At 41.0% G+C, this 144,179-nt stretch overlaps 1 protein-coding gene and 1 long non-coding RNA gene across 2 annotated transcripts; both read left to right on the forward strand.

Annotated features, from left to right (window-relative positions):
- Positions 1-22,161: 22,161 nt before the first annotated feature.
- On the forward strand, positions 22,162-104,627 carry FGF10 (fibroblast growth factor 10). The gene is made up of 3 exons (XM_028518450.2): positions 22,162-23,402; positions 97,651-97,754; positions 101,426-104,627. The coding sequence occupies exons 1-3, from the start codon at positions 23,060-23,062 to the stop codon at positions 101,621-101,623; spliced, it is 645 nt and encodes a 214-aa protein (XP_028374251.1). The 5' UTR covers positions 22,162-23,059; the 3' UTR covers positions 101,624-104,627.
- LOC118499406 lies at positions 37,782-44,014 on the forward strand. Its single transcript, XR_004901882.1, has 3 exons — positions 37,782-37,793; positions 38,444-38,449; positions 41,708-44,014. It is a non-coding gene; the product is annotated as an uncharacterized LOC118499406 (long non-coding RNA).
- Positions 104,628-144,179: the final 39,552 nt, after the last annotated feature.

Genomic DNA, 144,179 nt, shown 5'->3' on the forward strand with positions numbered 1-144,179 from the left:
CCCCCTGCCTGGGTTTGCACACACCTCTCATGAACAGCTGCTGTCACGTGCAATCCCACTGTCCACGTCCCTACTCTCAGTCCCTCCGCCTCTAGTTGCAGTATCTATCCAGTGATAATACTCCATGGTCTAGAATTCATGGATCATGAGCTCAAAAGCCACCAGAGACAGAGGACGTCTCTGTACCGCAGCCAGGTAAGGTAACAGAAAGAGGCAGGACCTGGGGCGAACTCTAAAGCATTCAAATTCAAATTATTTTGTACACAAATCCTGAACCAACCCAGCAAGACAGGTTAAGAGGGTGGCTTTAGCTCAATGGCTGCCACGGCACAACATGCCATGTAGATCCGGGGTTCTCAAGACTGGCTGCATGTGAGACGCGCTGCCTGAGGGAGAACAAGAGAGAACCAGCCACACGTGCCCAGGCCCTTCCTCCGAAATCTGGATCAGTCGACCTGGGGTAAGGCTCGGAGCAGGGTACCTTTGACAAGTTCCCTGGGTGACACTCCTATCTGCCGAAGTTGAGAACTTCTGGTCTAAGGAATAGATTTGAGACCTAATAGATGGATTTTATTGTATCAGAGGAAGAACATTTATGTTTTTCTTCTCAGATGTTAACTCCCACAGGGACAGGCTGCTAATGTACATATTGATCATAAAGCCCCATTCACTGAGCTGGTTTTCAATGCCCCCAGAGGTTTCCCTGCACCATCTTTGCTCGCAAATTAACATATTACACAGTTAGCTGGCGTTAGGGACACAGGCAAGCATCTCAGAATGTGACATCTGTAGCTTTGTGTGTTAGGCAAGGTTCAGCAGGGACACAGAGCCCGTCAGATACATGCGTGTGTATGCATATCACATCTATCTTTCCCGTTGAGTTACACGCACGAGCAGCCTTACACAGGGCTGCACAGTACACTAGAAAAAAGGCTAACTCTTTTCTCTAAAGGCGAGCACGGTGGTGATGATAACATCACGGTGTCCTGCTGCCTAGTCAATAGGCACTTCAGAAAATACCTGTCTGTTGCGTGGGTCACCGGCCAGCAGTGACCACGGAACACTGCGATGGTTCTCCAAAAACACGCGAGAAAAAAACACAGGCACAGAGACAAACTAGTTTCTGTGGGGAAGTAGGGACGAAATGGCCACCCCCCCCCAGTGGGGAGTGCGCTGATTTACCGTCCATACCTGCTTTTATTGGGCTCATTTTGCATAATAATTCAGGTAAAGTACAGTCCTCATTAGGGAGAAGTAAGGAACTATAGAAAACAAGGAACTCTGCCAGGTCTATTTTGAGTCGGGGTCAAAGAGCTGTAAGACTTTGAGGAACAAACTAACTTCCTCCTAGGACCCTTCTCATTCCACTGAGAGCATTCTAAACAAAGAAGGTTTCACAGTAATTTACATGTTCTTTCTTAGGCCTGATCACCCGGGGAATCCACCCTTTTCAGCACAGAGCTACACCACCCCGTCATTGTTTCAGACTTAGGTGGAGCAAGGGAACTAAGGCAATAAGGAGATTTTCTCCCAGACGATGAGAACTCAGGCTATGTCAAAGCCGAGGAACGAGGGTCCATCACCCCCTTTTGCTGCAGCCCCCCAAGTCCTTCTTTTGGGGGGCCTCCCAAAGTGATCGTGCCTGGCTTAGGTCGTTCCCCCCTTGGGGAATCTTACCCGTCTTTGGCTAACCGACCAAGCTTTTTGGGGTTCAGTTATGAATAAAGCAGCAGAAGCAGCATTCCTGCCAGGGAGATAAGCTTTTGTCTCCTTGCTGGCTTATGGTTCCAAGGGTGTTCCCTTAGCCTTAGCCTAGGCGGGGGTTTCAGCTTCTGATACCAGTCAGGGTGGTTCCCAACACCTGTCAGAGACCACTTGATTTTCTGCCCCACGCCTGGCCCATCCCAGTCATCCCAGATCTACCCAGTTACGGTGCGAGAAATTCAGAGTCATCCCAGACCTCCCCTTTCCTTCAACCAGCACCACAGATCCTGTTGCGTTGGCCTCTGAAATGTCCCTTGAAGCCACCCACTTCACTGCATCTCTACCACCCCCACCCAGGCCACCATCATCCTTGTTGGGTTTACGGCAGTAACCTCCTGGCTGGTCGCCTCCCTTGGTCTCAGATCATTTCACTGCTCTGCTTACAACTGTCATTTTCTTCTCATTATTTGTAGAACAAAAATCCAGTAAAAAAAAAACAAAACCTTGGTATCCTCAGTGTGACCTATAAGTTCTCACTGATCTGGCTCCAGCAACATCTGCGATCTTACACTAAGTGGCTCCACTGTTTACAGTCCAGGTTCCAACTATACCAGCTTTTTCCAAGCTCCCTGAACTTCCCAGACTTCTTGCTGCCAGAGTGTTTTTGGGCGTCCTGTTTCCTTGGTCTAGAACACCCCTTCCATGTCTGACCCCTCCTCATTTCCATGTTTCCTGATACTCTCTATTAAGTAGCTCTTTGTGTTTGTCTCATCCTAATTTAAATATTTAGCATCTCTCTTATTATTTCCCTACTGAAAAATAAGGCAGAGGCGGAGATCCCGCCTGTCCTAATCCTCCATGTATTGCCAGGGCCTAGCACCACCCCATACACGAAACAGATGCTCAGTAAATATTTTTGAACATCTAAGTGTTGAAGGAGTACTTCAAGTTCTGACACTTTACTACATCTGTAAATAATAGAAGGACCCATATGCCTAGATTTTCCTAAAAGCCTGGTTCTGTTGCAGGGTGTTGGACTACTTAACTAGAGTGCTCTCCACTCTAGTAAATGCTTTCAGCTATCGTCAGCTCGGCTCTCATTCGTCTACTGATGCAAACATTCATTGAAGGTCTGCTCTGTGCCTCATTATTGGATAGCACATAGAGCACACACGTGTCTCATCAATCCGTGATGCACCTCAGGTCACATTAACACCAGTACGTGAATATGTCTATTTCCAGCTTCCCCTCTGGTCATCCAAGAACTCAGCGGCCTCGACCCTTCCCACCACCTCAGCAACAAGAAGGGTCTTCCTTGAGCTCCCACATCAGTTTGTATTGTAACTCCGCAATGTAGTCTTCCATGCAGGCTCTGTCGTTACCGTCACTGCTGGGCTGGTTAGCTCAGAAAATCAGCCTCAGGTTACACACCCTGACCTTTTCATCGGCAGCATTAATGCTCTCAACTTTAACAGTATAGTGATATGTCAGTGGCCTTTGCAATATTTCATCCCATTTTATTAAGCTCAATAGAAAGAGGATAGGGTTCCATTGCAGGATGGGATGGGAATCTAAACTCCTAAAAGTAGACTCCTAGTCATACCAAGTAGACTCAATACTGGATAAGGCTCAAGGCAACAGAAGCACATTTCTTGATCACAGGACGGTACTGGATGGGACCACAGCTTGGCGGGGCAGCTGTCTTCCATGTAGTCATTCAGAGACTTAGCCTGATGACACTTCTGCCATCTCCAGCGTGTGGCTTCCACAGTTACCTGGGAGAGGTCTACACTGTAGGGGACAGGAAGGCAAGGAGCACAATGTGGGAGTTTTATGAACCAGGCCTGGAAGTAGCACTTGACCTCATAGCAGAGTCTATGGGCTAGAACTCAGTCACATGGGAATACCCAGTGACAAGGAAAGCTTGGAAATGTGACACCTACTGAAGAAGTCACTTTCCAGTTAACAATTCATAAGCTTTTGAGGGATAATTGGCTGTGACTGCCACAGCCCACAGTGCATCAGAGGATAGTGGACAGATCTTCTAGTCCACACAAGGAGCCCTACCCATCTCCAGGATCCACATGGGCTTCTAGGGTAGCCAGATTTGGACTGGTTTCAGGACTGGATACCACACCATACCCAGACTTACAATTCCACTCTGACCTTTAGTTCTTGTTGCTGAATCTAAAAATTCTGCAAGGGGTCAAGCTTCTCATTCTACCTTGGCTTTTGGATTCTTCTACTAAAGTGTAAGTTATATCTGTATGTTTTTACCATTTTGGAAAAAGTACCGTGTGTGTGTGTGTGTGTGTGTGTGTGTATCACGTTGCTTAAAACTATCTTCCATTCATACCTCAATTCCAGCACTCCTGGAATCTTTGTTAGGAGTTTGAAATGAGTCCCCCACCCCACATATTGGTTAAAATTTATGTCGGGCACAGGAGCTAAAGAAAGAATTCTCAATGAAAGGTAAAATTTGAGCAAACACTGACAATAAATCACTCATTCATCCACGCACTCATTTATCCAATGTGTATAGCTCTAAGGCCCAGAGAAAGAAACTTTCTGATTTATGAACCAAATATAATATTTGAGTAGACTATAAACCACCTTATGGAAGGGGCCATAATATTCACATAATTGATTATAAAGCTTATTTCCCTAACACTTACAAGTATAGTTCAAAATACTTGGAGGTTTTATACCCAGATTTCATTGATGAAGATTTCTTAAAATCAAAAACAGAGTTAAGATTGGAACTAATGAGAATAGATTACCAGCATTTTCAAGGTGATTCCAGGAAACGGAAACTAACGTATTTTAGAATTGTAAGCACAGGCACGGGTCCACGTTCCATGGAACTCAGTCTTCAGAACCCTAGTTGAGCAATGACACTTGGGAAAGCCAGTGGAAGCCACTCCCCAGCTCCCTCTCTGCAGGAAGGCCTGGACAGACCTGGCCTACCTCACTGGCATTTGAGGGGCACCTCACAAGGTCAGTGTGCCTCCTGCTTGCATCTGTGGTCCATGGCACCAGAGCCCAAAACCTACTCATGTTCAACAAGAGATGCCAAGGGCCAATTTGCAGAAAGTGTCCAAATGTGCTGTCAATCCAAAGAAGTCTTAGAGTCAAAGCCAAGACAGCCAAAAATCCAAGCAACGCTACACCAGGAATCAACAGGTCAGGACTGGGAACCGGGAAGGAATGACCAGGATCGACTGCCTTTGGCTATTCTTGTTCTAGGTGGGGTATAGGGTGAGACAAACCAGTAGGGTGTTTGAAAGACTTAGGACAGAGCAGACAGCAAGCAAATTGGCTTCACAAATTAGCTTAGCTAGAAATTAAATATACCAGAGAAAATTTTGAGGAATATGAAGTAGGTAGTAACAAATGAAACCTAATTTGGAAAAAGCTGATAAATCTTGGCTCTTCTTTAACACACTCTTTAGTGACTCGATTTTCAAATAGGATTTTAAGTTTTGACCACTAAAGTCATTGGAGCAAAGTAAGCCATTATGAACAGCAGATTTATAGAAAATCTAAGAACTTTAACAGAGCACTAAGACATTAATCCCCTTTTAAAACAGTTTAATTTGTCATCACCTAGCAAAGCAGAGGCCCAAAGAATTCATTATGACAGTGTAAGCATTTAAGAGCAGTATTTTTTTAGTGTAACTTTCTTAAACTGTGGTTCCCTGAAACACTCAGCGACAAGAATTCATCTGTAAGTGATTCATGAAGAAAGAGCTCCCAGGAAAAGCCAGGAAGGGAGTGGGAGAAGCAGGGCAGGGAGAGGAAAGCCAACCAAGAAGGTAACCTCAGCAGAGCCCCTGCTCTGGGAGGAGACTGCAACTTGACTGCACCAGGGATCTCGCAAGTGGAGCCAGACTCAGCCTCGCATCACTCCTGAGCAGCATTAGCTAACAGTCACCCTGAACAAACACCAGGCACTACTAGCTCTCTTTGAGCACAAGCGAACGTCATTCCTCTTTTGAGTAGTCATAGGTACAGGCTATTGGAAGCAAAAATACAACAAACCTCGGGTCAAGATTTCAACTGTACAGTTCTATAATACATCACCATTTGGTTGATTGCCTTTTTGTTTTGTTGATGATTACTTTTGCTGTGCAGAAGTTTTTTAGTTTGATGTGGTCCCATTCATTTATTTTTGCTTTTATTTCCTTTGCCTTTGGGGTCAGTTCCCAAAAGCCTTTTTGAGACCAAGATCCATAAGTTTAGTACTGACATTTTCTTCTATGTATTTATTGTTTGAGGTCTTATATTTAAGCCTTTAATCCATTTTGAATTAATTTTTATGTATAGTTTCAAATGGAAGTCTAATTTCATTCTATTACATGTGGCTTTCCAATTTTCTTAACACCATTTATTGTTTCTTAACACCTTTTCTTTCTCTCTTATATATTTTTGCTTCTTTTTAAAAAATTAGTTACCCATATATGTGTAGGTTTATTTCTGGGCTTTCAATTCTGTTCCATTGGCCTGTGTGTCTGTTTTTCTGCCAATGCCATACAGTTTTGAGTATTGTAGCATTGTAGTATAATTTGAAGTCAGGACATGTGATACTTCTGGCTTTTTCTTTTTTCTTAGTTTTGCTTTGTTTTTGTGGTTCCATACAAATTTGATGATTTTTGTTCTTTTTAAAAATGTCATTGGGATTTTAATGGGGATTGCATTAAATCTGTATATTGTTTTAAGTAACATGGCCTTTTTAAGTATGTTGATTTTTCCAATACATCAACATACAAAAACTTTCCATTTCTTTGCGCCTACTTCAATTTCTTTCAACAATGTCACAGTTTTCAGCATACAAATCCTTCACTTTCTTTGTTAAGTTTATTCCTAGGTGTTTTATCTTTTTGTTGCAATTGCAAATGGCATTTTCTTTATTTCTTTTTCTGGTATTTGATTGTTAGCATATGAAAATGCAGTGGATTTTTGTACATTGATTTTGTATCTTGCAACTTTACTGGGGTTTTGTTATTGTTGTTGCTGATTCTAATAGTCTTTTGATGGAGTCTTTAGGGTTTTCTATGTATAGAATCATGTCTCACCTTTGCTCCTCTATAAATAATGTATTTCTTTCTCTCTGACTTTTTTCATTTTTTTTTTTCTATCTTTGGTTTCTCTGAAGCTTGAATATAATGTGCCTAGGTGTAGATTTTAGAGGTTTTCTCCTTATTTGTATTCTTTGAGCTTCTTGAGTCTGTGATTGCTGTTTGACCTTAATTGGAGTAAATTTTCAATCACGCATACTTAAAGTATTGCTTTTGTTCATTTCTTTTTCCCTTCTTGTGTTCTGATTATGCATATGTTATACATTGTATAGTTGTCCCACAGTGCTTGACTTTTTTGTTCTATTTTTGTACTCTTTTTTCCTCTCTGCTTTGTAGTTTCGGAAGTTTCCATCATCACATCCACGATCTCAGCGAGTCTTCCCTCAGCATGTCAAATGTACTGATAAACCCATCAAAGGCATTCTTCATTTTTGTCACAGTATTTTTGTCCTCTAGCATGTATTTTTTCTTTCCTCAAATTTCCATCTCTCTGCTTACATGCCTGCCTGTTTGTTCTTGCATATTGTCTACTTTTTTTCATAAAATATTGTAGTAGTCTGTTCAGCTCCTAACGTGTTGGGATGGCATGGTGATTTCTAACCTGTCTACGCGTTAGACAGAAAATCCTCAATCTCAATAAAGTTTTTTTTAACTTAATCTGGAAAATGAGTTATTGCAACAGAACTTATTGAAAAGATATTCCTTTCCCATTGGATTGCTTCGGTAACCCTGTTGAAAATCCAGTCACCGTGTAAGTGTAGATCTACTTCTAAGGTTTCTATTCCATTCCAGTGTTAAGCTTTTGCCATTGCAGGCTGTCCTCACTGTGCAGAATGGCAATGTCTTTCAATCCTCCCATTTTGTTCCTCTTGGAGAGTGTTTTAAATATTTTAGGGCATTGGAGTTGCTATATACATTTTTTAATCATTTGTTGGTTTTTTTCCAAATAAGTCTGCTGAGTTTATGATGGGGTTGAATTTGGGGAGAATTAACATCTTAAGGATACTGAATCTTCCCATTTTGAAATCATGTACCTTTCCATTTGCATAGCTCTTTATTTTTTTCAAGAATGGTTTTTTTTTCAGTGCATAGATCTCATACATCTCCTGTTTAATTTAACCTAAATTTATCCTTAGGTTCTATATGTATTGTGACATGCTTGCAAGTGGAATCCTTTATACTTTATTTTCCAGTTGTTAACTGCTAATATATAAAAGTACAATGGGTTTTTCATGTTACTCTAATACTCTGTGACATTGTCAAACTTAGTTACTATTTCTAGTATACTCAGTAGATTCCTTAGGATTTTCTTTATAAATAATCATACCATCTGTGAATTAAAAGTAATTTTATTTCTTCCTTTCTGGTCTTTATATAAAATTTTTATTTCTTGTCTTATTCTGATGACTAGAACTTTCAACCAATGTTGAATTGAAGTAATGACTATTTGTATTTTTGACTTGTTTCCATTATGTGGGGAAATATTTAACATTTTACCAATGTGTATGATATTAGCTGTAGATTTTTACATATGTCTTTGATTAGATTAAGGAAATCCCCTTTTATTTCTAGTTAGCTAAGATTTTTTTTAAAAATAGATGTGGAATTTTCTCAAATGCTTTCTCCACTTTCTCTCAAATGCATTTATTGAAAAGATCATATTATTTTTCTTATCTATTACATTAACATAATGACTTACCTAGATTTATTTTAAATGTTAAAACAAATTAGCAGTCTTAAGAAAAAAACTGCTTATCAAGAGTTAATGTTTTATGCTATTATTTTGTTATGCTAATATTTCCTTAGTTATTTTTATACTTAAATACACGAGGGATATGGTTTTATGGTGGTTATTTTTTTTTTGCAATGCCTTACTGAGACTTTCTAGTAGTCTCATAACAATTTATGGGTAATTTGTCCTCTTTTTCATAAAATGTGTAGTGTAACATTGAGGTTATTTCTTCATTAGTTTTTCTTAGAATTCATCAGTGAAGACATCTGTGCCTGTAGTTCACTTTGTGGTAAAATTTGCTGTAAAAATTCAGCTTACTTAAGAGATATAGGGCTTAAGCTCATATGATATTGGAAGTCACTGAGCTTTTGTGAATCTACTAATTTGTGTCTTTCATAACTTTGGTCACTTGTTCTTATTCTTCCCCTCTTCCTTCTTCTTCTTGCCATATATTCTTCTTTCTCTCCTTTGGGAAATCAATTACACACATGTTAGAACATACTATATTATGCTGTAACTCCTAGAGTTTCTTTTTTATGTTTTCAAACTCTTTTCCTTCTTATTTTTCAGGTAATTGCAATGGCCTGTTTCAGTTTCACTGATTATTTGGCTTAAAATCTTCATTCTATCATTGATAATTTTATTGAGGTTGTTGTATTCTTCATACCCAGAATTTTTTTGAATGTTTATCTCCATTTTGATTTCCTACCTTTGTAGTCATTGTGAGCATATTTTTCTGTATATTAATTTACTTCATGGAGTATAATTCCTTAGAGTCCTTCTGTGGTAATTTTAACATTCAGGTCACTTTGGTAATGGTATCTGTGAACTGTTCTTTCTCTTGAGAAAGGGTCGTGTTTTCTTGGTTCTTCATATGTTGAGGGAATATGGGTTATATAGTGGATATTAGGAGTGATAGGTTGTGAATTCTGTTATATTTCTCTGACTTCCATTTGACTGGATTCAATGTACAAATTTTTCAGTAGCTCAAGTCTCAGCTTAGCTATTTTACCCATAGTTAGGGTCTGTTCCCACATATGTGATTCACATAATTATGTAGAGCTTACCTGATGGTTTTGGGCCTCATATTCTCTGGCTCTTCACTTTATAGAATTGCTCCTCACTTTCCAATGGTCAAGGCCATGACTGTGTATTTTGGTGTTTCAGATCAGAACACCTGCGGTTTGCTCCTCACTTTGTAAGCACAAACTCTGCCACACAGTTCCAGTGACCACATCCACATATGACAACGGCCATCCTAAGACGAGAGGAATCTACGTGGCCAGGAGGGTGGGTTCACCAAATGCATTACGGACTGTACCACAAAGAGAAAGGCTGGTATTGTTCCTCAACAGGCAGCCAGCAGTGCCTGCCACATAACCTCTGCCCTGCAACATACCAGGAGACACGTTTCACACGGACTAACATGCAATGATGGACCCCGGAATACTGCAATGTGCTGATGTTAACATTAGTAATTGCATAACTTTACAAAAACAGGATTGGGAAACTTATCACGTGAAATCACTTTTATTTCCATGTAACTGCAGAGCCACTGAAATGGGATGAGATCAGTGTTGGTTAAGAATTCCAGGTACAGAAACCCTACACATGGGATGAAGAAAGGAGGAGAGCATTCTAGAGGATGAAGAGCGCTATATTACCAGACTGAGAACACACACAGATAAAATGAAAGCATTCGAGTAGGATTTTCTAAAATGTCCATAGCAAGTTTCCTATTTTTAAAAAAGCAAAGGAAGTGTATTAAAAATGAGAAACACTAGGTGATAATAAAAGCAAACTTCTCTGTTTAAAGAAGTATTCTTAAGCCCTGGCTGGCATAGCTCAGTGGATCGAGTGCAGGCTGCAAACCTAAGTATCGCAGGTTCGATTCCCAGCCAGGGCACATGCCTGGGTTGCAGGCCACAGCCCCCAGCAAGTGCACATTGATGTCTCTCTCTCTCTCTTTCTCCCTCCTTTCCCTCTCTAAAAATAAATAAATAAATCTTAAAAAAAAAAGAAGTATTCTTAGCAGAGGGCAGGGATAAAGTCCAGTAAGTTCCAAGGTGAAATGGATATTTAAAATTAAGTCATTTTTCTATACAGAAGAGAAAGCCGAGGATTATTTCCTTGGGATAAATTCTTAAAAATTACCTTGTGAAAGATTATATCATTTCCTGCTTATTCATGCAGTTTTTGATATTTCCTTGTCAATTAATTTCTATTGGCTGAGAATGTGCAACCACCCATTGTCCACTGTCACTACCAACTCTCAGTGTTACAAATACAAATACTCATGCAGAGATCAGGGGTATCTCCTGATTTCTTATCTTCAGTGAAGTACCACGTACTTGACTTCCAACCCCTTCCCATCCTAAAGTACCCAGATTTATGCCAAAGTTTCTATAGAAACTTGCATAAGATTGTTAAAAAAAACTATTTTGTCAGTGTCCTTTAGTTACATTTGCATTTCCTTACTACATTTCTCACTCTATTACTTAGTACCTTTCTAAGCGACAACAATTTTACATTCTGTTTGCTGCAAAAGATTTGTATAGTAAAAAAACAAAACTTGGTAAATTGGGCACACAGCTTCTGCAGGCTCTGTAACTAAGGGCCCAGACAATCCTGAGCAAGTGATGTTTCCCCTTAAGGACCATCGTCATCTCAGTTGCCACTGAAAGGGAAAAAGCGAAAACAGAGTTTGGTAATAGATGGGCCGTGTTCCATCATTCCGTGATTCCAGAATTATTCCATAAAAAATTCAAGTGACTAGACCAGGCTGTCAATGTTAAATGCCACCTGTTCCTACTACTGCCAGGGTGGTAAAGTGGATCTTTTACTAGTTTGGGTCTCACAGATTAGAGAATTTCAGAGCCAAAATGTATCCATCCCTTTTCCTGCTTATTCACCTTTGGCCACAGAATCATTCGTGTCAGAAGCAGAAATAGAACCTAGATTTCCTAACTTCCAGGTTTGGTGCTCTTCCCTCTGTTCCTGTTCACCTGAAAATGCAACAGTTACAAAGGGTATCAGTCTAACAAACAGTCTGAGTTAGTCTTTCCCCACCACACGAGCACGAGCATGGTGGACAACACTGCTGGCCGGGAGAACTAACTCGCAGGCCATCAGCACGTGTCACTCATCCTGCATCTCCCTGGCATCCTGGACAGACTCGGGATTCTCCGGCAGCGTGCAAGTCTCAACAGGGAGGGCTGAGAAATCGTGTTACCTGTAAGAAACAGTCCCAGGGAATACCCTTCTGCCAGAAAATTAACCCCAGATAATATGTAACAGCACACGCAGCGTCTGCTGAGGCAGACTGGTTTGAGTCTCAAAACAAGGCTCAACTGAAAACAAATCACCTTCATACTCTATAAATGCTAGAACCTTTTTAAGCAAAAAAAATCACTAAAAATTTCCTGGTTATAGGTTCTCTCTGTTCTAAAACAAATACATGTTCTTTTTACCAACTGTAATAAGATGTATACAATAGCGCTGAAAAGAAAGTAGAACAAGACAGTTCAGTAATGACTGACGGAACTGGTCTTAACGCTGTCACTCATGGAAAACGCACTCACGGGGGCCACTGTTCTCTCCGTCATGCTCCAACCCACGCATTCGGCCTCTTCCTCAGGAAGCGACTCTCAGAGTGGAGGACAGGCCTCGCCCTCTTCCCCCCACCAAAGAGCAGAGCGTGGGCTCCAGGCCCTTAGACGTGCAGCTGCTGTGATGAAGGGCAGAGACCAGCTCAGCACCCTCCCCGTCTGCACGCCAGCAGAGCATCACTGGGCCCTCGCAGGGGGAGAGCCGGGGGGACAGAGTATTTCACCTTCCCCTCATCCCAGTTCAATATGATTTCCTTCCAGCTTCTACCCTTTCCTTGCGGGAGCTGGGAGACACAGAACTTTCTCTTCCCACTCCACCAACATCAAGTCGGCCACAAATGTCCCATTTTCCCTAGCAGCCACTCCGGGCAGAGGCCTTGGGAAAGTCACTTGGTAATAAAGACCATTCAAACAGGAAAAAAAAGGGTTTCCCTCCACATGACAGAAGCAAATATTTTAAGACAAAAAAAAATTGGTGTAAATGAAACTGGCTAACAAAACTTTATACAGATATTAATTTCTTCCTGAAACATTCATCTGCTGTCGCGTGGATACAGCCTTGTGTATGTGCAGTAGGACGGAAAGGGTCGTGTTTATCAATAAAACATTCCTAAGTACCAAAAATAATTGGACTTTATATTGCTAAATCTGGAAGTTGCTTTTTTTAAAAAAAGAAAAAAATCTGAGGTTTCTAGCTTTACCAAATATGTGGCTTTCTCGCTGTGTTTCATTCCCCTTGCTTATTTACCAAATGATAAACTAGTCACTTTTTCCCTCTGGCCTTGCTAGGATACATTTTTTTAAACCTCAGGACAATTTTATTTTGGACTTTGATAATGGAAGATACTGTCCTTAGGTTTACTGTGTTGGTTTTAACTTAAATCTTCACTTAATTTAAAAATGCGTTAACAAAATTTCAGCTGACAAAGTCAAAGTGCAAAGGCAGGGTTGGAGATCCTGGCAGTGTGCTACCCAAATTCTGACTCTTCAGCCTTGAGCAAATGGGGAAATGTTTCCCTACAGCCCTCTCTGTTCTACTTTTAAGTGATTTGGCCTCGGGCCTCAAGTCTTAGGGGGTCAGTTTGGGATCTGGTGTAAAGAATCCTCACCCCAGGACGCTCCAGACGCTCGCTGGGCATGTCCTCACGTAGCTTAGAAGGTTTCGTCCCCAACGAACTTTATAGCACCTATGTGAAGCCATCAGCCTCGGTTGCTAAGCAAAACAACCAAATTACTTTTCATCCTGGCACAAAAGTAGCTCAGAACTCAGGTCTCCGTCCCGAGGGAAAGGAGGGAGAGGGAAACCCGAGGCAGAGCACAGCCCCACGTCAGAGAAAAAGGCTCTGTTTGCTGTGGCTGCCGAAGACTCTGTTACAGAGCCGAAGAGGCAGGCTCACAGGGCCGATGTCCGCATTCGGCAAAGGAACAGAGAAACAGAGGACACGGTTTTTTCAGAGTACACATTCAGAACTCAAAAATTTCTGGAGGGAATAATAAAATTGGGCACCCGAAAGAGAAAAATACAAAACCACATCAATGAAATGCACCCCTGCCCTGACCTCTTAGGTCCTTTCAACACAGATACCCGCAAACTTTGCCACCTGGCATTTCTGAAGTTCAAAGTGCTTGGTCCGGGGATTCAGTGTAGGTTCTGGCTCTGCCGTTTGGTCTGCTCCTTCATGGACTTCATCGTATACACTTAAAGGCAATACTCCTCCTCTACCGCGTTTGCCAATGACAAAGAACTCATGGTCTGTTCTTGTAACACTTCAACTTCCTGGACAGACCAAGCATTCATAGTTGCCTTCCTGTGACAGTGAGCTACCTTTCCTGTTCTGCTAAGTAATTCTTTTACTACAGTTATTTCTGGATCTAGAAGTTGATCTCTGAGACAGAATCTAGCACTAATCATATAAGTCAAATTAATCTGTTACAAGTCAATATTGAACTAGTACAGAATCTGTTGATGTATTCGGAGGAAAGTGGTCGAAAGGCACCAATTTCCGGTTATGAGATACGTGAGAACTTTGTCACGTGCAGCATGATGACTACAGTTAACACACTAACACTGCTGTGTGGTATGTAGAAACGTTGTTAAATGAGTAGTTGATCCTAAGAAAAGAAATATTTTTAAAATTTTCTTTGTATTGTACTTATATGAGACGGCGGATGTTAATCAGGCCTATCGTGTTAACCATTTTGCAATATATGCAAATCAAACCATCATGCTGTCGATCTTGAACTTACATGGTGATGAATGTCAATTATTTCTCAATAAAAGTGGAAAAAATACTGAAAAATGGGTCAATTCAGCTGCTGGTCATCTTACTAATACATTCTTTAGAATTGAAAAATGTTTTATAATCAGTTGCAAATGATTTGACAGGCTTTGCTATTCAACCATTGAAAGCAAGACCCAGGTACCTAACAAGAGGTTCTTGAGGGTGTGTGTGCACGTGTGGATGAGTGTGCGTGTAATAATAGGAATGAGAGAAGAGTAAGGTGATCTCCCATAATTAAGTTTTGAATTATAGAAACTATGAGACTAAAATATTTCTCATACATTTCCTTATTTTTTAACCTCAACAAATATAAATAAAACAGTAAAATCAAAATAAAGTAAATAAAGTCAGAAAATATTGCTATCTCATGCTATAAAGTAGAAAGAATATACCCTAATCTGCCCACAAATTAAATGACTTTGGTTAAAGGAAAAATATTTCTTTCTTACAAGTTAGTCAATGGAACATTTCTAAGTCCTTTCTTCCTCCGCCAATAGAATTTAAATATAAGAAACCCAAATATCCAAACCTCCACTGATACCTGTAATAGGAAATATAAAAGCCAGAATAGTATAGACAAGAAGGTGCCAGTATTGATTCCTGAGCAGAAATGAACTATCAAACAATGCTATGTCTGAACCATTACCCTGAGAGCAGTCTCCTTACCCCTTAGCTAGGACTCAGGTGATTGATGAGATGCTCTCCTAATTCGGGGACAGCCCAGTATGTGCTCGGCCATGAGGACCCACTCTTCGAAAGGCACATGTTGGAATACACCCCGAGAATTTTTCAAACAACATGCTAAAGCCCTTGGAGATTCCGAAATGTCCCCTTTCTCCCTCCTTGCCCCACCACCTCAGCAGGGGTCACCGTAATTTGTGCACGTGTATCAGCGCCTTTGGGTAGGTGAAGGCTGAAATTCCCGTGATTTTCTGGGGGAATGCATACAGTGTGCCTCATCTCTACCAGCTCTCTCATCCTGGGCAGCTCGCTTTACCTTCCCAGGCCTTTTAAACATCCCTTCTTCTTTTTCAAACGCATTTCTTTAAATCTCTGCCCGTAAAGTATGGGCAGCGAGACTAAGGAAGTTACGTTCTATTTGAAAGTATTATCGTTGTTTAGATGATCCATTGAAATGATGAAAGAGCTCCATGGACTCTAAGCTGGATTGATTTCTGTAAGTCATTTGTCTGTAAAATTTGTGGAATTGTCTAGACAGTCATCAACCCACAAAATTATCTGCAAATGTATTTCATCTTAGCAGTTTTGGTACTCTACCACACTTTTATGCCGAACTGTGCAATGCAAGGCTGCATTCATCTCTACTTTTAAAGAATTATCTATAGATAAAAACAAAGTGGACTAGAAAAATAATACTATTAATTTCTCTTCTCCTGATAATGCTAAACTATAAACAAAGGCCAATATGACAAATTTACCCACAAAGAATTAATGATTTTTAAGATTAGTAAAAATCTATATTAAGAAACCTTAAAAATTTCCATCGGAAACTGGAAAAGGGAATGATCATTTATTATAGAGCTTTTACTACAGCTTTCCACAAATGTATGTCAGTCATGAACATAATTTTGACTTTATTAAATTCTTTTGCAAAAGTTGTTTATGTAAAAGTATTTTCTTGACTATTTAGCAGTTCAAAATGTTTCACTCTTGGACTTTGGATCTCAAAATCATTCAGTAACTCAAAAAGTAATCAATAATCAATCACAACTCAATGCTGGGTTATATTTTGGGGGGACAAGTGCTGTGTGTCATTTATTATCTTTTGTACAGCTCAAAGGACACAGCACGTCAAGCATGCACTGAATGCCCCACGTGCACTTTGTACGCAGTCACGCTGTCCTGTTAGCAGCTCTCAGACACACACAGCCGGGACCACTGTGCGCTGGTTGCTCACTGCAGGAGACGTGTGCAGTCACCATCAGTGCTCTCAGACACAGAATGTACCCGATGGGTTCAGGGGAAGAGACTCAAGCAGAGTGGCCGATTACAGAGGCGCTGGCAGGCCCAAGGAAGGAGCAAAGGAGGGATGACGCCAGCTGACCAGCAACAGAGAGGCAGTTGTCCCCCCTTGAGCTTCAGAGGCAAGGGGAAGAGACATTTTTGCAGGGACTGCGGTGGGGAGTGTTGATGGGGGAGAGACAGCCACTGGCAGACCAGTGGCGCTGAAACAAAGGGGAGGAGGCAAGGAAGACGTACCCAGAGTTGCTTCTCTTCCTGCTCTCTGACGCTCCGAAGCTCCCATTCTCCCACTGACAAAACCAACCGCACGTCAGCTGTCCAGAGGACACTGGGGAGGCAGCAATGTCAGCACGGAGCTGGGCAGGTGGGGGCAGAAAATGGATCTGGGGCCCAAGCCAAGAAAAACCAGCACCACAAATATTGCATTCTCCTGACACAATCCTATTTCAGTTGACAGTAGCTCATAGCTAATACATCTTCCTCCTCAAAGGCTGTGTAACAGAGGCACAATTTGTCAAAGGAGGAGAAGGGGTATCAGGTCCAATTATATTTGATCGTACGTACGTTTTAATAGGAGACACACAGGGCAGCAGATGGACCAGGGAACTCTTTGGGGAGAGATTAAAATAACATGTGAGAAAGCCGAACACGTGCATCCGGGAGTCTGAGCGCAGAAAGAAAGAAGAGAGCGTTAGACGGAGCTGGCAGGACGGAGACAGCCCAAATCCCAGCCTGCAGCAGAGACGGGGAGGGATGGTGCCAGGGACGCAGGGCAGGGCAAGAGCGAGTCTCAATCCTTCAGGAACCCAGAACACAAAGGCCACCGTTTCCTTCGGCTCTGTGGGTGCAGACAGGGAAAACCAGAAAGACATTTCAGGGGCTCTTCTTTCACCTCCCAAACCTCCCCGTCTGCTTTCTGGGGCCTAAGATAACCCTGTGTTGTTCACGGATTCACGGTCTTTACCAAGTAAGTTTCCATGAGTGAAGCTGCGCTCAGTGCGTAATGCCTGCCTGGCACGTGACAGGCGCCAATCAGCATGAATGCAATAAAGATGCATTAAATGAATGGATGAAGATATGAACACATTATCGATGCCTGTGGCAACTCAAAAGAACACATGATGACCTGCCCATGAAATGAAAAACATAGCTATTGTAACTGATATCAGGGTGTTTAAAATTTTGACGTAGGACGCAGGACTAAGAACCCCAGGGCGTGAAGAGAAAGGGGGCAGAGCCCTGCACAGGGACAGCTGAGGGCACGGGGAGCAGACAGAGCTCTTGGGAAACTTCACGGCTTTGTCAGGGGAAGGTTCTGTGTACCGTCACCCGGGAGGGGACGCACAGCAGCTTGGTGCAAACATGTTTGTGTTCGGTGCCAAGATGCAGAGTTCGGTTCCAGGAAATGCTGGTGATGTATGGAGTGATTTAAACATTCTTATAGAGAATTACTTTTCCATCAAACTGTCTTTTTCATCTCAGGACCATTTTTTTTCCTTCTCAATAATAGATCATTAAGTGTGTTGGAAAACCAGGGAATAGAAAACCTACCTTACTTTGAAAACACAAAATGTGTGTGTGTGTGTGTGTGTGTGTATGCACATATATCTATTTTAAGCCCATACCTATGCTTTGAAATACCCTGCTACCTTATGATTAGAACACAGAAAGCAGAATCAAATTATAAATGTACTTTTTCTAGAAGGTGCTATACATTTTCTAGAGAAGAACTTATAATTCCAGATCATACAGAAAAAAATCTTTGAATATTCTCAAAATATGTGCTATGAGTTGCTTTCTAGTTGCTTGCATTTCACAGGCTCTGATAAAATCGCCCCCTTTGCCAAATATGTATCACTGTTTATTTGGCTCATCAACTGGAACTTAATTATCCAATAGTCAATTATTTTATTACTTTTCTCTGGTTAATTTTTTTTGCCCAAAAGATACACTGTTCTTCTATAAGCAAAGCCTTCTAGCATTTTTATCACTTCTACCCTGCATCCAAGATATGTTCAAATGATGAGTGGTCAGGGATAGGAGAAGGGGAGCAGGGAGGGAGAAAAAGAAAAAAATAGAACAGGTGCTTAAAAGAATAGAACAGCAGCCTAGAGCCTCGCACCTACTGTGTAAACTCTGTTCCGCCACTGACTGACTGGTGTACTGGTTCGTTCATTTTTTAAATGAAAGCGATGAGTTCAATTCACGCTCAGATTCCCACTGACTTTGAAGTGTTGCACTCCTTACTCTCTGTGAGCTAAGACCCCTTTTCCTTTCACTCGCTATCTCTAGCTTCAAAAAACATTTCAGGTACCACTATTTTATTTGCCCCCAATGTCACTGACTCGAAGCATCCTCTGTAGCTACATCCTGGGAAGACCGCAAGCCCCAACAATGCCTTCCAACTGGCGCCTTCTGCATCCAAGGAGATCCTGGGCGCATGTTCCTACTGACACACCCATGGGGGCGACACCACAGGTTTTGCAAGTGAGGCCTGCACATGTCCACTTTGTAGAACAGCATGGCTGGCTTTTGACTTTACTTCGTTACTATTTGAATCAGCCACTGACACTGCCAATAACACCACACTAAGAGAACACACATCTTATAACTAAACCACAGAGACTGCCAGGTACAGAAAGAACCCAGGAAATGCACACTTAAAACATAGTGTGTTTTAGTGTGCAGAATAGCTACCGAAGGACCTGCAAGTGCAGATGCCAAGTGCTCCTTGGGGGTTAAATGGCCACATTTTAAGATTCCTCAATGGCTGCTGCCCTGGCCTCATTTTTAAAAGCCTCCGTCATTTCTCAAGGAATCCCATTTAACAAAAGGCCACATCTAGTTCCCCCCAAATCAAGATTCAGCCTACTATTACTGGAGCTGTTTAGGGCATAGAAATAAAGCATGCCTTCCAGAGGGTGGAAAAAAAAGAGAGAAAAACAGCCTTTTCGAATGAGTAGGTCTCACTCTAATCTGAAGCTTGTACTGTCCTTTTCAATTGCTGCAGAGAAACAATTAATAAAGGAACCCATTAAGACCTGATTATTGCTGCAAAAAAAAAAGGAAGGTAGAGTTTCAGTCCTTTGAAGTAACTGAGAATGATTCAGGCCTCATTACAGAGATATAATCTACATTCATACATTTATGTTAGTGATTCAAATCTATTGGGAGAGATTGAATTCCGTTAAATAGAGCATCTTTTCCTGCAGAACTTTTCTCAGGCTTTCTCTGGCTAACCTAAGCGGCGACCTAACAATGCAAAAGCGGTGGACTATTTAGGGATTCGGCTGTGCTGGAAAAGAAAGGCTGCCCAGAAAAGAAAAAAAGAAGAATGAGATATAATCTAAAAAGCTATGTCAGCTTTTCCTTTGGGCCGTTTTGTAAATGCCCTTCCTGTCATCGGGCCGTACAGGAAAGCGGGGACAGGGCCCTAGAACTCTGAACAGTGCACCTGCTGCACACAGGTTTTTCATGGAGAAGTTTGGAAGATGCGTTGCCCCTAATTTCAGACCGAATAAAAACAGAGAACTGCTACCTTAAGGATCTGAATAGCTTCTTCCACTGGCTCAGAAAGTTGGCAGATAGATATGTGTGAGAAAGATTGGGGGCTTAGGGGGGAGGAGAGAGAGAGAAGGAGAGAGAGAGACTCCTTTTGGGGTGGGGGGTGGGGTGTCTCTTGTAAGTTAAAGGGTTCTCAAGTGCCATCAATAGTGTCAATGTCCAGTGTAGAGAAACCTCAAATAACTTCTTGTGTTTTGCAGTTTTTCACGGCAGAATTTTCATTGTATGGTTTCATCAGATGTAATTTGAAAAAAAACATATAATTTTAATTAGTTGTCAATTCAAACATTTGGATTCTGCTGAACCATTGGGCTGAGGGCCTCGTCCCTGAGGAAAACCACACTGTCTTTCAGGCATTTCAGCCCCAGCAGAAAACTGCGAACTAGAAAGTTGAAATTAGCACTGTGAGTTCAGTTTTAAATATCCATGCTGCAGTGAAAGAACAAGATTTGTTTGACGTATGTTGTGTGTTTGCTTAACTCTCCAATTAATAGCTACGGAAATCAGAGCTAATTATATTACATTTAGAAATTTAAAATGCGGTGTTCACCCTATTGTCAAAATCTTCTGAATGTGCATTGCAACGGCTTAGAAATAATGCAGTTAAGACCTCTGATTCTAGTTTTAAATGTTTCTGTTGCAAAGGCTCTACATGCACAGGAAAATATCGGGGTGTTCCTGTAGAGACGTTTTTCAGGTCCCTAAACAACATCAGTGGGCAATCACTCTGGATGCCTGTCTCAGAAGTGAGATCCTTTTACTTCCTTGCATCTTCTCCTGTTCACAATGAAGACTGGGGCCAAACTGTCAGTGGAGGGATTCTGGCTTGTTGTACCTGCATGAGCCCTCTGACCAGGTGCCTCCAAATTCCAGTTGCAGAGGGCAAACTCCCAGGTTCCCCTTGAAGTGATTCTTCTCCCTCCTAGAATAGCAGCTGAGATATTGGGTGGAACCATAGGAAATTGCCAGTTCTTGAGGGTTAGGTGAAAAACCACCCATTTCACATGGTTCAACCTAACACAAAAGTCCGTGTGCTTTACAAAATAGAAATATTTCACACCAGTACAGCTTTAGCCACTCCTCCCAGGCAGGCTTTCCCTAGTTTAACGTCATTCTTAAAGGAGTGACCCCTTTGAAGGCGCTGTCTCTTACTCATATTGGAACCGGTGATCACAGTATTTCTGGCTGTGGCTCTTAATTCTTGGCCAAGGTTTCCTTCACCGAGGACTTGCTTTTGCCTGGGCTTCATGCGAGTTTCTGTTAGCGAGGAGGGCGTGGCGGGCGGGTGAGTGTGAGAAAGCCAGGGAGACTGGTAGTGCAGCTACACTGTAAAATACAGCCCCTTAAAACGTTCAACTTGAAGACAGAAAAAACAAAAACGCCCCTTTATGGCAAAGGGCAAAGGAAATCGCGTGGAAACGAGAACGGCAAAATATGAGCCAAATTGCGTGGTTAAATCTTCGCGATCCTAATAGAGTGAGCTCGCTTGGAAGCGCACGCGTGGTTCAGTCCACGACTCAGGTGAGCAATGACACATCCGTCCATCCCTGGGGTCCCCGGTTTCCTCTGCGCCCAGAGAGGCAACTGTTACGCTCCGTGAGCTTAAAAGGCAGAGAGGGGCCCAAGTGTGAACTTTTTACTCCAGCGGCGGAAGGAGAAATCAGTGACTCATTAAAGCAGAGACCTCCTTGGAAGCTGGCAGAGAGGAGGAAAGGAAGCTAATTATGTCTCTCCTTTTCTGTGCTCGCTTCGGCCCGTTTATAATCTGCTGGTCTGGAGGGTTTGTCCTGAGCATCTTCTGCTTTCTCCCACCGCCCTCCCCTCCTTCTGGGAGTGCGAGGGGGAGGGAAAAAGCCAGCCAAGCACCAGGCTCCAGGTGGCTCTCAAGTACTTCGCTGCCAAAAGAAAAAAAAAAAAAAAGGAAAAGAAAAAAAAAAGAAATCCTACGCAGGAAAACAAGTGAGAAAGGGGCTCCCCGGAGGGGATTGGTTCCGGCTGGAAGGCAGCAAAATTGGGAAAGCCTGAGGACAGGGCTCGCGCTGGTGGCCTGCGCAGGGAGCACAGGGCGCCTCGGCAGCAATTAGCCGGAGCTGCAGGCGCAGCGGGGTGGAGGCTGCGGCTGGGGCGCGGGCAGAGGACCCGCAGCCCCCCAGCCCCCGCAGAGGCAGCGCGCTCCCTTCCCCTCGCTCCCGGCTCCCCACTCTCGGCCCCCTCCCCCCTCCCTCTCCCTGGCGTTCCCAGCAGCCCGGGGTTTCAGATGTCCCACCGCCGTTTGACCCCCTCCCCCTGCTTCTCCACCCTGCAAATGAGGTTTGACCAGCAGACGCAGAGCCCACCTCTGGCTCAGAATCACTGACATTTAGACTCCAGGCTTCAACCTGTTTACAAGCCGGCTTTCCAAAGGAGGGGGGTGGGTGGAGGGACACGGGGCCAAACAAAACACCAACTGCCCAACTGCCGTCCCCCCAAAACAAGAAGTGACTTTCTGCAGACCTCACATCCACAGGCACCACCAAAAAGAGAAAGCGAGAGGCAGAAGAGAACAGCGGCCGGTGACCGGGCAGCTGCCGCCAGCCCTGACAGCCCAGGAGGAGGGACGCGCTGCCGGGGCTGTCTAGGGCTGGGGCTCCGCCGAGAGGGACCAGCGGGTGCGACCTCGGGCGCGAGCGGAGCGCTGCCCCAGCCTCTGTGGGTCTCGCTCCCCGTGCTGTCATCTGTTTTTCAGACTGTTTTCTTTTTTTTTCGTCTAACATGGTGACGAAAGGAGTGAAGAAGAGAACAAAGTAACTCCTGGGGGAGTGAAGATCGCTGGTGACCCACTGCACGATCGCCACCAAGCAGCTCCCGCGACTGCGGCCACCCACCCCGGTCCACCATCGCCCGGAGCCTGCAGGGGCGCCCAGCGGATCCCGGACGGGAGCGAGAAGAGGCAGCGGCCCTTGAGAGGAGTTATGGATGGTGGTGCATTGCCTGCTGGCCGGATCTGCACCCGGAGGGAGCTAACCAGCGGCCGCCACCTCCAGCTGTCTCCCTGCCGCGCACCGGGTCTCACCCTTCCAGCATGTTCGTTCTGATAAGACAATTTCCAGCGCCGCGAGTTTCAGTACAATGTGGAAATGGATACTGACACATTGTGCCTCAGCCTTTCCCCACCTGCCCGGCTGCTGCTGCTGCTGCTTCTTGTTGCTGTTCTTGGTGTCTTCCGTCCCTGTCACCTGCCAAGCCCTTGGTCAGGACATGGTGTCGCCAGAGGCCACCAACTCCTCTTCTTCCTCCTCCTCCTCCTCCTCCTCCTTCTCCTCTCCCCCCAGTGCCGGGAGGCACGTGCGGAGCTACAATCACCTCCAAGGAGATGTCCGCTGGAGAAAGCTCTTCTCCTTCACAAAGTACTTTCTCAAGATCGAGAAGAACGGGAAGGTCAGCGGGACCAAGAAGGAGAACTGCCCGTACAGTAAGTAACAACTGTGCGCTGCCTCCCTCCGTCGCCCACCCCCACCCCGCGAGGGGGGAAATCTGTTCCAGATGTGGCCAGCTAAATATTTACGTCCCCAACCCCTGTAAAATGATTAAGTGGAATACTTTCACACTAAATCACCCCCCCCCCGCCCCGCGTGCGCGCCCCGTGTATACGTTGTGCGGCCTCACCCCTCCCTGCGGGGCTCGCTGCACACCCCCCCCCCCCACCCCCGGGCTCCGTGTCGCCCTATCTGCCCTGTCTCCGGGCTTGTCGCGCGCGCCTCGCAGGACCCCGCAGAGGGGTTGCCGCGCACCGGCGCCCCCTCGGTCTCGATCGCGCCTCCCTGCCTCAGCCCGAGGTCCCCTTCCCCTCCCTTCGGAACACGGCTCAAGTAAACACGGTTTGTTTCTTTTCGCTGGCAATCTTATTAGGAGTTTTGGGACAGTTTCCTCAAGCTGAAAATAATTATCCGCTGTCAATTACAGGGCTTTATGGCAACTTTATTTAAGGAACAAAAGTCCATTCCACTCGCTCCCCACCCCCATGCCGTTACCCCACCACCTCTGTAGATAGGAGCGAAAGCATTTTTCTGGTTTTGATTTTTTTTTTTTGGGGGGGGGCGGTGGGTGTCCCTCATGTTGGCTTGTGAGTGATTGCAGCCCACGAAGCCCGCTTTTCCGGCACCGCTGCGAGTCCTGGGCCTGCCTTCTCCCTCCCGGTAACATGATGCTCCTGTCTGCGCGGGCCGCAGCCTCTGCGCGGCTCCGGGGCGGCGTCCCGTGGTACCGTTCCTCCTGCAGCCTCTCAGATTGCAGAGCCCCGCTCCTCCGGCATCGGGAACATCTGGGGCCGGATTCGCACAGACCTCACACAAATTCCATTGTCATTCTTCCGTTTTCAAAGTAAAAGTCGGACGTCTGTTTCCATGGCTGTAGTTGATCCCCGGAGCATGAGGGGGTTTTCCTCCTTCGTCCAAGTGTGCTCTGGATTTCTGGATTTCTTTCCTTTTTTGTCCCCCCCCCCCCACCTCTCTCTTCTCTTTTCTTCTTCGGCTCTTTTTCTTCTCCGTTCTTTCTTGCAGGGGTGGGGGCTGGCAGGGGGTGGGGGCAGTGGAAGGGGAGGGTGGATGCTGTGTCTCCTCTCCAGGCAGTCCAGCAAAGCCAGATGACTCTGTTGGCTTCCTCTCTGAGTTGCTTTCCAGTGGGGAGGCTCACTCACCCTCTATTGATTGCTGTTTGAAAGGGTCCCGGCCGATGCCCTGGTACTACATACAGACCAAGGGATTATTTCAATGTCTTTAAGGACCAGTTAGCATCATCTCAGTGGTACTCTCGAGTCTCCTTTTAAAGGGACTTTTTGGTGTCAGCTGTTTGGGAAGTTGAACCCTGCGTGCCGGTGAACTACGTGGGTCCCACGTTCCAAGGTCCCTTGGCCCAGGCAAGATCTGGTGTGGACGGGACAGACAGTTAACCAGAACTTCGCATTTCCCTTGGAAATGAGGACGGGCAGGAACGAAGCCTTCATTTTCCTATGAGGGGGCTCGCACACTTTCAACAGTAACTTCTGTTTTTCCTCAGCTGCCGCTTCCGCGCACTAAATTGAGCACCGTGTTTATCAGGAATACTAGTTGTAGAAGGGTTTTTGAAGCATTCCATTTTATGTTGAATACTAAAAATGTGAGAAGCCCATTGCCTATGGATGCTTTCCATGCTGATTTGTATAGAAAGTGGCTGGAATGATGTCATGCATGATAAAGACTTTCCCGATGGTTGCCTGCATTCATTAGGTTCTGCCTATAGACATGCCACCGTTGATTAAAAAAAACTGACACTTCGTTCAATCGTTGTGGTGTCACCCAGGCAGGACGATGGGGAAGGAGTGGCCCAAACACTGAACAGTGAGCTGAGAGGTGAAAAGAAATAATATCCGTGGACTGAAATTCTTTGTTGTATTTTTAGTTCATAAAGACAACTCGAGGAAGTGTAATAAAATTCTAAATCGTTACCCTTGAGAGAACGTTCTCTCCCTCTCTCTCTCTCTCTCTCTCTTTAACACTAACTGGATTCTGCTATTGCTGTATAAGTGTCTCTATGATGTGCTGCAAGGACTCATCCACACTGGTTTATTTATGCAACTTGAATTACTAATTTCTAAAATAACAATCCCCGTGTGATTAATGGCTTCATGAAGTGGTGTCCAGGGTGCACGTTGAATTATATTTTTACAGTTAAGAATTATCTGCAAAGAGAAAGGGACACAACTTTCATTGCCTAGAAACGAGTGTGAAAAATTTTCATCCGAACTGTCCAAATATACTCATGTCTCTTCCAGATGATAAAGTACACTAATAGTTCTTGTTAAAGTTACAATATCTTATAGAGTAATACAGTCTTAACGAGTGGTTGAAAATGAAAGGGGGGAGGGTCTCATTCTGTTAAACAATGTCAAGCAGTAAATAATCTGGGCTTTTAAAGGACATCTGTATAAGGACATAGCACGTGAAAAGCAGAGGCTGAAAAAGCCTTAATTCCACATGTGGCCAGGTAATCAGAATGCTGCTACAATTTCCAGCTGGACTGATGCAGCTGAACTACATGGTATCATTAAGATATTGTCTAAATGCTCCATAATTACATGTGAACAAACTTTTGCCATGCCTACGGGGTAACCAGCCAGCTAGCCCGCCCACCAGATGGTAGCCTGTTAAATATTAGGGTATCTAACCCCTGAAGAGTGTTAGTTCCTTGTCCAAAAACCACATTTCAGTAACATTTTCCTAAACAAGTTATTAATTATTCTCAATACACAAAGCTGTTCTTTTGAGGTTTGCTTATTTGAAGCTTAATTTTCTTTGTTACTTTTGACCCTGGTATTGCTGCTAAAATACAATAACAGCTTATCTAAGAGGTTACGTGTTTGTGATGTTCAGAAGCTTAATTAAACAACTGTCTTACTGGCTCTTTGCCAACAAAAATGCTAACAAAAGGGAAGTAAGGAAATCACCCCTAAGCGTTGCAAAATCATTTTTAACTTCTATCTCCAAAGTTGGTTCCCAGAATTTGGGTGGTTCTAAAAATATTCCATGTGCTAAAGAAACTCTTCTCAATTTGGGTGATTATTATAATGTCCCTTTTGGAGGGGGCATTTTTTTCTTCTTAGCCATTATAGGAGAGTAGGATCAAGGAGGGCGGAGATGAATTATGTTTCTCCTGTTAGAAGCCTGAGAAAGCCTGAATAATTTAGAATAGCTGCGGTGTGTCTGTCACTAGATATGCTCAGGCTCATTTAGGTTTGTTTTATCATTCTTTACATCTAGAGCTTTGCCCTTGAAACATTACCACTCAGCTCCAGCTCTGGCCTCCTAGGAAGGCTGGATACAGCTGTTCGGTGCCCTTGCAGCGGGGACTGGTGGACTTATTTCTGAGCGTAAGTAAAACAGCTGTGAGCTTCTCCCGTGGTCGTCACTTGGAGAAAAGGGGCGTCTAGCGCAAAGGAAATGTAGCCCTCAACTTGAGACAACAAAGGCTGGCTAGCCTCAAAATGGAAAGCCACTGTGCTTATGTGTCTTTCCAGAAAAGGAGCATGGGAGACAACAGAGAAATCAGTATGTGCTGAATACGTAATACATGCCTCATCTCCTTTAACACCCATAAGAGTCCTATGATTTAGCTATAACTACCCACATTCTTCAAATATGAAAACTAAGCCTGAAAAAAGTAAATGATTCGAGGTCATCAACTAGAATTTGGCAGAGCTTAGATTCAAGCCTAAGTCTATGTGGGTTGGACCACTCCTTATTTCATCTACCTCTCTGCTACCGGCAACACTGATAACCCATGTATCAGAATTACGGTAGATGCCCCCAAACTCTAAAAAAAACGAATTATGCAAAAGCATAATTGCTTCTTGCTAGGAATACCAACAGCTCTTCAGATTAAATTGGAACGGGAGTAAAGTGACGGTGGAAGAGAAAGGGACCACCTCAAAGGTGTCGCTGCAGGTGGCTGTGTGGAATCAGACTCTGCTGGGCACCCTCCAGGTGAAACGACTTGGGCGATGTGACATTTGGGAATATGATTGCGTACGTGCACACAAAACACACGTATGTCAATCTCACGCATTTCAGCAGAGGGCATCAGAAATGCAGGACTATTTTAAGAAAACTCCATGAGTGTCATTGTATACAGTAATTGTTTACAGCTGAGGGCAGGATGTTTAATTGATTCCATGTGCAATAAAATAATGTGATTGTAAATACCAGTGTGAAATTGGGCTTTTGCAGAAACCTCTGATACAGGAATCTAAATGGAGCAAAATCTTAAGAGTCCTGAAGATCGATAGATCCATAGACAGAGGCTAAAAGCTTTCAAATGAGTCTGCAAATCAAAAGGGCACTTGACCCCACGAAAGCGCAAGATTATTGTGTAGGATTAAAGGTTTGTGTTATTGCTTTTTAATCAAGATGAAAGCTTACTGTAGGAAGTTCAATAAACAAGTGAGACAACAATTGTTGAGGGAAATGGGGACTCACATGTTGTCTCCTAAAAATAACGCAACAGCTTCCCAGGAAGGAAGCCAGTAGAGCACTGAAGGCTTCCACTGGTGTCTTAGTGAAGTTGTGGTTGTTTCCAGAGTTTGGCTGCGTAATTTATAACCAGCAGCATTTAATCACAAGCATCGAGGATTTATGAAGGGGGGAGGCACTGTATTTAATGTTTACGTGACACTGGTCCCGTTACCTTTACTGCATTCCTGCCATGTGGACCCTCCACTTTGATGGCTTTATCATAAATCCGTTAAAAATGCACAATTACAGAGAGTTTCCTCTTCATAAACCTGATTTATAACCATCTACCAGAAAAAAAAAAAGCAAGGAGAAAAAACAGAAATCACGTGCCAATACTAAAGGATGAGAATTCAGAGACGCTGATCTCTGGGGCTTGGGTCATCGATTACCCAAAAGTATGGGCTAGTCTTTCCAAACAGGTTTTCCACGATGATGTTTCAGCACGGAATTGAAAAGCAGAATCATGTCTTACAGAAGGAAACCCCATTGTATGCTCGTTTCCTGTACATTTTCACTATCCAGTTTAGAGCGCAAAGTGTTATTCCAGCCCATTTTTTTCCGTGTTTCATGAACTTATAGAACATGAATGAGCACTTTAAATTCCTGCCCAATTACCTTCACGTTCAGAGGCAAACCCCATTTATTATCCAAATGTCTGACTTTGCACAAGCCAAAATGTTGGGAAAAAAGTTGACAGCTCATTTGAAATGGAGCTAATGTTCCTTACATTTATGAGCTGCCTATGAATATCTATATCTTGCCTAAGCCTTAAATGTCTATATGCTTATCCAAAACTGTAGTACAAATGATATCTTTTTATTATGCTCCAGGAGGAAGATGAATGCCTGTGTGTTAGTTCAAAGTGATTTTAATCTATCTTAACATTAATTCTGTGAACTTTGCAATGAAGAGTAATTCAGACGACGTTTTTAGTATTACTGTTCCAACATTTGTCAGCATTAATAGTTGATGTTTGCTTAATGTAAGTCCGTAAAATATTAGCATTTCCCTCCAAGAAATTAAAGTTCTCTTTTAATTTTCCAGTACGATGGCACATAAGATTCATGTTTATGTAATTTTAATACAGTTCTATTTGTCTGGGAAAGTAATGAACCTCATTTTGTCTCAAGTCCTTTTTGCAGAAGTATTTTAATTGTTCATGGTATACTGCAGTGATGGAAGGTCATTTACATTTGCCATTTGACCAATGGTATTTGTTACTTGGGTTTGCAGATTTAGAATGTTTACTTTTCATAACTGCCAGCCTTTTCTTTTTCAGTGCCTGTTAACTCTACCCCTGCCTGTCAGTCAGTAGAACAAGCGATAACCTAGAAATGCGCCTTTAGTGTTGGTGAGAGAAAACACGGCTACATCCTGGGAAGCCACCAGTGACACTCTGACCCTGAATTAATGAATACAAAATGGCCATGCTTTCCAGATACGGTGGCAAACCCAGCATTTCATTAGCACAGTTTTTACACAAATAGCAAGTTTTAAGCTATCTAAAAGGGAGCCAGGTGACCCCCCAAATAATGGTCTTCAAGGCTCCCTGACTTTTAAATCAGGTCAGTTGCGTTCTTTCTTTGAACACTGCGTTCTAATTGGAACAATAAATCAAAGACGACGCGCAGAGTAGATTCCCATGTAAGGTGGACAACTGGACAGTGACTTTTTACTGCTGCTAACACGTGCATCCAATTACCATCTGAGAGATCCATAGTGCCGGCAGTAAAGCATTGCCTCATTTTATAGTTCGCCTCATAATTCTTCACCCTAAGTCTGTCCAGCTTTACCTATATCTAATCTGTCAGTGTGTATGTTATCATTAATGAGGAATTTTCGAATGTCTGGCATGCTTCCTACAATGAACAATGACATGGAGATATTAATGAATCCTTTAGTTAATCAGAATGGAAGAGGCAAAGTATTTAGTTGATATATCCCCAACTTCAAGTCATTGTGAACTGAATGTAACCTAATAATTAAATCAATGCTATAATTTAATTATTAACAGTACAGTTCAACTGTGATTTAGTTTTACATAGTAACAGTTAACTACCAAATTAAGAACTTTAAAAAAAAGGGCATGTTTCTGTCATTATCATTTTCTTTCACGGCCCTTGAGTTAATGCTTTTCACTGAAAATATCCGGGGTAGGTCATGCTTAACCTTTTTCAAGACGTTGCCCTGCATCAGGGTAACTTGACGTATTCATCGAGTCTTTACAACTCAAGGGCCATCAGCTTCTTGCTAAGAGTTCTGCCTTGAAGCAGTTTTACTTCTGAAATATTGGCCACCTTTGACGACCCTGCCTCTGAGACCTCGAGAATCCCTGACACTTTATCACCCCTTCACCATCCCATGATTTTCCCCTCCTTTGCTTTCCATTTTTTCCCTTTTCCCTGGCTTCTAACCCCTTGCATACAGTTTCATCCATTATCAATGCTTAGCATCCCACGGTCCAGTGCAAGCCAGTGGCCTGGACAGTTCTGGGTGTGTAGCATCCAGAATAGATAGTTAATCGTCTATGCACAAAAGTCTTCTGCAAATTCAACAGACTCCAAAGGGAGCCTTTTCTAATTTTGAATCACCGTTGAAGTCACCCTTCTCCCAGCATGCAGGCCAACTTCTCACAGCTTTGCCTTTCAGTGAAGGTGGCAAACCACAGAGAAGTGCCTTCTGAGAATGGATGGTGGCTGTCGGTGACTAAATCATCATCCTGCATTTCTGCTCCAGGTTCAGTGTTCTGTTCCACATAACTCACCCTGCAGGTTCGTTTCCCCTCTGTCTCTCATTGTTTAGCACATGCAGCACGTACCAGCGACCCTGTCAATTTCCTTATCTTGTGCACTTATCTGGACTCGTATAAAGAGGAAGAAAGTGAAGATGATTGAGGAAGTCAAATAATTATTCCTCTTCTGTTTTAGCCATCATTTATTTCAAAGAAGAGGAATACTAATTTAGAAGTCTTCAATATTTCCAACTTCCAGAATGCCCCCTACATGATAAAGCTTCTCTGCCAAACATAGCTCCTTAAAATGAAACCCATATTCTCGTTAATAGTGGTTATCAAAGGGGAAAAGTGCGCAACACCCATGCGTGTCCACCCCAGGCTGACCAAATGGAGACATGTGCACATCTTCATTAGAAAGATCTGGAGGTGCCAACAGAAGTTAGAATTCGATATAAGCCTACTTGTGTTCATATCTTCCACTGACTGCCGAACTATTTTTATTATCTGCAGAAGCTGACTATTTACATGTGTTTAACTGGTTCTTACTGTAATAATGAAATGCCAACCTTCTTTTTACAATTGGTTTCAAATTATACAGCAACATAGATATAAATATATTTCCATAGCCTAAATAGCTCTGATGTGTTGATAGAATGATTAAAAGAAAAATTGAAATTTCACAACATGGGGAAAATGGTAACTCATGGGTGCTAAACTGCATACTATTTATGAGGTATCGTGAGCTATACCTAAGGACAATGCTACTAATAATTGTCATTACCACTGTAATAAAACAAACTTCTAGGGGACTTGTTTGGCTATCTCTGTAGAAGGCTATGATTCACAAATATGAACAAAAAAAGTGCTAGGGATGTTTAATGAACAAAATTACAGAAGCGCTGTAAAGCTGAAGCAAGAGGGATGGCAAGAGGCACATAATTAGGACGTTAAAAGCCAGAGGAAAAGCAGAAGAGGCCACGGAGCATTCAGACAGACCGTGGAGGGGGGAGGAGACGTTTGGCTGGAGTGATGGAGACAAGGGTTTTGAACTCCCAGGGAAGAAATCAAGCTAATGAGTCGCAATGCGCAAGGGCTGACATGACAAGAAAGGTGTGAGGGAAATATAACCCAAGCCCTGGCATTTGACTGCCTGTTAAATGAACTGAAAGGAGAACCTGTGATCTAAAAGGAATCCCGCTGGAGTCCTCGCAGCCAGGCTATCAGAGGAAGGAAAGCTACATTAAAGCCCCTACTGGAGGCAGTGGGCTGGGGGGACTGAAAGTGTGGACTTGAATGAAAAGTGACCCCCAAATCCCAAATCCGGGCCTGGATTGAAAGTGAGCTTTGGAGACACAGGGGTGGGTCGTACATTGGAGGCTCCACACTGCCAGAGAATAGTATATGACTTGGGCAAGTTGTCATCGGCAACACAGGGATATTCGCAATCCCTACCTCTTTCCTACATGGTAAAGATTTAATGAGGTCATTCCTTCATTCAGCAGAAATTTATGGAGGGCCTGCTTTGTGTCAGAGGCCGCGGGACACTTAAGGTCACTGCTGGAGACCACGATGCCGGGGCTGCTCCCACGGAGCTTTCTTCCTGGGTGCCAAAACACTGAGCAAGTAAACAAGGAGATGTGTGATGAAAATTTGGGGGTTCTGTTACAAAACAGTTGGGAGCTCTCCTGAGCCCCATGGCCAGAGAAGCCTTTGAAGGTGGGAGGGAGGGAACCCGAGGGGGGGAGTCTCCTGTGTCCCCCAAAAGTATGGAAAAGGGCGCGCTGAGCCCAGGCAGAGTGAGAAGTTTGGTGAAGTTGGAGTTAATGCGTGTAATAGCTTAACGGTGCTTGGTGCATCATAAGCTCTCATCAAGTGGATAGTGTAAAAAAAACCAACTCTGATGCTTCCCCTTGTGTGAAGGGAAAGCCTTAGAAAAGCAACTGGATGATGTGATGAGGTGGGAATTAAAATATGGGAATTGAAGGAAGAGGCAGGAATGAGGAATACACCTGGCTTTTTTTTTTTACAAAGGGAACTACTAGAACCTCTGAAATTACTGAAGATTTAGAATTGCAGCGTTTGTAATGTGGCGAAGCTTTGAGAAAAAGCTGGTTCACTGAGAGACGAGCTGCAGATATTTGAAAATTGAAAGTAACTTGGAGCGAGGGAAGAGCCGGAAAGAAAGAATAGAAGGGAACAAGTGTGTTCAAGGACGCAACCACACAACAGAACAAAGGAAAGGGAAGAACAAAAATAGGGCCCAAACGGGTAATTGTCGGAGGCTGGGAGAAGGCCGATTATTTCATAAAAGGCAAAAGGGAAAGTGACTCAGTTTTTAAACACTTCCAAACAAAGCTAGTATTTCAAGTTACGATATGGTTTTGAACCAGGATTATCACAGTTGCTCGGCTTTCAGTAAATCCTGCAGTTCAGTGTCGTGTTTCTCCTCCCATGACTGTGACCTTTCTGGCCCAGGCCCCCCGAGAGTTGGCGATCCAGAGACAGAGACAGGAGAATGTCACCGGGAGCTGGAAGATAATATAAGGCCATTTATACTACACGCCAAAGGAGCAGGGCAGAAACCCAGCAACCTGCAAGAGAGGGAGGGGGTGAGCGCCTTGGGGAGGGTCACACTGAGGATAAGGGACCGGCCAGAGACTCAGATAAAAAGGGAGGAGGAAGAATATCCTTAAAGAAAGCACAGAACCTTCTGTGAGGTTTTCCAGAAGCAACAGGCAGGCTGAAGGGCTGGAGCAGAAGCGACAGACTAGTGGGTATGTTATGAAACACAAAGCAAAATGCACTGAAATGTGTTATCACCTGGGAGCGAAGCACGTAAATATCCTTTGATTTGAGTACTTAATTTTTTTTCCCTAAAATATTAGGTTAGCACAGTTTTCACTTAAAACTGGCCTTTATTTGTTTATTTTACTTTTGGAAGTAAAGAATAAACAAAGAGACAGCAGGGGAATATTTGGGAAAAAATATAAACTGGACTACAGTTGGCAGTACCTAAATACGTTAAAATTGTGGCTTGCTTGGAAAACAAAAACAGTATTTGTTTTATAGTAGGAGCATGAGACTGTAGTTCTGACATGCACCAAATGTCATCGTCCTTAGCATTCCCGATCTGCTAAATGGGCATAACTTCACAATTTAATAGGCCCCACTGCAGATGCAAACACGGGGTATGTCCCTGGGTGGGGGGGGGGGGTGGTCTGCCCCTTCACAGCAGGTCCCCGAGGAAACTCCTGAGGCTTCAGAATGACCTGCTGCCCTGGGGTATTTTTCCTTCCTGTTCTAAAATGTCTAAAAGAAACAAAGGACACTAGAGCTCTTCATCTTGGGGAAGAGGATGCTTAACGACTTCTTTTTTTTTTTAAAGATTTTATTTACTTATTTTTTTAGAGAGGGAAGGGAGGGAGAGAGAGAGAGAGAGAAACATCAATGTGCGGTTGCTGGGGGTCATGGCCTGCAGCCCAGGCACGTGCCCTGACTGGGAATCAAACCTGCGATGCTTTGGTTCGCAGAATGACTTCTTTTTAAAACAAATTATGGTCAGAACAAGATAACCTATGTGCAACCAAGTCCGCTGTCAAGGCCTTGGGCTTTGGGGACAAACTTCTTCATGTGGAATCTAGGTTCCCAAACGGTGTGGCTTTGGACAAGCTACTCCCTGGGCCTCAATCTCTGCAGCTGTTAAGCGGGGACAACAATAGCGCCCGCCTCAGTCCCTGTGGGAAGGGAGGGTTTGTAGGGTTACAAATGAGCCTCTAACGGCAAAGGTCCCGGTAAAGGGCCTGGCACCTGTTAAGAGCTCAGAAATGTTCGTTCTCTCTACTGTTCTGTGCTATGACTACTGTGTTGTTTCTAATTATACCACTCGATGAAAAGATACCTAAGTCATGGGATAGTAAACAATTTAGACAAAATTGATATTCTATCACCTTATTTTATAGGTTGTAAAGTGCTTGAATGTTCTCATTAATTGGTTGTTGGAAATGGATAAACTAACCATTGCTACGGCCATGCTGTGTCTAGGTGAGAAAATTGGGTTTAACAGTCATGGTGCCCGCCTGCAGCCAGCCAGCCAGCCAGGCACATGGAGTCAGCATCGGTGATTCAGAATTCTAACCTAGGCCAGTCTTAGCTGGTGTGACCCGCCGTCTTGGTGTGCCTGGGACAGTCCCAGTGAGCACCCCTTGTTCTAACGTATTATTAAGGGGACCCTATTCATTCTCAAATGACCCATTACAAAGTCACCCCTGTCTTAGCCTGTCTGGATAGTGTGAGGCACAATCTAACCAGCTGGTTCCCTAGCAAATCTGTGTCTTCCCATCATCCTCAGATAACAGCTACATTTTTTTGCATGTCACAATGTGTTTCCTGCCAACCCCTCCCACCTCATTTCTCACGACCCTCCCCACCACAGATGCACTGAGCTCATTTTAGTTCTGGAACATGCTATTCCCCTCAGGTGCAGCCTTGGCACACATGACCAGGTCTGGCTGGGCTGATCTTCCCACCCTCGAAGTCCCCAGGACTCCTTCCTTTCAGGTGTCAGGTAGATGTCATCTCTAGAAAGCCTTCCTGACCACTCTTTTGGTCCCAAACCTGTGCTCCCCAGCACCCTGTGTACAATATTTTAACACGATCTCACATTTGATTAATTCGCCCTGGCCATCTCCTCACACACAGAGAGCTTGCGGAGCAGGAGGGCCGGCTGTCCCCGCTGACCTTTGCCTGGGGGCCTTCATACAGTGTCTGGCGTATAGTGGCTCCTTTCTATGTATTTATCAGGTGAATTGCTCTTTGTAACTGCGTTCTTGACACGAGTCATCAAGAGAAAGTGTGATTAATACACCACCTACCTGAAAAACTATGGTTGAAGTCAACTGTGTTTTAACACTTCACTTCTAAGTCGTACAATTCTGAGAACTTAGAAAATAAGTGAGAGCCATGAATTATTTAAATGAATGTTAAGTATTTAATTTCATACAAACGTGTGTGTGGAAATCATGTGTGATCCTTGCAATGGATCGTTTCCCATCTGTGTCTCCAACTCGCCTGAGGTTACTATTGGCTCTGTTCGGTGGGGATAAGTGGGGGCTGGACTCCGTCCGAAAACTGAGGCTGGCTGTGAGATGGTTGTGGCTGGTTTCAGAGCTGCAGCTGGGGCCTGGGGTAACTCGGGAACCATTAAGAAACAAGTGGTAATTCATGTAAAGAAGAATAATGAACTGCAAAGAGTGGGAGGGAGGGGACCCGGTTCATAGTCTTGGCTGTGTCGACGCACCCGCTGTGCGATCCTCGGCGGGTCTTCACATTATCTCGCCCCCAGAGACTCGATCTAGGAAATGAGTGTATTGAACTAAATTATCATTCGTAGTTGTGTTCAGTATGCTCATTTTCCATTTTCCAGAGGAAGGACCCAACTCCAGGGCCATACCTGTTAGGAGATAACAGATGCAGAATGCCGAATAATAGCCACCCAGAGGTGCCAGGCCCTAACCCTTGCAGCCTGTGACTGCCACTCCCCAGGACAAAAGTTTTACAGATGTGATCGAGTTATGGGTCTTGAGAGGAGGAGGCTGTCCTGCATTATCCATGTGGGCACTACTGGGATCACTTGTTCTTATTATTAGAGAGACAGGAAATGGTTAAGCTCATGGGGAATGCAGAAAAGGAGTTGATGACGGAGGCAGAGACAGAGAGATTTGTAGGCGCGATGCTTTGGCTTTTAGGACCGACGAAGGAGCCCCGAGCCGAGGAAGGGAGCTGCAGCAGCTGGCACAGGAGAGAAGCAGCATTTCCCTCTGGACCCGAGGGCGGGAAATCGGCCCTGCTGTCCACTTGATTTGGGCCCCGCGAAACTGATACTGGACTCCTGGCTTCTAGAGCTGTGAGGGAATACATTTCTATCATTTTAAAACACCGATCTTTTGGTCATTAGTTTTAGCAGCCACAGGGAACTGATACAGATTTTGATACTCAAAGTGGGGTGCTCCTGTAACAAATCCCTAAAATGTGGAGTGGCTTTGGAACTGGATAATGGGTATAGGCTGAAAAGATGTTGAGGCACGCGATAAAAAATGCCTAAACTGCCTTCAACAGACTGCTGGTAGAAATGCAGACGTTGCAAGCCCTCTGGTAAGGGCTCAGAAGGAAGAGAAGAGCGTGGCAGAGAAAGCCTAGGTCACTTTAGAGAACGCGTATATCTTCATAAACAGAATGTTGGCAGAAACATAACTATTGAAGGGGCTCCTGGAGGGAGCCTGTTGCTGGAAACTGGAGGGAAGGCAATCCCTGTCATAATGGGGCAGACACTTCGTTGAACTGGGCCGTAGAGTTGCATGCAAAGCAGGACTTGAACGAGATGAACTTGGAGATTTAGCTAATGAGATTTCCAAGAAACATGTTGAAGGTAAAGTCCAGTTCCTTCTTGCTGCTTCTAGTACAATGTGAGAGGAAAGAGGTGAAGTAAAGAAAGACGTGTTAAACAAAATAGAACCAATTCGTGATGAGTTGTGAATTTCTCAGCCTATCCAGATTGCAAAAGAGGCTAAAGTAGGAGGTTTACTCTCTGGAAAGCGAGCTCTAAAGAGAAGGCCAAGGATGTGGCTGGATAGCCTCAGGCCAGTGCTGAAAGATGAGGCGTGGGGCTGGTGGGTTTCCCCCAGCCCTCTCAGCAAAGCCAGGAATAGAGATTACCAAGGAAAGATCTCAGGGGGACGGTATACCCAGGAGACACACAAACTTTTCCAGAATGTTATATCAGCAGAAACGCTGCCAGCTTGGACAGAAAGAGACAGAGTTAGGACAAAATGAAAGAAAGCTCTCGGACTCCCAAAATTCTCCAGACAGGAAATAAGCTGTTACAACTATTCAGCTGCAAACACATGGAGTCTTCAAGCAAAAGGAAGGACTGGGGTGGCCACAGAGCCTTGGGCACAGGGGCAGGACCACAGGTGCAGGGGCAGAGCACGTGACTGTAGGCCCAGGAGCCTCAAGCACAGCGGGCTAGTCCCAGGCCTTGGAACATAATTTAATTTTCCCTGCTGGATTTTGAGATTGGTTGGGACTGGTGAGGCCTTTCTTCCTTCCACTTTTCCCTTTCTGCAATGAGAATGTCTGTCATTCTTGTACTGTGCCTCTCCCACCTTCGTGCTTTGCAGAGGATGCCTTATTGTCTAGTTTTAGAGATCCAGAATAAAGAAATTTTGCCTCGAATGGGTCATAGCCAGAGTCTGACCCATACCTGATTTAGATTATTTAGATGATGAGATTTGGGGTTTTTGAGCTGATGATACTTAAATGATTCTTGGACTGGGGCTTCTGCCATAATGGGTGGTAACTTTTGGAAGTGGGGCGAACTTAGTTACATATGGGATGGATGTGAACTCTGGGATCTAGGAGGTGGGCTGAAATACGATGAATAATGGCCATTTGAACATATCAGGCCCTAAGCTCTGGAACCTGTGACTGTTACATGAGTATAGTAAATGTTTACTACATAAAACATTATATAGCAAAGTATCACACATGTGATTACATTAAGGATATTGAGAGCAGGAGATTATCCTGGACTGTCCAGACACCACCAGAAATGTCCTCACAACGTAGAGACAATGGAAGACTAGGTGTACACCCAGAGGGTAGAGAGTGATTTGATGATGAAAGCATAGAGAGAGATCTGAAGATGCTGTCTTGTTGGCTTTGAAGAAGGAGGAAGAGTCCTGAGTGAAGGAATTGTGTCCCAAGGACTGGTTGTCCCCTAGGGACCCTGGTGTCTTAACTTCAGTCCAGTGAACCTGATATTGGACTTCTGGCTTGCAGCACTGTGAAAGGAGGAGTTTCTACTGTTTTATGCCACCAGTTTTGTGGTGGTTTTGTTACAGCAGCCACAGGAAACTAATACTGTAACCCATGATGGCTTTGTGTGGTCCAAATTCAGGCTAATTGGACAAAACGGTGTCTCAGCATAGAAAGTACTGAGCAGTGACTCACTCACAGGTGTGAGTTCAAACACTTGACCCACCTCTTATCAGTTGTGTGACTGAGATAGGTCTCTGAGCTTCTGAGCCTCCAGCTGATGAATGAAGATTAGAAGAATTTGTGCAAAAATATCTAGCAAAGTCTCAGGCTCGTAATGGAACCTCAAATTTTAATTGGGTCTAAGTTGGTCATCAGTTTAAGTGACTATCTGTAAAACATTGTTTAACAATATAGTACATTTGCAGAGTATATGTGCTGCTGGGCACTATGAGAACAAAGGAGTGACTTCCATGGTTTTGCGCAGAACCTGGCTGTATCGGGGGTCTGTTTTTTCACTGGGTCATGAATGCAATCTGCATTAAAGAGAGTTGTTCTCTTCCTCCTCCTGCGTCCAAGGGCCACTCTCCCAAAGTCACATGCTAAACCCATGAGAACCTTTCCAACCTAAAGCGGATCCTTGATAGTTAAGGGTGATAGAAGACCCATTTGCCAAATGGATAATTAGTACAGTGAAAATGTGAGTGACCTTCCTGAAATATCTCAGTGTTTAATTCTGTTGCAGTTGGCCCACATTTGTTGCTTCCTTTGACACCTGCACTATCTGTCCTCTCTCATGATGGATAACATCCATGTAACATCCTGCCTTTCGGCTTCTCGCATCTAAAAATGCTTCCATCCAAGGGCCACTCTCAAAATTTAGTATCATGACTATTTATGTGTCACTGGAATTTTTAAGGCCTAGGAAAAAAAACATGGTTCCAAACCTGGCCTTGCCTTCCACAGAAAATCAGCTTCTCCCACTCAGAGGGGCCACGGAAGTCATAGGCAGTAGATGAAGGTGTGGCGCTGTCTTAGCGCACTGGGACTTCTTCCGAGCTGAGGCTGATAGTGGCATCTCCAAACGTCGTGTTATGAGCTCACTCCCTTTTCTCTTTCACCCTCACTGTTAACCGAGTGCCGGGGCCACAGTCATTTGAGAAGACAGGTCGTGGTGGTGATCCTGGGAAAGGGGGGTGCAATCACAAAGAGCGCTCTGCTGCGAGGGGCGTGGCTACCAGGTCTGACCCAGTCCTGGGCGAGCTAGAAATGATCACCTTGAGCGAGCTCGAGATGAAGGCCGATCCACCGGCCCTGGCGGCATTCAAACAGTTCTACTTCTATTCTCCAAGACCAGAAGGATGGCATCGGTCCTTCCAAATCAACAGGAGGCTTTTGAAACTCTCTTAACAATGACATGGCTATCGAGAGACAGTTGTGAGTTCCAGTTTGAGATCCAGCCCCCACCATTTCCCTTCATAAAAATAAGATTCCTCTAACGCGTACTTAGAAGAGAGGTTTGAAGCAAATGCAGAAAGAGGGCAGGTGTTTAATAGCTGATAATACCCAGTACTAAGCATGCCTCAGATTTGGGCCTATGGACCACGTGATCAGAATGACTGAGGCGTGTGCTGAAAACACAAATTATAAAGCCTTATTCCAGAAGTACTGCTCAGGGGAAGGGGAATGGATTAGGGGTGCACACCAGGAAACCTGAACTTTAATAAATACCCCAAGCATTTCTTAATCCCAACCGACCTCTAAGAAACAATAAAATGAAGGCTGACACTGTTAAGTGTGGATGTGATGGGACGAAAGGCCGAAGGTGTTCGGCAGAATGAATTTCTTACACAGGGTCCGCCTTCACGGAGTTTCCATTCTGACACATATTGTGGCCCAGGAGAAACTGCCAGTGTAAAGAGGAAGTCATTTTGGAAGTTAACACATATGCTAATGTTTAAATACTTCTTGGTTGGTAGGAGATTTTCCAGTAAATCTGAGATTAGATCAGTTTTCAGCTCACGACTGTAAACGTGCTAAAGCCGGGTGAGGAGCAGGAAGACGAGGTACCCGCAAAAGCTGGCTGCCTGTCCCCACGTCACAGAGCTCCCCCTCTTTAGGAGAAAAAGCTTGGATGCTACACCAAATGACAATAGTGTAAACACGTTCTCAGAGATTCGGGGCTCCTCCCTATTTTTTTGAAAGCCACAGGAATGTGTGTTTAACCGCCTCTAACCCCAAGAGTGTTGGCCGGAGGCTGGCCCTCAACGTGACCACTCGAGCCTGTGGCCCAGCTTCCAAAGCTCAACACGGGGGACGGGGGATATTGATGAGGTTCCATCGTTTCCTTGGGAACGTTCTTTTGAATGCAAGCAGCCTCTTCACGTCTTAACTGTTCCTGAGAGGAATTCCTCTTCATGGTGAGAAGTTCTTTCCTTCAGCAGTGGAAATTTGTTTTGTCTCAGTTCCTGTACATGACCCTTTGGTCGGGTATTGGGACAAAATGACCTGCAGGAAAGCTGCGACCATGTCCACCTTGGGTGTCCCATGGGTGGGAAAGTTAGGGGCCCCTCCTGGTATCCTGACATTTCTTTACACCTCCAAAAGTCACCCGAGACTAGATGGATGGCCCTATAGGTCAGGAAGTGTCCCCTGCCAGGTCACGGGGAATGTGACGCTGGAAAAGTTCATGAGAATTAAAAACGCTGAGCGCGCCCTCTGATACATCTTTATTTTTCCTCTATATGTCCTATACACATATTTCTTCTCTGTACTGAAGGCTTCAAAGTCATCTCATAAGACTAACCAGGATCTGCTCAGCGGAGTTTAGCAGTATGTAAGCACTGTCATTGGCCTTAATTTATTAGCCCGAAGTGGTTCTTGTACCGGCCAACAGAAAGTGCTGTGACTGGGTTTTTCACAATCCAAAAAGACTCCGTGGGGTTTGAAATTATTTGTTATATCCTGTTGTGCTGTGAGTATATGAGGCATTCGGCCAAAGGCATTTTGCCCTGATACTTCGTGCTCCAGAGAATACTTCAGATTATTTGAACTATTACAGAATCCGAAATGAAGCACTACTTATTCTGTTCGGCACAAAAGAGGCCATCCATCAATTGTCATGTCGCTTTTCCTCCCGGGGACAGTGGTTACAGAATCAAGGCTTGGTGTTCTAGATTCCCCTAGCATCCCATGCCCTTACTTGGTGACTGACACCGGCACTGAATGAACAACGTTTTCAACCAGTAACAGTGACATTTTGTGATGCAGTGGCATGGAATACTAGAAAGAGAAAAATTACAGCTTGGAATAAGTTATATTATTAAATGCATCTTATTTTATATTACAAATGAAGCATTCGGTAATACTCCTACAATCTCTTAAAGTGACTGCATAAAAATCCTTGTTTTTCTATGTTGATCATGGAAAACATCTCGAGGTAGTTCAGTTTTAATCAGTGTATGGGCTCTTCATGGGTCATTGTTTATCATTTTGGATATTGGCAGAATCCACTGAATGAAGAAGTTGCTTTTTTTTTAAACCCGATACAATGATTGTTTTAGGCAGCATTGGATGATTGATTTAAACTGATTGAACAGTCTCAGCCCTTTCAGTGCTGTTTTTATAATGGAATAAAATAATAATAATAATAGCTAATGGTATCAAATGCTTAGTTCTAAATAGTTCGCATGTATCCTCATTTAATCTCCAAACAGCACTAGGGTGTGAATGTCCGTGTTTTTCTAATTTATAAGTGGGAACCACCATCTGAAGCCACTAAGAGACTGAAAAACTTAACTGAAGTCTTATAGGTAATGAAGTGCCGGAGCTAGGATTTGAACCTGGTGAGAGTGACTTCAGTGCCCATGCAATCAATCACTAGAATATTGTGCCCTTCCATAAGATGGAACATAAAAAAGTCTACTTTGAAATCCGGTAGTCAAGCAGAGGCCAACTGAACACTACGGTACATCAGCGTATTACATTTTACAGCTAGAAGAGCCTTGCGTAGCATCCTATGCTCTCTTTATCCAACTTCACCTACGTAAAGACTGAAGACTATCACTCCTTACCATTGACAGATTTGCACCTGAAGCTGCAAAAATCTACCTCCTGATCATTTGTGTCTTGACACTCCCAATGACAAAAAAACAGAAACAAAAAGCACAGAGACAGTGAGAAAATCTGTGCTTTTCCAGTAGTGACCTCTTTAAAGAGTGATAAACTGGACGTATTTTAAAAATGAAGTTTTATCGTACATTAATTTTTAGCTTGAAATTCTTTATATCATTTATTTAATATCAAAGCTTTTAACCCAATTACATATGAGGAAAAAATATTTATTCTGTTTCCTTGCAGTTTGGAAAATATTTGTCTCGATGCCAAACTGCCCAAAGACCTCCTCTTTCACTGAGGAAGCAAAGTTTCAGGAGAGTTTACTTAGAATTGCTGATCTTTTTCCTTTTCTCGAACGTTCCCATGGTGCCCCAGTTCAACACCTGGAGTATTCTCTTTCCTAGAGCCATTTGCATTCAACTCCCCATCCACACGTAGCCATTTTTTAAGTCCAAAGCAGAACTTAAAAATGATCCAAATATCTAATCAAAGGAAAGATTTATTTCTTCATCCTGGCAAATGTCTCCCCTAATGAATTTCAACCAAACTAACCTGGAATTAACTTTTGGCATACCTCATGCTAATGGCAGATTTGCTTTCTACTTTTGAAGGCAAATTGATATTCACAAATCATACGTCACAAGCCACTAAAAGTGTCAGAATCCTACAGCAGGCCCATGGTGGCTTGTTAATCTCTCCTGTTTAAAGGAAACAGACTAATTCACTTAAATATAATGAAAGCCATACCTACTCCGGCCCAGTCCCTCAAAGAGTTCCAGCCCATGCAAGTCCTGCCTTCTTTCTTCACCTCCTCTCCTGGCTCGGACAATTAAACATGAAGCGAAGAAGCAATGATTCCCTTAATTTTGCCATGTCTGAGTTACTTCAGATGCCACATGTGTCTGAGATGTAGCAGACTTTATTCTTTTTTGCACAGAAAATATATACAAGTAGGGTATCCCTGCCTACCTTTCACCATTGTTTTCAACAAAGCATAAAAGATAAACCAGGATGTTACATCGAGGGGCCAGATGTATATATAACCTTTTGGCCTCCCTATTCTAATTGGCTTCCATTAGGGGGAGGGAGAGAAAAATAAAATAGTACAACACAGGAAATAATAGACAAAGAGGTGTGAGAGTGAACTTTTATAGTGGATTGGCTGAAATCGATATACTATGATCACGACGGAAGAGCAGTTTTCGAAAGGATCAAACCAAAGATGATTGGCATAATAGTAACAGAAAGAGGAAAACATTCATCTTAATGTATGTGCCCAGAAATTGTCCGACTGGGATAACTTGTCCCGAAGACACATTATGTTTAACGTTTCTCATATTGACGTTCATTTCAGTACTTTGAAGAGTCAAACCCTCTCTGCCTACTGCACATGACCCCCACTCACACTTTGGGCTAAGAGCTGTGTAGTGAGTTTTCCCCTTCCTTGCATGTGGCTCCTTCCTGACAGCACCATGGGTGGCTCCCCACGCTGAAGCTAACTGCCACGTGCAGACCTGCCCATCGCACACCCTGAGCTGAAGACTTCCGCGGATGCAACGGCATTTTACTGTTGACCCGTGTCTTCATCAAGGCTCAGAGTCATAAGACTGGAAATCTGAGTGTGAGGATATTTAGGGGAAAACAATTGTCATTGCAAGCATACTGTCCGTGTTAGTCATGGCCTGGTGGAGCAGGAGTGTTGTGGAGCAAGAAGGGGATTTTGAGTTTCCTTCTAAATGAGTTTTTAAATAGCATTACAGAATCAGAATTTGTGAAGAAAAGAAGACAAGAAAAACCACCAAGAGAAGTGCTTCCCTTGGCAGATGACTTGAGAACTGAACTGACCCCATTGCATAAGGAGACCGCAATGAGCTGATTGATTGAAGATCCCCAGAATGGGGCCATGTCTGGGACCCTCCAGGACAACCTGCCGGGGCCTCTTGACCACTAATCTCAGAGTATAAAGTCTCGATGGAGGTTGTAGGTTTGGAAGGAGCTTTCCAAGGTCATGGAGGTCACCTCTACTCTCCCCCCAGAAACCACACTCTGTGTCATTGGAGATATCTCACACCCACACTGATATTTGACAATAATCATCACAACTGGAGAATCTGCCATACTCAACAGCCAATTCTGGTCTTTGGATATAATATCTAGATATATGCAGATTTAAATTGTTTTAATTTAACCCTTTGGTTATCTAATTTTAGCTTATTTTATCTTGAATCCTCCTCAGGAAAAATGAGGCTAAATATCCTGCTTAAAACCTTTTACATTCTTCTTGTGTTGCTGTCTTAATTATTTTATGGATGCCATATTGCTTTCAGTGTACAGGCTGTTTACCTCTGTTAAATGTAATCCCAAGTATTTTACAGTGATGCTACCATTAATGGGATAGTTTTCTTCTTTTTCAGGTAGTTGGTTGTTAGTATATAGAAATATGGCTGATTTTGCACCCTACTACCCCCCACTTTCCACGTTATAACCATCTACAGGAAAGCATCCTCGGAGATTATAGTGCTATATTTCTACCTTAATTTTCTCAGATCGGAGGAATTCATATTATGCTTGAATTCATTTGGACACTTTCTTTCGTTGACAGGATACTTTTACATAAAGGAGCTTATTTGGTTTCCCCAGTAGCTCTTTCAATTAGGCAGGGCAGGTGGCAATATCTCCATCACCTATGTATACACACTGATGATATTGCATTTAAACTAGAATCCTTTCCTCTGATGTCTAATCAATAATATTGCTGCTGCACTCACCGTGTCTCCTGGATCAGGGTTCTTAGCCACAGCATTGTGGATATTTTGGATTGGAAGATTCTTTGTTGTGAGTGGCTAGCCTAAGAACTATAAGATGTTTAGCAGTGTTCCAGGTCTAGGTGCCACCAAATACCAGTAATACCCTGTTCCCAGTTGTGACAACAACAAAAAAATTGTTGTCATAGGCCATGGGCTAGGTGAGTGACGATCTGATTATGTATGGGGAATAACTATATTAACTTACTGTTAGGTATCATGAAATTCCCTAGATGTTACATGTGTATCTTCATATTAATATGGAGAGGACTGTGGCATTGTCACCTTTGTGATAACAAAGGTGCCTGGAAGGATGTCACTCAGTACCTCCCCTTAATGCTAAGAAGGCCTTTAGTTTCCCATCATAAAGGAGTTTTCCATCTTTCCTACAGGAGGAGTCTCAGGAAGAAATGTTCATTGGATTTTCTTTGTTTCTTGAAAGTTTAAATTGCAAAAGAAAAAATGTAACTTAGAGTTTGGAAGTCTCTTAGCCACCTAAGGCCTTGGTCTGCAGCCCAGGTCTGAGCCTCGAGTCTTTCTTTTTTCAGTCCGGAGCTGTGAGCTTCTGAAAAATTTCGTGACTTCTACAGTATAACTCAAATACAAGGAAGTCATGTTTGTTACCTGGGGCTACTTTGTCACCTCGTTGCCCTCTGACCCAGAGCTACCTCCCCTTGTACAGTGGTGGGTATACGAGAGAGCTGGGGAGACAAAGGAAGGAGGAAAAATGTATCTGTGGAAACCAAGAAGATAACTAATGAGAACAAAGAGAATAATTAAAATTCCCAGCAGACCAAGACTGTTTACAAATTTATGAGTGATTTCAAGTGGGTATGTAGACAGTAACCCTCTACCCTCCAAGTCAATGATGAATTTCCTAATGACATAGAACAAATACCAGGTGGCCAAAAATTACTATCTTCATATTGCAGACCGGGTCTCATTAATCAGTGACGAAAGATATTGTCAATGATCTTATTGGAAAATCACATTTAAACTGGACAAATCCTTCACGCTCTATTTTCACATTTCTACAAACTTATCTTTTTAAGTAATTGTTGAGCATATAAGACAATTTGTGTGAAACTTGCTCTGTCCAGATTCTTACAGGAAATTTATAGCAGTCAAGCTTTATTTGAAATGTCTTTAAGCCTCCCAATCTCAATTTTTTTTGAAATTGCTATTACTTTAAGAATATCTGAAGGCTGAATCTTGCTGGGTCACTATAATTAGTCATTTTATTTCCTTATGAAATTTTATTACTTCTATTTATCTAAGTTTCCTGATGACATTCACAATTAGATATTAAAAGAAAGTTATGTCTAATTGAGATACATCAGTTATTTTAATGCTAGTCTTCACTTGAAGAGCCATTATCTTTTGTGTTACAAATTGAAAATTATTCATAGGGTAGGAAATGATGGCTATTTAGAGATCTGAGCAAGTGAAACACAACTTATTTATCACATGTAATTTTTGGTAAATTATATCCATCTGTTGTTTTTCCCCCACAATGAACTCCAGGAAAATTGATATTGTTGTAGAGTACTGAAGAAGTTACAGAGAATAATTATTCAGAAATGCATTCATTATTTAACAAACATATATATTTTTTATCCTCAACCAGGGGCATGCTTATTGACTTTTTTAGAAAGAGGGGGAGGGAAGATGAAAGAGAGGGAAACATCTATGTGAGAGAGAGAGGAATTGATTGGTTTGCCTTCCATACCTGCCCTGACCAGTGCCTGAACCCACAATCTAGGGATGTGCCCTGAATGGGAATCGAACCTGTGATCTTTCTGTTTACAGGACGATGACCCAACTGACTGAGCCACACTGGCCAGGGTGCTATTTAACAAATATTTTCTGAAAACATACTACATAATAGGCCCTGTGGAATATTTTGGGGGCAGCAAAATCAGTCACTGGTGTCCCCCACATGGGGCTTCCAGTCTGTAGCCAGAGATAGACACTTGAGCACAGAACCCTGTAGAACAGCAAAACCACAGTGCAGTGGAGACACAAAAATAGGGAAGAGCTGGGGGCAGGATCACTCAGAGAAGAGTGATGTTGGTTCAGGTTTCTCCGGGGTCGGGGAGGACCTCTTTGGCCGCGGAGGAAGAATACATAGAATATCTCCAAGAGTTCAGGTACCTTGTGGGTAGGAGGAGAGTAGCACATAGAAGGGGAGATTGGATGAAACAATTTCTCATGTTTAGGGGAGCAAAATACATTTTCCTTAGTATTTATTCTCTAGCACATAGCATCCATTGATACGCCATGATACATCGACCTAGGAGAGAGAATAATGACAAAACACAAAGGACCATGCTACTGTAAATACGCTAATGCTGTCAGATTGGAGGAAATGTAAAAGTAGCTACTATGCTCTGTCCCGTGTCATAGAAGCTTTACATATGTCTCAGCTCATTCTACCAAAAATATTATGAAACAGATGTGGGTATTTTTTTTTCATTTTTTAAAGCAGAACTAAGGGCTAATCTGTCAAAGTCGACAAAGACAGCAAGGAGCTATGGGGCCAAGCTAGGTCTTCAGTCTCGTCGTTGGAGAATGCCGTCCCCCTTCTGTGTGTGTTGTCGGGTATAGCGAGAGTTTTAAGAGAGTGTAGTCCCCCCAAGGGACCTTCAGGAATGGAAGTAAAATGCATAAAGTCACGGGATTTGTTTGGACAAAGGAAATACCGATCGCTTTTCTAGGAAGGGAGCAGCTGAGAGAGTGGTAGCAGGTGACTGTGTGTGTGTATTTTTTGAGAGGGGCTTTCTGCAAATGCAGATGAAAGAAATGAGAAATGGTATCCAGGTACTTAGGAAATGGAAACTGCAAAACTGCTGAGCAGACAAATCAAAATCAGCGAACATGTCAAGTAAACGTACAGAAAATATCAAATGCAGATTTATTAAGTGCAATGTAATAATGACTTTGCGAGGCACAAAGAATCTGTCGAAGTCCGGCATTTCTAAGTCTTGCCAGACTATCCAAGACAGGCTTCTCTCTCCTCCTTGGCTCGGCTCCTAAACAGAGCTATTATCTGGAGAGATAATTCCAGATGCTCTGACCCCTTCCAAATTCTTATTTGATGATCCGTCATCTGGAGTGGAACTCCTACTCTCATTGGGTTTTCAGAATGAGGCACCAAGCTTTGCTCTCCTAATGAACACTCTGGGTCATCTCCATGCACGCAGTAGTTCTTGAAGACTGTCAGAATTCTCAAATCTATGACATTGCCCTTGGGGAGGAGAGGGATGGGTGGACCCCTTGAGTGGCCTTCAGATGCCTCTGCATTAAAATAGAAGTTTCTCATCAGTGTCTGAAACATCTCAGCTGTTATTTTCTCCAACTTAAGATTGTCTTGAACTCAGAAAGCAATAAACTACAAGCTGAAGAGGCCCAGAGAGCTTCTGTGGGACAGCAGAAGCCGTTTTTTAGCTGAACCAGCAAACTCCTCATTGTCATCCTTCCAGTCAGGATTTCAACACCGAGGAATCATCTTGACAAAGAGAGCTGCATCCACAAGGCCATCTTTCCATTTCATTTTTATTATTGCCTGTAAGGACATGGAGTGCCTATTAACACAGACATTTCGGGGCCCGTGGGTTTATGTTTTATATGGGTCAGTGAGATAACTAGGGCAATTATTCAGAAAACATTTGAAGCCTGAGTTAGAAAAAGTTAGGAGTTTGTCCATGTTTTCATCAGCAGAAGTCCTCCATAGAAGATCCCAATCTTAAAACACCATCAAGAGAGTATTCTGCAGATAAAGCCGTGCCCTTAATATTGTTTGTCAATCATTCAGTTTGGGTTGGAGCAGCTAGTGATGTCTTGCTCCTCCGAGTGGAAGTGATAATGATTGTTGTCACATGCTGCAAACCTTCGTTAAGAACCTGTGGGCATACAGCTCTAGCTCCCCAGCTGAAGAGTCTTACGGTCTCATTTAGGACCCAAGGTTGACAGTGTAATAATAAGGATCTATAAAAATACCTAATTATTGATTGCCAATGAAGTGGTAGATGAGATCAATACAGAGGCAGGCCTGAAGAAGCCAGGAAGAAGTACACAACCAGAGAAGGGGCAGAGACAGCAAGGAATTCAAGATGGTGGCCACGGACGTAGATAAAAATGTGGCCGGTGAGTTCAGGGATCCGGGGCCAGAGGAGTGTGGCAGAATGCATGGTGGCCACAGAGAAGGGGCAGTGGAGGACCAGCAGGAAAAGCTCCTGGGGCGTAGCAAAAGCCATCAGAAGATCTCAAATGCCGGAAAGTTCCATGGACACCTTAAAGGCCTTGCCCTTCAAAAGTACTTTTCTTGACACAGTACATATTGAACAATTAAATAAAATCTGTTTTTTTGTGTGTTTTTTTAAAGATTTTAATTATTTATTTTCAGAGAGGGAAGGGAGGGAGAAAGAGAGAGAGAGAGAGAAACATCAATGTGCGGTTGCTGGGGGTCATGGCCTGCAACCCAGGCATGTGCCCTGACTGGGAATCGAACCTGCGACACTTTAAAATCTGTTTTAATTAAAGAGAATTCTTATATAGTTAAGATAATGTCATTTCATAGTCGAATAATAAATTCTAACATTGGGACTTCAGAATTCTCCCAATGCCATGATGAGCCCAGCCACTGGATGGACAGTGGTAGACGCAAAGCTTTTTGTGGTCTGCGGGACTAGGAGGGTAGGAATGATTTGAAGGAGCAACTTTTTGGGCTCCCAAAGGTTACAGGTATTCCAAGAAGGTGATTCAGTTCAGGAAGATGGCACATTCTACCAGCGGTGTCCAATCTTGTGGCGTCTCTGGGCCACCCTGGGAGAAGAAGAGTTGTCTTGGGCCACACATTAAATACACAAACACTAATGAAAACTGATGAGCAAAAAAAAAAGGTTTTAAATAAGTTTACGATTTTGTATTGGGCCGCATTCATAGCCATCCTGGGCAGCATGTGGCCTGTGGGCCGCCCGATAGACACCTCTGTTTAAACAGTCACAGGGATAAACATAGATCCCATATTTTCAAGATGGACTCGGGTTTCCCAGTGCAGCCAAATTAGACCACCAGCCCCTAGCCAGCATGAGCCATCTGGGGCTCCATGGGGCCGTATGCAGATGCTGTTGTGCAGGTGCGCACCGAGACGCCCAATGAACAGCTTCCCCCCCCCCCAAATTCAGTCTGCAGGATGCACCCCAGAGATGTTCTGTCATTCCAGCTCCCCCTCCCCAGCAAGGTGGAAGGCTGTGTGATTTCCCGGGAAAGCTGTACGATGACCAAATGCTCAGTAGAATACTCAAGGATTATGTTCCCTAGGAGATCCAAAACGTGTCCGAGTTTTTGAACACTCATGTGGTTTTCGCGCCACTATCTTTCCAATGTGTGTCAACGTAATTTTCCCTCGCAAGATCCCTTTCGTAAAAATGTGCAGGTCCGGAACATTCCCAAAGCAGAATGAAAACCCTCAAATTAAAAGAGAAACTGAGAAAATTAGCACTCTGCGAGCTACTGCGGATGGTTCAAGAGAAGTGCATGGTGGTACCCCAACTTCACACGATGTTGACTCTTGTCCGGAGGCTTCCGCTGGGGTGCGGGACCACACAGAATCCATGCTGAAAGGCTTGCGCCTTTGTGCGGGCTGCGGCTTGGAGGTTTGGGACCGTGAGTATTGCATCGCGTTGAAAACAAATGCGCCACGAAAAGAAACAGTCCCCTCTTGGAGGATATCATTCCGAAATCTTCTATTTTGGGAGGCTAATCCTATTCATTATATAATTCCATTTGTTTCCTTTCAAAATAGATACATCAATTCAAGATACAATGTACTAACTCTCAGTGTTGTCATGGGTAGAACATGTACCATTCAAACCGATGTGTGGAGATAATATGCACCACATGGTTTCTTATGTCTATATGTCTGGCTTTAATCACAGATTCTTCATGAAATGTTGCAATCCTGGGGTGAGCTAGCTGTGAGATTCTTCTGGGGTACAGGCTGGCCTGTGGATTGTAGGTGGGACTGCATGACGAGGCTACTGAGGTTAATTACGTCTGAGGGTTTGCAGTCCATCCACATCTGTTGACACTCGGTGCACACTACATAAACAATCTGGAGGGAGGGGGCCCTTTATTAGGAGAGGAAGAAAGCAGCGAGCTGTCTGTGCTCTCTAACGTCCTTTTGTGTTTTAGAGCTTCTGACTCAGCCCTTCTGTTTGCTTAACGTATGCTTAGTCAGAGGTCTGCGGAGCGAGCCAAATCATTAGGAGCCAAGAGGATCAAAACGCGGACTACAAATCCTCTATCGCACGGAGCGGTTCTCGTTTTCAGATTCCGGGCTCCAGCCCAGCAGTCCACTCTGCGTGCCCACTGTGTACCGGGAACTCGAGTGTTCGTGATTCGGGCTGGGAGCCTCTCTAACGTGCAGAAGTTTTACAGAGAAAGCCAACAGGCACAGATGAAAGATCTCCCCGGAGTGTGTGGTCGGTGCCTTGTCCGTAGAAGCTTCTGCCATGTAGAAGCCTTCCAACTCGCAATGAGTCACACTGCTCTTATCTGTAACTCCTTCTGTCTCAAGCAGAGGAAGGGCAGAAACGCATCAGGGGCCCAATGGTCTAAGCTGACCGCGAAATGCTTTGCCTCCCATCCAGTCTCCTGACTTTGAAGTCACTCAGCCCCTGAAATTGCCCAGCCCCTGAAATGCACCGGCTCCACTTTTCCTCATACGGGCTCTGCCTCGTCATCATATAATTGAGTGGGCATGGTAAGCTCTGAAGGAGGTAGAGGGACATGAGTGATTCCCACAGGGCCTCCCAAGTACCTCCGTGGCAGAAAAGTTTACAAAGCTGTAGGGTCCTGATAACCTGACTCGTGAAAATGCACCATACTTGGCCATAGAGAGAAACCCACAGTGACCAAGAAGCTGAGAAAGCAGGAGAATGTTCGCCCCACGTTGCCATCTTTGTCATTAAACTCCTTAAGCACTTCACAAAGAGAGGCCAAATGGCATCCTGGGTAAGAAAAAAGGCACCAGAGGCAACACTGAATTTGAACCCTGGTTGCACCATGGCACAGGGCAGGAGGCCTCAGGCAGGTTACTGAACTCAGATGCTTTTCATTTCTCAGCAAAACAGATACTACTAGCCTCTCACTCATAGAGCCATTGGTGGCTAATTCATACAGGTGTCAAACAAAATTTCTACTGGAAGTTCTCCAGTGCATCCTCTTCTCTGATACTGAGTTCACTATTGGTCCCTTACCTAGATACCCATTTGTATGTCTGCAAACTAATGAGAAGAGAAATGCACACAGCATACAAGGCCATCTGGTTCCTACCCCAGCCCTGGCAAGCTGTGTGGCTGCATTTTTCAGGTCCGGGTTCCCTCCGCAGTAAAATGAGGCAGTTGAGGTAGATTGCGTCCTTGGCCCCTTTCAGATCTAACATCCGGTTACTTGGACTTGCATTTTGTGGGTGCCAAGGCCAAATACCGCATCGTGTTTCCAAACTGCATTAGCATGTATTTTTTCTTTATTTTTTTTTAAGTTTTCAACTACAGTTGACATTCAACATTATATTAGATCCAGGTGGATAACACAGTAGTTAGACATTTAGATAACTAATTAGAGTGTCTGTGTTTCCATCAAATCTTGGGAAATGACAGGTAGTGTTCATGATCTACACGGCATCCCTCACCGACGCATGCGTATTTTCTGTAACAGACTTTTTTTTCCCCCAAAAAGTGTCAGCTGTTGGAGCAGGAAGTGAACCATTAGATTTCTGAAAGTCAAGTACGTTGCGGGGAAAGGGTGACGAGGTCACCCGGTTAGTCTGAAGTGTGTAATTCTCTTCTCTCTCACCTCATTCTTGCTCCTTCAGAGCAGCTGTTGAGTAATACCGCATCAGCGTGATAAGGGCCTCTTGCCTCTCTAACCACTAAAACCATCCTGGACACCTTTCCGGGGACACCCCCTCCACGTACAGCATCCGAGAGCTTTGGCACTGCTTTTAAAAATAGCAGATGAATTAATGACTTTCTTGAGAAACGCTTTTCACCAAAGGGTTTGGCCGAGGAACGGGGTGACGGTGCCGTATCAGATCCTCACCAGGAGTAAAAATAGGGGGCATTTCTGCGTTCAGAAAACATCCCTGGGGCATGGAGACCAGAAAAGGAACAGACACGAGCTCCAGTGCATTTGGCTGCCAGTAAAAGAGCTCGTTTTGTTTACATTAGTGCTCTCCGCAGAGACAAGATGAGATTGTCATTATCCAAATGTTGTCCAGTGTTTTCCAGCTCAGTTCCTGCACTAAAATAAGAAGATTGCCAAAAAGCCTGTTTACAACATCGAATGCATTGTGTAATAAAGTGTTAGGTAGATAGCTAATAAAATTACTCCTTTTAGACTTAAATCTCAGTTGAATTTGGGTCTAATTCTCTTCCCCAAAGAGGACAAAGAGAGTTGGCTTTTTGATCAACTGAAACGTACCCAACTTTTTGTTACTAATAGGGGGCGAGATCCCTTTTCCAGAGATTGCCCTGGGGAACCACTCCCTTTCAAAGGAAGAAGTTGGCCAATCTCGACTGAATTGCTAATGGTCATTATCTAATTGATTTTGATTCTCAGATTTGCTAAAACTGAGTTGGCAAAGAGTATTTTTTATTGTCCCCATTGGCCCTGTTGGCTGACCTACGAAGGCTGAGCTGGAATGGAGTTGGTGCGAGTTTAGGAATGGAACTGAAATTCAATCCTCAGATTCCCATCATTGATTTCCTGGGGGAAATTGTAACAACTTCACCTCCCACCCTTTCCTGACACGGAGAACGGTCTGATCAGCATTCCCTTGTTAGAGCATTAGTGGGCCCAGCCTCTTGGGGAAGGCCGTGATGTGTTCTGAGTATTTGGCCCAAAGTACCACTTAAGATAATTTATCTCAATTTATTCCACTTACAAATGCAGATTAGGAAAACTGAATCACGATGCTTTAAATGTAAGTGCGCCCTACTCCCAAAACATCCAGGCAGGGTCGCACATAAGAAATCTTTTATGCCACATTGTAGATACTGTTGTTATTGTGGCGTTGCTAAAGCATTGTAGGAAAAAATGGGCCCCTGGATCGTCCTTGTTTTCATGACACCTTGGTGCACTAACACCTAATTAGTCACGCTTTGTTTTGAGTTCAGGAATCTGAGATGCTTGTTAGTTCGCTCCTTTCTTAGGAAGTGGTTCCATTTGAATGTCCATTGTAATGACAGAGAGCAGGATATACCCACACTGTGGAGTTCTCAACTTCCTTTTCTTTTTTTCTTTTTTTAAGATTTTTTATTTATTTTTAGAGAGGGAAGGGAGGGAGAAAGAGAGAGAGAGAGAGAAACATCAATGTGCAGTTGCTGGGGGTCATGGCCTGCAACCCAGGCATGTGCCCTGACTGGGAATCGAACCTGTGACACTTTGGTTCGCAGCCCGCGCTCAGTCCACTGAGCTACGCCAGCCAGAGTACAAACTTCCTTTTCCACTGGAGTCTATTCGCATCAACTCCCGATGCACTGTGTCCTCTTTCTGTTCATTCTTTAATCATGTCCACAACAAAGACGTCGCTATCCAAAGCAGAACAGGAACGTGCTTCGACTTTTCTATAAATAACCACTTTGGGAAGAGTATTTGTCATATGAGGTTGGGGCCACGTGCCTCAGAGTTTTCTGTTTTAAATCTCAGGCCTTTGAAGAACCTGGGGGACAAGGGCTCTGCTCCCTAAATCAATCGTCGTCTTTCCTCCCCCACTTCTGCAACTCCAAGTACAAGTCAAATCATGTTCTTGTACGTCCCAGCTTCCTTCTCCTGTGATGGCGGCCACAGTGCTGCCCTCTGTGACACATCACCTGGGGACCCGGTACATGCCAGGAGGATCCCGTGACTGCCTCATTCAAGGCGAAGTCGACATCCACCCTCCGAGCCAGATAGAAAGCCTAATGAATGGAAAAGGGAACTGCTATTGCAACAGTGAATCATGAGAGCTAATAAAACCAAGACCCGACCCAAGCCGCATCTGGGAGTGAGGTTTTAAGGAGCAGGAAGGAATGTGCACTAATTATCAGACTGTTAATATGTTACATGTGTTTTGGAGAGGAGATAGTGTGACTCAGGGCAGGCAGTAGCTGAACCAGTAGTCCTGGGTTTTATCCGCCGCAGATTGAGCCGTAAAGCAGCAGCTGCATTATAACTTCTCTAATGGAACAAAGTCCCGTACATTCCCACCCATGACCTGGTGCCACCACCGAGCATCCCCGCCACTCAGCAGTCTTAACATTTATATGGAGACTGGGGTTTGTGCAGACACCTTCTGAACAGGATGGAACGATGAGGCATATCCATTAGGTGATGTTTATGGCTCTGTCGTGTTCATAAACAAAAGTTGAGGGCTCTTAAGGTCCTCAGATGCGATTAGAATTAAGAGTAAATTGATCATTTGACTTTAAAAAGCCAAAGTAATTAGCCAGGAGGGTGAGGTAGTTGAAGAGTCAAAGAAAGATACATTAAATATAACACAGATAATATTATACTAAGGTTTAATATAATTTTAATAAGGATGTCTACTTAAAAATATACCTTTTTAGCTAGTCTGCAGAATGCCAATAATTAGAATATTAAGGCAACATATATGAGTGTATTAGGCAAAAATATTTTAGGAAGGACTGAGAACATAAACACCATGCCACCAATCTTTTAAGTTAAGAGTTTTACTTGAAAAGAAGATTTCAATGTTGCTAGAGATGCAATTTAAAAATATATGTTCTCTTTTAAGTGATCTAAAGGGAACTTTCTAACTTTCAAAAGGTAAGGTAGATCTAACCTCCTCTAATTCGTCTAAACCAGGAAAAGGATGCCAGATAATTATAGCTCATTATTCTCCATCTTATTCTAAGCTTTGCTTTATTACCAAGGTCTGTTGCTGTCAGTGTGAGATGCAAAAATAGAAGAAAACAATCTTCAAATTATTATGAAATAAGTACATTTGTTACAATTTCCTTTTATTTCAGAAATCGAACCAGATGACCTGGCTAGATAAATTAGAAGTGCTCCTTTAAGCTAAGCTGTGTTCAGGCAAATAAAATAGAACCTTTTCTTTTTAAATAGTTTTTGTGATATTTATTTATTTATTTTTAGATAGAGGGGAAGGGAGGGGGAAAGCGAGGGAGAGAAACATGTATCGGTTGTCTCTCAACGCCTAACTGGGAACCTGGCCTGCGACCCACCATGTGCTCTGGTCTGGGGTCAAATCGGCGACCCTTTGGTTCACAGGCGGGCACTCCATCCACTGAGCTACCACAGCCAGGGCAATAGAACCTTTTCTTCCTGAGAAATTGCTAAGTTCTTTCTCCCCAATGATGACTGACTTAGTAGACAGTTCACTTAATTGCGAAGCTAATAGGAAGAGTCTGCAAAACCTCTAAAAATTTCCACATTTCCCAACTTCTGTTGCTGAAAGAACAATTCAGATATATCCAAATTTACAAACAGAATCTTCCAATTAGAAGGTATCTAAGAAACACTCATTATGATATTTGGATAGTACCCTCAGAATTTCTTTTTTTTATTTCTACAGAATTATTAAAGGATTTGAGGCAATTGAAAATAAAATGTAAATGCAAACTAAAAACTGAAATAAGGAAATACAAATAGGAATTTTGTAATACGGGCTCAATTGCAATAGTTTTACTAGAAACTATGTTAGGGGTTGTCATTAAACATAGCATTTAACTCTAACCTTACTGAACCATGAAGAGGGGGGAAAACAGGACAAAGCCTATAGTTCTCAATAAGAAAAAGGCAAAACAAAGAAAAACTAACCACAACTCTAGAAAGGTCACGTGGTCAATAAAAATAAGTCTTGGCATTGGATTCTTTCGTGGCTGCTGAAGAGGAGGATGGGTTACAGACCTGGAAACTAATATTAACAAGAAGAGACATTGGCCAGACTTTGTTCTGAGTACTTTACCTGCTTAATGTAATCCATAATTATCATAAGATCTCCATGAAATGAGTAGTATTATCTCCATAAGATGAGAACACTGAAGCGATATGATTCCATTCTATCTACATATTACGCTGTTATATTAAGTCAATTTTAATTTCATTTTAAGAAAGTATCTCTTATCCATTCTTTTTTTAAGAGTTTATTTTTATTTCATTTTCCATTACCATTGATCCCCCTTATACCGTCTTCCACCTCCACCCACTCCCCTGCCCCGAAATCACCACACTGTTATCCATGTCCATGAGTTTTTTCTCTTTTTTGCTTGATCACCTTACCCCCAACAGCCTGCCCCCCACAGAGCTGTCAGCCTGCTCTTTACCTATTAGTTTGTCTCTGTTGGCTTGTACCCCTATGTCCATTGTCCCATTTATGTGCAAAAGCCAGGATTTGGAAGCAGCCCCTGTGCCCACTGCTGGGTACGTGGATACCAGAGCCGTGGTGCACAATGGGGCACTACCTGGCTCTTACCCATTCTAATGACAAGTATAGGATATCCTATTAAGTAAGCCCAGAAGTTTATCTTTAATCGTAACAGAGCAACTCTGTTAGCATTTATTGAGCACATTTTTATATATTAACTCATTTAAATTTCAGAAAAATCCTCGTTAAGTACTATCAGTATCCCTATTTAACTGATGAGAAAAAAGAGTCACCGAGAGATCAACTTGCCCCGGTTCCCGTAATTACAGAACCTAGACATGTCCCAAGACAGTGTCCACATGATGTAATCCTGTGACCTAAGGGAGTCTTTGAATATTGTACCTTGATAGATATCCTTAGGCTGTAGGGCGCTGATCTCAAAAATCAGTATCTCCCTCAAAAAGTCACAACAGGAGCTGTGTAGGAGTCAGGTAGAGTTTCTGAATTGCATAGTTGACATTTCGTTCCCAGAATGTGAGAGCCTGGCTTGTACCTGGCCCAGGTAAGGGTGATGCCACCTCTGCAGTGGGGTTGCTTTTTGGAGGCAGGAAAGGTGAGGCACGAGTTCCCTTTGTGGTAGCTTTTGCACTGAAGATGCAAGTGTCTCTTGTACCGAATCCTTGAGTTCAGACAACAGACTCAATGCACCCTGCCCTGGCGCATCAAATGCACAGTGTTGTCTTCATTCATCAGTCCTGATGTGGTAGCCCGTGCTGAATGGCATCACCTGCCCACGTCAGTGCATTCCCAAATGCGCTTCTCTTTTGTGGACTGAAATTCTAGTTCATTTCTGGCCCACCTTAGCCTGGGATAGAATCACTAACAGTAAAATAATTTATTCTACAAATTGCCCACTAGTTTCTGAATTAAAATTAAAACATAGTTTCTAATTATCTACAAAGTGGAAGTTTACATGATTCAATTCAGTACCTCCAAATACCAAACTTCCAAAAGTAGAAAACTATCAATAGAAATGAGTCATTGGAGCCCTGGCTGGTGTAGCTCAGTGGATTGAGCACAGGCTGCGAACCAAAGCATCGCAGGTTCGATTCCCAGTCAGGGTACGTGCCTGGGTTGCAGGCCATAGCCCCCAGCAACCACACATTCATGTTTCTCTCTCTCTCTCTTTCTCCCTCCCTTCCCTCTCTAAAAATAAATGAATAAAATCGTAAAAAAAAAGAAATGAGTCATTGGTAACCTGGAAGCCTTCCTTTTTTTTGAGTAGATAAGATTTCAACAATAAGATGTCTTGGAAATTACATACTTTCCTAAAGAAAGTACACATTGTAGCATGTTTCCCTGTTTAATTAAGCACATACAGTATTTATGGTCATGGAACTCGTTTTACTTAAAATTCACAAAGCCTCAGAGCTTTTTCTGTCTCTAAATATTTGGAAAAACTGCTTAACTTTAAAAACAAACTGGGTCGTGTCAAATGGGAGAAGTCAAGGTACATGACCTGTCTCATAGCAAGCATGCCCTCCAGAATCAAGAATATAACAATGGACACGGAGGTTGCTTCCAGATTTTGGCTTTTGTAGATAATGCTGCCAAGAACGTGGGGGTGCCTGTATGTTTTCAAGTTAGTGTTTTCCCATTCTGTGGATAAATACCCAGAAGTGGAATTGCTGGGTTGCCTGGTATATCTATTTTTGGTTTTGTTTTTGAGGAATCTCTGTACTGGTTTCCACAGTGGCTGCACCAGTTTGCATTCCCACCAACAGTGCACTAGGGTTCCCTTTGCCCCACATCCTCGCCGACACTTATTATTTGCTGACTTTTTTGATAACATCCATTCTGACCGATGTGAGGTGGCATCTCATTGTGGTTTTGACTTGCACTTCCCTGATGATTAGTGATGTGAAGCGTCTTTTCATATAATATGTCTGGTGGCCATCTGTATGTATGTCCATCATAGACGAGTGGATTAAGAAGATGTGTAATGAAATATTACACAACAAAACAATGCACTTGCCACTTGGGACAACATCGATGAACCTAAAGGGTATTATTCTAAGTGAAATAAATCAGGCAAAAAAAAGACAAATACCATATGGTTTCACTTATATTAAGAATCTAAAACAAACAAGCAAAGCAGAACAAAAACAGACTCACAGAAACAGAGACCAGAGGGATGTTTACCAGCAGGGACAGGGTGAGGGGTGGGTGAAGAGGGCATGGGTGGTATAGTCAATGATATTGTGATAAACTTACATGGTAACAAATGATCACTAAAATTAGTGGGGTGATCACACTGAGGTATAAAAATGTTGGATCACTGTATCATACACCTGAAACTAATATAACCAATAGAAGCTTATATACCAACTATACTAAAAATTAAACTTTAAAAAGGAACCTAAGAATGAATTACTGGCTTATCTATTTTCTTCCTATTTATCTACCTGTCTCTGTCATTAGGTGATAAGTGAAGCTACTCCTTTAAGAAAATTGATAGATACCATTATGTCTTTAAAGTATGCCCTGTGCAGCTGATTAGTGTATTTTAATAAGATAAATTTAAAAACTCATAAATTATTATTGTCTCTCAAAAAAGAGAATAAGATATTTTAAAATCCAAGATAATTCAAATTTCAGCATGGCCTAAACTCAATTAGCTTATTTTTACTAATTTAACTAATTTAACTAATTTAACATTTACTAATGTCAGAGTCAGCAATCTAACCTAGAAGATTAATTTCAACAAATGGGTATTTGTGTATTTTCATTAATTTTAAAATTCTTTTGACAAATGCAATATATAATAAAATACATAGAACAATTTTCACTGGGAACTATTTTCTAAAATACCTAATGATGCAAATACAAACAAGTTTTCTCAGCATGGAAGTTTCTAAAATCAGCATTCTTCTTTAAAAAAAATAACTGCACTTGCACCAAAAATGTGAATTAAAACCAAGAATGACTATAGTGATTTTCCAAGCCCTCTGTTTAATCCAGACGCTGTTTTTTTTATGCAATGAAATAAGGATAGATTAAAAATATTCTTCTTTCATTTTTAAGAATTCTTATTGATCATGTTAAACTGAATATATTTCTTAAATCATATATAAAATACATATAAAATCCAAATATATAATTAAGAGCATATATATTACATATAGTCACTTATGTATTACATGTGTGTTATGTATGCATGTATATGTTTGCATATACACACATACACTTTTCTTACTGCTAATAGTATTGCATGCCCATTGTTAGACATGTAGAAGAAAAAGAGGCATCAATACCGTAATTACTCCTAATTCCACTACCTGGAAGTGACTGCTGTTCTATTTTGATCAATGTCCTTTCACCCCTTTCTCCGTACCTGTGATTGTGAATTTTAGATTATGCAGCTACTCCTAGTGGATGTCATACTGTGAATAATATATTTTATTCTGGTTATAGTTTTGTTTTTCTCATGGACACTTTTTATATTGTTAAAAATATTTATAAATATTAGTTTAAGACTCCTATAAGATCTGACTTATAGCCACCTCATGGTTTACTTAAGCATTAATGTATGATACATATTTCCTATATGTATTTAGGAAATATATGCATATCAAGATTATAAAATATTCAAAAATAATTCTATTAGTTTAATATTCTTGTTAAAGAATATACAAGCTTTAACTAATATTAATCTACAAGCTTCAGATAAACAAACAAGACTTCCATTTTCTATGGCTAGTAGATGACAATACTAGGATTTGAACTTCAGTCTATATGGTTCCCAGCACTATGGTGTTAACCCGTCCACTTTACTGTAGTCTTCAAAAGCTGACTTTTTAGGTAAAAGAATATACACATTTTTTCAAATTATTGGCACATACTCCCAAACAGCTTTTCAGTATATTCTAAAGACATTTAACCAGAGCAAAATTAGAATATCAAATGATTTTCCAAACCAAGTATGAGTCAAACTGAGATGACACATACACAACAAGGCCAAGTCTACCTTAGTTTTAAGATAAAGAGATTGCATTCCAGTAAGGGAAATAAAGTGACTTCACCAAAATAATAGTGAGATATATAGTGATGTGTGTGTGTGTGTGTGTGTATATATTAAAGCCATTACAGAAAAGAAGCCCTGTCTCACAGTGCACCCAGTATTCTCATATAGAAACAAAAATGCATGAAAAGTAAGATTGAACTTTTAGTGGACATACAAGATCTACAAGCAAAAACGTAGATCTGGAGGTGATGAAAAGATGCATAAGTTACTACCTCCCAGAATTCTCCCCAGCTAATGTTGCCAGATAAAATGCAGGACTCCCAGTTAAACATGATTTGGGATAAACAACAAATGATTTTTAGCATAAATGTGTCCAAAATATTGCATGGCATATGTATACACTAAAAAAATTCATTCATTGTTTTTATGAAGTTAAAATTTAATTGGACATTCTGTATTTTTATTCACTAAATCTGGCAACCTACTCCTACATCCCTCCAGAGGTAATGGGAAGAATCACAGGTTCTACCTTATCTCAGATGGGAGTGATTGAAATTTGTGCCGAATTTTCTGTACAGCTCAGAGGGATAGGGTAAACACAAAACTCATAGTTACTGCCAGAATGATTGTAAAGTCCAGATCGCATGTTAAGTACCCTGCTATGATCTAAATATTTGTGTCCCCTCAAAATTTGCATGTTGAATCCTAAGCCCCAAAGGTGATGGTATCAGTAGGTGGGAACTTTGGGAGGTGATTAGGTCATGAGGCTGGCGCCCTCATGAAAGGGATTAGTGCCCTTCGAAAAGTGACTCCACAGAGCTCCCTAGTCCTTTCCACGTGTAAGGACACAAGGAAAAGTCTGCGACCCAGATGAGGGCTTTCCCCTAACCATGACCTCAGACTTCCAGCCCACAGAACTATGAGTAGCAAATTTCTGCTGTTTATAGGTCACCCAATCAGTGATATTTGGTACAGTAGTCCAACCAGACCAAGATACTACCCTTTCTCTGTTCTTAGTTCTTCTTCAATCATGGCAGGACTATTGCACTGGTGATTTTCATTACTGTTCGCTTTGTTTAAAACTTATAGCATATTTCATTCTACTATTGTCATCCTACTATTGGTTTCATAAAAGAAAACTACAGTTTTGGTAACACTGCTGGCCCACCATTAAATGCACAACTCTTCAAAAGAGTTAAAACCTTTCCTTAAAGAAATGCTGTAAGTCTAGCAATGCCCAATTAACCTCTTCATCCACGGTACAGCTAGAAGGCAGGTGGAATCCTTGGGATCTTCTGTTAGCCATCCTCATATTTGTAAGATATTTTCTATTTGCATTTTATACCAAATCATGACAGTCTTAAGAAAAATGCCATATTGCAGAATGGTTGTATGGCAGACTCCTATATTTAGTTCAATCAAAATATAATTTCATGGCCCCAACATAAATAAAACCACATTACACAGACACTAAAATTCATTGTTATATATAAGAAAAAGGGAAATTGTTTTTGTATAGGAACAATAAAAGCCTTGAGCCAGTGCCTTTCAATACAAGATTGAAAGTTGTATAAAAGACATACAAAAAGAAAAACAAAACACTGAGGAGTGATTCCCAACAAGAGAAGGAAGGTTTGCCATGGGTGAGCCATCACACAGAGTACCCCTTCAGGTATGTGAAGGCAGTCTGGAGAGAGCACTACTATTAACAGTCTAAACCGGAGATGTTATGGCACAAGGCTAACTGTGGCCAGAAGCAGAGAGGGTGAGTCCATCCATTTATTCATTTGTCCATTTTCTGGCAAGTATTTATCGAGTACCTACTATGTGCAAGAACCTCTTCTAGGCAGTGAGTATATAGAAGCAAACAAATAAAAATGTCCCTGCTCTATGAAGTCTACATTGTAGAAAAGAGAAATTATTTTTTAATGTAGATTAATAAATTAAAAATGAAAAATGTGATTTTAATTTTATTTTTTAAATATAGGAGAATAAGGTGGTATCCCAGAACTCCATTCTCAATATGGTATCCACTAGTCACAAGCAACTGTTTTAATTTAGATTATTTCATTAGTGAAAATTAGATAAAATTATTCAGATTTTTTTATATCAGTACTCACATTTTAGGTGCTCGGTAATTACATACAGGATAGCCTACATTATTGAACTTTTCTATCACTCTACAAAAACTTAAGGACGAAACTACTTTAAGACACTTTCTTCCTAGAAGATTTATTCATTTAGGAGGAGATGATATTTGTACTGAAACCTAAAGGATGAAGAAGAGGCAGCCATGTCAAAATTATAGGAAGTAAAGGTCAGGTACAGGATACAATCACAAGAGTCCTGAGGACTTAAATCAAGAAAGAGAAAGAAGGCCGGGGGGCTGAGGAATGGAGTGTGATGGGGAGAGTGTTTCAAAAGTCAGTTGTGGCTCTCTGGGCCATGCTTAGGAGCCTGACATTTATCCTAACTTAATAGGAAGCCAGGGAAGGAATAGAGACGAATGACATGATGTGAGTTATGTTTTCTAAATCCCTTCACTGGGGGAACAAGAGATAGTGAGAGGGCAAAAGGAAAGCATTATACAGGCGAAGAGAATGATGGCCGTGGGCAGCACTAGCAACAGAGCTGCAGAGAAGTGGTCAAGTTGAGACACATTTTGGGGGTGAAACAAACAAATCCCTGTTCCGGGGGTGAGCAGTAAAGAAGTGAGGGAAAGAGTGAATGGTACTGCATTGCACTGAGGTGGCTGGAAGCCCCTGGGAGCAAGGAATAGCTTTGGGGAGAAATTCAATTGTTTGCTTTGTGTAGATATGAGGATCACTATTAAAATTTAAGGCCAACTGACAAGTAGGTTGGAGTTGATGAGCTTAGGTTAGAAATCAGGGATGGAGATCTACATCCGGGCTTCACCATCATATGTGTGTAACTCGGGCCATGAAACTGGGAGATCCCTGTGGAGACAGAGTAGACGCCGGGGTCTAGTCCAAAGTCAACCTAGTATCAGCATATTGAGTAGGGCAAGGGCAGAAGGTAGAACAGTCACTTAGAAAGGGTGCCAAAAAGATAGGGGGAAACCCAGAGAGGGCGGTGTCTAGAAGACAAGCGAGAACTGTTTCCGGCAGTATGGAGCAAGAGCTCTCTCAAAGGCCACTGAGAGGAAGGGGGACACCAGGGGAACTTAGCAACAGGGCAGCATGGTGCCTGATGGGAGTGCCGAGTGCAAGCCCAACTTTATGGGGTTGAGGAAGATAATGAAAAGCAAGGAAATGGGGGTGTAGAGACAACTTGTATTTTGCTGAGAAGGGGAAAAAAAATTGAAGTCAAAGGAAAGTTGTTTTTAAGATGAGAGAGAGCCAAACATATTGCGAAGAATGATTCTGTGTCTGGGCAGGAACTGATGAAAATGGTCATTTGCTTGAGCTAAGATGAATGGAAATTTAATCATCATGAAAATTTGTATGCGTTAATACTCTTATAAACAGAAGAATAAAAAATCTGGTTGAAATCCCATGCTCTCGGAAAATACAATCTTCAGTTTTATTTTACTTATGTTTCCCCAGTGTATCTTCAAATCTTCTCGTTTTCTCATTCTATCATTCATTATTTTTCAATAAAATAAATAATACGTCAGTAATTCCCAACTTGTTGGCATTCGAAGACTATGTGTAAGGTTAAGCTATTTTACAGACTCCCGCGTGGAATTTTTATGCTTACATAATGATAAAAAAGCTAGTGTGAATGCTTTAAGAAATTTATCATTTTATCATGACAAAATCTCCAAGTGTACTTGAAAAATAATATACATGCCTGAGATACGACGCTTCTTTGGGCTACACATAGTGTGGAACGTAACCGCGGATCACAGTGACAGACATCCTCCGAGCATCCAAGTGTACAGGCTGGATGGAGGTCCTTACACAATATGGAGAGAAAAAAGCCCACGAGTAATCGTATAGACCCCTGTTGCCTGGATCAGGGGACTCAGTGGGAGCACACAAGTGCTTTTATCCAAATTCAAAAAGTTATTTTTCAAATGGAATCCTTTGAAAGTCCAAAAACTTCCTCTCCTTTACTGACCCTTGGAAACCACTGACCCGGTACACACCATAAAATCAGAACAATGCTGAAACTTACTGTTATTATTAGCAAATGTTTCACAGAAAATCATCTTGAAGGAAAACTTGTACTCTCTCAATAATAAGTATTGAAAATACAAAATATTTGTAACCAGAAGCAGAATTGGGTCAGAGTCAGGACAAAAAATCAGTAAAACCCTAATTTTGGGAAAAAAAATAACTTTTTCCCAAATTATAACTCATCTTAAATCTTACATTTTTTACTGTTTGTTTTTAATTTTTAAAATTTTTTTTTCACCCTGGCTGGCGTAGCTCAGTGGATTGAGCGCTAGCTGCGAACCAAAGTGTCGCAGGTTCGATTCCCAGCCAGTGTACATGCCTGGGTTGCAGGTCACGGCCCCCAGCAACTGCACATTGATGTTTCTCTCTCTCTCTCTCTCTCTCTCTCTCTATTTCTCCCTCCCCCTCTGAAAATAAATAAATAAATCTTTAAAAAAAATTTTTTTTCAATTACAGTTGACATTCATTATTTTCATATTGGTTTCAGGTGCACAGTACAGTGGTCAGACAATTGTGCACGTCACAGAGTGTCCCCCCGATATTCCCAGGCCCCACCTGGCACCACAGTTATCACATTGTTGACTATGTTTCCTTTGTTGTACTCTACATCCCTGTGACTGTTTTGTTTGTTTTAAATTTAGGAAGCAAAAAGCACTCTTTTAATCTTTGGGGTCTTTTTTTAATGTTCAAATATCTCCTGCCTTTTTATAGCAACCTAATGAGAAGTACAATTGCTCCAAATGCTGTTTCGCTAACAGTTTGTCTTCCACTGAGTGGTGTCACCGTCAGCGGGAAGTGGTGACGTTTGCTTCGGCCTCCAAACCAGACTTGACGAGGAACTGCCCTGGGCCCCTGGGCCCCTGGGCCGGGGAAGCAGCTTCCTCTCCTGCGTGGCCAGCCTCACCTGTCTCGTTTGTTTGGGGATGTCCCTTCACTTGCTCTCTGCCCAGATTTCTGATAGAAATCTTGTTGTACTCCCCTCCCCGATGCCTGCATCCGGATCCGCCCCTCTCCCTGCTTCCTTCTGCACAGCCCTGCCCTGAACTGCCGGCTTGCAGCAGGAATTTTTTTTTTTTTTGCTCTTATCATAGAAAAAGGGGCATCCTTGGTTGGACAGATGTCACTGCGCTCCTCTAAGGAGAAACAGTCCCCCAGCTAAATGACTAAAATAGCCCTACGTGTGTAATTGACCTTTTGAACATGTAGGTGAACTTCAGTGTGGGCAAGGTTATAACGGATTTCATTTCCTTTACTGTAAACGTCCCTTGGCTCTCTCCTCCTGCCTGGGTTTTACTAGCGTGCTTGACCCAAAGCTGGCAGTCAGTAAATACTCTGAATAACGGAGTCTGCTTTTCCCATAAAACCTTTCGTAACTTTCCCAACACAAAACCCTTTTTCCCTTGGACGCCCACTGAATGGATGGTCCATACTATTTATTTAGGAACATATATTATAGATGGATTTGTGACATCTATAACTAACCTTTATTAAGTTTTCACAAATGTTTTGTCTCTTCACAGGGGCTGAATTAAGAGTAAGGTCTAGAGCACAGGTGGCAAACACGAGGCCCGCGGGCCGAATCCGGCCCTCCACCTTGTTTTATCCGGCCCGGCACCTTGTTTCTACGGGTGGAAGCACTGAGCTCTCACTGAACTGTTAAGGAGTAGTTACATGTATACAGCCCTAAAATTACATTTGGCCCTTTGAATGCAACCACAAGGCTGATGTGGCCCCTGGTGAAAATGAGTTTGACACCCCTGGTCCAGATGCCAGAGTGTGACTTCTACTTCTTTGTACCCTGCAGTAAATAATGCATATGCAGTGCTTGACAAGTAGTCATTGGTTTGTCTGTAACACTGATGAAGATCACATTGGAAGCTAAAATAATACAATGTGATATAGGAGACAAATATTTAAGGAATAAACAACAGGCAACATGGACTGAACATACAAATTCACTAACTCCCAAGTGGGATTAAATTCACAAGTATTAAAAGTGCAGCAGGTTTATGAAGGAACAGAGACCTAGTTTTGAAAGCTTACGTTAGAACAGGCAGCGCTGCCTGCCTCACCACCAGCGGTTCCTCTGCAGAGCCTCCTGGATCAGGTGGAATACAGGAATAAGAATACCTATTGTTTGTTGAACACTTTCCATACATTACATAATTTATTTCTTATATAAACATTATGAAAGAGGGCTGTCTGATATCAGCCCAAATAAAAAAAAGGCAGACCTGGGGGTTCAGGTCTATCTGATTTCAAATTCTGTGATTGAGCCACTGTCCCTGTCATATTAGGCAATTTTCAGGAATGTCTCTATTCCTACATTTACATCGTAAGAGTCCACTCCAAGCAACCCTGGCAGGGCGCTACTTGAAGTAGGTCTTCAAATAATGGCATGAAATCTCTTCCCAGGTGATTGCTCTGTAATAGGGGTGGCCTATAAGGTGGGCATTCATACGTTCTGTTTTTTGGCTTCATGCCCCGAGTTTCACAGTAACTCACCTACTTGTAAACTCTGGTGAGTTTTATGTCCTTATTTCTGGATGCTGGGGTGGTGGGGTGTGAGCATAGCTCAGACCTCTGTCTGTGTGTCTGTTTGTCTGTCTAACTAAATATGTAAAACAATGACCTGCATATTGCTGGCCTTTCATTGTATCTAGTAAATCAGAACATAAAACCAAGCATGTAGTTTTACTTTAAATTCTTCCTCCTTTCTAATAATTCCTGAAAAGGTAAACCTAACCAACTTTATTTAGCCCACTATTTATGATATATATCAAATTTCTAAAAAGATATGTTCAGTTCACCTCCATAATATAAATAGAAAAGCAAGTTTTATTACAAAAACATACAGTATAACAGGTCTTAGATTAGCAAACATATATATTACTGTATATTTCGCCAAGAATCTATGTTCCAACTTTTATTCTGGAAACTAGTGATTGGACAGACCCCAGAGATGCTCAAAAATAGGAACAAAGGAAGCATCTATTAGAACAAATTTTTCTCTCGTTAGATGGACTGTATTTTTTCAGATCCTCATATAACTCCATCCTAATCCAGGGTGCTCCTCACATTCATTTCTAGGATTTATGTAGAAAAGTGGATGTTTTCCTTCCTGGGCTGCGTGTATCTTTTACTTCCACACTTGGGGCGGGGGGCACCCTGTGAGGGGGGCCAGGTAAAGGAGAATGCATAAAATGCTAATTCCCATTTCTCTTCCTGAATGCATCCAAAGGGATGATATATTCTGAACCCCAGAAAGGGAAGAAGCTGTGTATGAAAAAAGCTACTCCTCTGGAGCCTAAATTCTCAGAAGATGCTCTTTCAGAATTTCGTATTTGGTGAGGACGTCCCTCACGGGTCCAGTACGAGCTGCGGGCCAGCAATCATTTGCGTCAGTGCAGTGCAAATAATGACAAGGAGGACGATCACATTGACAACAGGTGACATCAGTAGCCACCGTGACCAGGAAACGTTGCACTGTCCTGGGAGTAACACTTCCTGTCTTAATGCTGCATAGGTCATGTCCTCAGACTTTCAGAAGTTTATTACGTCTCACATATTTTGACATTAGGTTGCTGCTGAGTGGTTTTTAAAGAGTTATGCTCTGGCTCGTGTGGCTCACTGGATTAAGCGCCAGCCTGAGAACCAAAGGGTTGCTGGTTCAATTCCCACTCAAGTCCTAAGTTGCATGCCAGGTCCCCTGTAGGGGGCACTCAAGAGGCAACCACACACTGATGCTTCCCTCTCTTTCTCCCTCCCGCCCCCTCTCTAAAAATAAATAAAATCTTTTAAAAAAATAAAGAATTAAAGGAGGGCATCAAGAGACTGAAAAGATGGGTGCTTTATGGGTACAGGGGCAGATTTCAAAAGTTTCTGACTTTTACTTAGCTTTACACCGCCAGGGAATTCTTGAAGGGACTGGGGAAGAAGCCAACCCAAGAACGTCATCCCTGTTCTTTCCGCCACTCTCACTCCGCCTTCTGAATCCCGTGCGGATGCGCGCTCCTGTTCTCGGCCTTGGCGCCCACTGTTTTGGCCTCATGTGCTAATGCCTTTGTAGATACCCTGCCACCCTTTGGTGCTGCCACTCCTCCTCAGCAGTCCGAAGTGGTGGACCAGTGTTAAGTGAGAGACTCCATGCTCCCTGGGCTGTGGTGGCACATGCTGAGTGAGGAGGAGGCATGGCTACGGTCTGAAATTCCTCTCTCCTAGTCTCTCAGAAATTCTGATCTCTTAGCATTGCCTGTCCTATGAACCAGGTAGTGGAGAAAGGAACTCAATGTCACCGGAAAGAAACAAGGTTGCCTCTTGCTTTTAGAGGTGTGTGAGAAGGGAGACCTCAGGCTGCAGAGGCAAGGACGGGGTGCTGATAGGCGCCTGAGCAGAACGGGCAGATGGCCTGCCGCGTAGTCCTTTGTGCCAGATAACAAGGAGCTTGCAAGAGGGGGAGGCTCCGGGCTGAAGGAAGAAGGTGAGAAGCTGAAGAGCAAAGAGCAGAGAGCGAGATGTTAAAGATAGGGGTCAAATGGCCAGGGGAAACCTTTAAGATAAGAGGGCACCAGTCAAAGGATTTCAAAGTGGACAAAACCAGTAAGTGGAAAATTCTCAGCATGGGCCTAATAAGGCCCCTGGTTCGCCTCTAGAGTGGTGATAGGAGGTTATCACTGCATTTTAGATAATTAGCAAATACACAACATGGGAAATTCTAGGAAAGAGCCTAGTCCGTTCATATAAAGAAGGATCATTTCTCTTCTAGGGTGACTTATATGAATTATTTTTATTTTGTGCTCTGTCTTTTATTTTCCTCAACCCCACATTGCTTTCAGTTTTGTCTGTACTTTCAAAAATTAAACACCGACTAAATGTTCATATGTGTAACATTTTGGATGGTGGATTCATTAGACTCACTTGTATTACTGGCTCCTGAAGTGATTTAATTATTTAAATCATCACTTGACAACATGGAGAAAGTAAGATGCACAGGCTTCAAGTGAAGGGAAATAGACTTTTAAGATGTTCTTTGTACTGTTTTGAGACAGATTAGATACTCTGGAAATTTTTTTAAAAAACAACCTCTTTAAATCATATTCATTGCTTGCTTTGATCACTTTTAGAAAAGAAAAATAGCAAAAGGAAAGGGGCTTTTAAAAATTAAATATCAGCCCTGGCTGGCATAGCTCAGTGGATTGAGCGCGGGCTGGGAACCAAAGTGTTGCAGGTTCGATTCCCAGCCAGGGTACATTCCTGGGTTGCAGGCCATAACCCCCAGCAACCGCACATTGATGTTTCTCTCTCTCTCTCTCTATCTCCCTCCCTTCCCTAATTAATTAATTAATTAATTAATTAAATATCCATAGTCCTAAATGAGCAGGAAACTAGAAAGACTGATGTGACTTTCCCTGAGCAGATATCCACCTTCTGACATTCGTAGCGTGCTTGAAGTTCATTGTTAAGTACAATCGCTACTTAGGTGATCTCAATCCAAATGCAGTTTGCTTTCCTACATTAATTCTCTCCATCATCTCCTTACACTCCTTGGGGAGAAACAACAAAATGCCACTGTCGTCTTTGATACTGAAACAGCGCACTAGTCACAAATGGCTAATAAAGTTAAAGGGCACTTCAACTCAGCTGTTAGGTAGGGCATCTCTGATAAATAAAGTTTATCTCTGATAAACTTCACGTTGTGATCCAGAACTGGGGAGAGGCTCCTGTTGCAATTTAGTCTCTTGATAATAAATGTTTCTTTGAACTTGCCCTGCAAGAGGGGAAGGCAAGGGGGAAGGCTTCGCTGATCTTCTAAACACATCAAAGCCTTGGGAAGCTGGCTGCCCACAGATGCCTTTGTCGGTCTGAGTGGAATCTGCGCCCCTGGTCCTAGGAGACATGCCCTTCGTGCTCTGATGGCAAAAGGTGATCCTGTCGCTGAGGGGACTCTCAGGGAGGCACCCAGACCTGCCCAATTCCCACTTCTCTCCGTGTCCCTCCACTTTGGTTATTAAGTCATCTTTTCTAAAAATCAATTTTGTACTCAGAAAAAAGAATTCTAGAAACTCATTGTAGAAAACATAGATGTTGATAAAGAAAAATAAAAATGACCAAGAAAGCTACCACTCAGAAATAATCAGTTATTTTAGATTATCTTTCTACTTTGTGGTACATACTATATGTGAGACTATATATACAGTAGAAATATATATATATTGAATTGTAGCTTTTATGTAATTGTGATGCTCTAGTACCATATTTAAAGCTTGCCTTATTAGCAATTCCTCAAAATATTAAATAATGTTTAATGTTGACTTTCCCTGAGTAGATATCCTCATTCTGACGTTCGGAGCATACTTTAAGTTCATTGTTAAATATAAGAGCTAGTTAGGCAATCTCAATTCAAATACAGTTTCTAACATGTTCTATGACTGCTAGTGGAAATGTAACAATTATATATTAGAATAATTATTTACTTAAAACATACTCTTAGTTGGACATTTCGCTTGTTTTCAGTGTGTCCGTATTACATACAATGAGTTCTCTGTACTTTCTAATACACAAACCTTTTTTGGCATCTCTATTTCTTTGGCGCTGATTTCTAGAAGTGTAATTATTTGGCAAAAGGAAATAAGAGTGTTAAGGCTATTCCAGCAAGCTGCTTACTTGTTTTAAAAATGTTATGATTACAGCCCTATCAGCGATTTACCAATTCCCTACCAACAGTGATTATTGGTTCTTTTCATCTTAATTTAGTAAGCAAAATATTTTTTTATTTTAATTGGGATTTCTTTTACTAAAAAAAAGGGTTAAATATTTTGGATGGCTAAAACTTATATGTGTCTTCTCTTAAATTATATTTTTCTCCTTTTTCCAATTTTCTATTTAGTTTTAGTTTTTTTCTTTTTTTATTGCATTTAGGAGGGTGACATTAGTCAATAAAGTTATATCGGTTTCAGGCAGCGCTCCCCAACCTTTTTGGCACCAGGCACCGGTTTCATGGTAGGCAGTTTTCCCACAGACCAGGGTGGGGGGATGGTTTCAGGATGATTCCAGGGCATCCCATTCAAGCTCCCCTCCTGCTGGGCTGCCCAGCCCCTGTCGGGCCCAGAATGGCCTGGGTCCACGGCCCGGAGCACAGTGCTAGACACACCATCTGCACACTACATTGTGTGTTCGCAGTCCAAGTCAAGTCTCCGCCGTCACCGTTCATCCCCTCCTCATTTTTCTTTTCCGTCGATTTGTATGAGCTCTTAATGGACTGGGGTTGTCTTGTCAAACTTACAATAAAAAATGTTACCTTTTAAAAATCTTTTCTTTTTTATGAAGTTTGTATTTTGATGGACAATCATGTTTTGTATATTGAAAACTGAAATTTGCACTTTGAGAGCACATCCTTGTATTTTGTTTTCTCACACCGGAGGCTAAGTCATTTCCCTGTAATTTTACTTCTGATTATATTTTGGTGGTATTTTTCAAGGGTAATGATTTCATTAATTTGGATTGTATTATTGATATAAGCAAAGGATCCAACCAAAACTCTTTTGTTGCCCAAATAGTTAGGTAATTGTGCAGTACCCTATAATGAATCATTTTCTGACTTTTTCATGCTATCATACTCGTGAACTCTATTTGACATACTAGATAATGGTTCATTATTTATTTATCCCCGCTAAAAATTATTTGAGAAAGCATGTAAAGACAATGGTTAGCCCTGACTGGTGTGACTAAGTTGGTTGAGCTTCATCCACAAAGGGAAAGCTGTGGATTCAACTCTTGGTCAGGGCGTGTGCCTGGGTCGCCTGTCCCGTCCCTGGTTGGGGCATGTGTGAGAGGCAAGCAATGGATGTTTCTCTCACACATGGATGTTTCTCTTCCTCTCTTCCTTCCTCCCTTTCCCCTCTCTAAAAATAGATAAATAAATGAATACAAATTTTTAAAAAGATAATGGGTAAAATAAGTAAAATGAAGCAAAGAAAAACAATAATTGAATTGTAGATGGTGTTAACAATGGATCAGGACAAATTTTCACCCTTCAGTTGTTATAATTTATGAGAAATGAACCATAAATAGTGACTCTTAGGTTTTTGGCAGCTGGTGAGAAGAGACAAGTTTAATAATGTTATGAGATTCAGGATTCACAGGTGTAAAAAAATAATGTTTAAAAAATCACAAATTATCTGCTCAACTAACCATATAGGACACTGTGTAATATGGTGAAGTATATTCTTTCTATGTTTTTATAACAAACAGAGGAACACTGAATAAAGAAATCTGTTTTATACTAACATTTAATACTAGTTTCAAGCCTGTGGCTTTGACTTGCTGGTGAGTTTCATTCAAGAATAGTTTTAAAAATCCTATTTGTAAGAATGGATTTCACATCCCTCTTCATTTTTAACACTCTTACTTTTAGAAGACATTTAGTAGCCACACATTCAAGAACATTCACCCTGAGAGTCCTTGGGGCACCACTCACAGGGCAGCCGGCTGGGAGCAGAAAGCAGTAACAATTGGAGAGTGAGGATGGAACTGGCATCTTCTTGAACCACTTGATGGGTGTCATGCGGTCCTGTCATGTTTCTGAATACCTGTCTGCTGCCCTCTGCTTGAGGAAATATTTTGTATGTAGGGTAGTGAGTGTCTTAGTTCTCTCTATTCTACCCATCAATCTCTTTGTACCACTCTCATTGCTTAACTTATTATATCTGTATAGTATATTTTATATCTGAGAGTAAATTGCTTGCCTCAGAATGATGTATTTTAAAGGTGAAATTTGACCTTTTTTAACTATTTTTTCCAATGAAATATAAGGTCCCCTTACCAAATTAAAACATTGAAATTGCATTAAGTACTTACTAAATTAAAATCTGAAATGTTTATAACATTCATATCTCTTTATATGTTTTTTATATCTCTCTCAAAATTTTGTTTCTTGCTATAAGTCCTATATACTTTGCTTATAATTATTTTTGTTTTTATTTGTGATTTTCATTTTCTTTTACAGTGTGGTTTTCATTGATATTTAAAATTCTAAATCTTGTGTTGAAGCAATGTAAGAAACTATTCAGGTTTGCAGGTTATTTTGGTGTTTTAGTTAGGTAACCCAGTCATCTGAAGATAATGAAAATATGGCTTCCTCTTTTCAATACTGATCCTTCTAATTTGTGTCTCCTGTTGTAGCGCACGGATCCAAATTTCTTGATTAATGTTGAATATTGGTTGTGTTAGCGGGTATAATTTACCTGCTATTAAACTGTATTTGAGTTGCTAGATACATCTCATTTGACCATAGGCATCTTCCTGTGTCATACTATTGAATTAATGATTAATTAATTATTACTTCATTTGGGATTCGATGGTAGCTTTCTTTTGCTTATCTTTACCATACTTTAGTGTCAGAGGTTCTTCTTTTTGCAAAAATAAGTTGGCATTATTAACACAGCATGTGCTTACCTGTTTAGAAAGTTTAATAACATTCACACATACAACCATTAGATCCTAGGGCTGTTTTAGGACTGGGGACTGCTTTACAATATCAGCAGCAGCGATGGTGGTATTCTGTCTCATTCAAGATAGACCCTTTCTCTGTTTGCGTTAGGTGATGGAGAACATAGGTTCCAAGGATATTTGAAGTCATTACCATTATGAAAAGTCATTAATTATATTCTGATATTTTTAATATTCAAGAAGGTAAAGTCATATGAGTTATTAAAATGGGTATGCATTTGTAATATAGCATCTTCTATAAAGGCTGTTTACAGAATATTTTTGTTATTTTCACAATCTCTACTGTTCTAACATGTGTGGTCAATAGGGAGGAAAACATCAAATTAAAGCTAGACATAGAAGCAGATAAGAACATAGTTTAACTACCAGGTGACTTTGCAAAGGACTTGTCTTCCATGATCAACACCCATGTATTAAACAGTGGGTTAAAATAGTGACCTAAATTAATAGAACCTCATTGCCCTCTACTAACAACCCTCACAGTATAAATCAATGAATAAATTTAACACGGCAGAGATTATATTTGACTTGAACTCTGTGATCATAAAATCTGAATGTGTCTTCCCAGTAGAATTTCCAAGGCTTTTGTTTAAATTTTCTTTTATTTTGATGAAGTATCCTGAATCTTAAAAGAGATTTTCATCAAATATATACTAAGATACATACTGAGTAGAACACCAGCTATGAACAGGACTGGAGAATGCAAGACCGAGTGAAGCTTCTCAACAATCACACTTTCTCAACACAAAGAAAGAAACCTGGAGACTTCTCCAGTCTAGCACTTGCTTGAGGGAAGATGTGGTCCGGCATTTCTTCTCACCCTTGAGATGCATGACTGTGTCTTGGCCAGTGATCCCTGGAAATGATCACTGTTATTTTGTGATCTACAGATTCCCACCTGGAAGCATAAGTCCTTACGACTGCTGGTTAGAAAAAGACAAACTATGCAGATTTTCAGCTTATTCTCATTGTTATGCACCCTACTTAATGTTGCAGTTAAATTCTGAATTGGGCACTATTGGAGAGAGATTAAATGACACCAAATATTATCATATCTTTAAAAATCCTGTATCATTAATAGGGGGAAGTGTTCAAGTGACAATGATTGGGGGAGAGAGAGACAGAAAATGTTTTCCTGTGCTACACAGACTTTCCTCCCTCTCAGTTAGGATTTCCCCCAGCGTTTATGACCGCTTTGCACGGAGCCTTCCTGGGTTTGCTCATGACCAGCGTATTCATTTTCCAGCAGAACAAACAATGTCAGATGTCAGCTCTCTTGTTCTCCTGGCATGACCATCTCAGCTGGAAGCTCCTTTGCACAGTATCATTTTTCTAGGGCTAGTGGAAAGAATATTAAGCTGGGATTGAAGAAAACCTAGGCACGCTACCCATTGTACAAAGCTAGGCGTTTCATTTAACCATTGTGTCCACCCATCCTGTACCATCCAAATTACTGGCATTCTTTGATATGACCTCTAACGATACTCCTACTGATACGCTTCTGGGGCATGTCTATATTCAGGGTTCGTGTGTGTGTGAAGTGACCATATGCCTCTTTGTAGTGGGATGAGAAGGTAGCAGACATGATGTTTTAGTGAACTGAAAGAAATCTCATGTTGGCACTGGATTTTAGTAAATCTTTGTAGAAAAGGCCTAGATATATTCCAAACACACTTAAAGAAAGGGTTAGAAGAAGTAGTATTTTTTACAGTGGATTCTTGCTCTAGAGCAGGGGTGTCACACTCATTTTCACCGGGGGCCACATCAGCCTCACAGTTGCCTTCAAAGGCTGAATGTAATTTTAGGACTACATAGATGTAACTACTCCTTAACTGTTAAGTGAGAGCTTGGCACTCTGCCAGGTAGAAATAAGGTGCCAGGTCAGATAAAACAAGACAGAGGGCCAATTTCGTCCTCGGGCCTTGTGTTTGCTGTCTGTGCCCTAGAGTGCTGGGATAATAGGGTACAATGGAAGAAGTTGGAAAACCAAGTTAAGGGCATAGCGATAGGGCATTTCTGTTCTCATACAGAAAAACAATTTGGGACATTGTAAAGTTTCAAGATAACTGAGGCTTAGTGAAGCAAAACAGTGGGCAGATAAATTTGAAATAGTGTTTACCACTATTATAAAAAAAAGTGGTGGCTATTCCTGGTTGTCGGAGCAAAAGAAATGAGAACCACCTTTCTCTGTAGCTTGTGAGCATTTGTTTCTGGAAGGGAAGAGTGAGGCCCAGTGGAGATAGTGTCAGAGAAGAAAGCTCTGGTGAAGGAATCAGATCTAAAACACAGAAGGCTCTGCCTTCTCCCCTGCCAGCCCCTCCCTCTTCCCATCGTCATAATCCCCACATGCAGAACACAAATGCAGGGATAGTGGGATCCAGACACACGTCATTGATTGTTCAAACTGACAGTCTCAGCCTCATCTCCTTTCATTGCACGAATGGGGCAGCTGTTGAGGGTATGAAAATCAAGTCACACAGAGGGAAAGCACCCCCTTCCTTCATCGGTTAGTCAACTGGAGTTAACATGTTGGAAAACAGTAAAATGCAACATGATCTGGTGGCTAAGAGCCTCCCCATGTGATGTCATGTAAGAGTCTGGATCTTGACTCTGAGCTCTTCCAGTTTCACCTTCCTTATGTATATAAAGGGGTGTACAGTGGGGCTATCGAGGTAACAACCAGAGTGTGCTTAGCACAGGGTCAAGTACATGGTGAAACCTCATAAAACAGAGCTATTGTTCATCTCCTACACTTCATCATGTATCCATTTCCCCTCTTCTGCTCTGTGCAATGAACTCAAGAGAAAACAATACTTTTGTCTTCCTTGGTTAAGTCTACAGCCTTAGCACCTAGCACAGAGCTTTGAATATACATACATAGGTATAGTTTGCTTTTTTAATTTTGGTTTGCTTTGTTTTGTTTTGTTTGCTGCTCAACCTAAGTCACTGTGCTGAAATCCAACTCTGCAGCAGGTCGGTGCAGCTGGCCATCTTCACTCATTGTTCTGTCAACACAGCTCACTTCTAGAATACATTATACAAGTATGGTGAATATTTTCTGTCCAGAGTGATTTTAATTGACTTAGGTTCAACTAGTTCTAATTTTTTGTAGGCCTGCCTGTTGACTAAGTTTTACTAAACTACAGTAAAATATTAGAAGGACACATGAAGGTCTGAATGCAAGCCTAGTCCGTCATAGTAAGCCCAGCTGCACTTAGAAACTTTCTGGAGGTGGCCAGTGACCATCAGCAATGTGGCGTTGCCTCCTGAGCCCTTTTAATCTGTTGATTACCTCCTCCTCTTCCTCCTTTTCTTCCTCTTCCTCCTTCCTATCCTCCTGTCCTTTTTTCTCTTCTTTCTTCCTCCTCTTCTACTAACTAGAAACTTACTACTTAGCACATGCTGACTATGTTTCCTTCCCTACTTGAAACGAGTGTGTACCAAAGAACACTCACCACTTCAACTCTTGCTTTTCCAAGTGCGGTCCTAGGACCAGCAGCACTGAAACCCCTGGGAGCTAGTAATTTCAGAAGCCGAGGCCCCATCTGCCTTGGGGATCTGTGTGAAGCTTGAGAAGCTCTATCTTGACCATATCTAGGGAAGACATGGTTTCACCCACTAGAGGGCATCATCACTAGGCATCCCATTTATTTCAAGTTTGATAAAAAGTTCTTTTAAGAACCACCTGCAGTTGCCAAAGGGATAGCATGCTTAGTTCCTCTCAAATAAAAACAGCAAAGTCAAACCAGGTTACACAGAGAAAGGCAACATGTGAGATTAATGAAAGAAGCAGCTCCATGGCACTAGCAAAGCATAAAACCAGGTGCCAAATCCCAAATTGTAATGTTGGCTCTTGTTCATGGATCATAGAATTGTAAAGCAGGGAAAGACTTTGATAATCACCTCTGGGGCAACCTCCTTATTTTACAGATGAGGAAGGAGATTCTGGGAGGTTAACTGGCCCTTCCTAATTCATACAGCTCACAATTTGCCAAGCCAAAGCTGGATCCCCCACCAAGAGCAGAAAGAGATTGTAACCAGTTGCTAAACATTTCTCTGTAGTATTCCTGGGTAAAATGGAGTTCATGCTTGTCTTTTACACATACGACAGGTTTTAACACTGTTAGTTGTTGTTTCTTCAGAGGAGGGAGATGGAAACAGAGGCATTTATCATGTTTTTCTTCAGTTATTTATGATGATCTCCAGGACATCCGAACACAGCCTAGAAGTCTTCAACTCAAGCCCCAAAATGTCCACATGGAAATGTCAACCCATCACTCAGTGTTGAGTAACCATAGCGCCCCATGGCATAGCCTCACATTCCTTTTCGCATGATGCTAGCATGACTCCTGCTCTTGGTGGTCTGTGGTTATGGGTGTTACAATAGCTTGGCTGTTAACTGCTTTTAATTCTCAGTTCCATATGTTTTCTTGCATGCAAAATGGGATCAACAACACTGTGTCACAGACCCAAGGACACAGAAGGTGATGAAAACTGAGCTAGTAGATCCTCATTCATCTGAGAAGCTGGAAGGCCTCACAAAGAAAGGAACCCTAATTGCACATACAACACCCTTACTACAACTTGCTCACATGCCTTCAAAATGACCTTTTAAAGAATGTTTTAAATGTCAGTGCTTTTTAAGAAAACACTGAACCAAACATGGAAATCACATGGGAAAAATTTCTAAATCACCAAGGAAAGAACAAAGAACCACATTTTCAATTTTCTCTTCCTTTTTTCTTTCTCTTATTTATCAATGCAATCACTTAATAAAAACTAAAATCACATAAAATGAATAGGCAAGCATTTGGATGTTGATCGGTAAAATACAAGCAATTTCTCAGACTGAGTCCCAGTAGTTTAGCAAAACTCCAAGATGAAAAAGGTGTTGAAGCAAAGTCTTTGTGGAGTACCCCAGCAACAAAGAAGCTCCTAAAATAAGTATGTAAATGTTTGAAGGAACAGCTAATCTTGCTTAATTTCTACCTTGACAAAGAAATTTAAACATAGCTCCCAAATTAATTTTTCATAGTCATGCCCCATTTTCCCATCTCTTTCTTTTAGCTACAGTTCATAAATTATGTCATAACCAACTGTCATAATTTTACCAGCCATAACTGCTTATAGTGTTTCCCACAAGCTCACTTTTAATTATGAAGAATATAAATGCAGCCCTGGCTGGCGTAGCTCAGTGGATTGAGCGTGGGCTGCAAACCAAAGTGTCACAGGTTCGATTCCCAGTCAGGGTATATGCCTGGGTTGCAGGCCATGACCCCCAGCAGCTGCACATTGATGTTTCTCTCTCTCTCCATCTCCCTCCCTTCCCTGTCTAAAAATAAATAAATAAATCTTTAAAAAAAGAATATAAATGCAAAGGTAGTCACTGAGACTGGACTAGAGTCTGAAGTAAAAGATCTAAGTATTTTTTTCTCTTTTAAACAAAGTAGGCAATGAGCTTAGCAAAAAGCAATGATGTCTGATTAGTTGAGCTAGTAATCATAATCTATAATTTAAAAAATTTAAATTATAAATTTGACTTGCCTAAAAAATAGACCAGATTATATACTATTTATATAGGGTGTGTGTTTTCTCTACCGTAACAACAGTACAACAACCATAAAGAAAAACTGTAGCATTTAATACACTTTATATTTTAGCATTCATATAAAAATGTGTATGCGGCTATTTTAGAAGAGCCATATTACCATTTGGCCTTGCCCTACCCATTCCATCTGATGATATCCCTTTTTCCCCATTATAATAAAAGAATGACTCTCAATTCTTGTAAGTCACATGAGTGGTATACTCATGCTTATATCTCAAACATGCTTTTAATTTTCTGAGGTGGAGGCAAATTGCTGGTGATATCTGAATGGTTTGAGGTAGTTAATGCCCAAAGACTTGGACCTGATTTTAAGCTGAACATTTCCCAGATGTGTGGCAGGGTGAGAGGTGAAACAGCTACAGAAACCAACTTCCCATCCATGTGGGACTTACCTAGGAGGATTCTAAGGAAGGATTAATGGGGCAAGGAGACCCTGTAAGCAGTCAACCTCACAGCTCCCGGACGTAAAAGCTGGGTGGGCACCTGCTCAGCTGTAACCTAAGCCGGATGTTGAGAAAGAGAAGTATCAGCTACCACTGGGTCCTTGCACTTGTTTATCGTGCTCTTTGAACCAACTTTTTTTTTAAGATTATATTTATTTATTTTTAGAGAAGGAAGGGAGGGAGAAAGAGAGAGAGAAACATCAATGTGCGGTTGCTGGGCGCCATGGCCTGCAACCCAGGCATATACCCTGACTGGGAATCGAACCTGTGACACTTTGGTTCACAGCCCATGCTCAATCCACTGAGCTATGCCAGCCAGGGCTGAACCAACTTTCTTTTGAAAATCCAAGTCTTCTGTCAGTGCTAAAAAGCTTACTCACTAATAGATTAAAGAACTTAAAGTTTTTGAATAAGTATCCGAAAGATATTGAAGTAGCAAAAATATGTGCAAAATATTTAACTCATGAATATGAGCTTATAAATATAAAAAGAAAGCTTAAGAATAACAAGAGGACACTGCTATTAATGTGGTTCATCCTAGACAGGCTTTGTAGGGGCAGATCCCCCAGGGACGCAAAGATGCTCCATGTCTCTGTGGGAAGCCAGGCTACCTGTCAGAGGAAGAGGCATGTGGTGCAGCTTCACAGTGGTCTGTTCAGATTCAGCAGAGACTAAAGATGTTCTGGAGCAAGATCTTGCCATTTACCCATTCCTCAGGGTTGGGTGCTTTAGCTGGACTTGAGTTTGCCAGCTAAAACAAACAGCTCATCTTTGTTGGAGACTAGATAGTAACTTTCCCAGGACTGCCAGTATTTAGAAGGTCTGGGCCCTGAATGTCAAAGTGAATGTCTCTGTTAGGGTACATGTTCACTTTCTGATATTTTTAATTTAAATTATCATGAGGATATGAGTGCTGGTTTAAATCGGACGCATTGATGGAGAAGACATATGTCAGCATAAAAGCCTATGATCAATATATGTCAGCCCATTGAGATCTGATAATCAACACACGTAAAAACTAGAATTGGTAAAGTCAAAAGAAATCAACGACATGTACCTGTTTGCTAAGAGTAACAGTAAAATCTCCAGGAACATCAGTTCTTCAAATATGTCAAGTTATTCTGGATTGAAGTCTACTTGAAATAATTGTCCTTATATGTCTTTCTCTTTCTTAGACTTTTAAAAGGTATTTATTAACATGCGTGAGATTGTCACATTATAGTAAGGAATAAGGGAAATGTACAGAATATGAGCAAGTGTCTTGCAAAGAAAATAATTGGTATTTTTTAGCCTCTAATAAATTTGCCAGAACATTATGTCTGCCAAAAGAGTTAGTGTGTCAATATTTTGCTTCATTTTAAAAGTCAAAAATATATCTGACTTCCCAACGTGATTGCCTTACACAGTAGTTGCCTAGCAAGGGCAATTGAAAAAAGAAACCTATCAGATTCCAATGAGTAGTGCAATCCTCACTGTACAGGGGTGCCGGGATCTGTGGAGGGGTTGAATGAAGGTGAAAGAAAAACACAGTGAAAACCACGTTCAAGTCTAGCCATGTAACAGCATAGAGTGCACATCCCTTGGAGATCTGAGTGTGAAGACAGCTAAGAAAATGCCTCTGAAGCTCTCTTTGGGGAAATCGAGTTGGTGTAATTGGATAAAACATGTGGCACAAGTCTGTGCAATTAGCTCACATAGCTCGTACATCAGACATAATTATTAGCGGCTGTTTTTGTCAACTGGCAGATTAGAGAAACAATACAGAGGAACTGATGACGATGAACAAGGCAGCGGGTGAAATGGTCGCACTCTACCCGGTAGCTTTTATGTCTTGACATAAAGAAAAGACTTCGTCATCCTCTCTGGACTGAGTACTGGCGGAGAGAGCACAGGGGAATGAGAGGGCTGTTTGTTGGCTACAGGGCTAAAGATAGGATCTCCCACCAGTCCGGGAGCTGTTAAGCACTCAAGATGAAAAGGCCCATCAGGGACTTAGAATCAACAAGAGATTGTTTATATTTGGGCATTTGCAACAGACCGCATTACCTCCACGTCCTTGACCAAGTTTCTGAGGCAAAGGCTTTGGGCTTTGTGGTTAGGGTACTTCTTTTACAAACCCTTTAAAACAGGTTCTGATTGCACACCTATGTAAGGAAGGGGAACGAAGTGGTCCTTCAATTTTGCTGTGGTTGAATCTGAAGCAAGTGCAATTTAGTAGGAAAAGACTGGGTAGAATAATTCTGCATTTAGGCTTGGGACTCCATTTTATTCCTTCTCTTCCTATACCATGCAAGTCACGGTGGATCTTTTTATGCTCAGCTGATGGTTCTCATCTAATGTGATTTTCACAGGGTTACCTTTGGTAACCGGTCCTAAGGGTATGTGCTCCCATCTTTGAGCTGAATACACATACACAGTATAATGTGAGGCATCCGTCTTCAGGTGAGAGATCATGCTGAGGATGCTAGACCAATTGGGGTATAGGGGGTGCAGGGGAGAGTGCTGTGCTCCTCTCTCTTCTGTGGCTTCTGATGTTGTTACCCCACTGAGTACTCTGGGAAGAGCTGGCACGTTCAGATACACAGGGAATCCCTGCCAATGGAGGCCAGTTGTCCTTTTCTCTTTCCGGAGGAAAATAAGTCTGCCAAAGTTGAAAAATGTGCAGATAAACTAATTGATTGTGTTCCATGATTTTATATGGATACCTGCTATGTGTATTGTATGGGGAAACAAAAGAGCCACACTCTCAGTAAACGAGGGGCAAGCTGAGTCTCCTCCTACCTCCAGCCACATTCTCTCTTCGCTTTCTTCACCGTAGCCTTCCCTTCTGTCACGTGATCAAAGAGTGGACTTTTAAAAGATTCCAAAATCTGCAGACTGAATATTTTCCCTGATATAAAAACATACCTGGATCTTGCATCAATGCATAAAAAAATAAGTTCAGCTACCCAGGAGCTGTGGCCTCCCCATAAAACTGCTTAGTAGACTTCTATCCTGAGTTCCATTTCCATGGTCTGACATAGTTTAATCAATCTTTTTAAACTTTGTAAGGGCGTGACTACTTTAATTTATTTCTATTTGATTGGGTTTTTTTTATTTTTAAAATTGTTTTTCTATCCGATTTCTCTGTGTAAGACAGATGTGCATCTATTTAATAACATGACTATGAAATGCATACTGTGTTATGGGTCCTGATTTCTGAGTCTGTTTTCATAAAATATGGAAACTTCAAGTATGTTCCCTTCTAAAATTATATTATGAGACTAAATTTGACATCTATTTGGACACGATTTACAAAGATCCTTATATGAAAACAAATAGGGTTTACTTTGAATCTTACCCAAGAATAATCTACACTGAAGTATTTCAGTGTTTTTGCTAAATTGAATTATATTACAATCACAGTTTTTTTCCTGACCTTCTAGAATCAGTAGTAGAGGAGGAAACCTTTGAAAGAGCAGTTGAATGAAACTGTTGAATGTTGCTCATTCTTCTTCATAGATGTTTCCATTAATTTATTAACCTGACTTGCTAAAAAGTCAGACATTTTACTGAGAATTGTTTTTGCCCTGTTGATGGTAATTTCACAAATTTATTTCCAAATGTTTATGGTCCTTTCTAGCTTCTGTTTTTCCCTATCCCATACTGATGCACCAAAATTTTAATCACCATAAATTATTATAAATTAGTCGTGTTACTGCAGGTGAGCATAATTATTTGATAATGCAAGCTTATTAGAATTGAGCAAGTCAGCCCTGGCTGGCATAGCTCAGTGGATTGAGTGCGGGCTGCGAACCAAAGTGTCGCAGGTTTGATTCCCAGTCAGGGAACATGCCTGGGTTGCAGGCCACGACCCCCAGCAACTGCACATTGATGTTTCTCTCTCTCTTCCTCCCTCCATTCCCTCTCTAAAAATAAATAAATAAAATCTTTAAAAAAAGAATTGAGCAAATCAATTCAAGTTCCTTCTTATGATTGATTGTATGAATTAAATTATATTAAAAGTGTATTTCTTTGAGGGAAAATGCTTTTTCAAATTTTGACAAATAGATGTAAATGGAAACATTTCTTCAAACTCAGTAGAATTTTATCCAGCTGAACTGAGGTATAACACAAAGAAGCTTAAGATAACTTTTCTTTGAATGTTGTTCTTTTTCCCCCAGAATTTTTAAAGGTTTTAACAATTTGGGGAAAAAATGAATTGAGTAAAATGAGACATTTACAATCAGCATGGTTTGAATGCATATTTTAATGCAAGAAGTACAAAATCAAATTAGTCTAGTAATTTTATTTCTCTCCGTGTTTCTTCCCCATTAACTTGTGGGTTTTGGTTTCCTTTTTATGTCTTTTTCTTATAATCTGGATCCCAGAAATACCTTCTATTCATGAGAACTCAAGTACATAGTAATTGTAATCCATCTTCTATTCTTAAATGCTGGACTTTCAGCACATTTTATTCAGAACAGCTTGCTAGGACTTGAACCAAGGCTAATATGAAATAACATTTGCCTGAAACATATATATTTTTTCCACTTGTCTGCCTCTCGACATTTTTTAAAGATCTCCTGATTGGTACCAACACTAAGTGATTCTTCGAAACCACCCCCTACATATAATGTTCCCTTCGCCATCAGTTTTCACTTTCAAAGTTGGATCACATAGGTGTTTTCTCTTAAATTATTTGTGCACTTTCTTGAGAGTTCACTACTTCACACCAAGGTGGGCTCTGGTTTTTAAATAAGGTGTAATATCGGGACAGTTTCTGCTCTTTGTCCACCATGGGAAAACAGGTATCATGAGTCAGGTAGAATTCATTTTGTCTAGTAATTTCTTTAAAGATAGCTTATCAACTTAAGAATTAATGAAACACCAAAAATGTTCATGGAGAGTTAAAACATTCCATTTCCCATGCATGATTAGCAAGAACAAAGGATATATGTTGGGTCTCATATCACTCTGTAGCTGCTTGTCAGTCAAGAAGGAATAAGACCTTCCTCCCACCCACATGGGGTGAAGGTACCAGTCTCTAAGAACATCTCTTCCTGGCCCAGTGTTGCTTTTCCCGTGTTGTCTCTGCTAGAATGTCTTACCCTTACACCGACACTCCATCTTTGTTTTTGTACGGTCTCAAAACATCATTTTAAGTACAGGGAAAAAAAAACTCTTTACCCTAATTTCTATGAAACTGTCCCCTCCAATGGGCTTTGCAAAGTCCTGGCTGTGTGATTTACTAGTGATTAGAAATGGATGGCTCTCTCCTCTTCTAGTGCCGAGCTCAGAGGTTCGTGTTCTTTGCCAGCTGTGTGTTGTGGCAAGGACAGGACACCTCCATACACCTTAGGGTAAAGGGTCACTTCTGCCTTGGTGTGTGGCCAGACCAGGGCGGTCTTCCGTCCAGAGGACCGTGATCTTCACGGGTGCCTTGATTCAACTTCCCCTTTTCAGTGGAAGGCAGAATTTCTTATTTCAAAATCGTGAGTTACAGAAACACACCATTTTATCTATGGCAACTTCACGTTTCACTCTGGCAAGTATACGGCTTATTGGTCTTCTGCACAAATAAAAATATACAAACTGATAGTAGTGTTTGTATTTCTCAGCAAGTATCATAATCACTCACTCTTAAGTGACTATGGAAAGAACCCTTGAAAGAGTGAATAAGCTAATTATATGTTATCCCATGCCGTGTTGAAAGCTTGGCAAATTTACAATACACATGTGCAAAGTGAGCCTTGAGCTTGTACCTTAAATGTTGCTATACACTAAGCATTTTAAACTACTGAGCACCATTCATGCTTAGCTAACTCATGAACACTTCGGTGCATCAGATAAGTTTTTTTCTTGCCAGAAACCCAGTATCAAGATGTGCTCTACTGACCCATTTTATTTTTGTCACTAAAATGAGGAGAAAGGGGATTCTATATTATACTTAGTTATCCTGAAGCAATTCATGAGAATTTGAGTCAATGTGGCAGACGTTTTGCAGGAACACGCTGAGGGCGATTAGATGTATGGCCAAGATGACCATTTAGCAAAAGATGCCACGGAGTAATTCCTCTGACCCTTTGTGTTGGCTTTTGAATCTTTCTTACTTAACTGATAAAATGCAGTGGTGGAGTTCCACTTGGCTGAATGGTTTCTGTGTAATGGATGAGAGAAAGTAGCCCATGAAACATTAAGTAGGTATAAAATCTTTGCCTGGCTGCCAACAGTGTGCGGGTGTGTACAGGAGCCTCGGGATATACCAGAAAGAATATGCACGAACTATTTGTTTCAGGCTGTAAGGAATCTAGAGGTGTGTGGTAAGTCCCTCATTGTTCCTGGGTTCCTAGGAATCAGTGATCACAGCGGGGCATCAGGGACATACCAAACAATCCCTAGGTTTCATCACACTCGGCTCTGATTCCACAATTTACTAAAATCTAGCTTTATCTTAAGCCTCCAGTGATCTGAGCTTTTCTCACTAAATAAATGAGACTAAGGTTTCTTATGTAGTAATTTTAGTTGATCTTAAGTCTTTGAAATCTGTGCTTCAAAATTAGACTGATTAGAAGTTTTGATTGAATATAGCCGACTTCTCAAAATAATTTGTGTTGACTTAATCCCTTGAGGGAGGAGGGAGAAAGTTTTACCAATGACATGCCCCCCAAGGCCTCCTTCCCATGGGAGATGTCATGTAGGGAGCTGGCTGGCTCCTGGTAGAGCATGACACCTTTCTGCTGTCACTCCGAATCCTCTGTAGGCGTTCCCAGCAGCAGGAGCAAGGCAAGGGTTTGTCTCTTACCTCTGCATTGTTGGTTTTTAAAACTCTTCCCGCACAGAATGGCAGGTTTCCCTTCCTCCCCTCCCCAGACTCAGAGAGGAAAGACAAGCCACACAGGATTCCCTCAGGCCTGTTCCCCAAATGGGAAATGCAGGGGGTGTGCTCAGAGCAGGGCCCAAGTGGGGTGTGGCCAGGCTGCCCAGCCCAACAAAACAAAACAAGATTTCTAAATTTCCAGAATTTTTTGAAGAACTGATTTCTTTATTAAAAAAAAAAAAAAACATGAGGAAAGGACAAAACTAATAAAGAAAGAACATTATAAAACTTTATCTACAGATATATTTTCTGATATAATATAAATTTATCTTTTAAAAAGTAATATTTTCAGTAATTACTTTCTGCCTTGCTCCTGACCTTATTACCATTAAAATAGAGTGTGCTGGGCTTTTCTATGTGTATCTTCCTCTTCCCTTTCTAAACTCTTCCATTTTATGCTATTTCTCACCATCTATCCCACTGGAAAAATGGCATCCATCCAAGCCCTTTATCTTATTTTTAAAAGATAAACATATATTTGTATGAGGAAAATATACTTGTATATAGTTTTATAAAGCTTTTTATTAGTTTTGCCCTTTCCTCTTGTTTTTTTTTTTAATAAAGAAATCAGTTCTTCAAAAAATTCTGGAAATTTAGAAATCTTGTTTTGTTTTGTTGGGCTGCACAGCCCGGCCGCACCCCACTTGGGCCCTGCTCTGAGCACACCCCCTGCATTTCCTATTTGGGGAACAGGCCTGAGGGAATCCTGTGTGGCTTGTCTTTCCTCTCTGAGTCTGGGGAGGGGGAGGAAGGGAAATCTGCCATTCTGTGCGGGAAGAGTTTTAAAAACCAATAATGCAGATGTAAGAGACAAACCCTTGCCTTGTTCCTGATGCTGGGAACGCCTACAGAGGATTTGGAGTGACAGTAGAAAGGTGTCATGCTCTACCAGAAGCCAGCCAGCTGCCTACATGAGATGTCCCGCAGGAAGGAGGCCTTGGGGGGCATGTCATTGGTAAAACTTTCTCCCTCCTCCCTCAAGGGATTAAGTCAACATAAATTATTTTGAGAAGTCGGCCATATTCAACCAAAACTTCTAATCAGTCTAATTTTAAAGCACAGATTTCAAAGACTTAAGATCAACTAAAATTGCTACATAAGAAAACTCGGTCTCATTTATTTAGTGAGAAAAGCTCAGATCACTGGAGGCTTAAGATAAAGCTGGGTTTTAGTAAATTGTGGAATCAGAGACGAGTGTGGTGAAACCTAGGGATTGTTTGGTGTGTCCCCGATGCCCTGCCTTGATCACTGATTCCTGGGAACTCAGGACCAGCGAGGGAGCGGGTAAGGATTGAGAGTGGGAGGTGGGGATAGGTCGGATGGAGGGAAGTGGTGGCAGGAAAATGGAGGCAACTATACCTAAACGCCACAAAAAATGCAAAGAATAGAAATAAATTTTAAAAATTTTTAAGTGGGATCCAATGTCAATTACATTGGGTCATAGCAAATGACTCAAACATGTAAGTATTTCAAGTATTTTTTCTCCCAGATGCTGGTAATTGGGATTGGGGGTAGAGATCCCATCTCCAGGGACACACAAGCTTTTCTAGGTATTCATGTCATAAAATGAGACGATCTTTTCTCATTTTGCAAGTTAATTAGAATTATTTTTAAGATTTTATTTATTTTCAGAGAGGAGAAGGGAGGAAGAAAGAGAGGGAGAGAAACATCAATGTGTGGTTGCCTCTTGAGCACCCCCTACTGGAGACCTGGTTGGCAACCCAGGCATGTGCCGTGACTGGGAATTGAACCGGTGACCCTTTGGTTCATAGGCCAGCGTTCATTCCTCTGAGCCATGCCAGCTAGGGCATATTTATATCAACACTTACTATGGACAATTCTCAAGAATTTTAAACAAATTCTTATTCTTAGAAACATGTAATTTATGTCTCATTGCGAATATAATCTAAGAACATAGAAGATAATGTTTGAAAACATGGCACTGTTGTAATACTGATAATTGTCTATTTCCTGACATAGTTTGATAAAGTTAAATGGACAGACAAAATCTCTGCTGGTGTTGAGTGTATTAAATCTGTTGAGCTAGCACAGTGTCAGAAGGAGACACATTAGATGATCATATGCAAATATTTGTTGACTAATGATCAACATGAAAGAACCCAGAGTCCCACTTCATTTGCAGTAAAGACACCACAGAATATTAATCTTTAACACACGTTAACAATTAATTTACAACAAGTGATTACTGTTCATAGATTGTGTGGTTAGTTTTTGATACGTTGAACATTAGATCAATGACGATAGTTACATTACAACAACGGTCAATTTAAAATAGCCTTTAAGTTGAGGTTAGTTTTAGAATATGCCACCGTGCATATCAATAAAGCCAACAATCCCTGCATTTATTTTATCACTTGAAGTACCAGATGAGAATGTAAAAGGTCATTTTGGTTGTTAGCATATTGGGGAAGATATAGCTTCTCATATAGAAATGATAAGGATACTCTGCAAATGCAGGTCCTTTTTCCATGCACAATTCTAAATGAATGTCAAGGGTATCTGAAAGAACTGTGGCGAAGAGAGAAACTAAATAGCTCTATTGCATTATGCTGAACAGGCAACCAGAGTCTATAATAGTCCATGGTAGACCAGACATAGATTAACGATTAGCCCGCTCTGCTGTCCTCCTTTTAAAGAGGGTGAGATCATTGTAAAGCAAGTTTATGCCCTTAACTCTGGGTTGCGGGGAGGCAATCAAGTGAATGCCTGCTGATTTATAGCAATTTGTTGGCCTGAGAATAGTTTAAAGGCCTTGTACACCTTTAATTCCCAGTGTCAACACAGTTAATCCTATAAGAACGTCTATAAAATATCTAAAGAGGTAGTTGAAGACAATTAAGCTGCCACCAACACTTCCACACTCTTACTAAGGAGAGGAAAATAAAGAGTCGGATAATAATCTTATTGCAAGTCTGAAAAACGGACTATAAAAAACAACGTAGTGTGTTTGTAAACAAATTCCAAATCCAGATATCGCAATGATGAAGATGTTGGAGCCCCACACTTATCAAAAACAAGCATAACACAAGCCCAGTGCTTCTCTCCACATTCTTTAAAAATTGTTCTTTGATGTTGAGCTGCTGCAATTATTTGTGTCTATTCCTGTTTGTGGTTCTGCTTCTCTGCACATGTTTCTGTCAATACTTTTTTATGTCAAAGGCCTGCTCTATCTCTGAGTCATAGTTTACAGAACAGTGTGTGGTCTGTGGCCCGGCAGAATCATCATTGCCTGGGAAATTGCTGGAAAGTCAAATTCTCTGGCACCTTCCAGATGGTTCTTACACGGGCTCAAGTTTGAGAACCACTGGTCTAAAAGACTGATCAGCTTGCCAGCCATTCTGACTCAGCACAAGGTAAATACACCTATTCAGTATCCATGACTGAGATTCCGTGCAATCCTGTGAGCTGCAGGCAATGAGCCCCAAGGAAACTGAGACTGCAGGAGTATCACCGACTTACCCAGGTTGACACAGCTAGTTAAGTAACAGAGCTGAGATGTTAAGACAAGGTCTTCTGCCCTCTTAGAGAGACCTCTTTCTTCCCCCTCATTCACACTCAAGCTCCTCCGTAAATTTCATCACATGAAATGTGACTCTGCTGTTTCCTTTAAAAATTCATGTGAGGTCACTACCAGTCTCATTGCATGGGGGTGGGGAGGACAGGGGGAGGGGGGGAGGGGGGGGAGAGAGAGAGAGAGAGAGAGAGAAAGAGAGAGAGAGAGAGAGAGAGAGAGAGAGTCACATAGACATGGGCAGCAGGGTGGAGAGAAATGAGAGGAAAATAAGTACCTATTACAAACATTAGGTATATTTTGACACTCTTTCAAGGACTTCAGCTAGATCCAGATGCAGCTTTTGAAACTGTTGAATCGAGCAAACAGGCAACCTCACACAGGTTTAAAGCACATGGGGGTCCTTAAACTAAGCAATGCAAATACAGTTGTGTTACCCCATAGTTGTGTCACTGTGCAACTAGGTGCTTCCCTTCCCTACTCTTCACACACCCAGTCTCTCCGTCCTTCTTGCATGCACCACTTGTGGACTATTTTACTGGGCACATGCTCCCCATGAATTTGGTGACAGTTTTCTACCCCGTAATATCCATGATATTTTTTTTGAGCTCATGTAATTGTCGAGCAAACAAACAAATAAACCAAAAACCAGCACCAGATGCTCATTAAAGGCGACAAAGCAGATTCTGTTCAGACTACGGCAGGAAGGGAGGCTGCAGTGTGAACAGAGCCCAACTCCAACTAAGAAAAAGGCGGCTGCAGTTGTAAAGGGAGAATAGACCGGGAACCAATAGGGATGGGGGGGCACTGAAAAAGGCGGGACCAGAGACTAGAGGCTGTGCAGAAGTGAAGAATCACGGAACGAGGCGGGTAGAAAACTGCTAAATGTGGTTGGGCAAGGCGGGTTGGGGTGACGTATAATTTGCAGTTCAGCAGCATTGAATTGTCTTAAGTAAAAGCTTAGCCCGAGGGCTGGGGCACCTTTGGGGACACAGCCTCGTGAAGGCGATGGCCAGGCTAAAGTCTGGTCAGGTCTCAACGCAATGTCCAGGAAGGAAGGGACTTTGTGCTGTGTGGGAGTCCAGCAGTTCACATCATTTGTTTTGAGGCTTCATTTAATTTAGCTCTGTTTCACTTTAAAGAGAGGTGGAAACACTCAGCATTTTCAGTATTTCTCACTATGATGATGGGAATTATTTAGATATTGAAAACTACTATACATTTTTTTTCTGGACGTGATCATATAAACCTGGAATCTGTCGGACTTCCTGAATGTAAAGTAGCGCTTGACTGTCAAGAACTGAGAGCGGAGCCGTGTTTGAAACAAATTCCAGGGTGTAAATGCGCTAACTACCAGCTGGAGAGAAATAATTGCTGTTCAATTTTGTCAACACCAATGTTTAGGAAGCCACATTATACTCCACTTGATCATCTGCAAATTATCTATTATAATTTTTACAACACAGGAAAATTACTACATTTGTTTTGTCGTAGACACGAAAGATAAAACTCATATAGTTTGTGATGGACATAAAGCTAAATATTTGTATGTTTCCCTAGAATTTTAACGTCACATTTGCGAAGATGTGCCCTCTCTGATTGTATGGGAGGACCTATAAAAAAGAGATGTTAGGGTTTCTACACTAAACCTCATGTCCTTTATTCAGAAAGGAATATTACCAAAATTTGCCCACATTTTTGGTTTAATTCTAACCAGATTACATACTTAGTTTATCCGCTGATTCTAATGCAGGTACTCAGGAGGGCATCAGAGCTAATTATGATGACTGAGTCAGCAAGAAAACCATTAAATTTTGATGATCATCCCTCTGTCTGAATAAAGAAATAAGGGAACTTAAACATTTAAGTTCCAAGTTATTTTTAATAACGTCACAGAGCTGTAAACCTTTAGTTAACCTAGAAAAATTTATCTACATAAAAGCTAATCCCTTTGTGTTGACAAAACTATAGGCTTCTCTAAAAAAAATTCTGCTTCTAATGAATACCCAACCTTCCTGTACTCAGCCAGTCATTGGACCAGTCACTGACTTATTTATTTATTCAATAAATATATATTGAGCACATGTTATGAACTATGAACTGCTCTAATAAAAAATAAAGACAGCTGCGATTGCTATGGTACTTTGAGGAAGATACACGATTGAAGAGATGAGCCCCACAGTGGTTCTGAAAGGAAGACCACGTTTGGAGCTTTTAGCCCCACCCCCATGGGTACGGCCACATAATCAGTGACGTGTACAGTGTAAACTCAGAAGTCTGAGTGGCAGCAGACTCAAGGAGCTCCATGGGTTTTCCTGTGTTGGAATATATTAGACCTTTTTAGGACACTGATAACAATTCATGAGGAAGAGAAAGAGAGAGTTCTCTTAGAGAAGTTAGGATTTGTGAATTGTGTTATACTAGTCATGATCTATTTCAGCGCATTGACTAACACTATCAAACTATAGAGCTTTATCATCTATTTTGAATTAAAATATTTAGAGAAAAATAACAGACATGACTGATTCTGAATTCATGAGGCTCTGACATTTATGAGCTGCTTCCAAATTTCACAACTGATTTTTTTAAGATTTTATTTATTTATTTTTAAAGAGGGAAGGGAGGGAGAAAGAGAGAGAGAGAAACATCAATGTGTGGTTGCTGGGGGCCGTGGCCTGCACCCCAGGCATGTCCCCTGGCTGGGAATCAAACCTGCGATGCTTTGGTTCGCAGCCCACGCTCAATCCACTGAGCTATGCCAGCCAGGGCCACAACTAATTTTTTGAAAAGTATATTCCTCACCCGAGAAACTACCACTGTTACTCAACAAAGCAGAACCCTGACTTTTACCGAGAGTGGCTCTTGAAGGGCCACTGGCAGGAGAGCCAGCTGGGGCTCAGACACACACTGAGCTCTCTTCCTGCCTCAGGCCCACCTTTACTCATTGACTTTCCTCTGCCCAGAATATTCCCCTCAACTCTAGAAATGTCCACCCGTTCAAATTCTCCCCCTCAAATCCTACCCCAGGAAGGCCATCTCTAACACCAATATCTTTTTGAGGATGACCTCTTTACTACTTATAGCCCCGACAACACATTTTTAGCACTGAATGTATTATTTTGAATTGCAATCACTTTAGTTGACTGTGTCATTATCCTAGCCGGCTTTAAAAGTCCTTGAAAGTAAAGACTGTGTCTTGTTTGTCTTTGCATCCTTCGGAGAGAGAGCTCACACAAACCCTGCACATTTGTGCTTAATATGTGTTAGCCAAATATCTTTAGGGTTCCTTTGTATGTTCCTATTCTGTTTCTCTAAAAGAGAACAATAGGGCTTGCTGTTTATTTTTTACACCTAGCTTCTATATCTGTTCTATTAAAGTTTTGTCTTTTACATTGTCATGTTGTGCCCATGAAAAAAATATTTAAGGAGGAAGTTACTATCGAGCACAGTTGCTTTTTTATCCTAATAGCCCAAATCGTCTTGGTCCAGTGATGGCTGGGGAGAACGGGGTCAGATGCTTCTCTCCCAGAGAAGAAGGAGAAGCATAAACTGGGAAGACACCTATGAATGGCCACCTGCTCAGATTTACTTCTCAAGGGTTCATCAAATATCATACACCCTGCAAGTTAAAAGAAAAGAGGATTTACATGAAAATTATGACTTCTGTTTATGACATAATGTTAGATTTCCTTCTGTAAAACTCAGGCATTGTCCTCTGTTGCATGCCTATTGAAGACTGTCATCTCAATGAATCATTTTGTCACATGGTTTTCCAACAGTGTGGGAACAGGAAAGAGCAGGGAGATATGATATAGAGGCAGAATAGTCAGAGCCTGAGAGCAAGGTATTCTGAAAGTCGAGGTGTGAATGTTGGGTCCACCATTACTGAGCTGTGTGTATATTATCCAACCTCAGTATCCTCCATTTTTTAATCTTCAATTAAAAATAGCAATACCTCCTACAATGGTCATAGGACCATTATGAGGATTAAAGCAATAAACTACAAGAAATTACTTTTTACAATATGCAAATGAATGTGTGTTTATGAGTTCATACCTTAAAGGTAACTACCAGCATAAAAAAAATGGATGTTAGAAGTATAGATAATGTCCCCTTCACCCTGTCCAATCTTTCCTTAGTTTGGGCTTGTCAGTCAAGAACTATCTTACTCTACTGATGGGAATATGTGCTGTGTTAGGTCGGAGGCTTCCTACCGGATACCTGGATAGAATGGTCCATGGCATGCACTTCTGGCACGTGGCTCTCTGCTGATGTCAACTTTGCCATGGGGAAAGAAACTCAAGCATTTCTACTGGCCTCCACAGGGCTTATCAACCTGTGAAAGTAAAGGAGGCATTCCTGTCTTGAAAACAAGCCACGCTTTTCCACTGGGAAGAGTATAAACACACAATTTGTCAACCATATTTAGATGATATTTATTATGATAGCTAATATAGGATGAATGATAATATATGATCAACTTCCAGATTTTGTGGGCTAAACCAATAGGAATTTGTGGGTTCTGTTTAGGACTACTAACTTGGTACAGAAGTTCCAAAATCTAGAACTCTTGGAGGAAAACTTCCCTCTAATAATAATATAAAAGCCACTAAGCTCTAGGCAATTTCTAATTATTTAATATGCATATCTGATTTAGTCCTCACAACAAGACTATGAGGGTGGTACTATGGTTGCCCATTTTACAAATGAGATAAAGACACGGGCAGCTCAGTGACTTCTATACCAGTCATCCACCAATACATGCACAGCCGGCATTCAAACCCAAGCATTCCGGATTCCGAGGCCTTTGATAATCACCATACCACTCCCCTACCCTGAGGAAGCTTTCCCAAGAGTTATAAAATAAGAAGTAGTTAGTGTCCAAGGTCTTCTTGACATAAAATAGGTGAGTATTTTGAGTAGACTATCAAATGCCTTTTCTCTAGTTTCCTACAAATGTTTCAGAGAAAATTCTCTCTAGATGCATCAACCGAAACTTGGGTATTAAGGAGAATGGTGTCTTCTCTATCAGTTACGAAGTCCCTCAGTTTTCCATCCTTTTTAGAAAAAAAAACTTTAAAAATGCTGATGGGTATTCCCCCAGCCTAGGGTGGTGATTCTGCTATTTCAAAGACGAGGTGGATGTGGGATCAGCCTCTCCGTACCTTGAAATGTCAACACATTTGCCAAAAATAAATTGATCAGTTAAATGTAGCCAAAATATTTAGTTTATCTAAGTGTCCTACAAAGAAGAAATAGCTTACCACTGTTTTTACAGATTGAGGTAAATCTTACATATTATTGACATGTGCTATAGATTTAATTTAATACCATACTACAGATGTGTGGGCTGATAAGCTTTTGTGAAATCTAGGCTAAGATGAGTAGAGTTGTTTCAATATTTATGGGGTTGAAAATGCAGAGTTAGCAAAGGAAGCATTTTAATTAAAACAATGTTTCCCCCTATATGCTCAGAGTAAAATACAGGGGAATTCTTTTAAAGAACTACTACTTTTTTTCTATACAGCTTCTGGGTTTTTAGGCACATGGAAAGAGGCTGGAGTTTGATTTCCAATTTTTTTAAATCTTTTGATTTTAGAACTATCAAAAATAAACTCACTAGTTTCTCCTGATACTCCTTTCTCTCAACTAACGTTATGTGACTCTTTAAGTATGGCCTTTTCTCATTGTATGTTTTAGGTATCCTGAAGATAACGTCAGTGGAAATCGGAGTTGTTGCCGTCAAAGCCATTAACAGCAACTACTACTTAGCCATGAACAAGAGGGGGAAACTCTATGGCTCAGTAAGTATTCTGCTTTTATTTTCAAAATTCACTGCAGTGAGTGACTACCACAGTTTTGGAGTGTTTCCCCCAGACATTGAATAGCTTTGTTATCATTCCACAGCTAGTAAATAGAGCCAGAGTGGGCTGGTCCACAGAGTTCCCTCAAGGGCTGGCAGGGCAGCTCTCTATAACCCCCCGTTGTTCACCCATGAGGATGCCACACAGGCTGTTGCTGCCATCCGTCAGTCCGTGCTCTGGACTGCTAGCCCGTCAGACTCCCCCGGAAGCATCTAGTCAGATGGGCATGGGCACCACAGATGACCCCGACAAGGTCACTGAAAACAAAGATCTTGAATCAAGTAGAAAACCATGTAACATGTGTGTTACAGCTGAAGATAAAACAGGGACTGGGATGTTTTGTAGTCCATTAAAATCTGAAATGGGGGGATGTAGCAAGAAATTCATCATTCCACATGCCATGGAATCAGCTCCGGAACTTTATTTACCTAGACGATAGACCGTGGTGATTAGTTCTGTCATCGAGCTGGGATAGCGGGTGCTTTGGGTAGATACATCCCAGTGTTCCATGGCAAGTATTAAGAAATGTCACTTTAAAATGTGTAAATAGACTTATTTTGTTGATTAACATAGGACAGAGTGCCAGCAACTCTCACACTAATAAACCACTGGATTTATTAAAACACATTCCCAGATCTTCTGAATTAGTAAGTCCGTGGTAGGATCTAAGAATTTCCACTTGAGCCAGGTCCCCAGTGTTCCTGATGCTACTGGTTTGGCAACCACAGGTTGCCAATCATGGGAACGTGATTCCATAATTGGGCTGGATGTAGAATAGTCTTGTATTTCATTCATATCAGGTCCACTTAAAATCGGAGAGTCAGACGTACTTTGGTTCAGTCCCTTTCTCTGGAGTAAATACTTTTGAGATAGGGGGAGCCAGAATAATTTTAGTTAAATTTTCCATTATATGTTGCTCTATTAAGGAGCTTAGAAAAGTAATAGACTATTTTAAAAAGTGGTTTCAGTTCGGGGTTCACATCATAATCACTTTTGAGGCCTTTTTTTCTTTTTTCAGTGAGCATGCCCAGGTCCCTCCTTAATCTACTGCTACCAGAATTACTGGGTAAAGAGAGATTCCGATACACACACACAGTCAAGACCAATGTGTTAAAGTCAGCTACTATGAATTTAGATTGAAGAGAAAATGTAAAAAAAATAATTGCATTCAAAGATTGAAATCATTTTTTTTTAATTTATTTCTTTTTTTAGAGATGGGAAGAGAGGGAGAGAGAGAGAGAGAGAGAGAGAGAGAGAGAGAGGGAGAGAAACATTAATGTGTGGTTGCTGGGGGCCATGGCCTGCACCCCAAGCATGTACCCTGACTGGGAATCGAACCTGCGACACTGGTTTGCAGCCCGCACTCAATCCACTGAGCTATACCAGCCAGGGTAACTTAGGATCTTTAAAAAAATAACTTAAATACTTATCATTTGCCTAAATGCTACAAACAACCGAGTTTCTTGGCCCCTCCTGCAGGTAACTCTGATACAGCATTTGAGCTGTGGTCTAAATAGTCAAAACACCTGAGAAGAGGCAGCCACTACAGGTGTACTCACTTAAAGAAGCATTGACCTACACATTTATTTCAGGGAGGAAAAATAATTAAGTATCCACTGCTACGTTTCTATACACAGCTGTTTCAAATATAAAATTACTTAAAATGATCTTAATCCTCCCATGTCTAAACTGCACCCAGTTTATTGCAATTAATATAATTATCCATGTAAAAAATCACCTTTGCTTTGAAAACCATATAGTTTTATTTATTTTTTAATGTATTGATGTTGAGAGAGAGAGACATTGATTTGTTGTTCCGCTTATCAATTGATGCACTGGCTGATTCTCCTGTGTGCCCTACCAGAGATTAAACCTGCAAACCTGACACATCAGGACAATGCTCCAGCTGACTGGGCTACCCTGCCAGGCTGAAAACCATACAGTTTTCAGCAAACTAAGATGAATAAGTAGGAAAAAACCCTACTAATGATTTAAAAATGCAGAATTTTTATCATATTAAAATCTTTACCTAAAACCATCTACCCTTTTTTTACTTTTAACCATATAAATCATCATTTGAACGTTACTTTTAAATATTACTTATACAAGAGAAGCACACAGTATAAATTAATTCCAGGTAGCCAAACTTAAACTAACCACATTAAAATAAGCTATAGCTGTTTAGGATGATTCTGACAATTTTCAAAATTATGATCTAACCCACAGGAACCTGGATATTTAAGACACATATGTTCAGGAATTTTAAATTTAGTAGCAGTTTCAGAAAAAGTGAGAGAAACTATTTGAACTGCCCAGCAGAGACCTCAGCTGAAATATGCCTCTAATGCCGTTGGTGTGGGTGGAGCAGGCAGAGCCAGAAGAGAAAAAGCCCCAATTCTTGAGCTTCTTAACTCAAGAATTATAGTTTGGCTATAAGGGAAGAAGGACATTTTTGAAGCCAGAGTCTAGGGATTAGTGAGGTACCTTCCCTTTGTTATTAACTCCAGAGTGAGATCCTGGATTTATGGAATGAATAAGACATCAATCCTTGTCCCAAAAGATTCCCTTAAAAACACATGGTCACTTGAACCGAAGCCAAAGCATGATAGCCACAGAGTGGAATTTCCCAAGATCAAAGTCTTCAGGTGTATCCAATATAGGCAGTGCTAGTCACCATATTTATAATTTCTTTGATATGGTAATTTACAAAGTAAGGCACTCCATCTCCTACCTTTCAATCATTCCTGGATCTCGGAATAAAACTGATCAAAATTCGAAATTGTGGAAAATTGTAAATAGTTTCCAAAATTGAGAAGTCTGGAATTTAGAAGAGAGACTCTACCCAGCCTCATGGTTATCTAGATCTATTATGATTTGCTAGGGGATCTGCTTTCTCATCCATGCGGCTGTATTCATTGTGGATTTCCAGGTCAAGTTTGAAAACTTAAAAAGCCCACCTTTTTTTGTAATTTCATTTTTCCCATGAGGCACCCTAGTTATTGCTCTGACAAAAAAAAAAGATTTTAACACTATTCTTTATCACAGACTCATCACATATATTGTTAGTGGCATGTTTGTGTCATGATAATCGTCATGGGCACTTACACCCTGTCATATTCAAGGCATGCCAGCTTTTTAAGAGGGCCCCAGTATGTGGTTACGATGGCCAATTAAAATAAGCCATGCGCCTTCAAACACAGAGTTTGCTGCATGCTTATGAGTTTTGCTCTTCTCTTGTGGACATCGTGTATTAACTGCACAGCTTACGGACAAACATCTACAGCAAACAAAGCCTTGAGCTGGCGTTCTACAGATGGTTTGTGTCACATGGAATCAAGTGTTGTCATCACAGGAATAAAAGATCTCAAGCACTGGCTGGCATAGCTCAGTGGATTGAGCACAGGCTGCGAACCAAAGTGTCACAGGTTCGATTCTCAGTCAGGGTACATTCCTGGGTTGCAGGCCACAGCCCCCAGCAGCTGCACATTGATGTTTCTCTCTCTCTCTCTCTCTCTCTCTTTCTTCCTCCCTTCCCTCTCTAAAATAAATAAATAAATAAATAAAATCTTTAAAAAAAAAGAAATAAAAGATCTTGTTTTTTTCCTTTGCAGAAAGAATTTAACAATGACTGTAAGCTGAAGGAGAGGATAGAAGAAAACGGATACAACACCTATGCATCCTTTAACTGGCAGCACAATGGGAGGCAGATGTACGTGGCACTGAATGGGAAAGGAGCTCCCCGAAGGGGACAGAAAACTCGAAGGAAAAACACCTCAGCCCACTTCCTCCCGATGGTGGTGCACTCGTAGAAGGCAGCGCTCGTGGGTGCAGCAGAACCGAAGGCCCTTTGGCCGGGAGCAGTGGGTATCGTTCACCAAGACAGTCACTCCCGAGGCAAAGACGCACAGCAGACATCTGCTTGCGCGAATGAAAGGGAGTCTTGGATGGTTTTTGTACGCACTGCTGACGTGTGGTGTTCTTTTACTTAGTCCGTATCATGCCTTATAATTGAGAGAGAGGCAGATCAAGTGGGAAGGAAGTTATTCCCAAGCGAACAACCTTATGGCTAGGTTTTTTGCTGGAATTTTGCTTTGTAACATCTGAGATAGAACTCAAAGGACATGAGACAACCTGTTGGATGCTCTTTGGAAAAGTTATTTATGGACTATGAACTCATATCAAAGACCTGCACTGCTCACTCAAGCCGAACGATTCAAGGAGCAGTGAGACACGCAAGCATGTGCTGGACAGCACTCGGGTGATGTTTGTGCACAACCAAAGGAGCTTTGGGCGTGGCATCGTGGAAGCATTGGCTAGGACTGAAAAATGTACACGAGTTAGTGTAAAACTGTTCTAACAAAACAAATAGTATGGTATGCTTGTGCATTCTGCCTTCATCCCTTTCTATTTCCTTCTAAGTTATTTATTTAATAGGATGTTAAATATCTTTCGGGGTTTTACAGAGTATCCTCAGCAGCTGCCCCCTGATTTGCTTTTTCTTTCTCTTCAGCACACCACATGCATGTTTATGACAAAGCGTTTTCAGAACTTGGCAGACACTTCCGGACTAGGAGCTGACATTGCAGAAGCAGAGTGAGTGGCACAAGGGCCACCAGTTGACTTAATCAGCACGCCCACACTGAGAACCATCAACCACACCCATGTGACAGTGCTGTGGCATGGCTTGAGTGACAGATGTCTCCCATCATTTAGAAACGTACCACTGCTAAGTCTTCCTTTCCTAAGAAATAGACCAGAAGGCTAACCTTTTCTCTTCCAATACATCAGTGGGTCTCCAAGAATATACCAAAAGAAAGAAAATTCATTGTCAAGTACACCTTAGTAGCCTAGCCTTATAATTTACTAGTGATTTCCTGTCGTGTGTCACAGTGGTAGGTGATGAGGGGCTGTCTTCGTACCCGAGAACACTAAGTCCCCCTGTGGTGCGTCTTCCCCCCAGGGGGTCTCAAGGAACTGGGTATGAAGTGCAACTTTCCCAGGGGATCAACCTGAGCAGATGTATCCAAGTGTATGTGTAACCATATACTGCAACCTGTTCCAGCCATACGATCTAGTCTTTACACAACCAAACACAACTTATTTTCTGTAAATTTGAAGGCTGTAACTGTATTGAAATTCATCTTGTTAGAGCAGGCATAGAAAACAGTACATCATGTTGTATCCTACTAAAGACATACATAAGCCTTATTTGCAGTGTCTGTAGTGATTTTTAAAATGTAGAAAAATACTATTTGTTCTATTTGTTTCAAGCAATTACTATAAGAGGATGTTGATGCTGCAGTTTTATTTTCATATTTCTTGGTTTGAAAAGGTCTGTTTATTGTTTGGACGAGATATTTTGGAACAAGAAAAAAGACTCACTAAATGTGTCATTTTACTAAAGTTTAACCTCTAGAAAGGCTGGTGGTTTGTGATCTTCTCTTATAACTTAATTGTGTCAATGCTTAACCAGCTCTTCCAGTTAATCTGTTATTTAAGAATTAGCTTTATTAAGAAACTTTCCCATAGAGTAATCCTATAAACGGTCGTATTTTTCTCATTCCTTCAAAATTGGGGGATTTCAAAAGAAATGCATCTGAAGCAGTAATTTGGCTTATGGCTTAAGTTGTATTTCATGCAACCTGGCTTCCAACTTGCTTTGTGACAAATGAGATACTAAAAATGTTTAATTTTTTGCGGTTGGACTCCGCAGGTTAAAATTTAGTGGGTTGTGGAGTCTGGGAGCTATAGTGTAATGCGTTCCTCTCAGAACTAGATTACCTTTGTTCTTTTATTTTAAAATAATAATTGCACCTGACACATGAACATGGACCACCCACAACCCAAATTAAATGTTCAATGAGACCAATACAGTATTGGATGACCACGGTAACAGCAGATAGGGCCCAAACTGGGTTCCTATTTCACGTAGCCATTTAGATTACCACAGAGGCCGTGTAAACAGTCATCATCATGTACTCAACACAGCAAAACAGCTTCCAGCAACGTGCATCAAAGCTTGCAGAAGCCAAAAATAAAAACCATCTCCCTTTCCTCTCCCCGCTCCACACACACAAACGCATGGACAGAGCTGCAGAGACAGTCTGATAAGGAGCAATGAGGTTCTCCTGCATTTAAAAATGGCATCTTTGCCTGATATTGAGACAGAATCCCGGTCCTCTTTGTCGCTGGACTGTGCCGCTGGAGGAAAAGCAGCTCCAGCCCTGAATATTGCATATTTTTTTTTAAAATCATTACAATTTTGGGAGCTCTGCCTCTGTGGGAACTGTCCTCCCCCAACAACCCCTCCCACCCCCCGCCACAATGTCAAGGTACATCAGCCAGAGACTGTGCATCAGCCAGAGCGCGGGCTCCTGGGGACACTCCTCATAAAGACATAGAATCCCTCCCCCCTCCCACCTCCCAGACGGCTGAACAGTGTATAGCATGTTACATTCGAATAAATGAATAAAAATGCTGGGAAAGGAAAATAAAAGTATCGTCCTTGTTTGCTTTATTAGCCTTAAGCCTCACCTGGTCCCAGAGACAGAGGCTCCTGTGTCGTGTGCATGGCAGGATGTGGTTAAATGCCCCGCAGCCCCAAACAACAACAACCGAGAAAACATCCCTCAAACATTTGTAAGATTTCTTTAATGCTTTGCATGTGTGAGGCAGCTATCCTCACTCTAATAACAACCAAATGCTTTCGACTTTTTCCTGCATATTCAGGTCCACCTCGTTTACACAGTGGATAAAGGAGGGTGGATGGAACACGAGGGTGGCTTGTGAAACAATGAGACTTTTGGAGGAAGGCCAGGGGGCTGCAAAATCTGATTTCAAGGGGGTAGAGCAGGCCGGTGACTTTGATTTGGAAAGCAGAGAGAAAACAAAATACAGAATAACTTGGATCCAGGGCCCACACAAGGTTATTGACGCTATTTGAACAGATAAACATGCGTGCCGCCCAGATCTAATGATTTCGATATTGTTAATTCAGGGCTTGTACTTACCCGCAAAAGTAAAACTTATCTTTTCCTTATCGTTGTTGAAATACAGAGAGCTGTAGGAAGCCACGATATATTTCAGGGAAGATGTCGAGTTCATTAGAAGTAGCACATTTACATGCAAATGCCAGGTTGATGAAGAATTCTTTTCTGTTTCCCTGCACAGGACTTTGGCAACTTACCCTAAGCAGGAAGGAAAGGGGGGGGGGGCATTTTGGAAGGACCCTGGACAGAAAGGGCAGCTCTGTGTCCTCCGGGGTCAGGGCATGACACAGCTAAGACCTGCCTCCTTTTCTCACGTGGCTCTTATCTCTGATTGGCTTTATTTGCTTGGCTACTGCTTGTGTCCGATGTACTTCTTTCCAACTCCAACACCCAAAATCTTCTTCTCGAGGCCCTAAAGTGGAAGCATCCTAGGCAGGACTCGCATGGGCCAAGTCTGAGTCACACGCCAACCTCTAGAGCAATCCACATGACCAGGGATATGGGCATTGTGACGACCCAGCTTCGGTAACGCGGTGGCCAGGGTGACCCAGTGCGGATTTTGGCACCCTCCAAAATTGGAACTAATGGAAAGCAGTGTGCCAAGGGGCAGTCAGTGCTGGGCAGTGCAAAAACACGACGGACCTAATCTACACCTGCTTAAGTGAGACTACTGACTTACACATCTTTACATCCTGTGTTTTTCACTCATTCTAATTAGCCTTCACCTATTTATTCAGGTCAGAGATTTCAAGGTCTTATTCTATCATGCATTTTTTTTAATGGGGAAGATTGGATTTGTCTTGTTTTGTTCCGTTTTAAAGCCAAGACCTGGGCCCTGACGACAGCCAGGCTCACTGTAATTCTGCAAACTTCACAGAATGATCATTGAGGTGAACTCGAGTTTTCACTAAGTAAAAAAAGGTGGTCCTTTCTACTAAGTATCAACCTATATCGCCACGTGACAGTATAAGTATTTCTTTAAGTTTATCCCAAGAGTATGTACTAGTATTTTCAAGTATATCAACATGTAGAATAAAATCTAAAAATGAAATGCCATTTGTTTTTTTAATTGTAAAATAAAAAAATAAAAAGAAAAAAATCTGCTTTATATCTTTTACTATATGTCTTGTGTACATTCAATGAAATTTCAAAAAAACTTTATAACATGCATTTTCCTTTTTTTCCCAGTTAGACAGTAATAAAACTCAAAATGTCCTTAGAAGGGAATCATCTACTAAAAACACCTTTGCAAACCCTGTATATTATTTAAAATGGAATATTCAGGATCAAACCCATGAGATCAGGGGAACGGATCTCATTCCTAAGTGGCTAATAACAAACATTCCCATGTGGCAGCTCCATGATAGCGGCTCAGGACAATAGTTCTGTACTCAAAGAGAAAGCCATATGTCAACCATATATTCATGTGGCAAGTATTATCCACCATATTTTTATTATCCTCCAGAAAGCATCTACATTCATGTTCTAACACAGGCAATTGCGATCTCCAGAGACGAGCGCAGCCAACGGAGAGCCGAAGCACCCCACGGCCTCACCGCAGCTGTAAACGGAGCACGTGCCTTCGCGTAACTCGGGCAGCGACCCCGGCCGCAGGAAACCAAGTGCGGTGAAGCCTCGCCCTCCTAAAATTTGGGTGTAATCACCTTATACATGTCTTAAATGCCCCAAAAGTCTCACAATTTTCTAAATGATTTAGTTATCATGTCTGCGGTCAGTTGAAGCTGCTGACAATGCAAATATTCCCCGAGCAGTCTTTCAAGGAGAGTGATTTAACATCAGCATTTCATGAGGCCCTATAAATCAAGACAAGACTGCTTTTTATGGTTGTAGGAAACATTTAGGTTAGGGGTCACTTATCAATTCAAGTCAGCATTAAAAATATTTAACAGCTGGTATTTAAACACCAGACTTTTCAATAGCTATTTTTTGGGGGGGTGCGGGGGGGACAGGCATGATCAAAGTGTTCAGACAGAAGCCAATGTCTACAAAAATTACATAAGAAAATATCTGTTTGGGGGAGCTTTCTTACTAAGAAAAACAAAAAAGAAACCCAGAAATGGCACTGTGTATAGTAAAGATACAAACAATATCCTATTTGTTTTCCTGATAAATTGAATATTGGATGTAAAGTGCATTTTACAATGCAAGCTTAGCCTCATGCAGTAAAAAAGAAACTAAACAGGAATTTTTTAATAGTCTTTTTAAGCCCGTTTGGCAATTATTCCTCCTTATCTTCCCTAGGAGAATTCTGCATTCCATCCTCCAAGATCTGACAAGTAGTCAAATCAGCATATTTCAACTGCAACCGTCTGTCTTTCTCTGTCTCCTCATTCTTAACTCCAGGTGATGCTACATAGCTGTGTGAAAGCTCCTTCTTTACGACTCAAAGGTAGACTTTATTAGGACCAATACCTGCTTGAGCTACTTCAAATGAATCAAGACACCACAGTCATCTTAGCAGAGATTATTGGAAGCAATTAATTAATATTGGGTACCTGGAATGATTGTTAGTCTCCTTCATGTCTTTTTTTATAGTTTCACTTTTTTTAAAGATCCTATTTATTTATTTTTAGAGAGAGGGGAAGGAAGGGGAAAAGAGAGGGAGAGAAACATCAATGTGTGAAAGATACATTGATTGGTTGCGTCTTGTATGCCTCCAATGAGGGGCCTAGCCTGCAACCTAGGCATGTGCCCTGACTGGGAATCGAACTGGTGACCTTTTGGTTCACAGGCCTGCACTCGATCCACTGAAGCACACCAGCCAGGGCCCTGGTCTGTATTTTTGAATCATGTTTCTCTCCATGTATATAAATATTCCATAGTGATAAAATTCATGGTTTCTAATCGTTTAAGTTATTCATTCCTACTATTGGGAAAAAAATACATACAAAATGTAGCCACAGGGCCTGTGGTGGGTTAGGAGTCCTAACCCCTGCCATTCTTGGCCGTTCACACCAGAGGTGGGTCCTGGACTCACACGGACAATACCAGCTTCCATCTGTTCAGTCTTAATTTTCCCAGCAGAATTGCAGAACCAGCGCTTGAATCCAAATACATCACGGAATGGGTTCCTAGATGCTACAGTGTGAAACCACAACACAGCTGGATGAAAAGGGTCTGCTTCTCCAAAACCTCTAGTAAATCCACCTCTATAAACTGATGAGGATCTTCTGTAAATGTAGACATATTTGCCAAGCGTTCTCTCTTCATTGCTTTGTTCTCCCTCTAACCAGTTACCAGGGAAGCCAATCATCTCCAGGATTCCTATGGAGCTCCGCATTTTACCCCCATTCTTTACCATCTCCGCTCCCACACTCACTCTGCACAGCTGGTGGTTAAACAAGCAAGGGGCCGGCAGGCCCCCAACGGAATAAACTTACGGTGAGAGGGCCCCGTGCGAAGTCGCTGCCGCAAACCTCCATGGAGGGACTCCCCAAACATCACAGGTTGGTCTGGAGGCTCACCAGAGTTCTCACTGGAAAACTTGTTCGAGACTCGTCTCTTATACCGAATGCAGTAAATTAGTTAAAGTGTGGATCTCTGTCATTCTGATGTTATAACCCAGCTTTATAAATGATAAAATTACCAACCGTTTCCTTGCCCAGAACTCACTGCCAGGGAATGAGTGCAGGTCTCCTGATACCAAAAAAACCGCTCTTCCCTCCATTATATGGGCGCGCTACCAAAAAAAATTAAAACTGCACCATTTATAGCTCAATGTTTTTTCAACTTTTTAGAAATGTAATTCTAAGGATAATGAAACTTTCATTTTAGTGACACATTTCTCTTTATGAATACTTTTTTTGGAGGAAGAGCATGTATTTTTTCCATCAGGGAGACGATTTTTAATGCTGGCCCTGCCGCTTCTAGCAGTATAAACTTTGAAAAGTTGCCTCATTTAAAATAAGAAGGAATGACTGAAACCCTTGAATACACGTGACACAGTAATAAAGATTGAATGTTAGTGTCACAGGGTCGATTCCCAGTCAGGGCACATGCCTGGGTTGCAGGCCATGGCCCCCAGCAACCGCACATTGATGCTTCTCTCTCTCTCTCTTTCTCCCATCCTTCCCTCTCTAAAAAAATAAATAAATAAATAAAAATTAAAAAAAGATTGAATGTTACCATATTTATTAACTGTTTCTGTATAACAGCTCACGGGCAATAAGTGCTCCATACGTGTTAATTCTCTGCCTCTTTTGCGTCCGTTGTTAATGTTTATTTTAAAAATTTCCTAATGGGACAAACTCATGACTGAGTCGCTCTCAACAGCTCTACATTCACTTGAGATTCCTTTGTGACACAGATATCTAGTTTTGTTTATGTATTCTTTCTTTCTTCTGACCATTAATTGGACCATCACTGCATAGTTAAAACCCTACTCCTTAGCATTGTGGATACTGGGCTCAGGGTCAGCTCAGGGGAGGGGGGTGTGTCTGAACCACAGTGCCCCCCCTGGAAAGGAGGGCTTTCTGAGGCACCAGAACACAGCAGGCACGTATACCGTGGAGAGAACCCAGGCTTAGACGCAGCTTTCTCACTGCAGGTAGGGAGGTGGCATTGACCGTGGACTGAGGTTTACCATATTCCCTTGAAAGGAAGGAATGAGCGTTTCTGGAAACTTATATATGTCTCAGTAGAGCAACAGTTTGGCAATGACTCAGCCTTTTTTTTAACCAACTAATACAAAGCATCATTTTCACCAACATTAGAAGTGGTGATTGTCCGACCCACAAAGAATAGAGGGCGCAAAAAGCAGGCAAAGACAGTTTGTGCATTCTGCACTGTGCGGCACCTTCTACTGAATTCTTGATCCTTTTGTGAACATATTGAGAAATAGGGAAAAGTGTGCCTACGTCTTTGTGTCCAAGAGAGCAATTCAGCGTTTAGAATCCTGTGGAGAAGTGGGTGGCACCCTGCCCTGACCCCCTTTCAGCACCTAGGGCTCACTCCCCAGCTGCTGAAGGCAAGTTGCATGACCCACCCTACCCTCCGTGGATCCACAGCCAATGACAACTCCACGTTGCGTGGAAAAGCCTTGCCCCTTGGCTCAATTGGGGATAATTCCACGGGGTCATCCCCTGCGGGGTCAGCGGAGACATTAGTTGGGACTGCATCTCTCTTCCCTCTGCCTGACCCTCCTTCCTTCACTCCCACCCGAGTGCCCCAAGCACTCTCCAGCAAACTTCCTCCCTGCCCATCTCCGTCCCAGAGTCTGTTTCCTCTGGAACTGGATCCAAGACATCTCATACGTGCAGTTGGTTTGTTTTTAAGGTGGGGACGATTGGACAAAACGGTAGCAAACCAGCTATTCCTTCTTCGGAATGATGGCTGCCTCTGTTGCAACTTGAACAGTGGACGAGTTTCCAGAGCCAATGGGAGAGTCTGGGCACACAATGGTTCCAAGGAACAGACCAATGAGGGAGACGCCGAGGACCAGCTTGGCGAGTGCCAACAGCATCGGAGAGTGAGAATGGGATCGCCAGTCTAGCGCCAGGCTAAGAACCGAGGGCAATGGGCACTGAGCTGTGCCAACATGAGACAGAGGCAAGACAGCCATGGTCTGAGATCTTTCTCTTGTGATCTTATGAAAGAACCAGCGAAGAGAGCCTGTGGCCGACAGTCCCGTTGTGGAGAACCGAAAGCTAGAAACGTATACCCAACATTCCACACACAAACAAAACAACTTCCTAAATGTTTCCTTACAGGAAAAATAAAGTCAGTATAAATAGTAAATGAGAGGTGTGTAAGGATACAAACTCCACTGCAAGAGGGTTCACTTCAATTTACCATGAGGCCAAAAGTCAAAAACTAATATTCTCACAACTAAGAAACTTCCAAAGTATCCCATCCAAACAGCTTCTGGGACCTAAGTATTTGTCTTTTATAAAGAAAATCACTGATAACAATGTGCTATTATTTTTTTTTCCAAAGTGCTATGTTGAAATTCCATTACTGGGAACCTCAAACATCATTAGCCGGGACAATTCCCTCTTATTATGTTGGAAAATGAACTTAATTTTAGGTTTCCAATTCCAAGTCCCAAGCGGGAACTAAATGTCACAGAACAAAATGTCACGCCATGAGATCGGATACTGAAGTATGTGACAGTGAGCAGATGTTTTCCTAACGATTACCACATAGCAAAAGCCAGTCAGAGAAACGAGGCACGGCGCTTCTCACAAGTCAAAGGGCCCCCACGTGGTCGTTCAGCATGCTAGTATTGGCCAGTTTATGCTCTGATGAGCACAGAAACCCAGAATGAAGTGCAAAGCATGATTATGACAGGAAATCTATTTTGAAAGAAATTATTCAGAAGGTCTCCAGGGGACAACTCATAGTATCAACAGTATCATCCAGGCTCTCAATAAAACCTGAAGCAGAGGGAAATATGTCCTTAATTAGCCTCCGAAAAAACCTATCACCACCATCGCTGCCTACCTAACACCTTCCATGAACTACTTTACCATCTGGGATGCATGAAAAGAGGCAAAAAGGAGAGACATGGGGCTTAAGGGGACAGATGCTCAGCTCAGGCATAAAAAGGCGAGATGAGGGCAGACCAGAGAACAAGAAGACCACGCCCCTTCGCCTTGGATACTCTGCACGACCAGATCCCTGAATCTTGGTCCTCGGACTGGTTTCTCAACATCAACCTCCACTTGCCAGTTTCAGGAAGCAAATGATTTGTCTCGGGGCAGATGTAGATATTCACTTCTAACACTGTGGTCACGTTGGAGTGGCGGGGAGTGACACGGAAGATGAGAAACAGAAACACCCTTCAAGCCCAGTGGAGACAGACGCCCAAACCTCCGTGAGACAATAGCAAATGTTAGTTTAATGGTTTAATGGATCAGAGGAAATAGTTCAATAACCAAAAGTCAGAAATAGATATAGGGATTACAAAGCCTTCTGATATAAAAATAAACTTGGATGAAAACAAGTCTTAGCTGTAGTCAACATGGTATTAACTGACAGCTTCACAGAAGAAAACTTAAAATAATACACAGTTCACATTATAATGTGCAATGTTTCTTTTCTGGGGGCTCTAAAATATTCTATTGACTAGTATAGCTTTATATTAATGTGCATGAGTTTAACATAGGAGAGGATAAAAATTGGGGAAGTGTTTTAAGTTCTAAAATGTATCCTTGAATTTTTTCACTCTTCAATGATACTAATGAATAGACCTCATTATATTTAAGATACCACTGTGGTATCTTCATTATATTTAAGATAACACTTAAATATGTGATATAAGCTACCTATAAATTTTAGGTAGCTAAAATATAATATACTATAAACAGTTTTTTTAATTTCTGAGTTTGCTAATAAACCTTAAAATATAAAAGTATATCATGTTCCTCTTTATTCGCTTTCACAAAAATAATCATTGAAATGTTCATATGCCCTCAGCAGCCTCAGTATATTGAATGCAGGAAATAGGTGAGCGAGTCAATTTAAAGAGAAAAAGCCCAAGATCTGCCCTCTATGACTGTGTGCAATTCTGTATTCAGTGTGTGTGTTAGGTGCCATTGATTCGGCTTTGACCCTATGAATGAATGAGGTCCACATACTACCGTGTTCTCGCAGCCCTGCTCAACTCCTGTAGCCTCACATCTGTGGCTTTTTTTTAATCCATTCTTTTTTTTAAGATTGTATTTATTTATTTTTAGAGAGGGAAGGGAAGGAGAAAGAGAGAGAGAGAGAGAGAAACATCAATGTGCGGTTGCTGTGGCCTGCAACCCAGGCATGTACCCTGACTGGGAATCAAACCTGTGACACTTTGGTTCGCAGCCCGCACTCAATCCACTGAGCTACACCAGCCAGGGCTTGGCTTTTTTTTAAATGGAGTCAGTGCATCTCATATTTGGTATTTCCCGCTGTCTTCTATTTTTCCCAGCATTATTATCTTTTCCGTAGGACCCTGACTTCTCATGATGTGACAAAGTAGGACAGCATCTGTTCTGTCATCTCTGCCTCCAGCGATGTTTCCGGCCTCGTTTGCTGTAGGACCTGCCGGTTCATCTTTCTGGCGGCCCAGGGTACCTGGAGAGCTGTCCTGCAACACCATCGCTCAAAACAATCAATGTTGCTGCCAGCCTTCTCTGCTGTTCAACTTTCGCATCCGTACTTAGGGATTGGGAAGACAAGGGTGTGGATGACCCCAGCCTTGGTCTCTAATGACACAGCTTTGCACTTGGCGACCTTTCCTAATGCTTCTTCCATTGTGGCCATTCTGAGTCTCAGCCTTCTCTGGGTTTCTTGGCTGGGTCTCCACCTGCATGGATGATGAAGCAAAGTAAGCATGACCTTGAACAACTTCAGTGACTCCCTTGCAATATATTAAAGTCGTGTATTTCTTCTGTAGTCAGGATTTCTGTCTTCTTGATGTTCAAGTGCTCTCCTGCTTTGCTGTTTTCTCCTTTCACTTTGATCAGAAGTTTTCACATCATTGCTACCTCTGTCAATCAAATGGTACCATCTATACATATTAAATTATTGACATTTCTTCCACAGATTTCCACTCCCCTTCCTCTGAATCTTGTACTGTTTTTTTGCATGCTATGTTCTGATGCAGACTAAGCAACAGGAAGGTGAACCCACCCTTGTGTGACAGCTTTACCTGAAGGAAACCATTCCTTCTCTTCATGTCCTCTACTGACAGTGGCCTCCTGTCCCCAGTACAGGTTGGGCATCGGCATCGGGACACTCAAGTGCCAAGGCAAGCTCATTTCTCTCAGAGCAGCCCATAGCTTTCATAGTCCATGCATTTGTCTCCATTGCTGCGTGGCACCCCATGTCGTGCAAACAGCCCAATTTATTTGTCCATCCTCAAACGGATGTGCATATAGGTTGTTTCTAAATCTTCATAACCACTGATGCGGTAAGTGCCTTGCAGAAGTCCCTTTGTGCAAAAGGTCAAAAGGCCTCTTCACTGTGTAACCAGAGATGCGCATCTTCGAACTTTCCCACATATTGTCAACGTGCTCTCCTAAGAGTCTCCAAAGAAAACATTGTAAGATGATTTGCTTTCTTGTCATTGTAAAGAAGTTCTTGCCCATTCTAATACAAAGGTTCCCTCTTACAATCATTTCTGAAAGTTTTGAAGATTTGTTTCATGTTCACACTTTCAATCCCTGTGAAATTTACTTTTGTTATGATGTGGGATATGGATAAAATCTTATTCTTTTTAATACGAATAGCCAGTGCCATCCCTATTTAACTTCTAGGTCCACTTCTGTCATGTATATAGGATGACAGTATTAGCTTTTCCTAGAAAATCAAAAAGCTTTTGAAACGGGAAGGGGTATTACTAACAATCGGCTCAGGGCACGGGCAGGAGCAGGAATAGTCTCAGGCAAACAGAGACACACAGGCATTTCACTCACACCTGAAATTCAAGTATGTGTGGGGGTCTGTCTGTTGACTACTCAGTTTTGTTTGTTCAAACTTACGTCTACTCCTACAGCCACAGCACAGAGTTTTCATGGTTAAAGCTTCATAATGCCAGATAGTCTGGGGCAAGTTTTAATGAAAGTTTCTGAAAGACAAAATTATATAGTATAGAAACTATTACATGTGAGGTTCAGATAGGAAGATGATATTTGTAGCACGTAACCCCGAGAAAGATGAGCATGCAGAACACCTACACCTTTCTAAGGAAACAGAACAATAAGAGATCACTTCACATCCATCAAAATTAAAAAGACTGGAAATTCTGACGGCACCAAGTGCTACGGAAAATTGCTAAAATGGAAATCTTCTGTACTGCTGTCTCTTGGCGGATGGAGACAAAAGAGAGCAACCTATGAGCTCCTTCTTCACCAAAAATGTTCCAAAATACCTTGTGGCCCTTTTCTATTGGATGTGAGTTTTCGGATCACTTTGTCCCGTCCCTCCAAAAACCACTTTGGTTCAGTTGGGAGTTTTTTCTGCTCTCAATGGGTAACATCGCAGCTTGGAATTTAGAGTATGAGTAATGCTGCTTTACAGCACTAAGGCATAAATGTTCTTTTTAAAAAATATTTTATTTATTTATTTGTTTTAGAGAGGGAAGGGAGGGAGAAAGAGAGAGAGAGAGAGACATCAATGTGCGGTTGCTGGGGCCCATGGCCTACAACCCAGGCATGTGCCCTGACTGGGAATCGAACCTGCGATATTTTGGTTCGCAGCCCACACTCAGTCCACTGAGCTACACCAGCCAGGACTGGGATAAATGTTCTTTACTACACTAAGGAGTAAAGATGCCATAGAATATCCATTGCCAAAACAGCCTTAGCAGGGGCGAGCATTGAGAAGGAGGGAGTTCAGCCGCCTCAGATTGTCCTCTAGTATCACAATGGTCATCATCTTTTAAACTTTTAAATTAAACATTTTGAGATGCTTGTAGATACACGTGCAATTATATAAAAGAAATAAACAGTGAGGCCCTGTGTATCTTTATCTAATTTTCCCCAGTAGTAACATCTTGCAAAATTATAGAACGATATCCCACACAGGAGACTGGGGTCAGTAGAGTCAACATGTGGAGCACTGTCCTTGCCCTGAGCATCTCTCTGTTGCCCTTTTATAGCCACACCCACTCCTCCCCTCCCCCACCCGCTTCTTAACACCAGGCAAAAACCAGTCTGTCCTCTACTACTATACCCTTGTCATTTTGAAAAATGCTATATAATGAAATCATACCACATGCAACTTTTCGAAGGGAGAGGAGAGGGAAAGGAAGACAAGAGGAGAAGAGAGGAATTGAAAGCATCACTTGGCGGTTTTGATCAAGTTATCCAAAATGCATAGCTCAATTAGGGGAAATAAATTTTTCCAACTAACTCCTCTTATTTAAACAAGCTCTCTACCTCTTCTTGTCTGTGTAGGTTCCTTCCTTCTTAATTATATCCAAGCCAACAGTCCCAACAAATTTGGTGAAAGAAAGACTATGGAACTCAACTAAACTCAAGAAGCAGAGCCTCGCTGTCCTTCTAAATCATGACAGAACAGCAACTGTTTCCGTGAACATGCTGGTTACTTTTCCTTTCCTGTATAAGCGTGTACCCTAGACTTGGGGATGCAGGGTCCCTTTCTGGCCTACATGCTGAGCACATCTCTTACCACTGTCTTCCACACTCAGTCTCCTCCAGCACGTTGTCCTCACCGCTCATGAAATCCACAAACACGAGGGCACCTCAGGACTTTTGCACTTGCTTGTCCTACTTTGTGGGACTCTTCCCCCAGGGTGTCTGCGTGATTCACTCTTTTCCATCAGGTCTTTACTTAAGAGCCACTTTTCCGAAAGTCCTTTCCTAACTACTTTGCTTGACACAATAGTATCCAACATATTATACATCAATTTGTTTAATCTCTAATGGCATTTAAGGCCCATTAAATAGATATTTTTCTCACTGTTATGTCCCCAGAAATTAGACCAACTCCCCTGACATGTAGTTGGGCAAGGAAATATTTGTTGAGTGAATAAACACACAAATGAAAACAAGAATTTGCACGCCCTTTGAGTGCCTGTCTATCCCTACTAATTGGGCTTGGGGAGATCTCACTGCTGCATATTTGTACATTAGGAAAATTCAGAGGAAAATCTGGAAAACAATCTCAAAATGAATGGCAAAACAAGAAAGAGAACCCAAGTATCAGGATCCGTAGCTTAAACTCTACCCCTCACCCCCGTGAAGGTTTTGGCAATTTGCTACTTCTGCTTTATTATCTGAATTTTGTTTTATTATCAGACATTCTTACATGTGTTCAACCCCCTGGAAATTTTACAGACAGAGCCTTTTTAACTTAAAATGTATAGCAAGAGTTGGCTTCCTCAGATCAGATCTACAGTTCCCCAAGAATACGCTTTCCCTGTAGTATTTTGGCATTTCCCTCCCTGGCTCCAGTCGGATCCCAGAGGCCGAAAGGTGTTCCAAAATGAAAAGGAACAGGAAGGAAAAATGAACCAACTCCTAGAAGCCTCCAAAGAAGATTGGTGTCGAGTTTCATTGGCACATTGGCGTGGATTCGTGAGGAGACGTGAAGGGGGGCGGTTACTGTTTTATTCAGTCTAAGCACTGAGGTTTGAGATATTTCTCTGTGAAGCTATTCTTAAAGTTTCTGTATGGAAAGCTCGCCTGTGTCTTGCTGACAACTTATTTTTAACCAGGTTTCCTTCATGTACACTTAGAGAATTTCCTTAACAGGAGCCAGAACCTGTTTAACGTCATCAGGATGGACCTCGTTAAATAGGGGACAGATGCCGGTTTTTCCATAATACATAAAAATCTCGTAAAATTTCTTTTTAATTGAGCATGAAATACATAACAGATTTGTTGCCACCTATGTAGAATGACATATTCAAGAATAAATATACATGATAGTGTACACACACACACGTAATAGTTTTTTCAAAGATTTGGGAAAATAGAAAATAAACACCTGCAGAAAAGATTTTATATGTTACTTGTTATGCAGGTGAGCTTACCCTCAAATTCCCCATCTGTTTGAGACAAGAACTACCTTCTATTCCTGCAGTAACATAAACACATAGTGTACAGTGATGAAAATCGTTATCATTCCTGGCCTTTCTCATTGTTGCCTTACCCATCCAACAAAACGAACGGTAAAATAACACAATACATTTTTTCGTGCTCTATTTCACAGGCCTATTACAGAACTGGCCCCAACAATCTCAGTTCCTTGGAGAGGACATGGACATTGCGGCCCAACATGCCTGCACGCAAACCCTGCCTCAGCCATTGATTTGCCCAATTGTCAGCTTACTTACAGCAAAATGGAGACTAAGAATCTTTTCTTGAAGGTTGCTATAAAGATTTGAACAAGCCCTGGCTGGCGTAGCTCAGTGGATTGAGCGTGGGCTGGGAACCAAAGTTTCCCAGGTTCGATTCCCAGCCAGGGTGCATTCCTGGGTTGCAGGCCATGACCCCCAGCAACCGCACATTGATGTTTCTCTCTCTCTTTCTCCCTCCCTTCCCTCTCTAAAAATAAATATATAAAAATCTAAAACAAATTTTAAAAGATCTGAACATAACAAGTAAAGCTCCTAGCAAAGCTCTTGGTTTACAGCAAAAGTGCAATAAATGCAAAACCGACTGAACTTTGAAAGGAAACCTAAACGATTTCTTACTGATATTTCTTTCAAATGAAAAATTGATTAGCCCCTACATTTGCCAGACACGCCCACCTTAATAACGTGAACATTGGAAGGGATCTTAGAGAGCAACTAGGTCAACCCACGTGATGATCAAAGAGAGGAGGCCCTGAGAAAATAGCTGATAGACAGCACGTGCCCTCAGGCAGCCTGGTTTCAAAGTAATAACAAAAGACTTCATAAAAAATGAAATCCATAATTCTATGACCTATCACTTTCCCTTTCCTGTTGTTATTCCATCTCTTTTCATATAGATAGTTCTCCCTCTTTGTTGGAATTGGAGCCTAAATATAATCTTACAGTTTTTTTAAGTCTATGAGTTAAGAAGTTAGGGGAGGAGAAATGGAGTTGAAGAAACACAGGAAAAGAATATCTTGTTAAGAAGTGACTGCTGTTTATAGTCTTAAGGTCTGGACAGCCAAATATGTTCACATTTACACTCACTCCGCTGGAATTTTCTTTTCTTTATATCATAGTAAAAGACCAGTACGCTCTATGCCATGGTCTTCAACCAGGCAGGGGGCGTGGAGAGGAAGGCATATGTGTGTGTCGACTGTGAGTTTCTTTGGTGATCCTCCATCTCCTTCTCCTCCACTGACGATCACTAGATTAATTCATAGGATCAAAAGTGGGGTGTTCAAGCCACAATATTCTCTGTGTTCTGCATGAAAAATTGTGTTATGTATTTTAAGCATTTCTAGTATCTAAAACACACACAGAGACTGTTGACCTCTCATAGTCCTTTGTCCAATGCTCACGAGCACCCATGCAGGTGAGACAACCCAAGGAGAGTGAAGGGTAAACAGTGAGATAATCAAGAGTTGCTTGCTTTTATGCATACAGTGGAATTTATGCATGGCCAACCAAGTGGATTCCCAGGTTGTATTATCTAGTTTTAATTAAACTAACCCTAACAACACGGACAATTGGCTTTAAACGCCTTCTATAAATAGTCAGAATAAGGAAAACATTACTAACAGAAACATAAGCAAACAACTAGAAAATAGCAGAACTGGAACTTTTACTCCTAGAGCAAGCTTTTCGCTGCATTACAAGGTTCAAAATGGTAACTATACAATTTGATCTGATATGGTAAGCTACATGCAGTTTTTTTAAAATAAATAGCCTATATCTTCAAAGTAAAGTTTGCTCAGTGAGCTTGAAAGTAGAACTTTTTAAAAGTATATATTCATTGTGTGGTGAGAGTAATTTGAAAATAGAGATTTGGAAATATTTCTATCATTACACAATTTTATGTGGAAAAGTATATATGTTTATTACTTAAAATTGGTTGTAAAAATTACAGACTGGTGATCTCTGAGATGGTAGCAATACAAAAGGAATCATAGACACATAGATAATCTTGTACAAAGTATAATGTGATAAATAATGTAAGTCACATTACAGAAAAGACTGGGTAAATTCTGGAAGAGGGCCATGGACAAATGACATTTTAATTTGACTATTAAAATAGGACAAGATTTTAAAGGTGTCACAACTTATATTTAAATCTTTTATCCACCTTGAATTTATTTTTGTGTATGGTGTAAGTTGGTGGTCGAGTCTCATTTTTTTTGCACGTAGCTGTCCAGCTCTCCCAACACCATTTGTTGAAGAGGCTATCTTTGCTCCATTTTATGCTGCTGCCCCCTTTGTCGAATATTAATTGACATTAGAGACTTGGGTTTATTTCTGGGCTCTATGTTCTGTTCCATTGGTCCATGTGTCTGTTCTTATGGCAGCACCAGGCTGTTTTGATTACAGTGGCCTTGTAATACATTTTGATATCAGGTATCATGTGATTCTGCATACTTGGCTCTTCTTTCTCAAAATTGTTGCAGCTATTCAGGGTTGTTTATGGTTCCATATAAATTTTTGAAGTATTTGTTCTCTGTCTTTGAAATACACCATTGGTACTTTAATAGGAATTGCACTGAATCTATAAATTGCTTTGGGTAGTATGGACATTTTGATGATGTTAATTCTTCCAATCCATGAACACGGTATATGTTTCCATTTGTTTGTGTCTTCCTTAATTTCTCTCTTCAGTGTTGTGTAGTTTTCTGAGTATGGGTCTTTTAACTCCTTGGTTATGTTTATTCCTAGGTATTTCATGTTGCTATACCAAATGGGATTTTTTTTCCTGATTTCTGTTTCTGGTGTTTCATTGTTGGTATATAAAAATGCCTTTGATTTCTGGATATTGACTTTGTATCTCGCTGTTTTGCCAAATTCATTTATTAGGTTGAACAGTTTTTGGGTGGAGTCTATAGGATTTTCTTTGTATACTATCATGTCATCTGCAAACAATGACAGTTTTGTTTCCTCTTTTCCAATTTGGATGCCTTTTATTTCTTTTTATTGTCTGATTGCTGTGGCTAGGACTTATAATACTATGTTGAATAGAAGTGGTAAAAGTAGACAACCTTGTCTTTTTCCTGATCTTAGTGGGAAAGATTTTAGTTTTTGCCCATTGAGAATGATGTTGGCTGTAGGTCTCTCATATACAGCCTTTATTGTATTGAGGAATGCTCCCTCTATTCCCACTTTGCTGAGTGTTTTTATTGTAAATGGGTGCTGTACCTTGTCAAATGCTTTTTCAGCATCTATTGATATGATCATGTAATTTTTATCTTTGCTTTTGTTTATGTGATGAATTACATTTATTGATTTGTGAATATTGTGCCATCCTTGCATCTCTGGGATGAATTCACCTGGTCATGGTGTATGATTTTTTCTATAAGTTGTGACACTATTAAAGTCCTAAAGGAGAACATAGGCAGGAAAATCTCAGATATTCCATGCAGGAATATTTTCACTAATCTGTCCCCTAGAGCAAGGGACATAAAGGAAAGAATAAACAAATGGGATCTCATCAAAATAAAAGCTTCTGCACAGCTAAAGAAAACAGCATTAAAGTGAAAAGAGAACCAACCGTATGGGAAAACATATTTGCCAATGATACCTCGGCCAAGGGTTTGATTCCAAAATATATAAAGAACTCACATGAGTCCACTCTAAAAAGACAAGCAACCCAATTAAAAAATGGGCAAAGGACTTGAACAGACACTTCTCCAAGGAGGCCATACAGAGGGTCCAGAGACATATGAAAGGATGCTCAGTATTGCTAGCCATCAGAGAGATGCAAATTAAAACCGCTATGAGATACCACTTCACACCAGTCAGAATGGCCATTAAAAACAAAGCAACAAACATCAAATGTTGGAGAGGTTGTGGAGAAAAGGGGACCCTAGTGCACTGTTGGTGGGATTGCAGACTGGTGCAACCACTATGGAAAACAGCATGGAATTTCCTTAGAAAACTAAAAATGGAACTGCCTTTAGACCTGGCAACTACACTGCTAGGATTATATCCTAAGAATCCTGAAACACCAGTCCAAAAGAACCTATGCATCCCAATGTTCATTGCAGCACAATTTACAAAAGCCAAGTGCTGGAAGCAACCCAAGTGTCCATCAGTAAATGAGTGGATCATAAAACTATAGTACATTTACACAATGGAATTCTATGCAGCAGAAAGAAAGGAGCTCCTACCCTTCGCAACAGCATGGATGGAACTGGAGAGCACTTTGCTAAGTGAAATAAGCCAGGCGATAAAAGACAAATACCATATGATCTCGCCATTAACAGGAACCTAATCAACAAAACAAATGGGCAAGCAAAGTATAGCCAGACATTGAAATTGAGAACAGGCTGAAAGTAATCAGAGGGAGAGGGGAGGGGATAATGGGGGGAAAGAGTGAAGGGTTTGCAGGAACAACTATAAAGGACATATGGACAATAACAAGGGGGGTGGAAAGGGGGGAGGGAGATGGAGAGAGATGGAGGGAAAGGCAGAAAACTGTACTTGAATAACAATAAAAACACAGGATAAGATTTAATAGGTAATTGTTAGATGAGAAGAAAAGAGAGGTAAAGAGCACAATTAATAGTACTATTAAAAATGGAAGGAAGAACGGGATTCTAGGGGAAAGGAATGTTGGAATAGTCATGTCTCATTTTTCATGATGGTTTTATCACATATGAATGTATTCCTAAACAATTTGTTTAGTGTAACTTACTTTTGAACTTTACATAAATAAACTCAAATTCTATGTACTTCCTCTTATTTTTTTCCCCAAGGTTGGGTTTAAGACTCATCCATGTTGATAAATAGGTTGTAGTTCATTTATGTACATTGTTGTATAGTTTTATAAAAATTTCACTAATTATTTATGCTAGTATTAAGGATCTAGAGGTTTTGTTTGTTTACTTTTCCTTGCTGTTTTTGCTGCTATAAACATTGCCTAGTGTGCACATTTATCTAGGAACAGGCTTTCTGGATGGGGTGCATTTACTACTCTACAAGGCAATGAGAATGCTTCTCACAGTGATAGTATTACACTCGAAGGGTGTTCCGCTCACAACGCCTCCTCACCAACAACACTCTGTATTTTCAGAACTTAAAAAAGATATTTAGCCCTGGCTGGCGTAGCTCAGTGGATTGAGCACGGGCTGCAAACCAAAGTGTTGCAGGTTCGATTTCCAGTCAGGGTACATGCCTGGGTTGCAGGCCATGACCCCCGGCAACTGCAAATTGATGTTTCTCTCTGTCTCTCTTTCTCCCTCCCTTCCCTTTCTAAAAAATAAATGAATAAAATCTTTTTTAAAAAGATATTTATAGAAATCTGGTCGTGTGAATGGTGACTAATTTCGACTTAAGTTTTTGATTATTAATATATATGAACAATTCATAATTTATAGGTCATTTTTGGCTTTAGGTCTGTCCTCAATAACTATTTATTTTATTTGTTGATATATTAAAATTTTTATTTAACTTCTTATTCCATTGTAATGTGATATTAGGGAACACTTTTTTATTGTTGTTCAAGTACAGAAGTTCCCATTCCCCACCCCCACCACCCGACCATGCCTCCCTGCCCCACCCATCCCCGCCTCCCACACTTGAACCTTCCCCCTTCAGCTTTTTCCCTGTGTCCTTTACGCATGTTCTTTGACGGCCGTTCCTCTATTTTCCCACAGTATCCCTCTCCCCCTCTAACTGGTTCTTAAATTAATGAATAAATGAATAATCAAACCGCATTATGTCAATTCTATTAAATTATAGTGTTACAGGAGGATTCTACTATTTTTCTTAGGGTACCAAGAATTTTGAGAACCAAACTAATGTTATCGGGAAGATGTTCCTACATACCATCTTTTAGGGGTTGTAGTTACCCGCGCTGTATCTACAAGGGAAATGCTCCTAATGGTTTCCGGCAAACAGAGTTTCTAGCCCTAGAGAGCTCACATCCGGTTTCCGAATGCGTCATGAGCTTTGTTGCCTCCAGGTCTTTAAATATACAGTTCTTCCCGTCCTTACTGCCTCTGTCCCAAGCAATCTTTCAGGTTATGGGTTCAGGATTCCCTTAGACTCTACGGATCAAAAGACTATTTTTCCAATATTGACACTAAAATACGATGGTAGATCCTTGTAATGACTTCCTGTCTGTTTTCACACAATTGTATTTTCCTTTATCATCTTTCCTCATTACTCTAAGCAGACAAAAATCACATTGAAAGCTGTTATTCTGCATGTATGTTTTTGAAATAATCATATGTTTAACAATATGCACAGAGTCCAAAGCCCCAATGGATATTTTTATTGAAGACATATTTTAAAACAACATTAATGGCATAGTTGTCAGAATCTTTTGTTTGTTCTTTACACTCTTTCACATTTGGGAACAGTTATATTCTTTCCACTACAAAATTTATATATATATTTTAGGAATACTATTTTCATAAATATATATTCGCTATTTGAATTAAACCCATTTGTGTCTTTCTGCCATACTTAATACATGTAGTTTAAATAAGAAAGAGTGTTTAATTAACCATTTCAATGAAAATAGTAAAAACTAGCAATTTCCAGAAAAACAAATAAAAGAATCAAGTCAGTAGGATTCTGCTGACACCAAATTAAATATTTTTACTTATTTAAGTACGTTCATATCATTTTTTACACACAAAGTTTCTCCTCTGAGGGCAAAGTGATTTTCTAGGGGAGCCCTTCCCCCCCATCACATGCAGAGTACAAGAGTGATTCTTAATGCTTCACACACGGGTTTGGTTTTCATTTGCTTCCCCTTGAAATATGTGTATCATTTCCACGTTTTGGGCATTACTGTGTGTCTGCATCTGTAGAGTTCAATATCAGAGATATTCCATTTTGAAAGTGTTGTATGTACATATTATGTTCAATGTTATTCTCTAGCACTTTCCTGAGCATAAGAGAAAAATCAGTGCCACACACCAGAGGCACAAATGTGTTTCATTTCCATCCTTCAGCTCCGAACACTCACACGCTTCCCCAAGGGGAGAAGGAAGGCTACACAGCCTCTTGGTTCTTCACTGCCTGCCGACTCTTGGAGAACACGTTTTCTATTACTCTGAGTAATTACTGGTGTTGCCCTCTCTAAGCCACTAGGCATTCCATGTAAGGGCTCATAACAAAGCTTTTAATTCTGTTCCAGGAACACTGAGGTTCACCTTAACCGCCAAGAGCTTCTACCAGGAGGGAATAATGTAAATGCTTTGAAAACACATTGTATTACCCCATGAGCAAAGGGGCATTATAAAGAAACAGAGATGAGAGGTAACGCTCCTCTGAGTGCCTTAGATGAGGGGCTGATGTGTAGCATTGACGATGGCTTCAAACTGACCGCACATATACCTCCCTTTCAAAATACTAGCCCATTTGATATCTTCCTTATGTTTAATCTAGTGAAGCATCTTTTTAGTCTGATTCCGGCATCTTGTAATAGAACTCATATTTCCAAATTTTTTAATGTGTTGTATTTCACCCCAGATTTTTTACTGCTAATTAAAGTTAAATATGAAATTAGCTATTCATTTTATTTAATATTTGATGTGGGTATAGATGTTGAGGAAGAAACAATTTCTATATACTTTTTATATTAATTATGTTAATACACCTTTTTAGAGAAAGTGTTTTGTTACTTCCTGATTTGATCTTCCTCTACATGTGTGCCTGTAAATTATAGTAATTTACATTCAATTTACACATGCATACACTCACATAACAAAGAAATCCTACTGTTTGGGGAAACCTGATTTTCTGCATGCTATGTGTTATTATAATTTCCACAGCAATAATTTAGTTACGTGGATTTTTAATTTTTTTTACTATGCTGGTGTTTTTCAACCCTGTGAAGAAATTTTATGAATATTTTTGTTTTAAGTTACTCAGTAACTTTGGTGGTTATCAAATAATTTTGTGGTTTTGTTCTTATGTTTGTAGTGCATAACTCTCATACCATAGATGAGTAGCCTATAAAATGAATTCAAAAACCTCTCAACTATAAGTCACTGCATCAAAAGTTGGACTTACACACCCCAGGAAAAGAAAGAATTCGGTTCCATCTCAACAACTTGTAGGGTAATTAGATCACAAGTTTTGCAACTTCACTGGACCAATTCTGTGCATTAGTTAGAATTTACAAACGTCATTTTCCTTGTCATCTCTCTCACACTGTGATATGTGGTGAATACAGGAAAGTCCACCTAAGACCAGTAAGTTAGACAACCCACTGTGTAGGGGAGGTGGCGACTGAGCACCTACCGTGGACTGCCAGGAAGTGTTTTCGTCTGGTTGTTAACCCCTTACCTCTCATGAGTTTTTCTAACCACTCCTATTTAGGAAGATGCCCAAGTAACTCATTTCAATTTCCTGAAACTGATCCATCCAAGCGACACAAAGATCGAGTGATAGGACTGAGAACAGCAAATTGAGAACCTACTTCCTTATCTCAGTACTAGTTTTTTTGTTTGTTTGTTTGTTTCTTTGCCTTTCGGACATTTGCTCCTAGCAAGGGTTGGTGCTGTGGAAAGAGTGTGTGACAATTTTCTCTTTTCATGGCCCTGTTGGTCAGGCTGGGAAGAAGAGGAATGGAGACGAGGCTGATGCAAGTGCAACAGAACTAAGTGTGAATCAGGTCTCAGCCTGATGCTAGCACCCAACTAGACAGTGACACGGTGACAGGAACCTTGGCCATCTTAGCAGCTCTATCCTCGGGGCCCAGAACAGTGCCTGGTAGACAGTGTGAACAAACTCTGCAACTGGACTGTCTTGACCATGACCTTGCTGGTGAATGTGGTGGCATGTGAAAAAGGAAAGTTCGTTGGACCTGGAGTCAAAACCATCAAGCACATCTTTGAGTCTTACAGGGCTGTGAACTGAGAACTAATGAACATCTTAAGTGGTTGACAAACAACCCTCCTTCAGTGTGCTCCCCTGGTTTCCAGATCCTTTGAAAACCATTTCTGATTCTCTTTCCTCCAACTCTACTACAAGGCTACCAAGAATGCTTAACTTTCAACATTCTTAATTTTAAAATATTTCCCTTCATGGTTTTCCTGTGCACAATTTTTTATTTCTGTTTCATGTTTTTGAACTCCATTACCACCAGGTATAGGATAAGGTACTGAGAGTATAACTATGAATGAGACATGGTTTGTTCCTCAAGGACCTCACAATCCAGTGTGCTTGAAATACAATCGCCATATTAAAAAATAGATGCTATGGCTGGAAGCGGGAAAGCAGGTTATTATCTGCTCGTGATAAAGCAATATGCTACTGCTTTCCTTAATCTTGTAACTTAGGCTCCATAACATTTGATTTTACATCTGAGGAGTCTGTATTAATAAAGGCAGAATATCTTTCCAAAGCAAGAACGTGTACTCCTGGGACCCACACTGCATTGTGCTGACTACGCTGTACCACAGCTCGTACCTCTGGAACCCAAACTTCATTGCACGATCACCCCACCTTGAGCTACCTCTTCCGTCGCTCTCTTTCCTGTCCCTCCTCTTCTTATCCCTGCCACTCCCTCTGGCAGGAGTCAATGAAATACAAAATTACCTAAGCTTAGATACTCTTTGATAAGACATTTTATACCTCCTAAAGTTTCTTCCCACAGTCAATGAAACCTTACAATTTGATATGGTGACCTCGCATTCTGTGTTTTAAGAAATTCAGAATTGTGCCCTGGCTGGCGTAGCTCAGTGGATTGAGCGCGGGCTGCAAACCAAAGTGTTGCAGGTTCTATTCCCAGTCAGGGTACATGCCTGGATTGTAGGCCATTATCCCCAGTAACCGCACGTTGATGTTTCTCTCTCTCTCTCTTTCTCCCTCCCTTCCCTCTCTAAATAAATAAATAAATAATAAAAATTAAAAAAAAAAGAAATTCAGAATTATTATTGTGTTCACAGAGATCCAGGGCATCATTCAAGCTGATTCAAAAAGGGTTGTTACTAAAGACTCAATGAACTCAACAGCAATGTGTTCCCACAGCTATTCCAAGACTTCTGGGTGTTTAAATACATCCCCTTTGGCCACACAAGAGCCTTCACCAAAGAAATAATAGCAAAGTGATATTTTCTGCTTAAACCTGCTAGACAGTTCAAACACTTCATCTGTAAAACCCTATAAGGATCTACATCCATTTCTACTGGTTTCGTCTGAATCCAGATCGCCAGCTCGTGGGGTTTTAATAATGCACTCTGCTAACTAGACACCCAAACGTCAACGGTCAGTTCAAAACAACCTTGTAAAAATCTAATAGATGCCAGCTATGTGCATTAAGTCTTGTCTTTGATTTCACAAAATTCTTTTTCCAAGGGCATCATTCATATAAAAGAAATATGTTTGTTTTCAAGTTTTTTCTTCTCCACATTAGTGGTAACTATTCACTCCTCTTTATTAATATTATAATACAGAGAGTGCACCCCTCTGCACAATGGTGTGGCTACTGTGGCTGGAAAAACATACGATTTTGCTTACAAGGAATTAGCCACCAAAGCAAATAAACTGGTTTTGAACTATACAAGCTTCCCACAAAATGTTTCTGGGATTTTTGACCTTGTTTTTCCTTTGCGTAAACAGAATTCAAGGACTTGCCGACGCAAAGTACTTCGACTTCACTTACTAACTCACCCTTTCCCTGTTTCCGAGCTGCTGCTGCCCTTCTGTCCTGTAGAAACAATCTGGTAACAGAACTTTGGGGCCGGTCTCACTTTCTTACAGGCCCAGTACTTTAAAGATTTTTTTGGCAGAGCCGTAGGAGGCTACATGTCCTTTTATTGTTCAGGCAAAATTGTATATTTTAAATGGTTTCTATATTTAGGTTGTCATTCTTCTTGGGAAAAAAAATACTAGGAAATAAAATCAGCCATGGAATTCAAAGTCACAAAATGGCTATGGCATTGGGCCACGGGACAACTGTCTTTTACATCAATGCCCTCCCAGGCAGACAGCAGACAGGGAACCTTACTTGTAAATAGAGGGAACTCATTTGAGCATTCATTGCCTCTGAATGTGGAGAGTTCATTTCTTCTGGGTTGCCTAGTTCTTAGAAATAATTCTGTATAATCTTGTTTCACTCTGCTTCCTGCACAATTACTGGTGCATCTTGGTTCAGCGTGGGACACATACTAAGTTCTCAAATATTTGAAGAATGAATGAACAGATGAATAAAATAATATTTATAGGGAAATACTTGAGGAAAACAAAATCATATCATTATAGAGCATATCAAAGCCCCCTAAAATAACTATTTAACCAGCAAATGGATAGCTTTTAGTGTGGCTAACTTTCTACTAGAATAGTGGGTGTAGAAAGGCCAGCTGTTTCTACTTAGGTCATTGTGGTGGCCTGAAAATAATTATTTCCTCTTTTGAGTGCCTTGAGGGTATGTGGCCAAGAAAAAAGTTTCAATGTCTTGTAGCTGTAGTGGAGACACATGTGATGGTGAGTCTATCATCAAGGCAGCTTGGGGTAAACACCTTGGCAGCCCCTGAACATGGTGCTGTCATATTGTAGCGTGCACCTTGTAAAACGCAGGCTAAAAAAAATCTGTATTCAAGAGCTGGGAACCCACCATGCTTCAAATCATGGTTTGAAGAAAATTTAAGAGGAAATAAAAGCTGGCCGTATCCAGACCACATCTATGCTTTACTTGCAAGTTATTATCTATTAATAGGTTCATCCTGTAAGCAATTGAGAAAGATTTTTTTTTATGAAATGCATAGTGACATGTTGGGTTCCAAGACATCTGAAGGTCTTTGCAACTGACTCCTTTTACAGTCCTGTTCAGGAAATCTTTCACTTGCTGTCTCTTCTTTATAAGGGAGGAAGCATATATTTTGGGTGAGGAGACGCTGCGAGGCAGATCTACTATTGAAAATACCAGTTCCTGCCAGTCTGTGTTGCATAAAACCGAGGAGTGCTGACTGCACCATCAGCGATGAGAAATGACACTAAGAGTATGTCGAACCATGAGAAGTCCAACCCATGGGAGAAATTATCTTCTTTGAAGGGCTCCAAAATCCAAGTCAAATCCTGACCAAACATCTTAATGGCATACTCTACGAGAAAAATTAAATTAAGTTTAGTAAATTCATGGGTGGCCAGTCATTAAACTTTTTTCTAGGGCCGGGGTATCAAACTCATTTTCACCGGGGGCCACATCAGCCTCACGGTTGCCTTCAGAGGGCTGGATGTAATTTTAGGCCTGTGTACATGTAACCGCTCCTTAACTAGAGGCAAGGAGCTCGGTGCTGTCGCTGGATCGAACCAAGGTGCCGAGCCTGATGAAACAAGGTGGAGGGCTGGGTTTGGCCCACAGGCCTTGTGTTTGTCACTTGTGTTCTAGGTTTTCAGTTCAATCAAATTGCTCATTACTAGTACATACCAATACAATTGATCATTGTATTCTGACCTTATATTCTGTGACTGTGTTCAACTCACTTTTGGAAAAAAAAAGTTCTAACACCTTTTTTGTAGACTGTTTGTAGAGTTTTCATAGATAATCATATCCTCCGTGAGTTATCTCCCTTTCTTTCCATTCTGTACGACATTTATTTGCTTGTCTACTTTTGCTTTCCTGCCTTTCTTCTACATAATTTACTCACGTTGAATCACTTACTTTTATTTACTTACTTTTCTTACTGATGGGCTGGGATCGCTGCATGAGCCTGGACTCGTAGTGATTGTGACAGCGAGTATACATTCCTCTCCCCCAACGTAAGAAGGAAAAATTCAGTTCTTCACAAATAAATATTATGTTGTCTCTATTTTTTTTTTGGTATATTCCTTCATTGTGCTGAGAAAAAGTAACCATTTTTCCTAGTTTTTTCTTTTTTACTTAATCTTTGTTGTGTCTTTTCCATTACCATTTAGTTCCTTTATACCCTCCTCCCCCCAGCAATCACCACACTGTTGTCCATGTCCATGAGCCCTTGTTCGTTTTTTCTCAATGCCTCCACCCTCCAACCACCCCCATTAGCTGTCACCCTGCTACCTATCTATGAGTCTATCCCCATTTTCCTTGTTAGTTCAGTTTGTCCATTACATTCCACATGTGAGTGAAATCATATGGTATTTATCTTTCTCTGACTGGCTTATTGCACTTAGCATAATGTTATCCAGCTCTATCCATACCATTGCAAAGGGTAAACTTTTCTTCTTTTTTATGGCCAAGTAGTATTCCATTGGGTAAATGTTCCATAGTTGTTTTATCCATTCATCTACTGATGGACATTTGGGCTGCTTCCACATCTTGGTGACTGTAAATAATGCTGCAATGAACATAGGGGTGCTTATGTTCTTTCAAATTCATGTTTTGGATCCCCTCAGATCTATTCCCAGAAGTGGGATCACTGGGTCAAAAGGCAGATCCATTTTTAATTTTTTGAGTTATTTCCATACTGCTTTCCACAGTGGCTATACCAATCTTCATTCACACCAACAGTACAAAAGAGTACTGTTGTACTGTGGAGTACTTTCTCCACGACTTCGCCAACACTTGTTGTCTGTTGATGTATTGATGATGGCCGTTCTGACAGGTGTGAGATGGTATCTCACTGTGGCTTTTATTTGCATTTCTCTGATCATGAGTTACATTGGGCATCTTTTCACATGTCCATTGGCCATCTGTGTGTCCTCTTTGGAGAGTGTCTATTCAGGTCCTTTGCTCATTTTTTACTTGGGTTGTTTGTTTTTGGTGTTGAGTTTTATAAGTTCTTTATAAATTTTGGGTATTAACCCCTTATCAGATATATGGGAGAATATGTTTTCCCATTCTGTGGTTTTCTTTTTATTTTATTGATGATTTCCTTTGCTATGCGAAAACTTTTAGTTTGATGTAGTTCCATTTGTTAATATTTTCTTTTGTTTCCCTTGCCTGGGGAGATACATCTGATAAAATACTACTATGAGCAATGAACAAAATTTTGTTACCTATGTTCTCTTAGGATTTTTATGGTTTCAGGCCTAACATTTAAGTCTTTGATCTATTTTGAATTTATTCTAGTGAGTGGTGTAAGAAGGTGGTCTAGTTTCATTTTTCTACATCTGTCCAATTTTACCAGCTCCATTTATTGAACAAACTATCGTTAGCCCAATATATGTGCTTGCTTTTCTTTGAATACTAATTGACCTTAAAGGTGTGGGCTTGTTTCTGGGCTCTCTATTCTGTTCCATTGATCTATGTGTCTGTTTTCATGCTGGTACCATGCTGTTTTGATTACTATGGACTTATGGTATATTTTCACATTAGGTAGCATGATCTCTCCAACTATGTGAAGCCTTTTGTGGCTCCATATAAATTTTTGAAATATTGCTCTAGTTCTGTGAAATATGTCATTGTTATCTTGATAGGAATTGCATTGAGTCTATAGATTGCTTTGGGTAGTATGGACATTTTAATGACCTATCTATAAAATGGGATGTGCTTTCAACTTATTTGTATCTTCTTCAATTTCTTTCTTCAGTGTCTTATAATTTTCTGAGTACAGGTCTTTTACATCTTTGGCTAGGTTTATTCCTAGATATTTTATTCTTTTTGTAGCAATTGTAAATGAAACTGTTTTCTTAATTGCCCTTTCTGTTAGTTCTTTATTGGCATATAAAAATGCAACTGATTTCTGGATATTAATTTTGTATACTGCTACATTGCTGAATTCATTTATCAGTTCTAGTAGTTTCTTGGTGGAATCTTTGGGGTTCTCTATGTACAATATCATCTGCAAGTAAAGACAGTTTTACTTATATCCAAATTGTCTTTTATTTCTTCTTCCTGTCTGATTGCTGTGGCTAGGATTTCTAGTACTATGTTAAATAAGAGAAGTGAAAGCAGACATCTCAGTCTTTTTCCCAATCGTAAGGGAAATGCTTGTAGTTTTTACCCATGGAGTATGATGCTGGCAGTGGGTTTGTCATATATGGTCTTTATTATGTTGAGATATATTCCCTCTAATCCTATTTTGCTGAGAGTTTTTACCAAAATGGGTGCTGGATTTTATCAAATGATTTTTCTGCATCTATTTATATGATCATATGTTTTTTATCCTTCATTTTGTTTATGTGGTGAATCATATTTATTGATTTGCTAATGTTGTACCAACTTTGTATTTCCAGAATAAATCCTCCTTGATTATGGTGTATGTTCTTTTATATCATTGATGTATTCAGTTTGCTAATATTTTGTTGAGGATTTTAGCATGTACATAAGAGATATTGGCCTGTAATTTTTTTCTTTGTAGTGTCTTTATCTGGTTTTTGAATTAGGACAATGCTGACCTCGTAAAAGGAGTTTGGGAGCCTTCCATCCCCTTGAATTTTATGAAATCATTTGAGAAGGGTGTTATTCTAAGAATGTTTGATAAAGATCCAGGCCAGGACTTTTGTTTGTTTGGAGTTTTTTGATTACTGCTTCAATTTCATTAGGCATAATCTGTCTACTCAGATTCTCTGATTCTTCCTGATTTAGTTTTTGAAGATTGTAGGTTTCTAGGAATTTATCCACTTCATCCAGATTGTCCAGTTTGTTGACTTATAAATGTTCATAATATTTCTTACAATCTTTTGTGTTTCTTTGGTGCCAGTTGCTATTTCTTCTCTTTCATTTCCAATTTTATGTATTTGGGTCATTTCTTTTTTTCTTGATTAGTCTGGTTAAAGGTTTGTCAACCTTGCTTATCTTTTCAAAGAACCAGCTCTTGGACTCATTGATCTTTTGTATTTTTTTTTAGTTTAGACTCTATTTCATTTACTTCTGCTCTGATCTTTATTATTTCCTTCCTTCTACTCACTTTGGGCTTTGTTTGTTGTTCTTTTTGAAGTTCCTTTAAGTGTGAAGTTCGATTGTTTATTTGAGCTTTTTCTCATTTTGTTTTGTTTTGTTTTGTTTTGTTTTGTTTTAAATAGGACTGCAATGCTATGAATTTCCCTCTTAGGATTGCTTTCCCAATGTCCCACAGATTTCAGATTGTTGTGTCCTCATTTTCCTTTGTTTCAGGTATTTTTTTATGTCTTCCTTGATCTCATTGTTTACCCATTCATTGTTTAGTAACATGTTGTTTAGATTCTAGGTCCTTTTGTGTTTTTCAATTTTCTTCTTGTGATTGATTTCTAGTTTCACAGCATTGTGGTCAGAGAAGATGCTTGATATGATTTCAATCTTCTTAAATGTACTGAGACTTGTTTTGTGTCTTAACACATGGTCTATCCTAGAAAATGTTCCATGTGCACTTGAAAACTATCTATATTCTGCTGTTTGGGGGTGAAATGCTCTGAAGATATCAATTAATCCATTTGATCTTTGTGTCACTTAAGGTTCTGTCTCCTTGTTGATTTTCTGTCTGGAAGATGTGTCCATTAAGGTCTATGGGGTGTTAGAATCCCCAACTATGACTGTATTTCTGTCACTCTCTCACTTCAGGTCCATCAGGATTCGCTTCATATATTTAGGTGCTCCTATGCTGGGTGTGCAAATATTTACTGGGGTTATGTCCTCTTGTTGGATTGTTGCCTTTATCATTGTGTAGTGTCCTTTTGTCTTTTGCCTTGGTTTTAAATTCTATTTTGTTGGACATAAGAACCGCTACCCCAGCTTTTTTTTTCCCCATTTGCATGGAATATCTTTTTCATCCCTTCAAGTCTTTGTATAACTTTGAATCTGAAATGGGTCTCTTGGAGGCAGCTAAGTATATAGATTTTCTTTTTTTTAATTGTTGTTCAATTACAGTTGTCCCCACTTTTTCCACCATTACCCTCCCCTGCCTTACCCACCCTGAGTCTCCTACATTCAAATCTCCCCCACTGTCTTTGTCCATGGGTCCTTGACTTGACCCTTCCCTTCTTTCCCTCATTATTGTTTTCTTATCCCTTCAACTAAACCTATGTCTTTTGTTTGGAGCATTTAAACCATTTATATTTAAGGTGATTATTGATAGATACATATTTAGTGTCATTTTATTGTTAGATTATTTTATTTTTTTCTTTCTCTTTCTCTTCTCCTTTTTCTTAAAGCAAGCCCTTAACATTTGTTCAGTACTGGTTTGGTGTTAACAAACTCCTTTATCTTTTTCCTGTCTAGAAAGCTCCTTAATTTTCCTCCGATATTAAATGATAGCCTTGTTGGGTAAAAACGCGTTGGTTGTAGGTCCTTGCCCTTCATCATCTTGAATATTTCATGCCACTCCCTTCTGGGCTGAAACTTATGTGTTGAGTAATCAGATGACAGTCTAATTCATTGTCCCTTGTATGTAACTACCTGCTTTTCTCTTGTGGCTTTAAGGATTCTCTCCATGTCTTTAAGACTTGTCATTTTAATTATGATGTGTCTTGGTATACACCTCTTTGGGTCCCACTTGTTTGGGGTTCTCTGATCTTCCTGGACTTGTGTGTCCTTCTCTTTCACCAAATGAGAGAACTTTTCAGTCATTATTTCTTCAAATAAGTAATCCATCCTCTGCTTGCTCTCTTCTCCTTTTGGTATTCCCATGATGCTGATGTTGTTATGCTTCATGTTGTCCAAAATGTTTCTTAAGCTCTCCTCATTTTTAAAGATTTTTTCGTTTTCCTCCTCTTCCTGGGTGTTTTTTTCTACCTTGTCTTCCAAATCACTGATTCAGTCACCTGCTTTATATGAGCGACTGTTTATTCCTTCCAGTGTATTATTTATTTCAGATATTGCATTCCTTATTTATGACTGATACTTTTCTATGGTTTCTAAGCCTTTTTTGTGCTGTTGAATATTCATATAATCATAACTCTAAACTCTCTATCTGGTAAATGGCTTGCCTCCATTTCATCTAGTTTTTCTCCTGGAGAATTCTGTTGTTCTTTCCATGGGGGTTCTGCTTCTCTGTCTTCCCATTTTGACTGTTTCTTTGTATTCTTCCACCTTAGTTGTTAAACTAACCAATGACATAGCCTTAAGCTGTAATCAGCAGCTCAGCTTAAGCACCACAGGGTAGGGCAGAATAATTCCTGCAGAAGGCACTATTGCTTCTCCTCTGGCTGATGCCACTTAAAGAGGACTGCTTTCTGAGAAAGATGGCTTCTGGAGTGTGGGGAATGACTCAGTACATGGATCCTGGTGGTTGTTCCCTCAGTTCTCTCTCCAGAGCCACCAGCCCCAGACTTTCCTCAAATATCTCTACTCCACTTTGCCCTGCCTCTGACAGAGCCCAGGGTAAGTGGCTGCAAGTGAAATTTTGTGCATTGACCTTTTAAGAGGCTCTCTGTATCTCCAGTCATCTCTCCCCAGCAGACATAAATCCTGCTGCTATTCACAGCTGGGTATTATCTGGGGGTTTTTTTTCAAGCTCTGGTGCTGTGGGCTGGGGAGCCCAGCTTGGGGTTTTGACCACACACTTCTCAGGGGGAACCCCCCAGAAACTGAAATATACTTCCAGAACTTCAGCTGGCACCCCTGGGAGCCCAGCCAGCCTTCTCATGCCTCCTCTGCACTCCCCAGCAGTCTTGTTGTGGTGAACTGGTTACTTCTGTCTGTCCTTAGATATAAGGCTTTTCTCCAGCTCGTGTTTAGTTGGTTACTCAGGATGCTTTCTCTACAACTTAGTTAAAATTCCAGATTGGTCCAGGGAGGAGGTTAGTGTAGCTTCCACTTAGTCCTCCACCATCTTGGATCTCCCCAAGAGCTCTTTGTTTTCAATTAATTCTCTCTGAAGTCAACAAGGACAGAGGGGAAGAGTGAACAGGTGCTGGTGAGCCTCATCTTGCCCCCACAGTGGCAGAAAACAGTCCACTGACTGTTTTCATGACAGTTTTCAGTTTTCATGTTTTCAGTTTTTTCATGAATGGATGCTAAATTTTGTCAAATGGTTCTTCTGTATAAATAAAATCATGTGGATTTTTTTTATACAGAGATACTGATTGAATTGACTTTGAATATTATACCAGCCTTAGTTACCCTGGATAAATACCACTCAATATTAGTATTATATTTTTAATTGCTGATTTTAATTATTTTCTGATGATTTCTGCATCTATGTTCATGAAAAATATTAGTGTATGGTTATCTTTTCTTATATTACCTTTGTCTCATTTTGTTAAAAGGGTAATTGTGGCTTAATAATTCACAATTATGAAACAGTATGTTTTCAGTCCTCTTTTGTGTTCTGGAAATTTGTGTACAAATGGTATTATGAATGTTTGGTATATTTTTTTTAAATACCTAGGTCAATTCTACCCCACTAAACATAATCTAACCTCAACAATTTTATGTAAGCCAATGCAATTTGCACCAGCAATGGCATGTGACAACCTCCTTTATGAATAGGACTCCTTAATGTTTCAAAAACGTCACTTTTTAAATTGACTTTTGCTTTTACTGAATTTTGATCTAACTTCTAATAGGTTTTTACAAGGAAACTGACAAGTTGATTCTAAGTTTATGTAGAAGAACAAAGAATAATCAAGGCTTGGTGAAGAAGAATAAAAACATGCCACAATGTGCTCCACAGGGTGTCAATGTCTGCTGTAAAGCTATAATATTTAAGACAAATACTTAACAGAGATTCCACACAAAAGGAATATAAATGTGAATAAATGTAAGAGAAAATGCACAGGCTCAGTCGTAATCACTTAAATTCACGTTAAGATTACAGTGAGATACCATTTTATATCCACTACACTGGCAAAAAATTGCTAATATTGCCAAGTATTAGAGAGTAAGGTGGATCAACATAAACTCATATCCATTACTTGGAGGAAAGTTGTTAGGACCATTTTGGAAAATGACTAGGCACTACCTTATAAAGTAAAACATGTTCATGCCTTAAAACCCAGCAATTCCACTCCCAGAGAAATTTTGCACATGTGCACCAGAACAACGGAAACTGAAATGCCCTTCAGCATCGACAGGGAAATAAATGGATTATGAGTGTACGTAAGCCTTTCACCACACATGATTTAATCCTCTGCAGAGAGACTAAGCAAATGGTCAGATTTCCCAGATTCCCCCATCCTCTCACACAGAGTGATGGGAGAATAAGTGTGATCTGGATTAAGGACTCAATGACTACCATGTGGTTCACTCCAGCACTGCACCACTCCTCCTCAGAGACCCAAACCCTCATCCTGTCTCTGGCTTAGTAGCCTTTTCAGGGATTTTCTCTCTGTGGCTAAGACAAAGAGTCAAAGAAAAAGCTTTATCACTAGGGAATGAACTCAGCTTCTTGTTTCCTTAATTGCCTCCCCCCACAAAGAGAAGCAAATAGAAGACCAAATCAATTACAAACCCAAAACAGTAAATCATCTTAGTGCCTTCTATAATCCCACAACCCATCCACTATCTTCTCCTTGAGAAGGAATAGAATCAAAGAGGCATATATGTAGCTTTCAGATAATCTTGTACAAGAAATTGATTCAGCTAAAATGAAAATATATTTCCTCTTGTGAAACGGTTTTTCAAAACTCTCCAATTTTCTAGAAATACTTAAAACATTCTATTGACATCTCCCTTAGATGAAATTATTCTAGTGATAAATATGCTACAGACCATAATTCTAGTGGAGAGAAGCAGCCCTTCCCATGAGATGGTTGAGATGGTTTTACCGTGATCTTGCCAAAACAAGTAGATGCATCCTTTACTCTATCAAAATTCACACTCAAAGCAAAATTTATATCTAACCAACACTATGATTATGAAAATCTTAAGGAACATGTGGTGGTTTCCACAAACAAACCTGGAGAAGATCTTATGAGAACTGTCATGGGAGATATATTTATTACGAACTCTTGAAGCCATACCCCACTGGACTGATGTTAAACCAGAGACAGCACATAGAGCAATAAGTAAACTCATGTATCAGGTTGGCCCATAAGTCCATTTTTTTCTGTAGGATGGTTCTAGTAGTGCTTAATTGTCTTTAACTTCATTCAAAACAGTTTTGTTAGTCATATCAGCAGGTATTTAAAAATATCAAAATTGGTGAATTTTTGTATTGCCAATTTTAATATTGAAGATGAAAGAAGATAAACATTTTCAGGATATTATGCTTTATTATTTCAAGAAAGGTAAAAATGCAACTGAAACACACAAAAATTATTTGTGTAGTGTGTGGAGAAGGTGCTGTGTCTGATTGAACATGTCAAAAGGGGTCTGCAAATTTTCTTGGTACAATAGACATTTTAGCCAATAATTCTTTGCTGTGGGGCTGTCTTATACATTGGGAGATGAAATTTAGCAGCACCCCTAGCCTCTACCCACTAGAAACCACTAATAGGAGATAGCCAAAATTACTCAGAATATCCAAATCAATAAAGTTATGGGTGAAAATGAAAAATGTGTCTTATTTTATGGAAAAAACCATGAGGACACTTTGGCCAACTTACTACTTCTATCACTCAAAAACACCATTAAGAAGATGCACTCCACAGCAACACCTATTTTTAAATTTCCTCCTTCTGCCCGTAAGTTTTTCTCATATACTGCTGTTTTCATTCTAATTTCTCTCTTAATAAAAAATGTGATAGAAAAAAAATAAGAAAAATTCTTTTAGTGTTAATCAGCCTCATTCTCTATCACCTCTTTCATTCCCTTTCAACGTGTTAGGTAGAATGCTCCTAGAAGGAAAGAGGAGGGGAAAACTGAGTTCACAAAGTCAGAATTCTCTTTAGCGGTCAGTGGAAGAGAAAGAACTATGAAACAAGTTTAAGTTAAAAATCCTTGACTAAATATATTTATGAAAATTTTTCCACATATTCTTGAAATAAAAGCCACTTTTACCTACACTTGGCTGTGGTTTTGAAACACCTAAGAAGTTTTCATTTTTCTTTCACTACTGTAGGACAGTTTTGCTGGATACGTAATTCTGAGTTGGTTGAGTTTTTCTTTCAACGCTTTAAATATTTCAGTCAACTTTCTTCTTGCTTGAATGGTTTCTGATGATACATCTGATTTAATTCTTATCCTATTTCTCTATAGGTAAGATATTTCATTCCCTCTGGCTTCTTTCAAGATTTTCTCTTTGCCCTTTTTTTTTTTTTTTTGCACTTTGAATAGGTTATGCCTAGGTGTGCATTTTGGGGGTATTTATCTCCCTTAGTATTTTCTGAGCTTCCTCAATCTGTGGCTTGGTGTCTGTCATTAATTTTGAAATGTTATAAGCCATTATTATTTCAAATATTTCTTTTACTCAACTCTATCTTCTTCTGTTATTGTAGTTACCCATATGTTATACCTTTTAAAATTGTCACACCATTTTTGGATGCCTGTTTTGTTTTTTCCTCTTTGCTTTTTAGTTTGGGGAGTTACTATTTACCTATATTTAAGCTCACTGATTCTTTCCTTGGCTGTGCTCAGTCTCCTGATTAATCCATGAAAGGCATTCTTCATTTCTGTTACAGTGCTGTTGTTTTTTTTTAATTTCATGCATTTCCTTTTTGTTCTTACCTGGATCAGTCACTTTTTCCATTCCAAAACCTGCTATATCCCAGAGAATTTCAAAATCAATATAAAAAATCATAATCTCCACTCTCATGAATCTATGACTTCCTCAAGTCTTGAGAACTTCGTGTTCCTCTTAAATAGCCAACCACATGGTTGCCCTCTCATCTTACCTGTCCTCAATGACACTTCACATCATCAGTCGCTCCATCCTTGATGAGATAGTCTCTCATCCCTGTCATAATACTCTTCTGGCATATTGCCTTTGTCTCTGACTACTGCTTCTTATTGTCATTCATGAGCTTCTCTTCCTCCATCCTCTGCTAATTGTGCTTTTCAGTGTTCCTCTTCTTCTATTCATCTTTGTGTTATTTCCCGTGGATGACTTCATTCATATTTTAAGCTTCAGTTATCGCTCACCAGTGAAGCTAAAGACTGTTCCTCCACTTTCTCTAAGAAAACACATTTAAAATTAGATATTTTTACTATTTTGGTTATATATATATGTGTGTATATGTGTACTCACATAATATCTATATATATTATATGTATCATAAAATGAAGATACATTTTTGTCTTACTATTTAATTATACAATCTCATGAATTAAAATATATTCTTTTTACTAAAGTTTCAAATATCCATCAAATTCAAAAGGGGCATATCATCAAGAAAAGAATTAAACACCACTGTTCTCAGCAAGAGATATATCATGTCTTACTGATTGAATGAATTTTAACCAGCTCCTTATTTCACCAATGCAGAAAAATAGAAGGTCTCTTTTATAGCTGGAGAATTATAAATTGTGATCAATGACTTACTGTTTTTATTTTCTCTGTAAAAGATCTAGTCTCCTAAACTATATAGTAATCTCTTCTTTAGGGTAACTCCCCCAGATCAATGAACCTCCAACCAGGCTTGTGATATAACTCCGATGCCCCCAGCACTATCTGAATTTACAAACTGCCCAGATGATTCTGTCACAAATCATAGTAGGTCTTCTAGTAGTTACTGATAGGTATTTATTAATCAATTGAATGTTTTAGTTAACACTGTCAACTTAACTTCATATTTAACACAAAAAAAAGAATGCCAGTTTTCTAACAGGTCAAAAGTTCTTTTCTTGTTGTTTTGATTTTCTTTGCTTTTCTTGTATTTTCTGTTTAGCAATTTGACATTGGATGCAAATAGGACAATTTTCTTGCATTAATGGGACCATTATCCCTCAATTTTCCTTGACACTGTATAAAGAAGCTTAGAGTTATTTTATGGACATATAATATATAAATCCTCCAAAAATTCTCATCAGTTTGTAGCACATCCCCCCTTTTTATGAAAGATAAATGATGTATTCATTGTTATTAAACATAAGTCATATCTGTTATTTGACTTCTAATGTTTCTTCTCTCCATTTTTTAGGTAAGCAGCACAACTCCATCATTAAATATCATTCAAATCACAATTACATCCAGAGAAAGTAGTTTCAAGTGTGGAAGAACGTAAAATCTAGATGTAGCACCAACATGAGCCAAGTTAATCTGGGAGCACGCATTTGGAGAGGAGAGATGTAACCTAGACTTAAACGTAGCTCTTAAGCAGAGTAAGATGTTTAGTGGGCCATTATTTTCACAGTTCATCATAATGAGTAGCTTTGCCTTATTTGCTTTATAGGGAACATTTTATCCACCCCATAAAAAGTCTTATTTCCCTCCCCTCCTTTTTAAGCAAGGGTTGATGATTAGACACTGAATTTTAATGAGTGTAAGGATATCCTAGTTCACTGTGATTAGAAGCTTTCATGTGCAAGGTCCCATTCTAGCTTCAGGAAAACTTTTCTAACACTCTCCAGCATATTTGGTCATTCATCAAATAAGTCCATTAATTACCTACAACCAGACTTCACTTCCATGCGATGTTCTGGGCACCTGGTTTGCAGACGGAATATAGTAACAGAAGCAGACAGAGCACACCCAGACTGCAGTGCAGGCCAGAATGTTGGCTACTTGCAGCTAATTTTATGTGTCTGTGGAAAACAGAGCTTTGGATTTCAACCAGCTGAAGTTACTGTTGGCTGTTTTCTCTATTCAACACCAATGGTGTTCTGCACAAAGACAGAACAAGAAAAGTGAATTTTCAAAATGTTGATCAAGTCATCATTTAGTTGCAGCTCTATTTAAATAATTATGGATACACATGTTGAAATAGAAACAACATGGATCAAAGTCTCCCAATGATTTGGAGCTTTGTCATTGATTTTGCATATGAACAGTGTGACATTAATGTAGTAATAATTTCATAACAAAGGCTGAGAGTGCCTTTGGAAAAAAATGCTTTTATATTCTGCATCTTTATTTACCATTTCTACCTGTATTAGTTCAAGGAGTTGAAATATCTCCTTAATGCGAGTCTTAAAATGCTTCTCTGCATGTGGCATGGCTGCCTGCCTGTGCATGCCAATAAACACTGAGTTAAAGAACGATGCTTATTTTTATTGTGAAATCAGACTCTCTCCACTCCTACTTGTCTCACATTAACATGTTTTGCCATATTCAGAGGAGGTTGTCTGACAAGGAATTAGCCACAGCAGCCTGTCTCTGGGTCTTGCTTCCGCAGCGCCTCTCTGCAAAACCCTCCAGATAAAACCAGCTATGGTGTTCTAGCGACCTGTTCCAGGAGAGGGCTTGTCGGGTGCGAGCAGTAAGCTCGCTGCAAGAGTACAGGAGGGGTACATTCCCCACTTTGATGCGGGGCGGGGGGCAGTGAGGGGAGAGGACATGGGGTAAAGACACAGTTGGGGCAGACAGTGGGGCATAATTCCGCAAAGATCCCCAGCACAACTGAGTTAAGATTGATAACTACCGACCCTTCTCACGTATATCATAAAAATTGTTACATTAGCTTCAGCATTCCAAAATAAAATGCAAAATAATCTAGAAACTCTTGTAGGAGTTTAACATGCTATGTGTGTACCCTGTGGACCTCACTGTAGGGAGGTCTGGGGTTACATAAACTATCGCCAGACTGCCTTCCGGGCTGCTGTGTGGCACCCCAGGAAACTACCAGAATCTTCTCAGAATAATAACAGCACACTGTTTGACTCAAATTTATTTTACTTTCCATAATGTCATCAAGAAAAACAGACGAGGCCATTCAGGGTGGTTGATTTCATGAGGGGGCCAGGAGAAAGGGGAGACATGATAAAGATACTTGAAATTCATCAAAACTGAAATTTAAATTTTTTCCCTTTTGTAGAGATGATCACTTTATTTTTTAAGAAAATGAATAGTTTGGTTCAAAAAAGATTTACTACTTTCCCCCCCTAAAGTAAGAACAGCTATAGAGGCAGAAAAATGGCTTAGCTATACAACACAGTGACATCTACAGCATGTCCTCTGAATCAATTTCATCATTGAAAACTTGTAATTTTTCTCCCAGAAAAAGACCGATAGAAATGTCAGAAGATTTTGCTAACTTTATCTTTTAATCTTAGTCTTTGTGGCAATTATTCCCAGACCTTATTGTGGTTTCCTGCACAAAATGATGCCCTTAAGCAGAGCAGCCTTATATTTACTACAGACCCAGGACAATAAAAAGTCAACAGCAAAAGAAAATATGTTTTATATGTTCAGTTAACTTTACACAGAACTGGAAAACATTGGCAAGTGGCACTTATGGTACTCCGGTTTCTTGAACAGATTTCAGAAACTGCCGACCTAAGAAGAGATTACTAATTTCTACTTATTTGGAGATAAAATAACTCTTTCTATTATTATTTAAAGACTTTAAATAAATCTATGATTTAAATTGTTTTCTTCTGTTCAATTCTATGGCATTATCATTTTGTATTTTAACGTGTCTTCAAATATAAAGAAAAGGTGATTTTATTTGAGACACATAAAAATGTAAATGAACTAGACATAAGTAATTCTAATTTTTTAGCTGTTTGATTTGGGACTTGCGTTGGTTTAGTATCATTTGGATCAAAGATCTTCCCATTGATGGCTGAGTATCTATGTATTATATGTGTTGCTACATAATGAATTACTCCAAAATGCAGCTTCTTAAGACAACACACATTCATTTCTGTACGGTTACTGTGAGTCAGGATTTCAGGGGTAGCTTCACTGAGGGCTCACCTCGTCTCATGAGGTTGCACGCAAGATGCCGGCCGGGCCTACAGTCATCTGAGCACTTGGCTGGGCTGGGGAAAATGTGTCCAGGATTGCCCACACTCGTGTCTATCCACAAGAGGACTGGGGTCCTCACTGGTCGTTGGGCTTTGCCACAGGATGTATGGAGTGTCCCTACAACACGGCAGCTGGCTTTCCCCAAAGCAAGTAATACAAGAAAGCAAAAGAAAGCCGGAAAGTCTTTTACCATCTAGCTTCAGAAGTCACATTTCATCATTTCCAC

Source organism: Phyllostomus discolor, chromosome 3, assembly GCF_004126475.2.
Source record: "Phyllostomus discolor isolate MPI-MPIP mPhyDis1 chromosome 3, mPhyDis1.pri.v3, whole genome shotgun sequence".
Classification (NCBI taxonomy): domain Eukaryota; kingdom Metazoa; phylum Chordata; class Mammalia; order Chiroptera; family Phyllostomidae; genus Phyllostomus; species Phyllostomus discolor.

Coding starts and splice junctions, on each gene's coding strand:
- FGF10 (XM_028518450.2), top strand. CDS start 23,060: ATGTGGAAATGGATACTGACACATTGTGCCTCAGCCTTTCCCCACCTG. Junction 23,403..97,650: donor GAAGGAGAACTGCCCGTACA/GTAAGTAACAAC, acceptor TGTATGTTTTAG/GTATCCTGAAGATAACGTCA. Junction 97,755..101,425: donor GGGGGAAACTCTATGGCTCA/GTAAGTATTCTG, acceptor TTTCCTTTGCAG/AAAGAATTTAACAATGACTG.